The 144,179-nt window shown below is 45.7% G+C and overlaps 1 protein-coding gene across 3 annotated transcripts; it reads right to left on the reverse strand.

Annotated features, from left to right (window-relative positions):
- Positions 1 to 7,265: 7,265 nt before the first annotated feature.
- On the reverse strand, positions 7,266 to 111,181 carry Erg (ETS transcription factor ERG). 3 transcript variants are annotated; one of them, XM_036204181.1, is made up of 10 exons: positions 111,077 to 111,181; positions 60,993 to 61,210; positions 44,878 to 45,029; positions 27,290 to 27,493; positions 26,511 to 26,591; positions 24,641 to 24,712; positions 17,277 to 17,345; positions 16,656 to 16,712; positions 16,008 to 16,055; positions 7,266 to 8,500 (listed from the first exon to the last, which is right to left on the reverse strand). In XM_036204181.1, the coding sequence occupies exons 1-10, from the start codon at positions 111,092 to 111,094 to the stop codon at positions 7,980 to 7,982; spliced, it is 1,440 nt and encodes a 479-aa protein (XP_036060074.1). In that variant the 5' UTR covers positions 111,095 to 111,181; the 3' UTR covers positions 7,266 to 7,979. The 3 variants fall into 3 exon arrangements, with proteins under 3 accessions (XP_036060074.1, XP_036060075.1, XP_036060076.1); XM_036204182.1 differs by lacking the exon at positions 24,641 to 24,712; XM_036204183.1 differs by lacking the exons at positions 17,277 to 17,345; positions 24,641 to 24,712.
- Between the last annotated feature and the right edge of the window lie 32,998 nt (positions 111,182 to 144,179).

Consider the following 144,179-nt stretch of genomic DNA (forward strand, 5'->3'; position numbering starts at 1 on the left):
CCAAATGTGCTCTTAGAGCTGCTTTTGTCTGAGTACTTAATCACAGTGATGGAAATGAAGCGAGGGTGTCCTTGAACTTGCTATTTAGCTGAGAAGGACCTTAAACTTCTGATCCTCCTAACCTCTACCTCTCAGTTGCTGGGATTACAGAAGTCTACCTTGGTGCCCTGCTCTACCCTCTCTTTCTAAATGTCCTGTGACCGAGGCAATCAAAGGGACAAAGGCAAACTATGAAGCATGCAAGGGGAACTGTTAACCTGATCAAGGAGACCCAGGCCATAGTTGCATATGGAACTATTGTCCCTCACTAGCCATGTTTCCGTAGGGAGGGCTCCGATAGCACTCATACTGGCTGTCTCCCACACCTGTCCCCTACTCTCTCCTACAGGAGGTGAGACCTACATTGAGATGCCTATTCTGGCCCCTGTCTTTGGGGAGCCACTTTCTGCCCTGTGTCTGACCAAACACATCAGTGAGAATCATGTTCTTCTATTAGTGTAGTGTTCACTTCTCTGTGTGACTCTGGTGCTGATCGTGAATACGGGTGGCTGTAGGGATACTTGAACCTTCCCAGTGTCAGCTGGCCTCCCATCTCTGGCAGCACAAAGCAGTTGAGTAAAGACACCAAGTCTTCAGCCTCTGAGAGCAGGAGCATCTTCACTGTCTAGGTCACAAGCCGAGCACTAGCACTGTTGGAGCCCCATGCTTTCTTCACGTATGCCCTGCAGCGGAGGCCTCAAGTGTGGCCAGCACCAGCTGCCACTCACTCTCCAGTACTAAGATTGAAGGGTGGGCTGGGGAAATGGGAGGATTGTGTTTTATTTCCTGTTGATAACTACCACCAGGCAGGCTTCTGACCAGAATCGCAAGATATGGGAGGGCACTTAGCCTGACAGTCTGGGAAGACCATCCAACTGATAGTTTATAGACAGAATTCTGAATCCAGAAGGTGTCCATGTGAGGGAGACAGATTAACCTGGGGCTTCAAGCTCACATACAAAAGATAAAAGATGATAATATTTTGGTGTTATTGTGCAAGCTAAGTTAAAAGGTTCATGTAGGTGTATTTTCACCATTTCTCAGTTATTAACACAAAAAAATAGCTGCAGTTGGTATTAATGTTCAGAGGAGGAAAAGGATATTCATCAGGAAGTTCCTTTCTCACATATTCTTTAGTCTGGAGATTGGCCTTCCCATGGCACCAGCAGCCTGCTCTCCATGTTGATAGGCAGCTTCAAAACCCTGACCTGATATTATGGCCTTAAGCCTCACCTGCAACCATGGCTTACAACCTTGGCCTGCAACCATGGCCTACAACCTTGGCCTGCAACCATGGCCTACAACCTTGGCCTGCAACCATGGCCTACAACCTTGGCCTGCAACCATGGCTTACAACCTTGGCCTGCAACCATGGCCTACAGCCTTGGCCTGGAAGTATGGCTTAGAGATCTATCCTAAGAACCATGGCCTAGAACCATAGCTTGTACTCGTGACCTAGAATCACAGCCTGGAAGTACGGTCTGCAACCATGACATGGAACCATGGCCTAACCACCAGAGCCCAGAACCACAGAAAAGGAGTGTACACTTGACTTTTTCCTTTCCCTTTATCCCTAATGGGAAAAAACTTAGAAGTTACCACTCACCCACCGCCAACCTCTTCCACTGTATCCCTGCCAAGAAAGAAAGACGTTAACTAAAACTTACATAAAATTTGTTTATATCAGGACTGAGAAGATGACTCAATGGCTAAAATGCCTGCTATGTAGCATAAGACCTGAGTTCATATTCCCAGCAGCCATGTAAAAGTGATGGCCATGGCAGAGAGTGTCTATAATTCACAGGGCGGGGTAGCAGAGACAGAGAGGATCATGGGGGAATGCTGGCTAGCCAATCTAGCCCCAAAAGGCAAGCTCTAGGTTCAGTGAGTAACCTGTCTAAAAAAGTGAAGGTGGGGAAGACAGACATCTTGACAATCAATATCTGACCTCCACATGTACCTGGACAAGTACATACACACACACACACACACACACACACACACACACACACACACACACTCACATGGGCACACCATTGTCAACCTCTCACAGCTTGCTAGTCAAGACACTTTACAAGACGGCTCCACAATCTCCAACCCACACCCCCTCCCTATCTTACTCTCTACCTCCAGAGCCCACGTGGCTACCTTCAGAGCCCACGTGGAGAGGCAGCCTTGGCTCACAGCCAGCCTCCTCTGCCAACTCTGAGGCGGAAATGCTTAGTCTGGAGATGGGTTGAGGGTCCCTGAAGCAGGTTGACACTCTTAGCTGAGCCGTGTCTAATGCTGAGCAGGCTGTGACCAACAACACCCCGTGGCATGTGCTGCTATTGGTGGGTGCTGCAGGAGGCAGGCTTCCCACTAAGTAGGAAAGGGCTCAGCAGTAAACTGGCTGCTTCTGGCTTTGCCTGGGCCCTGCAGCTCTGAACAGGCAGAGGTGTTCTTCACGTCTTCATCTATAGGCAAACCGGGCTTGGGTCAGTTTGCACACAGAACCGCAGGGGCACGCACCTGGGAACATTCCAGAGCCTCTACTGTCTAAACCTTCAGCCGTGTACATAGCTCACTATCATCATGAGTTGTGGCAATGCTGAGTGAGCAGTTGACAGATGTGATCTTACTCACAAGATGACCCTTGCATTGGCTTTTAGGTCAGCATAAAGCTGATCAGTGTGGAAGTTGGGGCACAGCGTGCATTCGTCTTGCCTCTGACCCTGGGAGATGCAGGTAAATGGCTTAAGCAGTTTTAAATGGTTGCCTCACAGAAGACCATCACAGAAATCTACTAGTCAAAATTGCAGAGAAAAGCTGAGAGACCCCCCCACACTTGATAACATCTGTAGCATGACCCATGCACCTAAGGCACAGGGAATGTGGAGGAAGAGGGAAAGACGTAAGATGTCCAGAATGTCTGCTGGGAGATACTGCCTTCTGCATGCTACCAGGATGCTCGCTATGATGTCTCAACAACAGGGCTGTTGAAACAAAAGCTACACAGTGGCCATACCAGTTGATATGCCAGTGTGGACGGGGAAAATCTTACAAGACTCCACCGGGAGATGAACAGCTACGGGGAATTAGTGGCTGCTGAGAGAGGGGGAGAATTGGTCTTCTCCAGCAACCGGTCCCAATAGGTTATCTAATCCCAAGCAGCCAGCCTTAAACACAGGTACATAAGAACAACACTAAATGGACAAAGCAGGGTGTGTGTGTGTGTGTGTGTGTGTGTGTGTGTGTGTGTGTGTAACTAAAGAATACAAGGTCAGGAAAAGGGGAAAGACACGAGAGGAGTATGGAGAGTGGATATAGTGCAAATGAAGTAAATAGAGTACTCATGAAATTCTAAAAAAAAAAAAACAAATTAAATACAATAGACATAAAAACAAGTCTCATAGGAACAGTTGGAAAAGGCAAGGAGACAACACAATACTAAAGTACCCCTTCCTCTGCCCTGGTAAAATGCTCTAACCAAATGCAGCTTACAGAGTAAAGGCTTGTCTTACCCTTCCAGGGTACAGTCCACAGTTCAGGCCAGGAACTCAAGGCAGGAACCTGAAGTTGGGATCCTTGTTACTTAACACATTGTTAGTTCCAACCAGAGAATGTATTCATAACCAGTTAGTGCGGCAGAAACCTTCGAAGAGGTTGGCTTGCTTGCAGCTCAGGCTTAGCTAGCTTTCTTACACAGCCTAGGACCTACTGCCCAGGGAATGGTGCTGCCCACAGTGGCAATTAACAATCAAGACAATCTCTCCCAGACATGCCCACAGGCTAATCTGAACTGGGCAATCCTTCAATGTAGACTCTCTCCTCAGGTGACTCTAGATGTGTCAAATTGACAGTTTAACTGGAATAGAAGTTGGAGAGAGAGGGTTAAGAGCACTCCCTGCTCTTACAGAGGGCTGGGATTCAGCTCCTAGCCCTCATGTGACAGCTAACACCTGTCTCCTGTCCCAGGGAATTGAAAACCCTCTTCTAGCCTCCATAGGCATGGCACACATGCAGTGCACACACATATATGCAGACAAACATTCATATGCATCAAATAAAAGTAAATACATTTTAAAGAACTAACTAACTAGGTTGTGCCTGGTCCATAGGTGGCTCCTTCCGTGCTAGCTCTAATTCCTGTCAGCATCCCGACCCCAATCCACACACTGCTTTTCAGTCCCATGTCTAGGTGTCTGTGACATGGGTGGCATCATAGCACACTTCTAATGTAGCCTAGAGCCTCATGCATGCGAGGCCAGTGTTCTATCACCAGGATGCACATCCAGTTGATAGAAACAGCTCAAGGGAGGGTTTACTGGGTCTTCTGGCTTCAGTCCCACGTGGGAGGAAGGAGTGGCCAGGAAAGTGGCTACAATGACAGCTTGCAATGGATCTCCTTCCTTGGCGGCCAGAAGAAGCAGAGAATGGGATCAAAACCCTACATCTCTGTGACCCACATCTGCCAGCCAGCCACCTCTTATATTCTGTAGTATTTATCTAACCTGGTATTTACAAAAACATATAGGACACCCTAGTTTCCCTGGTATCCAACATTGCCTCTGCGGATACAGCGCCTGCCCTCTGAGGGCAGCTGTTTGGGATCTAGCTCCCAAGGGCTGGTGAGCCAGCTGTCAACCGTTCAGAGGGAAACAAAGACAGCAAAGCATGCCATCTGGGACCTTCCAATGTGTAACAAGGGTCTCTGACTAGAGATGGTGGTGTGGTGTGGCATGGCATGGTGTGATAGAGTCAGGGTCAGGTCTTGACTGAGATCTGGGCACTGCATCCAGTACAAAGTCCCAAGGAGCACTGATGACACGTCTTGCCAACAGGAGGGGTTCATGCAAGGGACACATCAAGGAAGAGGCAGAGACAATGAGGGAGGAGGGGCAGGTCAGAGCCCTGGAGAAGCCTTGGAATCCACTTAGCACAGACCCAGACCTTGACCTTGACCACTAGTTCACGATGGCTGAGCCTTACTTATGCAAGAGAACCAATACTACCATGTTATCTCAAAATGACCCAACTGCTCAGGCTAGTCCTTAGGCTCACAAAGTGGGCAGAGGATGGGGTTGGGAGCTGGGAGGAAATCTAACTAAAAACATCTGTTAGGGTTGAATCTAATGGCCATGGCTTGTTTTTATTATTTCGCTCACAATGCAGTCTTGAAAGGAGGAATTGAGTGATTATCCAAATGAATTTGTACATTATACAAAGAATGTAGGTGTGCCCCAGCTCTGCGCTGCAAAATCAAATCATTCATCTCCCCTCAAGAACCATGTGGTCGCCCCCCAGCAGCCAGGGCCGATGCTCTGCTGTCTTTAGTCCTAAAGAGATGCAGGCCATCTGTGGCCTTTCCCAAGCTGCTGCAGGATGACGGATGTCTGGACTCCTCTCAATCCCAGTAATGAGGGGCCTCTGAAGCTTCGGTAATCATATCCTCCTGAGTTCACAGACTGTTGCCAAAATATCCCCAGCACAGGGGTTTGGCAGGCGCACTGAATCATGGCGAAGGGATTACAAAGTGCAAACCGAGTCCTGAAACTGCTAAGACGTGAAACAGCATAGACAATGGAGCCAGTTTAAAAACTGACTGGGTCTCAGAAGGGGCCCCCAAGCTGCTCCCAGCAGGTGGTTTGAGTGACACCCCCTATGCCACTTCACCCTGGCCCAGGCGGGCAGCATTTGTGAAGACGACGCGTGATGTCCAGGGAAACTGATGTGTGGTCACAGAAAATACGGTCTGTGTGAAGGAGAGCTGGGAAGGTCACCCCAAGAATGAGGATCCCCAAAGTAAAGTTTTCAGAGGATTCCAGAGAGTTTAAGTCAGAGCCCAAGTCTAGACGGGGAGTCTTCAGAATGAGGAGCCAAGAGGCAAGCTCAGAAGCTGGGCCTTGGGGTTTAGTGTGTGTGTGTGTGTGTGTGTGTGTGTGTGTGTGTGTGTGTGTGCTCATGTGCATATATGTGTGCACAAAGAGGTCAGAGTTAGAAGTAGCCCCAGGCGTCAGTCCTCAAGTGCCTTCCACAGCTTTGTGGAGACAGAGGTCCCTCGTTGGCCTAGAATCTCACAAAGCAGGCGAGGCCAGCTGGCCAGAGTTCCAGGGTTCTCTGTGCATCTCTGGCTGTCATCTTGCCATGGCTGGGATGATAGGAGTGGGCCCCCACACCTGATGTTTTACATAGCTTCTAGGGATCAATCTCGGGTCCTCATGCTTACAAGACCATCTGCTTGGCCCTCCCTTGATACTTTGTAACAGGATCCTGCAGCTGCCCATGACTGATTTACCAAAGATGAGAAAATCTGGCTTAACAAGGGCTTGTTCATCACTCCACAAACATTTTATGAACATGACAATAATCTGGGGAACCAGCGGCCAGTGCAGAACTGGAATTACTCAGTGATAATCTCATCCGAAGAGGCTGAAGGGACAGTTATGGAGGCCCCAGGGTGAAACCTTTGCTTTCTGCTGTAGAATTGGATGAAGCTGAGAAAGAGTGGGCTCAAGTTTCTGCTGGCAAAACCGGTCATCAGTAAAGAAGTGCAACCCGAGACCACAGTCATTCTGGTTCGCCATGAGAGGCCAAGCTCATTTTATTACATACATTCTGCATCTAAGAACTAGTAACTTCATATTGTAAACATTAAGCATTACAGAGTTAAAATTCAAGGCCACATCATATCATTGATTGTCTCCTTTTTTGTGTGTGGTGTGTCTTTGGCTGGCCGAGGTCAACTCGTAGTGTATAAATGCATAAGTTATATAATTATTATATAAAAAGAAAAAACCCATTGACTTGTAGACTTCGTTCTGACGAACGCACAGCGTTCGCGACTCATTAAGGAAAACTGGAGCTCATCTACCCACAATGCCTGCTTGGTCTCTGACTGTGGTGGCCACACAGGTCACCTCTTAACTGCTCTCATGAAGGACAAAACCTCCACCAAATGCAGCCGTCCTGAACTTTTTTTGAATATTAGACAATTCCAGTTATGACTTTCTTTTCACAGAGACGTATTTTTGGTTTTGAATACTGTTCCCAATCCTCCATAAAACTGTGAACTTTCAACACCTACAACATCAAACGTCACGATTCATGCTCTTTGGTCCCAAAATGTCCTATATTCAGCTTTGATGGCTTGAGCAATTGCCTTCTATACCTTTCTTCCCCTTTATCCTCTTCTTCTTCCTCCTCTCTTCCTCCTCCCCTCCTTCCCCCAACCTCTCCTCCTCTACTTCTACCTCTCTCTCTCTCTTTTTGTTTCTATAATCACATACTCACACACCAGACACATGCCCTACCCACCACGTGGCTCACAGTTCCCGTAATACTGAAAAGGAGATGAGACTTTGGGTCATCTTCACAGTCTGGCAGAGCTGGTAGCTCTCTATCAAATGGAAAGTATCTGACTTCATCCAAAACAGCACATGCCAGCCAAGAAAATCCACAGTGTGGTTCGTGGAGGGGCTGCCATCTTTCTTGTCTTATTTGGTTTTGATATGTTTCTGTTTCTAAACACAGGTAGTTTCCCTTCTAATGACATCTAAATGGTATGTTAGGCCAAGACTTTGTTATTGTTATCTCTAGTGCTTTCACTGAATCCTGGCTGGTCCAAGCAAGGTCCCACACGCTACCGTTTACATACTACTTAAGGCCACTTTCTTTGGCAGTTTGTCCCTATCATGTCATGCTTTTCTACATACAATGTCTTTGACAAGGGTGGACCACAGGTTATATGTCCATGTTCATTATATTTTGAGCTTCCTCTGTTCCTGTAGTAATACTTGGGTGACGCCCACCCTCCCTTGTGAGTCTTTGGTTTCCGGCTTCCTTCCCCAGCTCTGGTCAACCTTTTTCGTTCCTCATGAGGCACTTTCGATGTGTGTTCTCTGAGTTTGTGGTGACTGCTAGGTGATGGTACGCTGTTGGGAAAGGCCTCCCTCTGGTCTCTAGTAGTAAGTACCCAGGTGAGATGGCATATGGCTGGCCGGGAGCCTAGTGTTCGGGTAAATGCCCCCAGTCGGCGAATTCCAGTATGGGTTTGGGGCAGCGAAGAAACTAGACGATGTGACTGGGAGGGCTGGAGGGTGCGGGGCCACAAAGTTCATCTTCTGGGGGTGGGCGTGATAGGAGCCCATGTATGGGAGGTCAGAGGGGTACTTGTACAGAGATGACTCGGGAGGGTGGGGCTGCAGGGCCTGCGCGATCCCGTGGAAGTCAAACTTGTAGGCGTAGCGTTTCCCGTGCACTTTGGTCATGATGTTCTTGTCGTAGTAATAGCGGAGGGCGCGGCTGAGTTTATCGTAGTTCATATTGGGCTTGCTCTTCCGCTCGCCCCAGCGCCGCGCCACCTCATCAGGGTCTGTCATCTTGAATTCCCCGTTGGTGCCTTCCCAGGTGATGCAGCTAGAGTTGGAGCTGTCGGACAGCAGCTCGAGCAGGAACTGCCACAGCTGGATCTGGCCACTACCTGGTAACGGGAGGACATGGAGCCAGTGAGAGCCAGGCGCAGGAGAACCACTCCACCATGGCCCCCAACCCCCAACCCAGACCTCCGCTCCTGGGCCGCTGGTGCTTTTGTCTCTTGGCTGCTTACCTCTCTCTCCAGAGAGCAAATCCTGGCTAGACAGGAGCCGGCCCACACCCACACATTCCAGGTCACACTGATGAAGGGGAACTTCAGGGCACCCTAATTCTGTTTGCTGCTTGTGACCCTCGGCTCCTTAGGGACCATGCGGCACGTGGAGGTGTGAGGAGGCTGGAGGCTGCTTCAGCTTTCCTACCGCCCAACACTGCTTCCTCCTGGGAATGAACGCTGAAGGAACTATTCCTGCAGTGTTCTCGTTTCTGTCTCCACTTCTAAGAAACTTGTCCCTTGTCTGACAGTCCCTGATCATTCTCAGGACGGCCTCATAGATCCAAGTTCTCCACACAAAAAGGAGAACACACACAGGGCAAAGTTCAGGGAGGTTCCTTTCACTTCCGACATCTTTCAAAGAGGTTCAACCAGGTCACACCGGTTTCGGGGGAATGAATGAGCTACTCCCCCCCACCCCCGTTTTTATGAGGCAGAAAAGGCTATGGATGACAATAATAGCCCAATACCATTAATATTGGCTGGGTCAAGTAAAATAACAAAAGCCAGCTTTAGGAAATGAACATCCACACGTTCATGGAAAATCAAACAGAATGGAAGTAAACACTGTTATTTCTAACGTGACATCTGGCTGGTGCTCAGAGACCAATTCTGCCAGAACTTCCCCCAGCACAGAATTAACCCACTCAAAATGAGGAAGTTTTGAGAAAGAACCAGCTCTGTTTCAAACCAGATCACCCATTTCCAGTCCTGGGGCAAAGAGAGGGAGGCTGGCTCAAAGAACTCATAGTGTGTGTGTGTGTGTGTGTGTGTGTGTGTGTGTGTGTGTGTGTGTGTGTAGAGAGAGAGGGGGGGGCGTAAGAAAAAGGCATTTGGAGATGTTGTCTCAGTGTTTTAAGACAGGCTTTCTTGTTAGCTTGGACTTTACTCATTAGCCTTGGCTGCCTGGCCAATGAGTCCCAAAGATCCACTTACCCACAACACTAGGATTATCAATGTTCACAACCACACTGAGGTTTTTGGTTTTTTGGTTTTCTTTCTTTCCTACTGTCTTTCTGTTTTTCTCTTGTACACAGGTTCTGGAGATCAAACTCAGTTCCTCATGTTTCTAGTACAAGCACTTGGCTGACTGAACCCTCTCTGACCCTCATGACTTTTCAGAGAACAACCTAAGCAATCACTCTAGCCACCATGTTACGTTGCTCCAGGGGATCTTTGGATGTGTAAAGGGACCCAGTGTGTCCTGAACAAGGTTTGCCCTCCCATTTCCCTCCATGGCTGGGCCATTCTGCTTTGTCCCTTGGCCGCCCACGTCTCCAGAGGGCAACCCTTGCTGGATAAGAGCACAGTTATGCCCAGACAGTCCAGGCCAGACTGACAGACGGAGCTACAGGATACTCCTGTTCTGTCTACTGTTGGTGCTCCATAGCTGCTTGGTGAAAGTTATGTCGAGTACTAAGAGAAACAAAGTTAACTAGCACAGATTTGACTTTTAAAAGTGAATGGAAGGCAGATATTTTTCCTCAGCCTCCAGGGCAGCACACTGCCTTGGGCTCATTACCAGAAATATTATCTTTTATGATACGATAAGTAATATGAATAGATGTGATCAATGATTATAGTGACTTGGACAATCATCCGTTCAGGGAATTGATGGGATGTAAAATTCAATGATGAATTTGCTTTCCCTGAACTCTTCCCACTAGCCTCCCCCCCCTTGCACACTGTCCAATCCTTGTCTCCATGTAGGCTCCATGGAAATGGGGGCCTGTGGATCCACCCAGCAATGCCACAGCATCGTGAGAAAGGTCAGCCTCTTTTGACTATATTCTGGAAAGGGTTGTTTTCAGTCAAGCGACACATTTGAAATGTATTAACAGCTTGTAGCTTGTCGGAATGGAAGCCTGTGCTGTTTTGGAGCTACACATACAAACTGTTCTCAATCAAGAGCTGTTGCCTCCAACATCTCATTAATATGCATTGAAAAATATAAAAGATGGAACGAGAGAACCATATGGTTTTAGTATTTATATTGTAACCAAAGGATTAAAACTTGAAAAAAGAATTCCATGGATGACCTGGGAATAGGAGAAGCTGTGAGTTTTGGGTTTAACAGCCTAACATATGCCTCACTCTAAACATGGACAGTTGCTGGAAAATAAATATTTAGTGTCAGCTTCCTCCCATAGGGAAAGAGCCACTCTACAGATTTCATACAAATATACAGACCAAATAACACTTGGTATCTGTTCAAACATTGGCATCATCTTTGGGAATGTGTCCCTCACCCACTTCCCTTATGAGCATGTGTAGGAGGGAAGCAGTGGGGAAAATCATCTGTCTCCCTCACTTCTGAAGAGCCAGAAAACATGCAAGCTTTACATGCATGGCTGGAAGCTCAAAGCTCAGAGGACAGATGAGCTCACGTCACCCTAGGCTGTTCACTTTACTCATTAGATAGAAAGACAAAGGGCTTAGGACTGAGGACAGCCTGCCAAGCCTTCCCATTGGCCTCCAAACCCGAAAAGGAAACTAGCTATAAAAATCACAAATGCTTGAGTAAACACTATTAACAGAAGCAGTCCACCAATCCCTAAGTCACTTAGGCCACACATGTTCTCACTGAGCAAGAGTTCTCAAGGATTCGATGGGGGTTGGGTACTGAGAAATCATCACTGGGTAAATTAAACAGCCTACTGGCTGTCAAAAAGTCTAAAGCAATTTATAAATTGCTATTATTGCCCACACTGTGCTGGTCATCACGTGATGAGGCGCACTGTAGACTATAGAGTAGGCCTCTGACAAGACGTGCAATGAGGGCTTGGGGAGGTCTGAATGTGACTCAGTCACTCCCTGGCCAAACCCATGAGGAAACTGAGATTGTTGCTGGAGAGAGCTCAGCGCTCAGCACTTGCCACGCAAATGTGAGGACTAGGGTTCAGATGCCCAGAACCCACATAAATACCAGGTAGGGACAGTCTCCCATCTGTTAAACAGCATCCTTCTCACTGTAGGGCTGGTGGTAGCCAAATGCAGTTGACCACTCAGGACCACCATCCTGGCCAGGCAGAAGCTTGGAATTCTGACTTCATCCTGAAGTTCACTGGGAACTAGGCACTACTGTAAATGCTCACATGTGACAGCATATTTAGTCCCTGCAAAATCATGTTTAACCTACAAGAGAGCTGAGAAAACATGGGCACACACAGATGGACTGACTTTATGCCCAGTGTCAGCAGAGGTCAAACTTCTTGGTCCTACAGAGACCAGTACTCTCTAGCCCAGTATCTACACACACCTCCACGGCCTCCTGGTCCTTCCTAGGTTGTCTTCCCTTGGGCCTACAAATTGTTGGGCACTCACCTGAATGTAACAGATGCCTACTTCTAACAATTGACAAAACTTTTCTGAAATGGCTCTGACCCTTTTCAAGGAGTTGAGTGTATCTTTATACCCACCACTTCAGAATGCCTGGACAGACCTCAAGAAAAATTCTTCCACAGAAAAGAACTTGGACTCCATTATAGGTACTCAGTGCTCAGCAGTTCTGACAGAATGAAAAGGGGCTGGTGGCTCATCACTGATTCACGAGGTGGGGATGCCAGGACACACCTTTCTCAGCAGGAGAAATAGTATTCTAAGCACACACCAAATGCATATTTGGAATGGAGATATTGGAATGTCCATACACTGATATCACCTTGTGCATTCATATGGGTGACAAGGCTTTGAGAGAGGACTCAGCCGTTGAAAGAATGGGCTGCTCCTCCAGCATCCTGAGGTATTTTTACTAGATAAGTGTGTTTCTTGGAGATAGCAGATAGTTGGTTCTTGTTTCTTAATTCAATCCATTAATCAGCATCCTTTGGATGCATTGAGATCATCTACATTTAAGATAAACATATAAAGGGGTTTGTTATTTCCTATAAATGTGTTAGCTGGTGTTTTATTTCTGCTGAATTATTGGATTTCTTTTCCTGACACCATATTTTGGTTTTGAAGGTTTAATGAGAAGACTGAAAATTCAAAAAATTATCTCTGTACATAGGCATTGTTTTTAATTTTTGAAATCAAATTTGAGTGGGGAAGGAGTGTTGAGTATTGAACCTGAGGCTTCCCAGATAATAGGTAAGTGTTCTACATCTGAGCTACACATCCAGACATATATCCTCAGCCTTCTTTTAACATTTTATTTTGAGACAGTGCCTCACTAAGTTGTTCAGGCTGTCCTTGAACTTGTGACTCTCCTGACTCAGCTTTGAACTTGTGATTCTCCTGACTCAGCTTTCCTAGTAGCTAGAAGTCACTGATTTTTGAGTGACAAAGGATTAATTTATCAGCGAATAGAAAGAGATACTCAAACAAGAAGCATTTTACTAAACAAAAGATGGGGACATTCTGGTGTCAAGGCCACGTGAATCAACTGGCTCAGAGCCTGGGGGTGTATGAAGGGAAGTCTCCTTCCTTGTGAACTAACTGAGTCTCTTGACTACCAATCAAAGGCTGGATTCTGTCATTGCCCAGGTCCTGCAGGAATGGTCTCAGCATAGGAAATGTGGTCCTTGACACTGGACACCAGGACCATGGACCTGTGATGCTGTGGGACGTTGCTCCTAGGCTCAGGGTGTGCTTCCATCTCCTGGCTCTGACTTGGCATCCTTGCATACAGAAAGCATCCCAGGATGCAGCTCACAGGAGGAGAAGGGGCACCCTGAAAGCAGGCACTTAGCTTAGGAACAAATGACTCCCTTTGGCTCCATTTTCTGAACAAGCTGAGCAGTCCCTTTGCACCGGGACAAGGACATGATGGGCGTGAGCAGAAAGGCTGGAATGGTCCTGTCTAATGCAGCTTGCTACTGTCCTCTTCCCCCTTCCTTTTCTTGCTCTATTGTCTTGTCCTCCTCCCGTGCCCTCCTTCTCCTCTCCCTCCTCTCCCTCATCCTCATCCTCCAAACCTTGACAGCTGTACACCTAAATCAAAGTGTTTCCTTTCTTACCCACAGCTCATGTTTTCAAAGCTTCCCTCCTCCCCTCAAGCTCATCTTCCAGAAGGGTTGGGGGAAAGAAAACAATATCAGCCTTTAGAGACACTCGGTTCCAGACTGAGCCTCCTTCCTGTTTGGTTGTGACCCAGGGGAAGCTCTTTGACCTCAAAGGGCCTCTGGCTCCTCTTCCACAGGATGGAGATAACAATGTTGTGGGCCATACAAAGCCTGGAGGGGAACCATGGGTGTAAACACTCCCTGTGAGGCAGCCACCACATGGAGTGGGAGCTTAGTTATCACCACCTCCAAACACAGCCATGCAAAATCTTCATGTGTGTATACTTGTGCATTCATGTGAGTGAGTGCAGGTGCACACAGCCAGATGAACATGTGGAAGTGGGACAATAACCTTAGGTGTCTGTCTTGCCTTCTACCTTGTTTGAGGCATCTGTGGTTCACAGCTGTGTATGCCAAGCTGTCCCGGAGAGCTCCTAGGGATTCTCCAGTTTCAGCCTCCCCTCTTGCATCAGGGGGACTAGAATCATACAAGATTCACACACATCTGACTTTTATGTGGTGCTGGGGATTCACCACTGCACAGGAAGCACCTTGCCCACTGAATGGTTTCCCCAGCCTCACAGCTACTATGGTCGTTAGAATAGCTCTGAGACAGTTATAAGGAAGGCTGAAAGGAGGACATGAGGGACTGCTTGGAAGTCCTGGCCACTGCGTGGTTGGCCACAGAATAGACAACAGGCTGTGAGTCCATGGGCTTGAGATAATTGGATCTACCTGTGCCATCTCTCCACTAGGTGACAGATCCCAACTGTATCTTGTCATCTCAGGGATGAACTAGTAAGCAAATAAGGTGCTAGGCACCATCCTGTTTAGCCCTGGGCTAAAACAATGAAGAAAACAGCCCCTTCTGTTCGCAGAGCTGCTTAGAACATATTTACGGAATCAATCAACATTAATCAAAATTTCATGGCAGACTCCGTCGTTCAATCATGATGGTATTTCAGGTTCTCCGAGAATGGATTCTCTTGTGGGGATGTGTGCAATGATGGCATCTGAATTTTTGTGTTTTCCAACCCCTGTTTGGCTTAAGGTTCCTGAAACAGAAATCCCAGCCTGCACTTGCAATGTGGCTGTGACATCTCGACACCGAATTTACAGCTGAGAATAAGAAGCAGATGCCATGGAGCCCTGGAGTTCATGCCAGCACAGCTGGTTCTGATCTGAACACAAACAAATAGAACAAGCTTGTTGGCACCAAAACGTGAGGACAGGTGATGGGTCTCCGCCAGGTATCATGAGGAGTCTAAGTTCAGAAATACATCCTCACAGTTGACCATAATTGGAGTCTGATGGTTGTAAGACTATCTTTTTAAAATACTGGTTATTGGATCTAGTTTGTGACAGGTTGAATTATGTCCCCTAAAATTCATATATTGAAATCTGAGTTTCAGTAGGTCTGACAGTGACCTGTTTTTTAGAGACAAGGGTTTTACAGAGGTTATCAGACTAAGGACACTGAAAAAGCCCATACTCCAGTATGCTGGGATCCTTATTCCAGAATGACTGGTATCTTTTTAGAAAGGAAACATCCCAGACTGAGGAGATGTCTCTGAGTCTGATCTTCAGAACATCAATTTTTAAAAGCCAAGCTACAGCACATGATGAGGCAGAGACAGATGGATCCTTGGGGCTCACTGGACAGCTGGCCTAGCCCACCTACAGAAACCCAGGCCAGTGAGAGAGCCTGTCTTAAAAAGAAGAAAGACAGATGGTGTGATATTGTCTGGATTGTTACCCTAACACTCAAGGTTATCCTCTAGCTGCCATATACATGTACTACAACCACACCCACATGGGCACACAGACACACACAATCACATATACACTCACAGACAGACACAGACACACACACACACACACACACACACACAAGGTGGGGTATGAACACACAAGCATAGAGAAGAAAGACAATAAAAAGAAACACAGGAAGATGATGCCATCAAAGCCAGCATAAAGGCCTAGAGCGAATTCCTTCCTATAACTCAGAAGCTCCCAGCACCAGCCTCAGATTTCCAGCCTTCAGAGTTATGTCAATGCACTGATGTTATTAAGCCAACATAGGCTGTGTTATTTTGTTGCCACAACCCTAGAGAAACATTATAAGTTCAATTAGGTTATAAATTTCCTTGCTGAAGCTAACACCTTAATTTATAACCTGATCCACTTTTTTTTAAATAAAGGCAAATAAAATAGTTTAGTGAGATGAGATGTGAAAACCAAGTTTCTCAGTTGGAGAAGTTTCTCACCAGTACAAGTTCTCCTTCGGAAACTGTCCCAATTCTAAAGTAACTGTAGAGCAGCTCACAAGTGCAACTCACCTGGATTAGCAAGGCGGCTACTGGTGGGTCCCAAAATCTGGTAAGGATCTATGAGAGAAGAAAACAAGTCAGATCCGGGAGACGCGGCAGGGGTCTGGTATGATGCGACTTCCAGATGACAGAACTGTGTTTACAGAGGTGAGAATGCCCCCCTTACCCCCAATTTCCTGCTTCTGCCTCCTTCATGAGGTAAGGTGTCACACCAGATCTCAGGGAGCATCACAGCTATAGAGCTTGGGACCCCAGATTCCCACCACCAACCCATAGCCCACACTATGCCAGTATCTAAAAGGGGCAGTGCTGGGCCTGGGGCCACATAGGCCAGGCTGTTCAAGGTCAGCATTCCACTTCAATTCTACCTTGACAGACACAGACACCGTGACACACACCATGGGACGTCAAAGCAAGGGAACCCACAGATCCCAAGGGCACAGCATCCAGCAATGAGAATGGTTTGCTCACATTCAACTCACAGGCTTTAGAGATGGTTTAGTAAAATCTCAGGATTTTAGTAAAATCCTTCCAACTGAGACTTCATCTTACATACATGACAGTTATGAAGTTCATTTTAAAGAGGGCACACTTTAGAGACCCCCAGCTAAGCCTGTAACCTTTCTTAGGGTTCCCAAGATGGCTTCTGAAACACACCTAACTGAGGACGCTGATCTTCAGTTTTGGGCACTGTGGAAGGAGATGGCTGAGCAGCTGGGGGAAAAAAAAAAGACAGTTAGCCACAACTCAGCTCGGGCTGCATGTCTTTGGTATTTGGTACTTTATAATCAATTAATTGTCAGCATGGTAATCTTATTCTACAACAAGAAGCATTTGTGTAAGAAGAAATTGCCCCTCTAATGACATTAAATACAAACATTCTAAAACGTCTCTCATGATCTACACGCTCTACTGTAACCATTACTTCTAAACATAATGAAGAGAAACTTGAGCTGGCTTACAAAAGAGAATGAAATTAACTGCAGTGTAAAATAAATAGATACAGGAAAGTGCCAGGGAAGAAGCAGAGCCATGCGCCACAGTGAGAGAAAGCAGCAGTTAGTTTGCCAGTGTGTAAACAAACCCCATTGGTCCACACTGAGAGTCACTGGGCCAGTCACTTCTCAAACAAAAAGAGCCGTGCTTAAAGATCACATGTTCTGTCGCCAATGGAAGGACCCCTCTGTATGTTGCAAAGATCACAGATCAACCACTGAAACTATAACTGACCCTGGCTATAGTCACCCCTGCCTTGTGACACACAGCTCAAGGCAGTACCTTTGGACTGAGGGGCGGGGTGGCCATGGCCGGTCCAGGCTGTTCTCCTGGGAGGCTCATAAGGTAAATCTGTAAAAAAGAGATACATGGACTAAAGAAAAACACAGCTTTTTTTTTTTTTAAAAAAAAAAAATAAATAACAGATTTGTTTCTTAGAATAAATACTGACATAATATTAAAAAAATCGATGTAGATTTTACCTATACATTGCACTTTGTATATTTTATATAGTTGTATATTTTATTGATCTAAAACTCTTATTTTCATTTAGCTGAAAACTATCATTGGTAGATTCTTCTAGACTTTGCTTGTGTGTGTGTTATATATGTATTATATATGTGCAGGTGCACATGCATGTAGAGGCTAGAGAGGCCAACCTTGGATATTATCCTCAAGTGCCATTTACATCGGTTTTTGGTTTGTTGTTGTTGTTGTTGATGTTGTTGTTTTTAGCTTTGGGCATTGGGGCTTATCTGGGGCTCACTGATTTAGCTCAGCTGCAAAGGCACATGTCACCAGGTGCAGATCTCTACTACGGGAAACTGGGATCAAACTCAGCTCCCCAGGCTTGCATAACTAGCACCTGACAGCTGAGCCAGCTCCCAGGCCCCTCCTGCTCACTCTCTCAAAGCCTTTCCCTACGATCAGAAATCAAGATCCTAGGACCATTACTCTTCCACAGGACTGGTCAGAATCTACACTTTCATCGTCTTCAGAACTCAGAGCCCACATCTGGCATGATGAACCCATCGGTTCTTGCCTGGGATCACCCCAAATCTACCCAGGGACAGTCACACTCCTGCCATCTGCCCTCTACTTGGGAATGAGGACCACTTTCTTACCCTCCTGTGAGCTGCTCCCTAGGCTCCCTCCACTTCCCCTTGACAATCTTACCCACTGATATCATCAGTGTTTTTCTGGGCAAAAGGACCCTCTTTCTAGTTTCCTAAGAGAATTTAATCTCTCTCTAAAATGAATTGCATGAAACAAATTCAGGACTGAAATGGTTGTCCTGCAACACATCAACAATGACCCTGAGCATAAATACACGCCAATTATATTTATTTATACATAATGTTACTTGGGCCATGGACGGCCATTCCACACTGCATTTGCAAAGTTAGTAACTACAGTTGCGCATTCTCAGCGAAGGTTCTGTCACTGAGGCTCTTGACACATCAAGCTTTTAGGTCGTTTCAGTTTTCTTCCAGAAATATATCCCAGAATCATCATTTTTCTCCCTCTTATTAACCATGTATATGGGGAAGCTACGTCTACATGTAATTAGATTACACAGCCGTCTCAAAACTGATCCAGGTGTGGTGGTTCAGGCCTGTGAGCCCAGCACCTGGGAAGTAGAGGCAAGAAAATCAGCTCGGAGTCTTCATCAGGTACACAGACTATTTGAGGCCAGCTTGGGTTACATGCCCTGCTACCTCAAAACAAACTAGATCTAGGTGTGAAGGCTCATGTCTATAATCTTGGCACTTAAAAGGCTGAGGCGGGAGGATTGCCATAAGTTCAAGACCAGTCTCGGCTCCAGAGTAAGATGCTCTCTTGGAACAAAAGCAAAACTTTAAAAGAATTTAAAACAAAACTCCCTTGGTTGGTGGGTCTTGGTTCAGTGTCAAGTACCACTCTAGACCACCTTAAAGCCACAGCCACGTACTCCAGCAGGCTGGCTGCTGCCACACAACAGGGGATGGCCACGGAATTCTCACTTGGAGGACAGAGCAGTGCAATTATTTTGGGTCTCTCTTTAAGTAAATCATTTAAGCTTACTCAAAACTGGCAATCTGGTGGATCAGCTTTCAAAGACCCCCACCATGCTGCCGAGTGTATGCCCCTTCCTATGTTCACATCCCAAAGAGAACAACGTGAAACCCAACACAGAAAGGCCTTAATTCAATCAGTCTGTTTGGCTGCAGCCACTTCAACTGGTGTGGTCTGTGAAATTCTACCCTCCTGGGCTTCGGAGAGTTAGACAGTTCTCCTTTTTAAAACCCACTCTTGCTCATTCTCTTAGGGCACTTTAGCATTCTGGGACCTTCAGCTTTTCTAGAGTTGGGATGGCATGTGGGAATGAAATCTGTAACTGCCATCAATTTACAACTAAATTCCGTCTTACATCTCTGGAAACATTTTGAAAATATCTTCTCAACCTGTTTCAGTTTTCTTTCTAAAATGAAAAAAATGAAGGCAGGATGTGGGGGCAGAATTCAGTGAGATGGCTCAGTAGGCAAAGGGGCTTCCTTCTAAGCCTTGTTGCCTGACATGGACCCCCAGAATCTGCACAGTAGAAGGAGAGAATCAACTCAGCTAAGCTGTCCCCCAATTTCCATGTGGCATGTGATACTCCCCCACACACACACCTCAAAATAAATAGAACATAGTAATATTTATTTTTTTTAAAAGCTGGTTAACCAGAGTTTTATGACAGAAATCATTCTAGGAAGAAAGTCAGTAAGTGAGATATCCCACCTAGTTCAGAGGCGGACAGATACACCAACAAAGGCCAATTTACCAAATGAAAACGGTGGTATCACAGAAGTATGTCCTAGATCCTTGCTTCTCAAAGTGTGTTCCACGGATCATCAACCAAAGACACACTTGAGGGTTAGGAATGCAGACTCTAACCCTGGACTTACAGAGTAAAGCCAGAATCCTGCTCAGGTCCCAGACCACTCACAACACATGCTGAAGTGTGCAGACGCCAGCTCCAGAGAATTTCCACTCTAAGAATTCCTGTAAAATTCACCATTCTCAAAGACAGTGACTTCAGGAATGCTAGCCAGACTCTGCCGATCTAACTACAACTGTAGAACAGTCTGGTACGGAAGGTTCTAGAGGGGCCTGTGGGGCCTGAGCTGGAAGAAGGCAGGTGGACATACCAGAGAGCCTTGAGTTTCTCAACTACACCCAGAAAAGCACTGGTTGTGAAATGTGGCTGGAAAAAGAACACTAACCATCACACTAGAACTAATATTTGGAAGCTTGTTATTCATAAAATCCTTTGAAAGATGAATAGCCATGTTCCACCCTCCCCTGGAAATAACAACCATGAGGCTGAGTTTAATTTTCAGCCAAGTTTTGAGATGTTTGCAGGGACAAGTGATTAACATGTTCACAAACACACTGCCCTGGTAGATACGCAGGTCTTGTTTTCTTTCATGAGAATCTCTGCCAATATTTCCTTATCAGCCACTGGTCACACACTGTGACACTAAGCCCCCTCCTGCGGCAGATGACCTTGGGAAATGCTGACCTTGGAAATTGCTGGAGATGAGGAATGATCAGGACAGTGACAGAGCCAGCACCACATATGTCTACCCCGGACTGCTTAGAAGACCACTACCCATGAGCCTTTGCTGCCCATCCTGACAGAAGAGCATAGGCTTTTAATAATATATAATATTATTTTACATTTAAATTTGGTGAGCAGCCTAATACCCATTCTTTTTTTTTTTTTTTTTTTTTTTTTTTGAGTTGTCTTTTTCAAAGTAATTAGCTCACACATTTGTGCACAGAAAGTCACTTTCTGGCATTCACTCTGCTATTGTAGCTGTTGAAAATGATTGGCAAGCCTGAACCTTATTAAAGCAATCTCATGGGCAGCTTTGAGTGGCTATTGAAGCCTGGTATATGGCATGATCCATATGAAAACATCATGGAGATACAAAGTGGGGGAGGCTTGTCTGGTGCAGACCCCCATACATAGCAGCTTGTATGTTTTGGGGGAGCTGAGGTCAGTTTCTAATCATCGTGAAGGAGGTCCTTTCTCCCACATTCTTCCTAAGACATCAGAGGATCATTCCAGCATCTTGCCTCCCTCCCCAGTGAGAGGTAAGTTCTACAAAGCTGCATTTTCCATTGGCTCAGATCACTGGAGGGGGCTTGCCAGCTAGAGTCACTTAGCATTTTAAAGGACCAGGACTTGGCTCTTGGAACATTCTCCCTCATTCTACAGAATCTATACCATATCTATAAGATGTCTCTGGTGATCCCTTGGAGGAAGGAAGGAGATGGGAAGGAATGGATGGGCCTCCTCTCATGCATTCGAAGCTAATGAGGAAGACAAGGCAGTAAGTCGGAGAGTTACTGCCTAGAACCAATGTGTAAAGTTCTGGAAAACAGGTATTTTTAGCTTCAGCCTTAGGGTAATTAACCTGCACTATCTTCTTCATCCAGATCTTTCTAAATTCTTCTTCACCCCTATATCAAACACACAGAGATCATGTTTATGGATGATGATCATGGGCTTCTAACTATGCTTACAAATCTCTGTGGCTGTGTAGGAACTTGGGACAAACAAAGAATGCAACAAGCCAACTGCTAAGGGCCGAGGTTTACAGAGCACCCAACTGAGGGGTGTAAGAGCTATGGGCTCAGCTAGCTAAGTCATGCTCAGCAGCAACAACTTTCAGAGTTTCATGGAGGAAGCCCCCTAGAGGCACCAGCTTCAAAGTCATACTCTAAACAAAGCTGTGTGTAGCGGCTACACACCCCAATTACTTTTGGTGACACCCTGGGTGTGTATCATACTATCAAGCTATCATGGTGATGGAAGAGGAAAGAAACAGCCTGCATGATGTCTTCCATGTCATAGACTAGATTTCCCACGACCAACTCATACAAGGACAGGCTAAGCAATATGTCATAAGGTCCCACTTCCTAATGAGATTCTGTGGCTGGCGCCTGTCTCTGACTTTGATACTTTAAACTGAGACCTCAAGGGTCTGTGACTTCAAAAGAAATAGACTCAGGGGAGGAAAATGGTTTGTATAGAGAAGCTGGGGAGAAGGGTTTGGGGTGATTGTAACAAAAGAATGATCACCAAATCACAGAACACACAAGATGTGCCAGCATCCTAGTAGGAGACCAATCCAGGTGCTCATTCAACAAAGATGAGGGGAAGAGGCTGTGGTCTTAATCTAGAACTGTGGAGAGCAAAGCAACAGGATGGAAGCGACGGTTACGACACAGAGGAGCTGAATGGAGCCCACGGGTCATGCACGGCCTGTGGCTGCACTGCTCTCGGGTAAATAAACCTTTGCCCAAGTTTGGTCATAAAAAAATGATGGAAAGAAGGAAGGGAGGGAGGGAGGGAGGGAGGTAGACTGGGGGTGGTAACTCAGAAGTGGGTGACTGGAGGCAGAGGGAAAGGCGGTCAGGTGGGGAGGAAGCATTTGGCAACGGGATCCTGCAAAAAGGATGAGAATACCATCTCATCGGATCTCATGAAACCCAGAAGTCTGGTGGTTTTTCTGGTTTTGTTGATTTTTCTTTTTTCTTGCAGGGACCCTGGTGAAATGGCTCTGGTGTAGAGAAGGTGGGAGAGAGTCTAAATGGACTAGTGACCGGAGCCTGGCTTGCTCTGAGGTACCTACCAGCGTCTGTCCCTCACACTGAATTAGAGACATGAAGTGGATATGGACACACAAAGGACAGGAACGTGGGTCTTTGCCACTAGCCTCTCAAGAAGCCCTGCTGCCCCACCCTGCAGAGGTCCTCTCAGCCTTGCTGGGTGGGTGCCTTTCTTCACAGGCTGCTTCTGTCTGCTCTATTTGAAACTGCCTGCTGCTACCTGTTGCACCCCCTTTGGAGTTTTTAATTGGTTCAGAAAATGAACCTAGACAGTCACACCACCACAAGCAAAGTTGCGACAGGGCCCCTGTCCTGTCTCGCCAACCAACTTACCACAGTGGCTCACAAACCCTGGCCCTGAACTCCAGCCAGCAGCATTCCTGAGGTGGCCTTAAACAAACATAGTTTTTAAATTGGCTAATTAATCTTAAAGGCCAAATGTTCTGCGGGGAGCTTTTACTTATTTTTAGCTATGGGTAGAAGCATTTTTGAAAGAGCCCCGGAATCATTCCTGTCCATTCATACCCTCCCTTGTGTGTCCCACAAGATGCATTTGTAAGTAGCAAGGTCAGAAAGTCCTGGAGCCAGGGAAAGGGCGCGCCTCTACTCTTCATTCTTAATGCTCTTGGTGGTATTCTTTGGGGCCATCTGTGTTAACTGCAGACACTGGGTCTGTTCCATTACTTTACCGGCCTCTAACATGACAGGGGGCTTTAGCTGGGCATTTTCATGTAGTTTCTAGGAACAAAGAAGTAAGCTTTCTCTCCGGCCAGAGAAGCTACAGAGTATGGTCAAAGGTACAAAAGCACTCCAGAAAGTGTCCCTATTACCACCATTCAGCCAGTCCCAGCTCTAATTTGTCTCCCTCCTCCCAAAGGAAGAGCTTCTGAGCCTGGGGACCAGTTCAGCTAGACTCACACAGGCTGGTCATGCAAAAAAGTCATGGAGAGGCAGCCTGGGCTGGGGAACACATGTATGCTGGACCAAGGCAGGAGCCTGGAAAATCAAGGCAGGCGTATGGGAAGTCCACTGTGCTTTCTGGAGCTAGGATCCCCTCAGTGTTCACATCAGCATGAGGAATGCTAACATAGGGTCGTCATGGCCCCCATGAGGGGGCGGTGTTTGTGAGTGTGATATCCCTAGTTCACAGTGTCCTCTCCCTGCCCACTTCCCTGAAGACCTCCTGGTTGTGTTCACATGGGACTGACTCTTTCCACTCCAGGCCTCCAGACTCCAGGCAGCGCCTCTGTTACCTGCTCTAGTGCTTCATCTGATAAGTTCTTGGCTATCTCTGGCTCCAGGTAACACCACTGAATTATCTTCTAGAACTTTGTGCTAACCCTTCCTACCAGCTTCTGCAACTCCCCCTTGCCAGACACAGACAAGGCACTCGACCACCCACAAACCTAGTGGAATGTGCAAGCGAGCTTTTTGAAGAGAGACAGTGCTTGGAGTCTGGTTCAGTTTTCCTTTCCCAGAGGCTAACTCTGTGACTGGCATTGGATAGATGTTTATTTTTACATGAACGATATGTAAATTAATTACCTAAATAAATCATCAGAAAAGACATAAAGTATGACTCTGATGTAAATATTAGATGCTGGATGTTTCCCCTCTGAGAAATAGGAGATAAGAATCAGTCGCTACAGATTTTGGAATTGCTCTCCCCTCAGAAGGGACAGATTGCACATCAATCCTTCCCTTAACTTTATAGTGCAAGGGGCTCCTATCTTAGGCGTTGGCCCAAATATTCAAAGCTACTGCATAAGGCCCTTATCTGTTTCTAACTCCACGGCTTGTCCCCCTCCACAGTGGTCTCTGAATGCAGCAATCCAACTGCATTTTGGTAACACATTAACAGGGACAGGGAAAGGATCGACTGTAAGGCACTGCATTTCAGGTCCAAGACATGCTCCTGGGGTCATGGGTTCCGGTCCTGGGTCTAAGCTGGACATCTGGGAGTCTCTCAATGAAGGAATCACGCAGGGGTGTTAGCGTACCTGGCCTAGTTGTAATTCTTTGCGTAGCTTCGGGATATACTGAAGTATTTGGGAAAATAAAAGCTGCACCCCCTGCAGACAAAAGGAAAGACAAAGTGTGAAGGTCCTTTGTGGTGACTGTTCACCTGAACATCTGTGCTAACCGACCTCACCCTGGAATGTTACCAGAGGCCTTGCGATGTCAGTAGAGTTCTGGGCAGACAGGAGCCCTGGGTCGGACTCGGAACCTGAATGTGAATATAAGTCTCCCGTGTGCTTGAAATATGATGCTTTATTTATTATTTCTTTGTAAGCTTCTTGATGGAGCTGTTTCCCACCAGCAATCTTATTTTATTAAGATTTATTCATGCCATGGCTATTTACTTACTACTAATCGTATATGAGTCACAAAATATCTTAACACATCTTGGAAAGCAGATCTCAGAAACATTATACATACTCTTCCTAACACTCCATGGCGTGTATTCAGAATGAATCCATCTCTCTACTCAAATACATAATTTGGTCATCTCCCCAGATGAGGAAATTTTCCCTTAGGCATTAAGTCCTTAGGAAACTTCATCATCCTTGTCTTTGGACTGCCTCTCTGTGTAGCTACAGTAAAACTCTGAACCTTTGTGGAACATTTAGTCACTGTTTAGAATTTAGAATTTCTAGATGAACATGATGTGAGAATCCCTGTGTAGCTCAGAGGTGTTTCCCAAGAAGGGGACGGCTCTTTGCTAACTTTGGCTACAGGTCATTAGCAGCTTGATTTGTGCGATGCAGACTGAGAAGGAACAGGTTAAAGCATTTCATGGGACGTTAAAAGCATCCTGTTGGGATGCCGAAGACTAAGGCAAACCAGTTGTTTATTATAAATAAAGAACTGAGACTGAGTTCATATGAGATTGGACACTTGAAAATAAAAGGAGAATATTTTGTAAGTTGCTGTCTTGCTCAGCTGGGGAGACCCATGGTCGGGCTGGCTGGCTTGCTTACAATGAGACAGAGCTTTTGTGGCACTTGCTGCTGTCTGCCCTAGCTGGGCCCTGGGAGGACATGGTAGGGAATGGTCCTAGGCTAACCCAGTAGGTGAGCAGCGAGTGGCCATGTATCCACCAGCGACACCATCAGGAGGGGGACATCTGTCCATGGAACACGAGTAACACATTTATCCACAGAGAGCTCCAAGCAAACTGAGAGCAGGAGGGAGGTCAGTCACGATCAAGTGCCTTGGTTAAGCCCTGCTAGACTCTGGCATGCAACAGACACACATGAAGAACCTGGAGTCAGACACAGGAAGGAAGGTGCTGGATTAGGGGCTGATTTTATAGTCTCTGAAGTTCTGGCCAAGTTTCCCTAAGAATAAAGGTTTGCAAAAAAGCATGAAATATTCCTTCCATGGCCCTGTGCAAACATACAAATCTGTGCAGAAGATTAAGTCAAGGCAAGTCCAATAGCCCAAAACTGTCTGAGAAACACCAAGGAGTCCAAGGAAACACTGCTTTAGGAATGGAAATGGAGAACAACAGACCCATGTTGCACGGGGGGGGGGGGGGGGGGGGAGACACACACGACACAGACACCGTATACCAGGGAGCTTTTCATCTCCACCGGCAACAGAACTGGTAGACAGATTGGGACTAACAGTGGGACATGTTGGGGATTTGTACAACTGGTCCAAACACAAAACAAAACAAAAACAAAAATGATCTCATGGCTAAGGAGGTTGTGGTGGAAATAACAGGAAGTGTTCTGATACCCTGCAGCCTCACCGTCCTTCACCTCTGCATCTGCCTTGTAACCTCTAACCTGTGCATTTAATTTGAAAGCATGCAACTGGAGACAGCAGCCTATGCTCGTCCTGGGGTGGGAAAGGCTACATTACCTGTGTTTCTGGCATGCATTAACCGTGGAGAGTTTTGCAAAGCCTTATCCACGTCATCAGAAGTCAAATGTGGAAGGGGAGCTACAAAACAAAACAGAGCCAACGTTGGGATGGAAAGACAGAGAATGACCTTCCTTAAAAACAGAGTCCAAAGAAAAAGAAAGGAAAACATGCCTCCCGACCTTCACCTAGGGGTGCTGGAACTATCTAAACCCCTGACACTGGTGAAGATGTAAACAGGAAAAGGGACGACTTCATACAGGAGAGAAGGGTACCAGGGAGTCACCCCAACCACTTGGGATCCTTTCGGAGCATGCTCAGAGCGGCCATCACTACAGCATGCAGCAATCTTCTGACATGCCTATACTGACCAACATGCTACCTACTCTATCAATAGTGTGTTCAGGTTGGACGGGGGAGGGGCTTCACACAGCTCTCAGGAAGATAACCCCCCATCCTCCCGTCCAGGAGGAGTCTTTTCTGCCTTCTAGTCTGGAACGTCATAGGAACTACTGAGAGTGTGGCTGCTTCTCTCTACAACATTCCATTTTCCTGGCCTTGGAAACGCGGGATGAGGGAGAACACCATTACCTTTTCCCCAGCAGAGACTGTTGTTCGTCTACATCATGAAGCTCTAAGCTCTATTATGTGGTCCTCTCAGGTCAGACATGGGCATTGAGTGAGAGCAAGGGGATGCTGGGGACCACCCGGTCCGAACCTACTGAAGTTGGGCCTGTAACCATGGCAACAAGTAGGGCTCCTGAGGGCGGGCAGCTTACTCTCTCTGAGGTAGTGGAGGTGTGAGAGAAGGATGTCCGCGTTGTAGCTCGGAGTGAGCCTCTGGAAGTCGTCTTTTGTCATCTTGCACAGCTCCTTCCCGTCAATATTCTGAAATAACAAGACGTCCACATCCAGAAGACTGTACTCTTTCACCGCCCATTCCAACCACTGTCGCACATGGTCTGTGCTCCATAGAGTAGGATCTAAAAGGGAATAAAGACAGACTCAGCCATTCCTGAAGGCAAAGCTTCAAGCAGAGGGCACCCCAGTGGAATCACACACCAGCCACAGCCTTAGAACAGCCTCCCTCCCTCCCAGCTCCAGAAGCCCAGGCCTGTGGCCAAGCTCAGTAAGTCACAACAAGAGAAACAGTATTTGGGGGAGTGACAAAAGAGATCTACATCCACAGATCTCCATCCTCAAAGTGAAGCATCCTCCAAGTTGAGGAGAATTTGACCTGCTGCTGCTGTAGCTCAGACAGTTTCCTGTAGATATCTGAGTTCGTTTTAAGTTATTTTCACCTTATTTATTCATTTAAAAATGTACGAGACTAAAAGGCATCCCTTAAAAATTTACTGGTGTGTTTATATAAAAGATGGAATTATTAAACATCATCAAGAGAGTGGTAATTACAGATTACAAAAATATAAATAAGGCTGAGGAGATGGCTCAGTCTGTAAAGTGTCTGCTTTGCAAGTGTGAAGACCTGAGTTCAATTCCCAGAACCTACTTAAGAAAAAAGGTGGGTGTGGTGGCATTCACTTGAAAGCCCAGAGTTGGGGAAACAAAGACAGGTAGATCCCTGGGGCTCATTGGTGAGTCAGCCTACCATATTTGATGAGTTCCAGAAGTCCTCTGGCCTCCACATACATCCCCACATATACACACACATAGACACTCAAGAATAAAATAATAACACTATTTGTGCAAACTACTAACCAGGAAATTTGGAATAAAATATAGGCGACTCAAAACCCTCTTAGAGGCAATGTGGCTCCACTGTCCATGGGTTTTCTCAGAGGGACAAAAAGTGGAAATGGGGACTAGAGATGAAGAGGAAGAATAAAAATGAGACACGGGATAGGGGATAGAAATGGAGGAGGCAGATGAAGAATGGAGATGGGAGGTGTAGATAGAGGATGGAGATGGAGGATGGAGATGGAGGATGGAGATGGAGGATGGAGATGGAGGATGGAGATGAGGGATGGAGATGAAGAATGGAGATGGGAGGTGTAGATAGAGGATGGAGATGAGGGATGGAGATGAGGGATGGAGATGGAGGATGGAGATGGAGGATGGAGATGGAGGATGGAGATGGAGGATGGAGATGGAGGATGGAGATGAGGGATGGAGATGAGGGATGGAGATGGAGGATGGAGATGAGGGATGGAGATGGAGGATGGAGATGGAGGATGGAGATGAGGGATGGAGATGGAGGATGGAGATGAGGGATGGAGATGGAGGATGGAGATGAGGGATGGAGATGGAGGATGGAGATGAGGGATGGAGATGGAGGATGGAGATGAGGGATGGAGATGGAGGATGGAGATGAGGGATGGAGATGGAGGATGGAGATGAGGGATGGAGATGGAGGATGGAGATGGAGGATGGAGATGGAGGATGGAGATGGAGGATGGAGATGAGGGATGGAGATGGAGGATGGAGATGAGGGATGGAGATGGAGGATGGAGATGGAGGATGGAGATGGAGGGATGGAGATGGAGGATGGAGATGGAGGATGGAGATGGAGGATGGAGATGAGGGATGGAGATGAGGGATGGAGATGGAGGATGGAGATGAGGGATGGAGATGAGGGATGGAGATGGAGGATGGAGATGGAGGATGGAGATGAGGGATGGAGATGGAGGATGGAGATGAGGGATGGAGATGAGGGATGGAGATGGAGGATGGAGATGAGGATGGAGATGGAGGATGGAGATGGAGGATGGAGATGGAGGATGGAGATGAGGAATGGAGATGGAGGATGGAGATGAGGGATGGAGATGGAGGATGGAGATGGAGGATGGAGATGGAGGATGGAGATGGAGGATGGAGATGAGGATGGAGATGGAGGATGGAGATGAGGGATGGAGATGAGGGATGGAGATGGAGGATGGAGATGAGGGATGGAGATGGAGGATGGAGATGGAGGATGGAGATGGAGGATGGAGATGGAGGATGGAGATGAGGGTGGAGATGGAGATGGAGGATGGGAGGAGATGGAGGATGGAGATGGAGGATGGAGATGGAGGATGGAGATGGAGGATGGAGATGGAGGATGGAGATGGAGGATGGAGATGGAGGATGGAGATGGAGGATGGAGATGAGGGATGGAGATGAGGGATGGAGATGGAGGATGGAGATGAGGGATGGAGATGAGGGATGGAGATGAGGGATGGAGATGGAGGATGGAGATGAGGGATGGAGATGGAGGATGGAGATGAGGGATGGAGATGAGGGATGGAGATGGAGGATGGAGATGGAGGATGGAGATGAGGATGGAGATGGAGGATGGAGATGGAGGATGGAGATGGAGGATGGAGATGAGGGATGGAGATGAGGGATGGAGATGGAGGATGGAGATGGAGGATGGAGATGGAGGATGGAGATGAGGGATGGAGATGAGGGATGGAGATGGAGGATGGAGATGGAGGATGGAGATGAGGGATGGAGATGGAGGATGGAGATGAGGGATGGAGATGGAGGATGGAGATGAGGGATGGAGATGGAGGATGGAGATGAGAGATGGAAATGGAAGTTGGGTCAGATAGGGGAGAACTGTGAGCACCTTGGTAAGGTAACACTTTACAATGTGGAATTTCAGAGTCATTAGGAATTTCTGAGGCATGGAAAGGTCTTTAATTACAGCAAGCACAGAGACCTCAGGGATGGAAACAGAAGACTCTCTTGGGAGTCAGAGCATGCGTGTTTGGGCTCTGACTCCCCCTCTTACCGGGTGTAAACATTGCCTTCTCTGGAATTAGTCTTATTTTCCTATGGCTAATTAAATGAACTGTTGTGGGAGTTGGGGGGGGGGCGTTAAAAAGTCAATGAATAATGTGTGTGGAAACACTTGGCCAACAGTAACAAACTGGAGAGAAGAAAGCGCCCACACAGAGGGTTTGCATAGTCAACGCTGCTAAAATGAAATAATCAATTTAATTTCCAGGGCTGCCTCTTCCTGTGTACACAAAAGCTTGATTTATCTCTTATTTTAAGAGCCTTTTGGAGGTGCTGCTGTTGAATGAATCATAAGCCAACAAAGATAAGAAACCGTGTGTTCAGTCTCCTCCTGGGAAGCTGGACTGTTTTGGAAACAGCCATGTCGTGTCATTATGGTTCCAAGGACAGCAAAAGAACAAGGACCCATATCATGGGGAAGAGCCAGAGCTCCCCTGCCTTTCCTGTGTCTTGAATCACATGATCAAGTCTATAGGTTTATGAACTCTACTTCAACCAACTGGATCTTGAAATGTATAAGCATACTATCATATAGCGTTCCTGATCATGCTAGTCTTAACCCCTATGTGTAGAAGAGACACATGTGATAAAGACTTTCTATGTCCGGTGAGATACACTTGCTGCCAAGGCTGACAACCTGAGTCTGATCTCCAGGAGCCACATGGTGATGGGGAGAAGTGACTCATCCAAGCTGTCCTCTGACACTCACACACTAGCTGTGGAGCGCTCCCGTCTGCCTGCATAGTAAATGAATTCACATGCAAAAAGAAAAAGAAAAAGAAGACCCTTCTTCTAGTTCCATGAAACAAGATTCTGATCCAGTTAAGTTCATCAGCTGCCAGGAAAATATTAATAGATATTGACTGAAATTAGGAAAAAGACTACTGTGTTGTCATTGGCAGACTGTGCCATCATGAAACACAAGCCGTGGCATGGGCAAACACTTCCAGTTCAAAAGCCCTTCTGGAGAGTAAGATTAAACACAATCAGAACTGATGAAGACTTATCAAGGAGAAGTACTGTGCCTTCGCAACAGAAAAGCCATTCCTACTTATGAAAAATACGGAATATACAATAACATAAAATGTGCCCCCAAGCCATAACTAAGGCCCAGTGTACAGTCTTTGTTAACAAAACCAGGCCTGGGGCAAGTGAGCTAATCTGTACCTAAGATGAACCTAGGAAAAGAGGACTAAACATTTGGCCTCCTGATAGGGCAGAGTCCATTTATAAAGCAGGCCCAGGCGAGAGTGGGAATTTCAGAAGTGCTCAATACCACAAACTGAAATTTGACCCCCAGAGAAGGACTTCCTCAAAGCTGTTTTTGAAACTTTCAAATGTATAATTGATGGCATGCGGTTTATTTTAATCTATCCTCTTGGCGCTAGTTTTTAATTTTATTGCAGTTTGGCAAGAGAGCAAGGTCTATTACAACCCTGACTTTTAACACTCTGGTTTGTTAGCCTTTGTGACGGCAGAGACCAAGGTAACATTTGCAAATGTCCCTTTGCGTGCCTAAAAGCATGTTACCTGTTATGTGCAGAGCTCTAGAACACACATGAACACACACACACACACACACACACACACACACACACACACACACAATTTTGTCACTGACTTACCAATTACTGAGAAAGGTAAATCAAGCTCACACACTAAAATGGATTTGTCGGTTTCCCTCATCGCCATTTATTTATTTTGAGGCTATGTTACTAGGTACATATGTTGTGGGAGCCCATTTTCAGGTTCCTGGTGGCTTTACCCAGCAGGTCCACATAGAGGATGATTAGGGCCACGGGCCTGAGTGCAGATGTCTGCACTTGGCTGTGCTGGGGGAGGAGGTCTTTTGCTCTACCCCTTGGTGTCTCTATAAATGCCCTGGGGCAGAGACAGTCAGGGGCCCAAAAGGTTCCAGGCCCTCTCAAGGCTTTCCTTTATTTTCTATCTGTTTATCTTCGCACTATAAATCCTTCTATCTAATATTTCCTGCTGCTCACACTCAAGAAAACTCTGGGGAGCTGTGGGGTTGGTGGGTAAACACCCCACAGAATGGTGCCATAAACAGGGACTAAAGGGAAAAAAAGGGGGATACTAAAGAGCAAAAACAAGGGGGACTAAAGACAAATGAACAGGAACTAAAGACAAAGTATCAGGGACTTTAAAAAAAAAAAAAGGAAAATAATAGTTTTATTACATTACAGAGTTTCTGGCGAATGTGTGAATCAGCCCTGCCAGTGGAAAGTGGCATGCCAGTGTTATGGGAAAAATAATAATAATAATTGAGGGGCAGGGGTGTTATCCTCAAGAGAAAAGGAAAATGGACTGGAAGGATGTCCAATGCTGCAGCGCAAAATTCTCTTCTGTCAAAATTTTCTATCTTCTATCCCTTTCTCAATTTCTATCTGTGAAAAGTAAGTATAGGGTATAGCGTTGTAATATAGTGTAGGAAAAACTTAGAAGTGTAAGATCGTGTAGAAAAAAATAGGGCAACTAGACAGAAAAACTCTTCAATTTTCTAACTTTGGGGGCTATGAATGCAAACTGAAAAATATCTTTTTTTGAGCTTTACGGGTATTAAAAATCTCTTCTTTGAGCTTATGGGGAAGAAAACGTTCCTATGGAAGCTTTTGACTGGCCAGCGTCTCTGAGTTGGAGTGCATGTCAGGGATACCAGGGTTCCTGCAGTTGCACACTTCCTGGAGCACAGAGCTGAGGCAGGAAGGTGCAGGACCCAGGGGAAGATTGCCAATGAACAAACAAAGCTAAAGCCGGTGGGAACAGCACAGTTGTCCTCTTTCCTACAAGTCCCTGGTTGATAGGTCCACAGCTGCAAAAAGAAATCTGAGAAAAGCTTCCTACCAGAGAAAGGACCTTTCTGGGAAAGCGGGAAAGCTGAACTGTGTCTGAAGCAGTTGTGCTGCTGAGTCAGAACGCTGTCTGGGGAAAGAGTCCAGCCAGGGCAGAACAGAACTATCCAGGAGTAAAGCTTCTCTGTCAGAGAAAGCATGTCTTTGAGAAAAGCTTTGTTTCAACTGACTCCAGGTGAGATGAGGGAGTGTAGCTAGCCCTAAGGGGTTGACTGCCTCTGGCATAACCTCTGTCCTTGAGCACCCAGACAAGCACAACCCACAGGGGGACTCAGCCAGGTGAAGGCCTGAGGGAAAAACACCTGTCCTAATGTGAGCTTAGATATGGCAAAAACCTCCCTTGCTAAGCTTTATTTATGAACACAAACCTCAGACCCCGAAAACAGAAACGGACTAAAGCCCCTACCTTCAGAAGCAAAAAAGCTGTCACTGTGGCGTTAGGAAATGTTTCTGGGGCAGAAGGGATAAATTGAGACCAAACTGGGAACTGTCTGGGAGAAAGACTCTGAAGAAAGAGAAGGGACAGATTCCTCCCCAGAAAATGCATGACCTGAAAAAGCTGCTAGAGTTTGAGGCAGATTGGGGGGAAGCCCCTACCTCCAAAGGCAGCTAGCAGAGGTACAGAGCCGCAGACAGATACCTGAAGCTCTGCATCTAGGGGTGGGTGGGGGTGGGGCAGGGGGGTGGTGGAAACAAGCAAAATGAGAATAAAATCAGTGGGAGAAAAATCTCTCCGAAGGAGCTATGGAAAAGCTGGTGTAAGTGTTTTTGTTTTTCACTGACTGGCTAAGGCAAACACAAGCCCCTAGGAAAGTTGCTATCTGAAATGCCAGCCTCAATGAGTGCTAAGGAGGCAGGTGCAGTTCTGATGGGTCCAGTGTCTAATGAAGGAGAGACACCTGTTAAAGCCAGCTGAGGAGAGAATAGAAATCTCCCAATGTCCCATAACTGAAAACTTAAAACTCTTGGTTCAAATCTCTTCTTGCAAAAGCAAAAACTTCATCTGATAAAGGTACTGGAAGTTGACTCCCGGACCCAAAAAGAACTATGGGAAATGGAGTCCATAAGCTAGCTCTTAACAGTGAGCTGACGAAGAGAAATGCATTCTGGGAAATGTAGTTTTTCAGCTAAAGACAATACTGTCCAAAAACTTTTCAGCTCAGAATGAAGTTTCTTGTCAAAGCAAAACTAGAAAGCTTAATCTTACCTCTTGAGAACTCAGATCAGAAAAAAAGCTACCTATAAGAGCAAACTAGCCACTTTAAAATCATTAAAAAAGCAAGAGAAAGTAGTTCATACACTGAACATTGTTTTAGATCTGAAGAAACTTATGGGAAAATAAAGTTATTTGCCTTTTGAACAAACAGCCGGCAATGAATGATTACTTTGCAAATCTAATAAGGAGACAAGGAAACAGGCATTCAAAAAAAATGACTGCTTTATAGACTGGAAACAAACTTCAGAAAATCTAGCTGTCTTAAAAAAATAGTTGCTTCACCTGAAAATTCCTTATAAGAAATCAATACTAAATATCACAGCTGCTAGTAATAAGATCAGGAGTTCAAGCTAATGAAGTAAAAATACTAAATCCTGAAAGTGTTATTTCTCAGAGTAAGCTAATGAAGGATACGTTTCATGAAAGAACATCTATGTTCTTGACTCCTTTGAATAGTAACAGTTTTGGTGAAAATATTGGAACTAACGACAATCAAGTCAAAATGTTTCAACAAATTCAAGACGCTATTCACAAAAGAAAGCTGCCATGCTTTGTGGGCCATATTAGAGCTCACTCCAATCTTCCTGGTCCTTTAGCCTGAGGGTAATGCAATGGCTGATAAGTTAACAAAGATAGTAGCATTATCCCAGGTGGAAATGGCTCAACAGTCGCATGCTCTTCATTATTCAAACAGCAAAAGCTTAAGAAAGCAATTCAATCTTACCAAAGAAGCAGCTTGTCAAATAGTTAAACAATTTGGGATATGTCCAAATTATTTTCCTGTCCCTCACTTAGGGGTAAACCCTCAAGGTCTTCTTCCTAATCATCTGTGGCAAATGGATGTTACTCATATTGCAGAATTTGGCAAATTAAAATATGAACATGTGACCATTGACACTTATTCAGGATTTTAATGGATAGTGCACAGTCTGAGGAAGCTACAAAACATGTAATTATGCACTGCTTGAAGTGTTTTTCATGCATGGGTGTACCAAAAATTATTAAAACTGATAATGGTTCTGGATATAGTAGTAAAGCATTTCAACAGTTTTGTACCCAATGGGAAATCGTACATAAAACAGGTATTCCTTATAATCCTGAGGGACAAGGTATTGTAGAAAGGGCTCATAGCAGTCTTAAAACACAACTTCAAAAAACAGAAATAAAAAGGAAGAAATTTACCCTCAATCGCCACATAATGCATTAAATCGTGCTCTTTTTGTTCTGAACTTTTCGAATATGAATGTCCGTGAGCAGTCTGCCACAAACAGATTTTGGCACAATGGCATCCAAGTGACTTTTGATCAAGAAAATGGGATCTCAGGATTATGGAAAGGTCCCGATCCTGTTTTAATATGGGGTCAAGGACATGTTTGTGTTTTTTCACAAGAGGAGAATGAAGCTTGGTGGTTAGGGAGCATCTGTTAAGGAGCATGGAACTAAGGAAAGTCAGCTCCAATGACATTCCTATAAAGGAACCAGAATGACTGTTGGGGATTTAGCTCAGTGGTAGAGCACTTGCCTAGCAAGCGCCAGGCCCTGGGTTCGATCCTCAGCTAAAATAAAATAAAGTAAAATAAAATAAAATAAAATAAAATAAAATAAATAAAGGAACCAGAATGAAAGTGGCTAGATTAGTGTTTCTGAGGTTTTGTCACTGGTTAATGCAAACAGTGAGGAAAATAGAGTTCGGAGCTGTGCTGCTTTGGGCTTTACTAGCTCCTTTAGAAAAATACTTTATATCACCTAATAGCTGTGCAGTATTTTGCGAAGAGCTTTACAGCAACTAAATATGGTAATTTCACCCTCAGCATGAAGTGAAGTTTTTCCATAGAACAAACCAAAAGTACTGCTGTACTAGAAATGTTTGTCTGAATTGAAGCTGAGGTCTGTGAAAAATCAATGCAACACTGAAAAACCTGAGCTAACATAAAAACCGGTGTGGTTTAGAATGCTACTGCACCTAAAAAGATCTCTGTGAGAACAAAAGTTGCAGAGACGCTTGTTTGAACTAAAATTGTTAACTGCAAAAAGTTTTGATTGTAAAATGTCTCTTCATATTTGGAAGTGAAAGCCTGATACCAGAATTTACTTTTTTTGAACTTTTCGAACTTAAAGAGATAAAACTACAAAAAGACTTTGGTTATGGATTTCTTCATATTTGGAAGGCTAGTACCACAATTTATCCTTTGAATTTTGGGACTTAAATGAACAATAGTGATATCATTGCAATGGGATAATTGGGTTTACTTATAGTAATGACTTAGGAACTGTTTTCTAGAGTTATTTGTGTTAAAAATGGAACTGTTTAAATGAAGAAATTTATTGTTTCTACCTAGAGTCAAGATGCAATTTTATGTATGCATATATGCTTTATTAACTGGTGATTCATGAATTGTTTTATGGAACTGTTTATGTAAAAATGGAATTACTTTTGGAACCGGTTTTGTGTTGCAAATGGAACTGTTTAAATGGAAAAATTTGGGTTTTCTAACTAGGCTTGAGACTTTGCTTAAAAAAATTATAAAGAAAAGGGAGAGTTAATATTCCTTAGTCTATTTAATTTAAAATCTTGTTGTTTGAGTGGATTAATGTCATGTTTTGTTAATAAGAAATGCAAATGGGGTATATTAAGAGACTACTTTTAAAGTGTAAAGAGTTTTATTAAGAAACTGCTTTTTAATGTTTTGCAAAGTTTTCTAAGTGTTAATGGTTAGATTGAAAATATTGCTTTTCAATATGGGTTTGTAGGAACTGTATGAGTTTGGGTTTCCTTCTAACTAGGTTTGAGGTTATTTTAAAAAATTATAAAAGGAGGAGTTATGAGTGAATTAAGGTTGAATGTATGTTTGCAGAAATTACGCTTAACCTATTGATATTAATGCACCCTGGTTTTGTGGAGTTAAGGAAATATTTAAGTTTGAGAATACATCAGAAGTTTTTTCTATGTTAGCAAGAAAAATCAAATTATTAAGAGTTAAAGTTGTAAGACTGAGAAAATTGTTAACTATATATAGCACCATTTATTTTAATTCCAATGGTTCTGTTAAGAGTTTTGAGGTGTATGATTGGGAGAATTGTGACTATGTATAGCAATATTTATGTTAACCTGTTAATGGTAATGATGAAATTAAGAGATTCTTTAAGTTTGCGATTGCATTAAGTTTTTGGTTAAGAAGGGGCTTGTGCAGCTAAGACTGCTGTAGTCACCTTGGACCTAATCCAAAAGAGAAATGCCATCTTTATCATCCTCTACTCCCATACTGGGAGGTATAACAGCTATGGAGATTGCTGTAAGCTATTAATGTGTTATTTATATATTAAGAAAGTGGGGCCTGTGGGAGCCTGTTTTCGGGTTCCTCCTGGCTTCACCCAACAGGTCCGCATAGAGGATGATTAGGACCATGGGCCTGAGAGCAGGTGTCTGAGATGGTCTGCACTTGCCTGTGCTGGGGGAGGTGGTCTTTTGCTCTACCCCTTGGTGTCTCTATAAATACCCTGGGGCAGAAACAGTCGGGGCCATTGGAAAAGGTTCCAGGCCCTCTCGAGGCTATCCTTTATTTTCTATCTGTTTATCTTTGCAATATAAATCCTATCTAGTATTTCCTGCTGCTCACACCCAAGAAAACTCTGGGGAGCTGTGGGATTGGTGGGTGGATGCCCCACAATGTTTATCATCATTATGCCTTTCCTATGAATTCAATATCATAATAAACGTCCGTCATCCCCAATAAGGCTTTCTGTCCAAAATATTATTTGTCAATGTTTTAATTTTTCTCAGATTCTTGTTAGTAAACGGCTGGAATGAGACATATTAATGAAAAACTATCCAACGTTTTAGTGTGTGTGTAAATGTATTTATAATCATGTGTAGCACATATTGCTTTGGGTAAGTTATTTTATTACTCCCTCTAGATTTTATACTTTGATGCTTTGCTAGCTCTTTTTCTGCCCCCATCCTAGGCTCTAATTTTACTCATTATTTTATGTGCATAGGTGTCCCTTTCAACATGTTATGCACCACGTGTGTGCAGTGCCAATGGAGACCAGAAGAGGGCATTAGGCTCCCTGGAATTAAGAGCTACAGCAGCTGTGAGCCTCCATCTGATGCTGGGAACTGAACTAGGTCTTCTGCAAGAGCAGCCAGTGCTCTTAACCACTGTGAACCATTGTTTTAACCTAAAACTGATCTATTTCTATCTATTTTATTCCCTCTGCTTTGGCCCTTTCCATGCTATTTCTCTTATTTCCTGTTATTATTTAAAATAAATGTAAAGTTTTATTATCAAGGGTTTTTTTTCCTCAGGTAACGAAAGGAACATAGATAGCTTCATCTCCAATCCCTTCTCCCAAAGATAACATTGCCATTCCACCTGTCCCTACACCCCATCTAGGAGACTCTGATGGTTGTTGACACACCCTAGAATAACCTGGGAGGAGATTCCCAATGAAGAATTATCTGCTGGGTTGGCCCATGAGTGTATCAATGAGAAACTGTACTAATTAAGTGGATCTGGGAAGTCCCGGCCCCCTCAGGGTAGCACCATTCCCGAGGCAGGGATTCCCGAACAGTATACGAGTAGAGAAACAGTGTTGAGCATAAGCAAGCTACATGTGTGCATTTCTCTCTGCTCCTGACTGTGGATGTGACATGACAGCCATCTCAAACTCCTGCCACTGTGACCAAGGTGGTGAACTGAAACCCTCCTAAGTTACTTTTGCTGCCAGCAGCATAAGTGAAACCAGGAAGAGACTATGCTTGTTACTTTGAACCCATCTTCCTTTAGATTTATACTTAACCAACTTCTGGTTAAGGTCCATTTTTAAAACTTATTTTCCTGAAGTGAGGGACAGTTAGCAATTAATTTTGCTTGAAAATCTAATTCCACCCTCAGTTAATATAGTAAATTCAACTAATTCGATAGCTTCCTGTGTATTCTCACAATGATTCTCTTCTTCACTTAGAAACCTCTTGGAAAAGGCCATTGCAGAATCTCCTCAATTCAGCAGACTCCACTGTGTCATCCCCCCCCCCAGCTCTTCTTGGGTGTTTTTATTGGTGTCATATGGGGTTAAGAGTTGTGTGGGAATCACAAAACCCTGGGCTAGAATTCTGGCTTTTCCACAGCACTGGCCTGAGCATCCAGGGCAGCTAACTCCCTTGGCGTTGTGAGTTTTGCTTCCCCAGAGGGGTGAGAACAGTGACCACTCCCTGCCTCTTATCTTGGCAGGGCCTCACCATTTCCAGAAGCACTGGGTCTGAGTGCTTAACAATCATGTGTACACAGTAGGTGTCAGCTGTCATCATCTTATTTTGTAAAATTTCAGGCTTACATATAACCCCATGCAATTTCCTCAACCACCATCCAGCTACTAACTTCACAGATGAACAGTGACTTCAGGGTTTCAGTTCTCAGTTGTGTGGTGGTTTAGGTGGTGGGGTTGGCATAGCAGGAGTTCACACAGAAACATGACATAATGGGCAAGGCCGCCAGGAGAGCATGGTGGGGTGCAGGGAGACAAAGAAAGATGAGGACTGATTATAGGTTTTGTTTGTTAACCAATGGGTTCTTTGCAGACCTGGGCATTGGCTCTGGCCCCACTCAGATGGGCAGGTGACTCTGGGACGGTGCCTTCATCTCTCTGCGTATTTACTTTCTTGTGTTTAAAGGGATACATTGAACTGTCATTTCCAACCACCATGCAACTCTCCTGATTCTCTGATTCCCGCTTAATGAGTGACAGTTACCGTCAGCTCAACAACTTGCCTTTACCGTCTCTGCCGCAGCTCTGCCGATTAGGATGCCTCAGGCACTTTGCACAACTTACAACCTAGTCACATATAAGTAACATATGCCGGTGTGATGAAAATGTGTTGTGCTGTCAGAACCGCCCCCCCTGGAGGGTGAGGAGTGGGCAGGGTGGGATTCCAGTCCTAGTCACCTGTCTGGTCCCTGGTCCAGCTCAGCAATATCATTTTCAGGGATGGTCATGTCAGTCCTTTATCACGCTGAGAACTCCAAACCCTGCCACACGAAGCCACCGAGGAGTCCCCAGCAATCTGCTGCTGCTTCCCCCAGGTTGACTCCAGTGTCACTCGGCCTTTTCACAACACCAGCCTGCCGAAGGCCTGGGCCACAACTGCGCAGCCTCTCCCAGGACACTGCTTTGAGGAATCTGCTGGGAGAAGCTTGCCTCTCCTCTAAAACAACTTTTTGCTTTCCCAAATGGCACTTTTTATCTTGACTACCAGGAAGCTAAAAGCCACACTAGAGGCTTAACGACAGCATCTTGGCCAAACCTGTCACCAGCACGACTTCGTTCCCCCTTCATGTACTTTTAGTTCTCCATGTGTGTTTTAAGTGCACGGCACTGAATCTGAATCTTGATTCCATCAGTAGTGGGGGTCATACTTCCGTGGCCAATAGTTTACAGCTCATAAAGCATCTCCAATCTATTTTAGAATTAAATGTCTTTGTCTCTATTTATATAAGCATATACCTGCCTTACGGAATGTGGTGTGAAACAAAAATGTGATAAGAAAGGATTGGTCAGATGTCATAAGAGCAGCAATTTGCTAGAGAATTATTGAGCACATAGATGGGAGCACTGAAAAGAGGTCTGGAAGGAGAAGCAGAGTTTGTCAGCAGAGGCAGGAAGAGGGTACCACAGCTGCACAAAGGGCACAGGACAGGCTCTGGGGCTGAAGCTGCGAGGTATGCACAGCAACATGCCTGGGACGGGGACAGCCGAGGAACAGGAAAGAAGCTGAGGGAAACCGAGGAGGCTGAGGAAAAAGGATCGTGATAGCTGGAAGTGGGGCTTTCACAGCCTGTCTTTTACAATGCCCCTCTTTGCTCCGATGTTCTAGAATACTCATCAGTCATTTGAGCTCTCATACATTCTCCTGTCACCCACCTGAGTGGGCACGGCGACCTCAGCGCTCTTTGACCGTCTCCTAAGAGCCTGGTATCTGAGCAATGGATGCTCAGTGGACACTTCCATGGAAGGGCTGGGTAAGATGCAATGCCAGGGCTTTCCACCATGAGTGTTTGGAGACGGAGAAGAAAGAACAGTCTCATAGGAGCCTTTGTCCACAGTGATGGAACACAGGAAAAGCTTGGAGAATGCAGAGCAAGGGAAGATGTGGGTGTGGCCACTCAATCTCTGAGATACCGATATCAAAGGGTTTGAACCGATTGTTTTAAAAACCAAAACTAAAATGTTGGAAAAAAAAAGAGTTGTTTGAAGAGCTCAACATTTTAGCACCTATTTTAGGGAATAAACAAAGAATCTTTCAAAAATGCTACACACTGCTAAAACCAGAGGTCCTATTGCATTTGTTCAGCATTTTGCAACATTTAAGAATGTCATGAAGACTGTGACCTTGCCCTCCTCTGTAGCTGCGCACTCCATTAGCACATCTTGGTATACACCACCAATAATGAAATAGCAGCCTTGATTCCACACACTTCTAAGAATCACAAAGGCATGCCGGCCGGTGGTGATGCACGCCTTTAATCCCAGTACCTAGGAGGCAGAGGCAGGTGGATCTCTGTGAGTTCAAGGCCAGCCTGGTCCACAGAGTGAGTTCCAGGACAGTCATGGCTACACAGAGAAACCCTGTCTCAAAAAAACCAAAACAACAAACCAACACAAACAAAGAAGAATCACAGGCACACCATCACACAGAGGACACTTGTGAGATGTGCAATGCATATATTATCTATAATATCAGCTCTGTGGGTAGCAGGAATCTACTGTTTCTACACACTGATCTGTGGCCACAGCCTTGGAAACACCTGGAAATCAAACTTCTGAGTTAAACCTACTAGATTCGGGCTGTTGTTAGGAACCAAGAAAAGGAGCCAGCACTGGTTTGGGGCTTGGTGTCATCTGTCACCAGGGAAATCTGAGCTGACACAAAATGGAGCTGAGGAATGCTCTTTTCCCAGACTAGAGACACAGAACCATCATTCTGGGTTCAGTCCACACATTACCTGAGCTGTTCAGCACTTCATTACAAAGTGGGCTTTGGTTTGGTTTTTGCCAGTGCAGGTGTTCCGAGCAAGCTCAAAACAGGTGAGGCTAAGCTAGTGAGTTTACTAGAGGAATATAGTAAATGTATTTGTTACAAACAGTATCTCAATTTATAATGAACTGATTGTTATGCACTCTCATAGCTAGTAGAGGAATGCACACATGTTCATGTTTACACAGATACCATGTGTACCACACGTGTCTCCTTTGATGTTAAATTCTGTTTTGTCCACACCTCATTCCTTATTCTAAGGTTGAATCTATCTTGCTTTTGAATATGTCTGTACATATGATATTTCTTCAATTCACTTTGCCACAAGAAGCGGTGTACGACGGGCGGTGTTGGTGCACGCCTTTAATCCCAGCACTCGGGAGGCAGAGGCAGGCAGATCTCTGAGTTCGAGGACAGCCTGGTCTACAGAGTGAGATCCAGGAAAGGCGCAAAGCTACACAGAGAAACCCTGTCTCGAAAAACCAAAAAAAAACCAAAAAAACAAAAAAAAAAAATGGGCAGTGTAAATATACCTGATCATGGTATATCCATCCATAGGAACATGCTTATGATTACTCCTCACAAATATTTCCTGAGCTTCTAAGCTCTTGGGTGGGTCTCAAGGTCAGAATTAATGGGATAACTTTTCAAAATGAACTCTAACAGTTCTAGAGTGCAGAGTTGCCAAGCCCTGCGTTTGAACTTAGTTTCTGTCTCTGTCTCCCTCTTTGTCTCTCTCTGATCTCTCTGATATGAATGTCAGCATGTAGTGATGGAAAGAGCAAATGCTTGAGAGCAGTTAAGGCTTCAGTTAACATTGTTGTACCAGGCACTACATCTAACCAGCAGGAGTTTCTGGAACCAGTCAGACTCAGATCTGGTGACTTCAATGTGTAGAGCTCTCCATACTCCAAAGGTGCCTGAGTGAGATCTCTAGAAATCCTGTGCTGCTGTTGAGGGGATGGATAGACTAGCTGCTGCTGCTGCTGCTGTGTTTGTGTGTGTGTGTGTGTGTGTGTGTGTGTGTGTGTGTGTGTGTGCGGATACATGTGAACACACATACCTGGAGCTTGACCAATAACTGAAAAATTCACAACTTGCAAAATCGCCCACAGCTCCCTCTCTTACCAACACCATTAACTGAAAAACTGCCTGCACTGGCATGGGGCAACCCAAAGAGGGGACAGATGAGAGAACGCTTCCTTCAGAATGAAGAAACAGCCCTCTACCCGATGCCAACTGGAACCCATCTGCAGAAGCCACCTTCAGTCTGTCCAGCCAGCGCTGAACAAGCGCCTATGAATAATAAGACCTGCTGACACTCTGACTTGACCAGACTGTTTCCTCACCTCATTTTCCCATGTGGAAAGACACAAGACTGGCCTCACTCAAAGAGACTTTGATAACATTGAAGCACCCCGATGATATCTCAGAAATACAAGGTGGCCCAGTGCAGCACCACCCGTCATGATTCTACAAGACAAGATGGGCGTTTCAGGCAGGCCTCTGCTCAGCTTGGTCCTCTATCTTACATGATTGAGACTTTGCCCCAGATGAAGAAATGAAGTTTTTAAGGAGGAAGGCAAAGAGGCAGGTGGTCTAGGGTGGGCTCCCCTTGGGTTTCTACTTCCTCTTGTTTACATCCAGCCAATGCCCCCCTTGTCCTTCTACCCACACTCAGTCTCTGGTGCAGCGGGCACACATAAAGAGCAGAGCCCAGGGTATGCATTTCTACCCATGAGAAATGCCCCCATGAGAAGGAACACTGGCAAGCAAGGTGACTTCAGAGTACGCAGCTCAGTGGATGCTGAGTAAATCTTCAAACAAATATCTGGAGGAGTTCTGGCCCATGGACTGCCACCTCTGTGTCCCCTGACTACAGGCCTAAAGGAGGACCCCAGTGGTGGCCTGATGACATCGAGTCATCTTTCTGATCTGCTGGAACACCCCCCCACACACACACTTTGGTGACATTTCATAGGCCTGTATTTTGCATGAGTCTCTGCATGCTGAACTCCCCTGCTTGGAAGATGACAGAGCAAGGAGGAAAATGACACCACGGGGAGCCTGATCCTGCTTACTGTTGCTCTTTACAGAGATGTGTTCAGCTGGACACTTGAGCCCTACAGGGACCGTGGAGCTTATGCAAGCTTTGCTGTGCATACCCTTGATCACTCTGACAAGGAGTATGCCAGCAGCTAGACCTCCTTTGTCCTGCCTGTCCTTGCTTAACACCCAGAGTGCTGACATGTACCAGGCAGTATGGTTGGCCCTGGAGAAGGTGCTTGCGTCCTCGTGAGAGAGGACAATAAGGATGAAGGTGCCTAATGGGAGTGAGTGGAGGAGCATGAGACTGACTGGGGCTGAGTGGCAGGGGTGAAGCTGAGAGCAGCCCCAGGCAGGAATGCTGGGCCTATCGTCCCTGACAGATGTATAGAAGACAGAGATGGACCATCTTTCCTGGAAGGAATGGTTTGTTAACCAGAGCAAAACTCCAAGGCCTCTGACCTGCAGGGACGATCACTCTGCGCTCATTTGTGGTCATGTTGGGGGGTGGCATGTGCTTCTCCTCCATGTAGCTGCCGTAGCTCATCCCCACAGTGTCAGGGCTGCCCACCATCTTCCCACCTTTGCTCACACTGCATTCATCGGGTGAGTTCCTGTGGGAGGAGAGACAAATCCTTCCGTTAGTAGGGTACCCAAGGAGCAGGGCTCGGGCTTGTGATGTATGGAGGGTCCAGTGAGAGGCAATGTGGAAAAGACTGTGAAAGCATTAAAAGTTAGAACATTGTGGTACTCCGAATTCACATGCTGAAGCTATAAACCCCATGTGATGGTATGGAGGCCACCAGATTTAGCCCAGGGCATGAGGATAGAGCCAGTAACAAAAGGATGAGGAGAAGGTGAGGAACTGGGAGGTTGGCTCAGTGGGTAAATCACTTATGCAAACTTAAAGACCTGAGTTGGATCCCCAGTACCCACTCAAAAGCCCGGCATGGGGAATGTACACCCACGGTCCTGGTGCTGCCCAGACAGTCTAGCCCATCGGTGAGCTCCACGCTTCAGGAAGACACTTTGTCTCAAATACTAAGGTGGAAAGTGACTGAGAAACACACCAGACTCTGAACTCTGGCCTCCGCAGGCACACACATGAGTGTGCATACCTGCACACACATGTACGAGACCAACAAATATGAAGAAAGAGGAAGAGAGTCCCCCACCCCTCACGGCTCCACTCCCTCCATGTGAGGATGCAGCCACCTCTAACCCATGGAGAAAGCCCTCGAGTTACAGGACACCTTGACCTTGGCTGCCCCATCTGCATAACCATGAGTGAAGTGTTCCTGTTGCTAAGGCCCTGCTCGGCAGCCCGCACTGCAGTCTGAGACCACGCTAGTGCCCACGTTTGGGAGAAACAGAACACGCAAGTTGGAAGCCAAGCTGCTGTCTGGCTTCTATTTTGCTAGGCAGCTCCTTCTGAAACTGTCATGTCCAAACTCCCTCTGTGACAGCTGGCTGGGAACACTCACAGGGAACAGAGAGCTGGTGTTCACTCTTGCCCAGTGACCGTAAGCGGGGCCAGCAGACACTGGGGCCCAGGCTGTTCAGCGATGTTTTCCTGGGGTGATGCTTCTTCTGAAACCTCAGTGAAAATCCCTTCTTGGATTCCCATCCCCATGCCAAACCCAGGATATGGAGTGCTGAGGGCATGTGGTGATGGGGGCCAAGGCACAGTCAGGAAGTTAGAGAAGGTAGGGACTGAGGTAAGGGAGGCGGCTGAAGAGGAGAGACCAGTGGCCTGAGAGAACTCAGGAAGTGACCTGAAAATGGTGCTGTGTTTGAGTTGTTCCCACACTGACCCTGGGAACAGGCCACAGGAACCATTAGTAAGGCAGTTATTGTCTTTGCAAAAAGACAAACATGCCTTTCTAAGAAAAAAAGTGTGTGTGTGTGTGTGTGTGTGTGTGTGTGTGTGTGTGTGTGTGTATGTAAATGATGTTTGAGAGCTATCAGAATCGGGCCTCACAGGTAAACATCAAGTAAGAAAACCAGTTTAGGGGCTAGAAAGACAGCTCAGCAGTTAAGGGCACTTGCTGCTCTTGAAGAGAATCCAAGTTCAGTTCCCAGTACCCACATGGTAGCTCACAACCATCTGTAACTCCCACTTCAGGAGATCCAATGCCCTACTCTGACTGCTAAAGGCATCAGGCATGCACATACAAACATGCATGCAAAACATATACACACATAAAATAAAATATTTTCTAAAAAAGGAAGAAATTCACTTTCATCAGAGAACAAAGAACCAACGGCTGTCTTCTCAGATGGTGAGCCCACAGACGATGGCTAGCCCACAGATCGATAACCCTGGATCACCTGAGCAGTGATATCTCTACATTCTGGCTACATTAACTAAAGTAGAATTTTGGAAGCATCTCTGAAACTCTACACAGCACATGGATTCACTGTGGTTTGGTTTTTGTTTTCTGTATTCCCAGAAATCTTAGACACCCAAGGACTCTAGATTTTCAATCTAGTGTTGAAGACTTTGATCCCGCCTCTCTGGGGCTTTGTCTCCTCAGGCTTTCTAGCTGCAGCTTTGTAGGTAACTTGTAGAGTCACAGAACTTCAGGCTTGCAATGGACTTGACCTTCAAATCTGAGAAGGGCAAAATCACCTAAAGCAGGTGTGCAGGGCTACTTTATGAGCAGGACAGAACTGAAATGGAGCAGTGAAATTCATTTCTCACCCAGAGGCCTTGGCAGAACTGTGGACAGGAATGCCTGGCTAAGGACCTGGTGCCCAGAAAGAGTTTACACCGTATCCAGGGCTTCAAAATAGAGATTTCTTCTCAGCCTCACTTGCCAATGCATCCAGAACCACAGAGGAGCTCACCAAAACCACAGAGGAGCTCACCAAGGAGATGGCAACAAGCTCTCTGAGCAGGTAATGCCAGTGTGACACACCGAGGTCCTAGCAAGGCCTGGGAACACACAGCCTGTCTTGTAGAATACTTATAGCTGTACTGATACAAAGGCAATTTAAGAATAACTGTCCACGTTCCCACGGAGCAGGGCCTGTGTATTCCCAGTGCTGTCTACACATGCATGATTTCTGCTTGATGCTATAATATTTTCCTGGCTTCAAATGTTTATCTCTATGAGACTCATCCTAATATCAAACCACATAGTATCTTTTCTTGAGACAGAGTTTCCTAATCCTTTGGAAAAATCTGTCAACCTCATGTCGTGTGAATATTCTGGTGTATTTGTCTCAAAGATACTTGGGAGAGAGAAGTTAAGCATTTGGAAGAAAGTTTTTTGACAGTAGATAGTACCCAGGGCATGAAAGCACATCAGAAATGACTGTAAAGTTTAAATCACTTGCTCATTCATTTAGGCAACTTATAGAGTGCCTACTGTATACCAGGCACTGACAGTTCTTTCCTATCCAGCAAAGGAATTAATCAGCTGAACATCAAGGGCCAGAAAGCTGTGGCATTGGGGGTTTAACCACCTTTGTCCATCAGCACCTGAGTGTGTGTGTGTGTGTGTGTGTGTGTGTATAGACATATGAATGCCATTGTGTGCATAAGGGGGTCAGTGCACAACCATGGGTGTTGGTCCTCACCTACTTCCTTATTGAGATAGGGTCTCCTATCATTGAGTATATCAAGCTAGCTGGCCCTGCAGTTTCTTAGGAATCTTATATCTGATCGCCCCACATTGCTTTACAAATACTAGAACACATACACACACACACACACACACACACACACACACACACACACACACACACTACACTGTCCCATCTGGCTCTACATGGGTTCTGGGACTCTGAACTCATATCCTCACATTTGTGTGGCAAGTACTTTACACACTGAGCCACATCCTTGTCCCTCACTTAATTCTTGACAGTTTAATTTTTCTATCTGAGGACATGAGCCCCATACATAAATTTTTAGAGTTTTTCTATAAAATGAAGGAGACCCTCCCCTCACCAAATCTGTATATAATGGGTTGCCACGTTGCATTTTGCCAGTGTGCGTGCCAAAACTATATATAACTATTTAAAATACAGCCAAAGCCAGGGAGAGTAGATGTTGAACTATGAGGATCAGGAGTTTGGGGCAGGCCTGGGCTACAGAGTGAGTTTGGAGCCAGCCTGGGCTTTGTAGTGAGACTATGTCTCTAAACAAGTAAGCACACAAACACAATGTATACAGCCTGTAGCAAAGTTTACTCTGTGTTCATTTCATAACCTCAGGCACAATTCATGTTTCTAATCCCATCCTTCACCATAGAAAAGACCAAAAGGAAACCAGTAGACCCATCTTCAAAACTTCTATCTCTAGAATAATAGATAAAATACATGTTTTATCCTATTCTATTTAGTTATTAAAAGAAGAAGAAAGGATGGAGCCATGATTCTGAACATTACAACTTTTTCAATAACTAAAGAAACTCTTTAACTCTGAGAGGAAAAGCCCATCTTGCACGGTCCAGCGCCCAAAGCAGCCTCTCAGCAAACACTAAAGAGGTGGAGTTGCTCTGTTCTCATCCTCATCTTGTCTGTTGTAATCCCTTAGAACCTGTCATAGGAAGGCTCGGCACTGACATGTGTGGGGCCCTGCCTGGTAGGAACCTGTCCTCCCAACAGCTCAACAGATGTCGCCTACATCTTACAGAGGCAGAAAGCACACAAAAGCTGAGCCTGAATGGAGAGGTGGCTTAGGGGTTAAGAACACTGGCTGCTCTTCTATAGGACCTGGGTTCAATTCCCAACATACACATGGCTCCTCACAACCATCCATAACTCCAGTCCTGGGGGATCTGACATCCGTCCACTAGCTTCCTTGGACACTGGGCACACAAGCAGTGCACAGACATACACACAAAATAAGATGGGGTCAGGGTGGGATAGAGATGCTCTGAAGCAACAAGTTAGAATGCAAGGTGGCCTAAACTCACCACCACACTTGTCACCTGCACAAAGTGAAGGGAAGAGGCTCTACTTTGAAAGACAAAAAAAAAAAACTTAATTTGAGGTAGACAAGGAGTCCTTGGGTCACATGCTGTTGTAGTTTAAAGTCTGCACTGCAGCCCTGGCATGGTGTCCTAGCTAGAGATCTAGTCACTCCCTGGCATAGCCCATGTACAACAGACACACATAAGAACTAGGGCCAGCAGAAAGAAAATCTTTTTCTTTTTCTTTTTTTGAGCTGAGGATCGAACCCAGGGCCTTGCACTTGCTAGGCAAGCACTCTACCACTGAGCTAAATCCCCAACCCAAGAACATCTTTTTCAAAGTCATCAATTCAGGTGTTGCTTTATTTAAGAAAAAGAACAGAAACAGGTAAGTGTTCCTTTAAGCAGAGAAACTGTATTCCTTTAAACTCGTAGAAACTGGAGAGATGGCTCAGAGGTTAGAAACACTGGCTGTACTTCCAGAGGACCCCAGCTCCATTTTCAGCATCCACAGCAGGCAGATCATAGCCACAGCCACGTGTAAGTCCAGTCCCAGGGGGTCTGACACCCTCCTCTGGCCTCCACGGGTGCTCACGCACACATACATGTAAATAAAAAAAAATCTTGAAAAAAAAAAAGTTTCACAGTTCTCCAACGAAGCTTATCCTGTCCCCAAGTGCCAAGGGCCGGCAAAGTAAGCAGCAATGTCACAGATAAAGCATAGATAGGATGACTTCCCAAAGCTACATGACCAGGAAGAGCTGGCATTCAAACTAGTATCCAACGTTCTGAATTCAAGCTCTTTACCAGCGTACACTACAATTTCACCGGTACACCCACACAAGCAAGATGTGGTTGGATGACTCTCAAAAGACTCCTTTCCTTCAGTACTGAATATTGTCCAAAGAATCTCCTCCTCAGAGTGGAGCTGGCTGGTGAGGACACGTGATTTTGTTGACTGAGTCGGGGGCATCCACATGAGAGGAAGGCAGAGCTTCTGAGAGAGTTCTGAAGAAGGCAGTGCCTATGTGGACATACAGATGATCCTGGCGTCTGATGAGTCACCTGACTCTGCAGTTGAAGTTCACATGTCATTCTCTAGAAGTTTCAAGAGGTGCCCTGCAGGGTGCATGCTCCACAGAGATGATGGATGGACATAAGTAAGCACGAAAGAAAAGCAGAGCCGAAGATTTCAGGCCAAGAGACCTGAGTGGGAATGAACCTCACTCAGGTCATCGGCCTATGAAGAGATGGCCGAGAACCAGGACAGAATGGGCTGCTGGGAAAGCCACTGACCAGATTTTTAAGACCAAGAAGAAAGTCTCTTCCAGTAGTTTCCATACATACCCTCCCCCCTTTTTTAAACTAACAACCCTGGAAAAACCTACTGAGAAATATAAAATGAGGTCTTTTGAAAGTCTTCAAAAAACAAAAAAACAAAACAAAACAAAACAAAACAAAATAAACTTGGCATCTGCCTTCTATTTTCTCACATGGTGTCTACTTACAGCAGGGCAGATTCCATCATGGAATAAGCCCACAGTAAATGCAGAGCTGTGGCCATTAGCCTGACAAGCGTGGCCGCTGTCCACGCTGTGTTACCTGTCACCACCCTTTGTGAGTGTGAATGGCCCTCATTTATCCAGGAATGTCACCTGGTACAAACCTGAGCTCTCCAGCCACCTTCAGCCTGGGGTTCACCCTCCCTTTAGAACAGCTGGAGGGGGCACTGGGTCCTGTACAAGGTCAGCCAAGGTGGCACTTGAGAAACTTGAGGCATCTTTTTGTGTGTATGGGTAGAGCCGACCCACCCAATCTGTCCTTCACCTAGCTCCTCTCCCTCACCCTCCCCCATAGAAAGGAGACCTTCTACAGCTTTATTCTTTGTCCTACACTGGGACATTCCTAGATGTGCTTTCAAATGTCCTTGCTGCTATGACAGGGTTCTCCTTCCCAGAGACAAAGCCAAGTAGCCAGGTCCAACCTGCCTTTATCCTTGAACCACAGGGATAAGGGCGCACTCCCCAGCAAGCAGCCGTATTCCTTCATCCACCAATGTGCATGGAGCCTTCTATAGCAGGCACTGCCTTGGGTGCAGGGATACATCAGTGTCCCTGTCCTCAGGGAGCCACATTGGAGTGGCTAAGGCCACTTCATTTTATATCCCATAATGACCACATGCTAGGGCTGGGGTGATGGCTCAGTCAATAAAGTTCATGCCTTACAAGGATGAGGATTTGAGCTCGAGCCTCAGAACCAAGTGAAAAATCAGCACAGGAGAGGTGGGACAAGGGATCCCTGTAGCTCACTGGTCAACCAGGCTAGCTTCCTGGGTTACTCCAGGCCAGGGAGAGACCCTGTCTCAGGTAACAAAACAAGTGAGTGGTGCCCTAAGAATAATGGCCAAGGTTATCCTCTGGCTTCCACAAGCATTTACACACACACACACACACACACACACACACACACACACACACATATGCTAATAAAGATCCGTGGAAAGCCGGGCAGTGGTGGCTCACGCCTATAATCCCAGCACTCGGGAGGCAGAGGCAGGTGGATCTCTGAGTTCGAGGCCAGCCTGGGCTACAAAGCGAGTTCAAGGACAGCCTCCAAAGCTACAGAGAAACCCTGTCTCGAAAAACCAAAAAAAAAAAAAAAAAAAAGGTTCATGGAGCTGTCTAAGAGACAAGGATCATTTCCATGAGTGGACCACCCCTACTCCACACAGGGCTGGCTTAGAGATGAGTTCTCCAGGCCCGGGGCCCATTGGAGTATAACTCAATCGAACCTCCCTGAAGCCCCTGACTAGTGTTAATCAGCCAAACCACCCGACCCAGGTTTCACAGTGTGAATGGAAGCAACTCCCCACCAAAGGTATTTTTAGGACCCCAGACAAGGAGCGGATTGTCTAGCCAGCTCCGGGGTAATTGGTGGGTCTGTTTTATTTCTGAATCAGACGCAGTGGAAAAGCTGCCTCAGACCCCACAGCCCAAGCGGCAGGTGGGGCTCGGCATGATTCATGTGCAACTCCAGGCTCAAACTGAAACCATGCGCGTTTGTCTTTGCAGCTGCGTGTTATTTTTACGCTGGCTAAATATTCTCTTACACCTGGAATCTCTGCCGCTTCCCAGCGACCCTGTTCCTCCCCCTTCCCAAAGCAGTGGAAGGCAAAATTAATTAAACGCTAACTCGACAACAGTTAGCTCTTTGTCTCCCCAAAGGGGCTTGACATTTCCCAGGAGAAGTTTAATTATTTAAATACATGCTTCTATTTATAGCCAAAAATGGCTATCAGCAAGACAGTACCTCATTTGGGTCTTGAAAACTAGAGGGAAATTCAAAATTTGTGGAGGGATTGCTATTTGGGATTAGAATATTCTATAGAATATGATGTCTATAGTTCCTCAATGAAGATCAGATACAACATCTCAGCTATGTGTGAGCTTCTTTAGCTTTGAGATACATTTTTCAGAGAAATCACTGAGTCATCATTCTGGGGCTGTGAGGGTGTGTGTGTGTGTGTGTGTGTGTGTGTGTGTACTCATGTGTATGTGTGTGGTGTATGTAGTGTGTGTATGTGCATACTCATGTGTATGTGTGTGGTGTATGTGGTGTGTGTATGTGTGTATTCATGTGTATGTGTGTGGTGTATGTGTGTATTCATGTGTATGTGTGTGGTGTGTGTATGTGTTTGATACTGTGTAGTACATGTGTGTGCATGCCTGAGGAAGCCAGAGGTTGATGTCAGACATCACTCCTTAGTCTATTCCCAGCTCGTTTTTTAGACAGGGTCTCTCACTAGGACTGACTGCTTACCAATTAGGCTAGGCTAGCTTGCCAAGGAGACCCAGGGAGGATCTACCTGTCTCTACCCCGACTTGAGGGTAAGATTAGAGGTGAGGTGCTACGCTACCATGCTCAGCTTTCACATGGACTCTGGGATCTAAACTCAGGTCCTCACACTTGCACAGAAAGCGCATTACTGGGCCACTTCCCCATCCCCAAGCTCTGGATTTTTGTTTTAAAAAATGTGAATTCTGATAAACTGAAATGACTTCACTTTCAAGACAGAAAATGCCAGAGCAAAGACCCTTCTCCCCAGCAGCCAGCCTTTTAGCAACCCTAGGGGGGATCGCAACCCTAGGGGGGATTGCAGCCCTAGGGGGGATCGCAGCCCTAGGGGGGATCGCAGCCCTGTGTCTCTTCCTTTACAAAATAGTCTGCAGGTTTGGCCCCTAAGGGAGTAAAGATGGCAGGACCCTGAGGAGAAGGGAGGAAGGGGAGTGAGACAACACACAGCAGCGCCTCTGTGTCCCTTCCTAACCTTGCCCTCTGTACACCCATGTCTCACTTTTGCAGCATGGTGAGCTAACCTTCACCAAGACATGGGGTCCACATAAGTAAAAGGAGCCATTGCCAACAGGCTTCTCTGGGGCAGGTGTGGGTGGGTCCCCACGGAATTCTGATGTAGGAACCCAATGTGATGGAGTTGGGTAGATTCTGGGAGGATGCTGGGACACAAGAATGGAGTCTTCTCAGGATAGGATTGGTGTCTTTATATAAGACAACTCCAGGGCTGGGGGAATAGCTCAGTGGATAAAATGCTTGTCATGTAAGAGTTTAGATCTCCAGCACCCACATAAGAGCCAAGTGGGTGTGGCCACCTACCTATAACCCCAGAGCTTGTGGGGCAGAGACAGGGGACCCCAGGTTGGCTAGATAGCTGGATGAGCTAGCAGAAAAGTTTCCAGGTTCAGTGAGACACCCAGCCTTTGCAGTAAGTTATCTGACCAACCTCTAGTGCTCACAGACTGCAAACATTCATATCCAGCAGCAGAGAGATGCAGAGACAGAGACACAATGAGAAGAGACAGAGATAGACAGCAAGAGAAACAGGACACAGAGAGACAGAAAGAGATAGCAAAACAGAGACAGATGGAGAGAGAGAGATAGGCAGAGAGAGAGAGAGAGAGAGAGAGAGAGAGAGAGAGAGAGAGAGAGAGAGAGAGAGAAACTGAACACAAAGAATTTGTTCCTCAGTCATGCAAGGATACAGCAGGAAGCTACCCTCAGTGAACAGGAAACAGGTGCTCACCAGACACAAATCCACCAGTGCCCTGGTGCCGGGTTTCTCGATCTCTCGAAATATGAGCAATACACTTCTGTTGTTTATAAGCTACCCAGTCTTGGGTATTTTTGTCATAGAAACCCAAGCTGACTAAGACACTCACCATGACTGTTAGGAAAAACCACTCATTTGAGAGTCTCCAAGGCCTGTGCCAGCCACAGCCTGGAGGGCAGCTGAGCTTAATTAGGAGGTAACTTGCTTGCCAATTCAAGTCAGAGCCCCAAGGCAGAAAGGAGCAAATGCAATTAGTCCAGGGAATATCCCTGACCCCCAAATAATGCCTAAGGCTCCCCAAGTACAAGGAAACATATGTATCACAAACAGAGAGAGAGAGAGAGAGAGAGAGAGAGAGAGAGAGAGAAGCAAGTGGGAAAAGAAGCCTGTGAATTGCTTCAAATATTTAACACGAGTTAGCTGCACATAGAGTTCTTGGCATTAAAACCCTGGGTTAGGAATTGTTTGTATCAAGGCACCATTTCTAACCCGGTGACACATAGAAACTGTGAAAAGTGAGCCCCTGCAACAGAACTTTAAAGTTTTATCTCTAGTGCAGTGGATATTCCCCGAGGACCACTGGGAGGGTCCTCTGTTAAGACTTTCAGGTGCAGCTCCCAAGGGAGATACAAAGGTGAACAGCGTCTCTGACCAGGTCAAGCGCAGACATGAGACCACAGAGAGAGAAGGAGGCACACACCACTGCGTTACCATTCCCTGCAGAAGACCTTGCTGTCCCTGCTAGCAAAGAAAATGTCCAGCTAAGTGGGGAGGCCAGAGGGAATGAAGACAGACGTGGGTCTGAGGACAAAATGCCTATGGTGGGTAGGCTTGAGCTGGCTATATAACCTTCAGAAATTCCAAGAGCTTCAGTAAGAAAAAAAAAAAAAAAAGATGAGTCTAACTATAACTTTGCCATCTTGTAGTCTCACTAAGGAACCTGGATCTCCTCTATCGCAAAATACTCTCTAAACAGTAGCTGCCTTACAGAAATGTTGACCAATGGTGGCTTTCTCCAGCTTTCTCTCCCCAAGAGCAGCAAATCTCACCCTTACCTCAATCATCACAGGGTCCCACGAATTCTCTGCGTTTAGATTACCTGTGGGCCGGTCTCTGGAGACATTTTTGTTGTTGCTGTTTTTTCGAGACAGGGTTTCTCTGTGTAGTTTTGGTGCCTGTCCTGGATCTTGCTCTGTAACCAGGCTGGCCTCGAACTCACAGAGATCTGCCTGGCTCTGCCTCCCCAAGTGCTGGGATTAAAGGTATGCGCTGCCCGGCCTGGAGATATTTTTTTGTCGTTGTTAATCACTCGTTTGAGGCCTGGTCTTATATAGACCAGGTGACTCTCAAACACTCCAGTTCAAGGCTGACCTTGACCTCCTGATCTGCCTGCCTCTGCCTCGAAAGTTCTGGGATTATAGGTGGGAACCACCTTGCCTATCTTACACAAATCTGGGTGTGACACCCAGGGCTGTGCATGTGAGACAAGCACACTACCAACTAAACCATCCCCCTTGAGGGGGATGTGCGACAATCCATTGACAGACTGTATGTTCCCCGCAGCCCCATCTTTATGGCAGTGAGCAGAAACAATGCTGCTGAAGACCCTGTTGCTGGGGAGTCTGGGTCTCCTTTACATACTGTGAGCAGGCGGAGTCAGGTCATTTTTGGAGGGGGTGGTGGAATCCTGTGACACGAACATCCCTGGGCCTCCATTCCCCCAAACCTAGGGAATCCTCATTACACACACACACACTCTCTCTCTCTCTCTTTCAGACATTGCCAGCCTCCACCTGTAGGCAAAACTCCCTTGGGCTGGGACCCATGGTGGACTGGGTGAATGTTTACAGAACCAGTGGAGGCAGGAGAGCCCACCATTTTCCCTGGTCTTTGTCGGAGCCAAGTCACGGAGTGAAACCTGCCTCTGAAGAGCAGCCTGGGCTGTGAGCCCAAGTTGCTTTCTAGCTCTTTATAACCTCTACCCTATCCCTGCTTTTTCCTTCCTCACACTGTCACCCCAGGAGCCGAGCTCTTAGCTCCTTTTCCAGGGCATGCATATCAGGCAAAGCCTCTCCTTGCCCTTGTCGCTCACTCTACTGCTCTGCAGAGTCCCAGGACAACACACCCCAGTGCCTTGCGAAAGCACCCAGCTCTCGGCCTCAGCCCAGGAACCATCAAGACCTGTGGAGTCTGAAGAAACTCTCAGCCCTCCTTCACTGGCAAGCTTGCTCTGCAGTAAAGCCAAGGTCCTTCATAGGGACCTCTGCAAACCCGCCTCTGGTTCCTCCTCCTGGTCACTACATGTCAAGTGGATAGCCGCCTTGTGGTTTCACCACAGAGCCTTCGCAGGGCATCCCCTTAACCCAGGATGCTCTTCCACTGCTTGCCCATGTTGGGTGTGTCATCAGACGTCACTTTCTAAGGGGTGACCCTGTTGAGCCACCTTGTCTGGAACTGCCTTCCTTTTCTCCCAGCTCGTTGTGTATTTTAATGAGTCAGCTGATCAAATGGCTGCCTCCCTCCCTTACACACCTAACAGCCTCGGCTCTTATCACTCCAGCCTTAGAATACTGACTGTGCATAGTAGGTGCTTAACAAATTCAGTTGAATGAGTGAGTCTGTAAATAACCATCACGGCTGAGATCAAAGGGCCAATCACTGCCCTTTCTATGACCTTCTTCACACTTCCTGGGGCACACTGTTAAAGTGGTTCATCCTGGGGCAGGAGATACAGCTCAGTTGGTAGCATACGTTCCTAACATGCATGAGATGCTAAGTTCCCAGCACTACATAAATCAGGTCTGGTGGTACTTTCCTGTAATCCCAGCCGTTTCGAAGGTGGAGACAGAGGGATTGAGTTCAAGGTAATCCCTAGCTACACTGCACCATGTTTAAGGCTAGCCTTTGGATACATGAGACCCTGTATCACAGTTTAAAAAAGAAAACTCTAAAATACATCTTGCTATCTTACCACAGGCTGGAGTGAGGCAGGTCCCATGTGATTTCCCAGGTTACACCAAGAGTCAAGGCCCAGAGAACTCCATCTCTTACCTCCCAAATCCCACCAGGCACAGGATCCTCATGGTGAGTTAAGAGAGACGTGTGGATGGGTGGACAGACCTCTATCTACTGCTCACTGGCTCAAATGATGGGTTGTTTCTCCCCTCCCTTGGTGGTGCCCCAAAGTGGTGCTTCTCAATCACCAGGACACCAGGACACCCCACAGTGTCCCTCAAAGCCTAGCCGTGCAGATTTAGCCCACATCTCTTTTGACTCCAGAGCCTGAGGATCTGTGCAGATGGAGCTTGTCCCCAGGTCCTGGCTCAGGACCTCAGTTTGAGAAGCACCACCCCAGGGAGACCCTCATCTGACAGAATCAATGAGTTCTTGGCTCTAAGAAGTGTGGGGACAGGCCTGGGAGCCCAGCTTATGACACGTCAGTAGCTGTGGGGCCACAGGCACTGAGAATTGCCATCAAGGAAATGTGGTATCTATACACATGGAATCTTTTTCAGCCATAAAAGAGCAAACTTACATAGTTCACACATACAGATAACAGTCTCAGAAAGACAAATTTCATGGTTTTTGTCATTTATGGTTCTTAACAGATTTTTTTACTGATACACTTTGATGTCCTGTATTCATATGTGATTTTATGTAAGTACCGCTGTCTAGATTGATGAAAGAGTGGAGATGAGGCGGATCTAAGGTATTTGTTCAATGTCTAGTACAGATGTCTATGGGTATTTAAAAGAATTGCCATTGTGAGAGGCCGGCAAAGGCACCTACTACCGAAGGCAGCTGTTTGAGTGGGCTGCCTGGGCCAGGGGAGCACAAGGCTGGGAGACAGCCTGCTGGGCAGAGCCCCTCCACCCGGCCATGGAGGCAGTTGGTATGGCCACGCCTTCGGGAACACTAGCTCTGGCCTGTGTGGCCAGCCTACAGTGAGCCACGGATACCCCACTGCAAAAGGAGTTGTGGGAGGCTGGCAGCTGGGAGAGGCTGGTGCCCCTGGGGACCCTTTGTGTACAGTGCTGGCGGCTGGTTTCAGCTTTGTACCCTCGCCAGCCTCCGATTGTGGGAACCACAGGTATTTCCTGTGAGGGAGGTCTGAGTGAAGAAAGGGGAGAGACAAGATTACCACTGAACCCTGAAGCTGGGAGGTGATGGCCAGTGTCTACAGGACAACTTAAAATTAGCCTCTGTCTGCGAGAATCCTGCATGGCCAAGCCAGACCCACAAGGACTTCCCTGCTGTCTGTGGCAGCGGTTCCCTCCTCTCTGCTGTCCCTTTATGTTTTATAAAGACAAATTGAATGGCAACAATGCTTACCCTGCCACTTGTGTTTTTATTTCAGGAGCGTGTAAGCACGGTGGGCCTGAGGCTCAGCAGTATTCCACCACAATGTCCCTCTCTCCTTGTCCCTCCCCTCTCCCCTCCCTCCTCTTCCTCCTCTGCTGGCTCCTCTGCAGTGATGGGTAGATAGGGATAGACAGAGAAAGCCACAGCCAAGAGTTCTGCCCCATGTGGGGGACAGAGGTGACCTAGCTCTGGCAAGCACAAGGGTGAAAAACACACTTCTCTCATGAAGCCATGGAGTCAAGAGCAGTAGAGCCCATGTAGGTCCTAGGCCAGATGCCAGAGCCAGAGCCCAGTGTTTGAACTTGGCTTCCAAAGGCATATCACTTCAGGAAGACCTATCAGGCGAAGCCACTGGCCTGGGGACAAGGAGTTGGGCCAAGTCTTTGGCAGACCTGAAGGGAATCAACACAGCCAATCACTGAGTCTCCTCCTTGTCCGCAGGTGAGCCACGCCCAGCCCTCAGCTTCTAAGTACTGAGGCCCTCAGCGATGAAGGACATCTCCAATCCCGGCCTCCACCACAGCACTTCTCGTGTAGTGGCACCATCCCACACTCTCAGTACTTACAAGGCAGAAGCAGGAAGATCCTGAGTTCAAAGCCAGCTTGGGTTATGTAGTGGAACTCCGCCTCAAGAAAACAACAAACAAAAAGCAAACAAACAAATACCCCTTGGGATAAAAGCCAGACACACAGCAGTGGCCACCTTCTCAGAGTGTGGGCCAGCTCCACACCACCCACCTCCCCATGCTGCCCCAGAAGCCATGATGCTAACAGCTCCTTGGAAGTTCCGTGATTGACATCTGTGCTAACACCACACTAGCAGCTGACGCAATGGTTTCCAGCACTTAGGAAACACAACACTTTAAACATATTTAGCACTGAGACATACATGTAACAAAGAGACCCTCTCATGGCTACAGGGTGAAAAGGGTTCTGGGTATTGAGCCCAGCACTGCTGGTGTCTGAGTCTTTTAAACTGCATGTCTGGGCTAGCCAGCCAACAGCCTGCTCAGCGGTTTCCTCATCCATCAGATGGGAACAGGCCTTCTTCCTAGTGCTCATTAGAGGATCAATGACCTACTAGGGATAAAGGGGCTTTGTGTTCGTGAAACACAAGGAAATGGGAACTGTTCTTAGGACCTTGTGCATAATAGAGATCGTAGGGGATTTAAAAGAAATCATCCTGTCTTGGTCTCTGGGTTTTACATTCATTCCCCTGGGTATATTTATAGCATAGCATAATGGAAATTAATGCTACCCACTCTGTCTATCTGTCTGTCTCTCTCTTTCAGGGTGGGGGTGCCACAGCATATATTAAGGAATTCTGAGGATACCTTAAGTGTCAGTCTGTACCTCACAGCTTTTTTGAGACCGGTCTTCTTGTAGTTTGATGCTCCCGCTTCCCGCAAGTCTCCAGTGTCTGCCTCCCATCTTGTTGTAAGGTACTGCTATTACAAATATATGCTACTGTCTCTAGCTTTGTGTAGGTGTAGGGGATTCGAACTCAAGTCCTCATGCTCATGTGGCAAATACTCCATCCACTGAGCAATCTCCCTATCCCTCCTGCTACCTTTCAAACTTCTGGGTAATGAAATGCTTTGGATTGCTAGGGAAGGTTTGATAAAACCTTCTCAGTGCCAGCCACATTTCCATGACAAAACTCAAGAAACAGCAACTATGTGAGACTTGAGGCGCTTAAGTTGAGATAAAAACATCATGCATTAAAGTACATGAAAGGGGACAGGAACAGCAGGGACAGCAGCTAAGGCTGAGTGTGCATCCATGGGGGACCTGCTGGACAGATGCTACACTGGCTGGCCACTAGCTGACACTGTGTCTCCATAGAAACATAAGACAGAAGTCTCCCAGGCAATAAAACCTCAGAAATGAGCTCCACCATATGTGAGCAAGTCCCCCTCCCTCCCAGCCCTCACACCTGGGACGCAGAATTGAGCAGCGGGTCTTCAAAGGCAGTTCTTGGTAAATGCACTACTGGTTTGCAGCCTCTGTCCTCAGCCCAAACCACTGGAGAGTATGTTTTCCTAGAAGTGCCCCCGTGTTACCAGTTAGTGGCCTCACTCTCTGGGAGCCCTTGAAGAAGAGCAAAGAAGCTACACTACATCTCGGCAGAATCAAGGTTTGGAAGAGGAAAAGCCAGCATTGCTTACCTGGAACCATTCACCTGGCTAGGGTTGCATTCCATCTTGATGGTGACCCTGGCTGGGGGTTGAGACAGCCAGTCCTGCTGAGGGACTCGAGGACTCATCTTGGATGTCTGGCCATAGTCACTGGAAGAGGATGCAGTCATCTCTGTCTTAGCCAGGTGTGGCGTTCCGTAGGCGCACTCAAATAGTGACTGGTCCTCACTCACAACTGATAAGGCCTCCTGGATGACGAAGAAACAGAAAAGGAGATTCAGGACATCCCAACAGACGTGGTGTCTCAGAGCCATTTCCAACATTTAGGGGACCACATTTTATATGATTTCAAAGGCTTGCCTTTCTACTTTCTACCAAAGAAAGCTAAAACAAGGTACCTCTGTTTCCTTTACTGCGCACTATGAAAGTTGGAGCTGCCCAGCCTAGAAGTGCTTAGCTGCAGGTCTCAAGCACCCTAGCCTGGTCTGTGCAGGGGCAAACAGTGCCCACTTTAATCTCAACATGGGGAAGTTGAATTTCAAAGGTCTCAGAAGACATCCAATTGCATCTGTCATTATTTGACAAATGCAATCTATAATTCAGGCAGACAGGTCGCAAGAATGGTCATGAAGATTAGAAAAAGAACTGTGAAGGCTGACACCTAGGCATCTGGTGGAACCCCCATGCCCCAGGAGACTCTGAGAGAGAGGTCCTCCCAAGAGTGAAGGGAGACGCGACACCAAAGGACAGCCAGACAAAGACGCGGCTTTTCCACTCTGTGTTATTAGCCGAATAGGGTTTCAAACAACGCTTCCATGATGGTGAACATCTGGATGGTAAATGAAGCAAAAAAATAAAAAGCTGTGAATTACGCAGATGCCTCCAAATACTGGGATGTTTGAAAGACCCGGGTCAGTAAAGAGCTAGCTCACACTTGCTCCTTCTCTGTCCTCTGATATTTTCATTCTTTTTGTGAGAAAAAAATAGACACTTGTCCCACTGGGGACATTTTTCTGTGCTTAAGCAAGGAGAAAGCCTACAGTTGTCTTCAGAGTTTATGAGCAAATCAGCTAAGGCAGATTTGACTTAGAAATTTCAGCTGCTTGAATGATACCTTGTATAGCTACTACATGAAGCAATTAAACAATCTGGTTTTCTAGAACAAGAGAAAAGGCCTTCCTTGAGACAACTCATGAACTCATGAGTGTGTCTGTTTCCATCCCTAGGTCCTGCTCAGCATGGTTATCAACTAACAAGGAGGCCACCAGCCCTGTGCATGTGGTGTGTGTGTGTGTGTATGTGTGTGTGTGTGTGTGTGTGTGTGTGTGCACATGTGTATGCATGTGCACTCATGTCTGTGCATACACAAGTAGAGGTCACGTTGATGGAAGGTATCTTTCTAAATTGTTCTTCATCTTATTTTTAAGGCAGGAGCTCTTCCTGAACCTTGAGCTAGTTAGCTTTATTTCCTAGTGAGTGAGCACCCTGAGTGTCCCTGTCTCTGCCTCCCAATGCAGAGATTACAAGTGCATGGTGCACGCCATCATTCCTGGGTTTTATGTGGGTGCTGGGAACCTAATTCAGGTCTTCATATGTCTATGAAAAGCACTGTGGCCACTTATCCATCTTCCCAGTCCTGGATAAAATTTTTTTTAAAATTGAACTTGGGACCGAGTGAGGAGGTGGGGGAAAAGCCCTAGAAAGCTTTGTGATGGTGACCCAGAACCGTTAGAGCTGAGCTAACTGTGACTGCGCTGGCCAAGGCAAGCCAGGGAGTTTGCGAAGGTGCAAACTTATGTCACCATCTGTTTCACTGGGCAATGTGCTCACACTGGCACTCTGTTCTCACTCCTCAGGTGGACCTTAAAGTGAGTCAAACTGCTCACCAGCAGCAGCAGAGCTTTTCACAGCACCTGTTGAAGATGAAGTCCTCCACCTCCCAGCCCTGACATATCAGAACCACAACTTTTCGTGAAGCAATCCCCCCTGTAGCCCCATGTACATTTCACCACCCCTGTCTCATCCCCCGAGGACCAAGTATCTCTCTCTTTCCCACATGCACAGGCTTCTTTGGTTGACTGTGCTGAGTCAATGCACAAGAAGCAGGTGAAGGAACTCTCTGCCCACCTCTTAGTGGAGTAGCAGGTATCTGTGCATACATGAAGCCCAGCCATGGCTTCAGCCTGTGACAGCTCTGCCACACTTAGGGAAAGAGCGTGGCTGGAGTTTAAACAGGAACTGAACCATGGGTTGTGTCCACCAGAAAGCCAGAGGCAGGCACACGGCGGTGTGGGCACCTTAACTAGGCAACACATTCATGTCCACACAGGTCATGAAGTTGCAGTCCCAGAAAATGGGGGTATCGGTGGCATCCTGAATGTCAGAGAGCATGAATCCTAGAGCAATCTGTCCTGGTCTCATTGGATGTATGAGTTAAGGACGTTAATCTCAGACTTGCGGGGGTCTAATAGGTCCCCCAAAGTCCAATACAGTCCAACAGTCCTACTAAAGCTGAGGTATTATACCTTCAACTTATTTTCTGGGTGGGTCCCCCTTCCCTACGGTCAAGTAGATGGTTTACACACTAGAACAGAAGACAAGGCTGGCAGCTGCTCCTGCTCCTTGTTGGGCACGAGGACTCAAGCAAGGCTTGTGGAGAGTAACACACTGTGTAATGTTAGCTCTGGCTCTTTGATGAGAAGACACGAATAAATATGCGATTTATTATCAGAAACTGGCAAAAACAGGTTACACATGGGGGGGGCTGACAAAATGCGAGGTTGTGTTTTAAAAATTAGAAGTTTTGAATAGCAACAAAAATATAATAACTTAAAATTTTTATTCTCAGGATAAAGTAAGATATTCTTGTAAACAAAGCCATTGGGAAAATAAATGTGGTGCAGGGTTGGTAAGGGGGACTGAAACATCCCAGCTGAAATGAGGCCTAAGTGTGTGTGCTTGGGAAGGAATCTTCTCACATCTGGCAAAGTATAATTTCACACATGGTTTTCTAAAGAAAGAAATCAAAGTTAATTGAGATCGATTCAAGTGGGGAAAGCCTTAAAAGTCTAGCGATAAGAGGGGCACACGTCCTTTCTTCCTCTCGGAACATTCTTCTCAAAGTCAGAGCCGCATGAAAATGAGGAAGGCGGTGAGATCCAAACACTCATGGGTTGTGGTTGCTTTGTTCATGAGAGAAAAGATTCTAAAAGGACTGAAGCTTTGGGATAAACGCTTCAAAACAGGTAAAATATGGATTCCATCCTAAATAGAAGTCCAAAAGTGCCCCCCCAAATAACACTCACACACACATACACTCTTACATGCACACATCATACACATAGACACCCATGTTCACACCACACACACACACACACACACACACACACACACACACACACACACACCACAGGGAGATAAACAAAGCCAAGGGGGAGGTTCTGAGCCCTGTGTCACTGAACTCAGCTGCTGGATGAAGAGCCAGCCACAGACCCAAACATTACTTTGCTCCCAGTTCAACTAACTGCACACACAGGCCTCACCATTCCATTTCAAGTCAGAATGATAAAAACAAAGCCCTGAGCATGCAGAAACCTCTCTGCCTGCAGTCCCAGCACTTCAAGAGAAGGAGGGCCCTGAGCTTGATGGGACAGACTCCAGAAAGGAGACATGAGTGGGACCCAGGAGCACAGGAGGTCTCTAGCCTCCAGCCCTGGGGAAAATTTCTGACCTTGGCTTGGCCCTGCTTCCTGGCTGCCCTCCTCTGTAGCTGGCCATCTTGCCTGCCCCTGCCCTGCCGACCCCCCTGCCCAGAGGTCTGCCGGTAGAGGCCTAAGATAACATGGCTACGGCTATTTCTCTGCAATCTTCAGCCCAGGGCTTGGGAGAGGCTGGGGTTGCTTTTTAACTCAAAACCAGTCAAAATCTGGCAGAAATGTGGCCTAATAATTTAATATTCCCGCCTCTGCATTGCTATAAAAAGGCCTGCACTTTAGATCAGTGTGTGCCAGTGTGCGGGGGTGTTTGCTCTGTCGCCCCAGGAAAGTTGGGGTAGTCTGATGTGGCTAGTGGCTGCCTCCCAAGGCCATCTTTTATGACCTTAAAAGAAGCACATAAATTCTAACTAAACTGCCCTCAGAGGAAAAAAAAAAATGTCCCGCTGTGTTGACACACCAGTGTTTATTTCTCATTTGAGTACCGACAGTATCAGCAGCAGGACGATTTCCATCCTGGTCCTGATCCTGTGACAGTAATCAAGGAACAGTTCAGAAAAGGAAAAGATCAGCTAGATTATGTTTTATACTGAAGTATCAAAATGAGTATATATGTTGAACAAACTGAATCTGGATACTAAAAAAAATCTTCCAAAATAGTTCCATTAGAAAAACAGAAACGAGAACTTGACACTTCACAAGTTCACTGACATTTCCAGTAAAAGATTTCAGGGTGATGTGGAGAGAATGTGGGTAAAATGCTCCCTGTGCAAGGATGAAGACCTGTGTGTGGATCCTCAAAACCTACGTAAAGTCACTCCAGGGCATGTGGAGATACAAGCATCCCTGGGGCTTGCTGACCAGTGATGCAATTAAGACTCTATCTACACTGACCTCTGACCTCCATATCACACACACACACACACACACACACACACACACACACACACACGTATGCACACACGCACTACATATACACAGAGACAGAGACACACATGCACACACATAGAGACAGACAGATAGACAGATTTCATGAACCCCAATGCTGTTAGATTCATTTCACTGAAAGCTGGACAGTCAGGGTCTCAGCCCCAATTTGTTTCTGATTTGTGATCCTCAAGGCCCATGAAAATACTTCATTGTTCATGCAGAGAATTCACCACATTTAAGTTTCCTTGAGAATGATGAAGTGCTGACAGGCAGAAAATCTCACAGAATAATCAGCTCTCTGTCATAGGAGTGTGGAGGGCAGTGGGGAAATGACCATCCATGCTTTCTGAACACTAGAAAGACAGCCAGAAGATTCCAAAATCAGTCTTCAGTGTCCTCAAGGATTATGGGAAATCATGATTTGATAATTAATCCCATCTAGCACAGGCAGCCATCAACACTCAGGAAGAAGTCTTACCCTCATCCACCACAGCCTGCCATCCAAGCTCTCATCCCATAATAATCCAATATAGCCTATTCCTTAAATTCCTCTCACACAAACTAAGCAGCCTCCTCCTGCCACTGCCAGTGAACGCTCATCATTTGACCATGTTCACAGACACCTGATCCATCAATGAATAAAATAAAAGCTGCATTACTGCACACCATGCCTGCAATAGACCCTTGAATCCTATGCTCTTGATTTTAAGTTACATCTCTTTTCACAGTTTACCACCTCTGAAAGCTGGCTGTATCTTAGAATCACTGGCATGTCCAAGGCTTCTACCAGCATTGCTTCTGTTCAGATGGAACGCAATGAGGTTTTGGAAAGAGATATGGCATTCACTGTGAGGGTGATGTAGAAGCTGGGTCTGCAAATAAATGGTAGACTTATCCCCAGGGCTGAGTACTGGTGTCTATCCAGCTGTCATCAGAAGCAAGCAGGTGTATGGAGGCAGTGCTACATGACAGAGCCCTTAAATGCACTATCTTAACATCTTAAATAAGTCTATTTACTTATTCGTGGGTGAATGTGTGTGCTCCCTTGCACAAAACATATGTGTGGGTCAAAGCAGAACTTGTAGAATCTAGTTCTCTCTTTCTGCCATGGGAGTGCCAGGGATGGAGCTTAGGCTGGCAGTCTTGGTGGCAAACACTTTTACCCACTGAGCCATCTCACCAGCCCACATGCCCTGTCTTGAAGATAAGAAATCGAACTACCTGGAAAGAGGAAGGCTGGGGGAGAGCAGAGAGTAAAGAAGAACAAGGGAATGCTTGCCTAGAATCCAACAGGCTGGGATGAGTACAGGATGAGGGAGTGAGGAGAATCTCTTGGGATCCCCCAGTTCACAGGACTCACAACAACAGGTCCTGAAGTATTACTTATTTCTTAAATAAGAGTTTAGGTCAAGAAACCTGCTCTTTTCTTGGCTAATCTGATTATTCAGATCCAAAGAACATGCTGTGTCACACGTTGGTTGGACCAGTCATTGCAGATGGATGTCTGCCTTCCGTTAATAATACTTGGAAGATGAGGACAAGTGGGGATAGCATTTATAACTTTGTAGGAGCCAGTGGGAGAATGTTAGTGGGTGTCCACGCACCTAACGACACTGTGGACCCACCTGGGATCTGCCAACAGCCCTATTACTTATGTCTTCTTTCTTTCCAAGCACATACAGGAGATGCTTTTGGAAAATTTAATGAAACAGATAACACACTTGCAGACAGCCCCACGGTGGCCAACAACATCAAGACTCTAGGTCTGTAGGGAATGTCATTTTCAATGTGGAGGACTGTGCCCCCATGTGCATGTATGTATGCTTGCAGATGTATGTGTGTGCACATGGAGGCCAGAAGTCATGCTTCAAGTACCATCCTTGTTTAGTTCGGTGGGCTTTTCTTCCCTTTGAGCTAGGGTCTCTCACTGGCCTAGGACTTGCCACACAGACTAAGCTGACAACACAGCAAACGCCAGGGATCTGCCCATCTCTGCCTCCCCAGCACTGGGGTTTAAGGCCTTGTGGTCATGCCCCGCTTTTTTTTTTACACAGGTTCTGGGGATAGAGCTCGGCACCTCACACAAGAAGCAAACACCCAATGGGCAGTCTGTCTCCCCACCCCCACACCCCTCGTGAATATTTCCAATGCTGCTGATGCATCTTGTAAGATGGAAGATGCTAGTGAGGTTGGGCATGGTCCTCTTTGTCCCCTGTGATGTTGTTTCTTCCCTTCTTGCCTCTTCAGAGAAGAGTCATGTGTTGAACACAGTATCTTGCTTTGTGTTCACATTTTTCTAATTTAACGTGTTGCTATTTTAGTCCTCCAAATATATAGATATATAAATAAACTTGGATTAACCTCAAAGGGAAAATGTATGTAGGCAAAAGAGTCCATCTAAAGAGTGTTTTCTTCCAATATGGCATTGCTTCAGTATCCAACAATTTACAACTTGTAATACTGACCCAGTGCTAAGGGAATGAGACCCAGGACTGCTACAGAAACACACACACACACACACACACACACACACACACACACACACACACACACACACGAGGGCTTACACAGCAATGTATATATATGCATGTATACATATATACAGGTACGTATATTAACAAATAAACATAAGGGAATATACAGCTGTATTATCTTCATTAATAGATCAGGCATTCCTTCAGTCACTAAATAAGATGTCAGTTACCTCACTGATACAGAGTCTGAATTCTTCTCTTCTCACTGCCACTAATTCCTTCCTCATCTTGGAAGGTGCTTTCCCTTATCTGCCTATCTCTTTGGAGAAGGACCAGATAAGAGCCTTCTCTTTGGAGGCCCAAGGCCAGTAGTTCTATCTTGTTTTGTAATCAATGGATTTCAATTCACATTTGACCAAGGTCTCTTGTCATAGACCTGTAATCCTAGCAATGGGGAAGATGAGGCAGGAGGACAGTGAATTTTAAGTCTGTATCCTGGGCAACATAAAAAGACCTTAAATAAGCAAATAAGTAAACAAGTCTCTAGCCTGGGCTACATAAAAAACACCTTAAATAAATAAACAAGTAAACAAACTAACATAACTAAATAAATAAAACATAAGCATTTTCAGCCACCAACACCACCACCCTCCACCCACAAATGTGCTTCAGACAGCTTCCTGATGCTACCCGCTGGCTGATGCTCATTTTAACCATATAACAAAGTTAGGGCATGGTATTAAGCCCCATGACCAAGCTTTCAGTGGGGTTCCAACACATTTGTCATGGCTGAAGTAGGGGAAATGTGCTTCACGAGATGAGTAGGTGTGGAGTTTGGGAGTGGTGTTGTGCCTTCTGTATTATCTCAAAGTACATGAATGTGCAACATTGCTCTAACCTCGTCTAGGCTTAGGCTAAGAAATCTAAACTGTACAAGCCTATGAAGAAAACCGTGCTTTAGAGAAAACAAACTTTTCCAAAGCAAGGAGAGAAAGCACCAATCAGGAAGCAGAAAGTCTAAAAAACGTGAAAAACGGGAACTTTGCAGAAACCTGTGAAGGGTGTTCCCCACAGTACAAAAGACTCCAGTGGACCTGGAGAAATTAAGAAACCCAACCAATACAATGCTGAAGTCATCTCTTTTTGTTTGGTTGGTGGCCTCAAATATATGGGGACTAGAAGGAGCCAGGGATACCAGCTTGGCAAAGGCCAGTTAGTCCCTTGAAGGATAGGTAGGACGGCTCACACACATTTAACCTGACTATCCAATGCACAATTTCTATGTCTTACAAATCAGTTATAAATAAGGCTAGTATATATATATATATACACACATATACATATATATACGTATATATACATATATATGCATTTTCATAAAGAAAAAAGAAGAAGTGTTGTCTGTGGAAAAATAGATACAATTGATGACGATTATATTAAGTGAATGAAGCCAGTGTAAGAAAAACAAGATACCTTATGTTTTCTCTCACTTGTGGTCCTAGATCTCACATGCATAGATAAAAAGATGTGTGTGTGTGTGTGTGTGTGTGTGTGTGTGTGTGTGTAATATGACATGAAAGTAGAAATGAACAGGAGATGAAAGGGCCTAATGGGAGGGGTGAGTAAAGGAAGGGCTTGGGGTATCCTGAGAAACACCCTAAATATACAGTACTTATGGATATAAAAAGTTTAAAAGTTAAAAAAAAAACCTGTAAAAATAAATAAACCACTCTTTATTTTAAAACTAACATGTCTGATATTAAGTTTTTCCTCCCTGCCCTCCTCCCCCAACAAGTGAGGGTGAAGAATTGCGGCTTGTTGCTCCGGCTCCTCTGTCTGGACTCTTCTCAGCGATTCGTTTGGTTCTTGTTTTTCTAATCACTGTCAACAGATCACACAGAGAACAGCCACTCTACTTTTAGCTGGTTTCTAGCAATCCCCTTTACATGAGAAGATGGTGCCTAGTTTTTATTCTGTGTGGAGACAGAATCTCATACAGTCTTGGCAGAAGGAGAATGGCCTTCCACTCCAATCCTCCTGCCTCTGCCTCTCACTCGTTAGGATTCCAGGCATGCCTCACGGCGACCTTTTCTTTATTAACTACCTGAGAATTTCACACATGCTTATGATGTGTTTTGATCATATCCACCTCTCCAATCCTCCCCCATCCCTTTATGACTTCTCCTTTCCAAAACTACATGCTCTGTCTTTAAACCCACTGAGCCCCCTTACTACTGCCTTGCCTTGTTGGGGAGTAAGACTGGAGCATGGCAAGGCTGTGAGGGCCACATCCCTAGTGTAACCAACTCTCCCCAGAGCTTCCTGCATGAAAGACACCACTCTCCCATGCAGCTGCCTCCCTGCCTCCTTTGTTTGGTTTCTTTTGCTTTAAGTTTTTAATAGCTAAACTTAGGAGATCTCTGGAGAAGCAGCAGGAAACAGGAGCTGGCTTTACAGAACAAAGAAGTCCTGGTCCTGAGGGAGGAAAGGACACCCCAGTTTACAGCTAGGTCTGCCCCTATGCTCTGTCAATTCTCAAATCCCTTCTGCTCCATGTTTGAGCAGGCTGGTTGGAAACACAGCCTCAGAAAGTAGCCTCTTGCTATAAAGCATCCTCCAGGGAGTTACTGGCACATGCAAATTCACCGAGCTTTGTCTTTTCTGGGTCTCAATTCCAAAACTACAGCAGATCACAGCCACTCTGCTCTCAGTAAGTCAGTCAACTAAGCTACTGCGTGTAAAAATTTTGTAAGCCTGAGTACATGCAAATTATTATCATGTTTGAGAAGCTGACATTACTGACTCAAAGTCCTCAATAGTTGGAAGCAGAATTATCCATCTCTAGACATATTATGCTAATAGGCTGAATACCAGGAAGATTACACAACCCTCTGTATGCGATTAGTTACTTCTCCTTAGGAAGTCCCGAATTCTAAATCATCCGTCTGTCTCAGGAGAGAAGCAAGGAATACAGGATTTTTATTCTCTGTGAGAGCACACTGGTCACCTGAGCCCCATGTGGTTTTCAATTATAATCTCACACTGATATGGATTCAACAGAAGCTTGGTCCAGAGGGAAGGGCGCCTGGTGTGCTCCTGGCATGTGTCTGGTCTCTAAAGCAAGCAAAGGACAGGGGTGTGGCTCAGTGGTACAGCACTAAGGATTCCATCCCCAACAGCACAAAAGGAAAAGGAAACTGACACATCTAGATTAGCACATGGCATGCAACTGATGCTCATCAAACTCCTGAGATGTGTGACTCATGATGCCTCATGTATGGTTTTGGGGTGTGTGTGTGTCACTCATATGCTCCTACACATGTGTGTGGTATAGTATGTGTCTTCCATACACAGGAATGTGTGAGAGCAGGCTCCTGTGCACATGATGCAGAAGCCAGAGCAGAACTTTAGGAGTCTCTCACTTCCCACCTTACTGCTCTGAGGCAGAGCCTCTCACTGAACTGGAAGCTTGCTGTTTCAGCTTGACTGCCTGGCCAGAGAGCTCTTGGGAAGTGCTTGACTCTGTCCCTCAAGGCTGGAGTTACAAAGCACATGAGCCATGCCCCATTTTTTATATGGGTGCTGAGGATTCAAATTCAGCACTCCTGCTTACAGAGCAAGCACTCTTCCCCACCGAGCTGTCTTCCCCACCTCACCCCTACAAAATGCTTTTAACTTTCCCTAAAATCTCTTGGGGTTTCCAATAGCAGCACAGTAGTATCTTGATGGTGCCCTGTGAAGAAGAAGTCCATGACCCCATCCCACCATTACCCCATCCATCCCACCCTTCTGATCTTGGAGTCTGATGAGTGAGGTTATGAGAGGCATGACAATACCCCCAGGCCAGCAGGCTGGGTCTTCTACACCCATCTTCTGTTGTAGCTCTCCTCTGGAGGAGGGGACGGGCCAGCATTCCTCTGGTCTTCAGAGAAAGTCCATAAAAACCAGGCAGTCCCGTGTGCTTGGCCTCCACAAAAACCACATATGCTAAAAATATAACACATTACACATCTGGAACGGGTCTCCTCCATGAATCTCTGACACATGGATTCATTGTTTTCCACAGAATTCCAAGAATTTTATTCATGAGAAAATGCTGGCACAATGGAGAACCTTGGCAAGTGGGAGATGGAAGCGACAGATGTCCTGGCCTCCTCCCACAATTCTGTCTCCAGCTCAGCTCACGTCCATCGGCTGTCTATCTCAAGCCTTCACATAGCCAGTCTAAAATTTTCCATAAGAGGTAGGTTTTACAAGAGCCTTGGGGCTTTAGAGAATGGATGTAGCTTCCTGAAATGGAGGTCACTGCGGACATGACATGCAGGTGTCAGGAGGGTCACACCAGGAAGAGCCACAATCACAGGACACAAGGCAGAGTCTTCTCATTGAGGGCTTGGTGCACCAGTGTTTGCTAAGGCCTTGTCTCATGCTCCCCACCCCCAAACCTGTCTATTAACTGGCAGCGTTCTCTTCCTGCCCCATGTAACAGACACAGTCTCCTACTCCATGTCTGAATACATACGGGGTAGGATACACATTGATTGCAGATGAAATGGTTAAAAAGTTTCTGCAAATTTGGGTTAGAAGAGAGCATTGGGTTCTTACGTGCTGCCTCCAGATTTTAATTTCCTACGTCTCTATAGATAGCTCTGCACTAATAGCAAGAAGCCCGCTCATGGACTGTGGTGAGAGCTCAGTGGGTGAAGTCCTCGCTACAGAAGAATGAGGACCTGAGTTCAATCGCAGCACTCACTAAGAAGCTAAGCATGGTTGTGTATGATTGAAGCCCCAACATCTAGGGTATGAGGACAAGAGACGCCATGGACTCACTTGGCCAACCTGTCTAGCTGAAATGGCGTCTTTGGGTTCACTGAAATGCACTGTCTCTGAAGCTGTGAAGAATACTTGAGGAAGATACCCAGTATTGACCTCTGAACTCCACACATGTACGAATAGGGAAGCATTCCCACAAATGTGTGTGCACATGTACACACACACACAACATACATGCACACAATTTTTTTAACTGCAGAAATGTTAGGCTTGTACCCTACAGCTGGCTCTGTGTTTTCAAGTGTGGCTGCAACCCTGTCATCTGTGTGTGGACACTTGCTGTTTTATGTGTAAAATTCATCATTTATAATGAACACAGTTCTAATGAAAAGTCATTCAGAAACTGGGGTGCCAGCAAAAGAGCCTACAGGTATAGTTGCTACTGTTTTCACAAGGTTCACCCCTCCCCCTTTTTTTTTTTATCACTTTCCTCCAATACTTAGAGGCACAGGCCACACACAATATAAGGCAGACACAAATGAAAACCTTTCTTTTCTTCAGACCGACACCCACCATGGAAGCAGCACTGATCCCCACTGTGAGGGTCTGTTCCCTACCAAGCTGGCATTTCCTCTGGGTGAATGATGTCGCCTCCTTCTCTGGGGCCAGCGGGCTAAGCCTGTACTTTGCAGAAGATTTTCCAGCACATAAATCTTCCCTGATTGCTGCAAAGGAAAGGGACCAGGCAGCCAGGGTGTCAAGGCCTCTGTGCAGACTCTAGGCCGGCTCATTCTTTTCCCATGACGAAGTCTGAGGGGCGGAGTGCCCCCTGTTGATGTTATACTTTTAACACCCCCAACAAAGGGGTTGCCAGTAGGCTGGGTTTTTATAACTCTGGGAGCACTGACATCAGCCCCCCACCCTGCATACAGTTGAATTATAAATCCTATCCACTCACACATTCATCACACTCAACAGGGGGTCTCCAGCATCTGGCTGCAAGCCCCTCTGTAAATAGATTTCCTTTGGAAGTCCCAAAGGCTCTTTAAAAACTTGAAGATTCATTCTCATCCAAACTATGCTGACCTCCATACTAACTAGGAGGCTTGACCTCTCAATGCAGCCTCCACAGGAGTCTCAGGACTATACCCTTACTAGGTACCTCATCACTTCCTGCAGGAGGAGAGTCACAGATGTCCCTACCTAGTCACCTTTTTCTGGGGAACAGGAAGTTTCTAGGGTGCATAGCTGTTGTGAGCTCCCATGTAGACCCAGAGCCTCATGGGTATCTGCTGATGGAGATGGGAGTAGGTGAGGTGAAAAGTGGTTGCCTGTAGCCTGAGAGGCGACCTCCCTTCTGAGTAAAGAGGGCTTTCAAATTGGCCCATTGCTCCAACATGCACAACCAACCTTGTGTACGTATGGCCAGGTAACTACATCAAAGAACAGAAGGGAAGAGAAGTCACATTTCCCTTTGCCCAGTGCAGCCAACTTGACTATCTCTGCATATTTGCACACACAGACTCACTCTAAAATGATTGGGAAAAGCTTGAAAGGTGTAAAGAACTGCACCCTTGGAAATCAGGGAGCCATCCAGACCACTGTCAGCTCTTAATGACTGAGCTTCTGGCCTGGAAACAAGAATGAACCAGCATCAACACGGACCCCCTCACAAGGTCCCATCATGCGGTGCCTGCACAGGCAGGCTGCCATAGGTCCTGGAGTTTTGTTAACTAATGTGACATTGCACCAGTATCCTCCTAACCACACTGCTCTTCTACAGAATTTACCCAAGCTGCATTTATCCAGTGAAAATATGCAATATTTATCTAAGATCAAGCAATGTTCACTTCCTCTCCACTCAAGCCTACATCTCCAGCATTCCTAGTTGGCTTTCAAGCCAAAGACTGTAAGTTTATGGGTCTGAGTGTCAGGGGTGGGCAGCAACTGGCCTTACAGGGACAAGCCTTCAGCCAGACAGTATTCCAGGTCTATCACCCACAAAGTTAATGAACAGCAAACTAATAATATTTAAGGAAAAATCTCAAATCTGTACTTAAATATAAATTTTCTTTATTGAAAATGTAGTTTTACTTTCTTTACAGAAAATGTAGTCTTATTTTCTTTGTTGGAAATGTACAGTCTTTTTTTCTTTACTGAAAACATGTAGCTTTATCTTGACTTTTAGCCCCCAAACAATACAGTATAAGGAGGATTCATACAACATTAACGCTGCACTACTGAATGTGAAGAACTGACTACAGGAAGCTGTGCATGGGTTCTATGCGCAGAATGAGCCATTTCATCTAAGAGGCTTTTGCATCTGAGTTTTGGTACCCAAGACAGATCTTGAAGCACCTCCACCCTCAGATAACCAGGGATGGATGTATTAAATAGTTTATAACTCTTTAATGAATCTTCAGCTCTTGCTCCTTCTTCTAACCTAGCAGTCTGGTTCTGCCACTGTCCCACCGAGATGAGCAGTGAGCTGCCACAGCAGCCTTGGATCCACAGTCCCTGCTGCTGCTTGATCTGCTCCTGGATTAGCCCCAGGAGCAGTGAGCTAGTCCAGCCTCTCCCCTTGTGCTGACTCTCTCAGGCTTCCCAGGCCCTCCCCTCTCACCTCCCTCCCCTCCACTTTCTCTCCCGGCTTCTCTATACTTCAGCTCCCCTTCAGCACTCCCCCGGGTCACTTCCCTCAGTGGATACCACTTCCTCATGCCACCCTCTCTGTACCCCTCCTGTGGCCTCAGCCTCCCCCTCCCCATCACCCATGACCCACCACAGACAGTTTTATTTCAAGAGTGACACTGTTTGGGAAGGACCGCACGTGCATGATGGGATTTTCCTAACTTGCTGGCTTTTATCCAGTTTCTTTCCCTAGAGTGTAACTGGAGAACAAGAGATATGCAGGAGTCAGGGAGCACTTAGCCAGGGTAGGGTCTTCTTCAGATGCAAGCTTTCCTCCGGTCACTACTTTTCAGATGGTGCCATAAGGACTCCTTGACTATATTCACCAGGATAACACAAGAAGGTTGGGCACCGCTAGGGTATCCTCTGAAGGCCAACTGGACAACGCACATCTTCCCACACAATGGAACAAGCACCTCTGCTCCTGCTACTCCAATAACCTACTTAATCAAGACTTCTATACCAACACAGTCTTTTTTTTTCTCCAACACAGTCTTTTGTGTCACTCCACAGACAATGGATGGGGTCAAGGTCAAAATAACTTCATTCAAAAAAGTTAGCATTTTGCCTCCTAGTAAGGTCATTTCTAGTTACACATTGTACTGAAAAGAACATTTACATATAAGTTCAACAAGTGTGCACTAAACTTTTATACTCTAGAAGCTCCAAGATGCTTCTCATTATCTACTAAGTAAACGTCCACCCCTACCTGCATCCAATCAGCCAACAATTTACAGAGAAAAATAGAACCTTGTTAGGTTCTTGAGCAAGAGGCAGCACCTAGGACCTTGGTAGGTATTCAGAATCCCACCCCAGCCCAGAGTTCCTGAGTCAGGCAGATCACACCCATGTTGGATGGGTGAGAACTGGGTCAGAACATGGTGAGCAGGAGCGGGAAGAAAGCAGGAGGCTCAGGTGGTAAGGAGAAGATGGCATTTCTTAGACAGAGCTCAGGTGAGGCCTGAGCACATGTGGAGGGAGGGGAGAGTGACCTGCAGCCCTGGCAATAGCTGAGCAGCCAGAGACAGGCACTGGGAATGGGGGTGGGGAACCTGGAGCAGGAAAAACAAGAACCCAGGGAGATGAGAACATGCATGTAAAGGAGTGGGATTAAGTCCATGAAGGAGTAGATGTGGTGTCCTCCAGGCTGAGGCAGAGACCCCGTGTCGGGGAGGAGAAGCAGACAAGGGACCCTCTAGCTGCCTTTGCCAAAAGCCAGAGGCTATCTCCTTTGAGAGGTATCAATATCTTCCACATCATAAGGACTCCACACAGAAAACTCTATCTAAAAAGTTTTACTATTTTCAGACAAAATAAGATCAGAACATGCGTGGTGTGTCTGCCATGTGCACACCAAAAGCCATGCCTAATAAAATGTTACCGCCATCCCTAGCCCACATGTTTCGGGAACCTCCATCTGTCCTCTCACACAGGACCTTCGGGAACTTTTATCCCGAGAGCCTGTGACTATTTTTCAAAAAGTTCGTAAATGTAGAAACCACTGCACGGTGACTACACTCACTACCCCTTAAGAAAAGTAATCAGAGCACCTGGGTTGTGACAATAGCTCAGTAACCACACAGGAGAATCCCCTGCCTCACATCACTGCCGACTACGGGACAGTACAATGGAAGAACAGGCCCTCAAGGGCAAAAAAAAAAAAAAAAAAAAAGTCAGCCCCAATGATCCCCTCCATCCTCATGTGCACACACACAGACATGGGTTTTTGGGCTTGAGCAACCATGCAAATCGCCAGCTATTTCCTGTTTAAACAAAACAATCAACATGTCTGAGGAAAGGGCTTTTAGAACCACTTGCCGCTGTTCCAACCTCTGGAGAATTCTAGTTCTCAGAGCGTCCATAGAGTCTGGTCGTTCCTCATTCAGGAAGGGAAGCCCCACTTTTGCTCTCAAGATTTTCTTCAAGGTGGCAGGCTGGGTCTCATAGCCTGCTTTGAACCCAGTTTTAGCACTAGGCAGTCTGGGCATGTTCATCTGTGGTGCTTACAAACACAGTGTCACTGACTGAGCGACTGGAGAGACATACTTCCTTACCTCAGAGCTCTAGAGCCAGAAGTTTAAGGCCAAGGTGTCAGCTAGATTGACTCCTCTTTATGCCCCTCTTCTTGGCTTAGAGATGGATTGCTATAGTCCTAGGACCATCTTTTTCCTTTGACTTCACATCTCTCCCCTCTGTACATGCCTGTCTCTGGGTCTAAATGGCCTTTTCATTAGGACTGCATCCACAGTAGAATAGAGACCACCCTAAAGAGCTCATTTGAATTTGATGACCTCTGTATGGACTTTTCAAAAAGGTCACATTCTGAGGTATTGAGGGTCAGGACATTTGACCATGGAGACACAGTTCCACCATGACCATCAATAGTTCAAGGAGGACAGAGAATGTATAACCCTTGGTTCATGGCTGGGTGTCTCTGCACAGCATAATGCTAGGTACCACATTACAGCCATCCAAGCATGGTCCAGGAACACCCTGGGGTTCCCAGGGCCCTCCAGGGGCTGTGCAACTGTTTTCTGACACATTTGCCTTTCCTGTTTCTATCTTCTCACAGCTGCAAGTCAAGGACATTAGCCAGACCCTACACATTGCTTCAAAGCAAACGGACCAGATAAACCCCTGTAAACACATAGGAACCCATGATACTTTTGGTTGAGCATTAAAGAGGTTTGTCTATCAGATAACTAATACACTTTTCTCTCTAAACATTTATTAAATAAAGCTATTTTTTTTCTTAGAAACATACTGTTTGTGCTAACATATAGGTTTCTGTCACTTGTAAATGAATTTGTAAGTAGATGTTTCAAATTCTCTGGCTCCCTAGCTAATTCTGTGAGTGTTCATAGATGTAAATGACATAAATAACTATACTTTATACCTCTTACTTTTAGGAGCATAAAAGGACCCTAGGACCAAAAGTTTGAGACCCACAATTTAGATGATTAATCATGGCTGAGACAGTCTATACTGGCTAAAGTGACCCATGGTTACAGCAATAAAATGTAGTAGTTTACAACACTGAGTTTATCACTCACTTTGGTAGTTGAGCTGTAGGAAATGGGAAGCATGGGGGATGGCTCTTGGTGTGTTCCATTAAATCTATAACTTCATGACTTAAAATATAACTGAGGGAGTAGAGGAAAGTGCTGATTCCCAGTCTCTAATACCCAATAGACAGAATCAACTGCAAATGTAGGTGAGGGTGTCCACCCTCTACCGTCTTCTCGACAATCCTCATAAATGCGGGACTTCTGTTGCACAAAGGAAGTGGCTGTGTCAAGAAGACCATAAACCAGGAACTGGGAAGAAAATTCAGTTGATAAAGTCCTTGCCTTGTAAACACTTAAGTTCCACCCCCAGAGCCCATGTTAAAAAAAAAGAAAGAGAGAAAGAAAATGAAAAAGCTGCATGTGAAAGCTGGGTGTAGGCACTGATTCATATAAACCAACAAGTCCTTCGGTGATTTCTTTAGTTTATGATACTGATCTATTTCATTAGACTGTGGCCTAATGTAAAGCCACAGCAAGGAGGAAGCCTCCCACAGCAGCAGCATGTAAGCTCATAAACAGGCCGAACAGCAGGAACTCTCACCAGGAATGATGAATCTACTACATCACCCTCCAGTTTTCTGAATCTGGCCTGGGTGGCCCAACGGGTTCTCGGAAGAGCCGCATATCTTGCATGGGTGGTTGGAGATGATGTGCTCGGACAGTTATTTGAGTAGAGCAATCAAATAACTTCCAATAACAAGGGAAAGCAAATTTGGAAAAGGAAGCCCCACATCATGTCAGCCTACTGTCAAACCTTCCTACGCTCTACGTGTCGGGTGTGTGCAGACTCATGGTCAATGCCGGCAAAGCTGCCATTCAACTGGGTGAGTTGTAGACACACCCAAAGGTGTGTCTCACTAACACCCTGGGCATTTTGTGTTTGTTTGTTTGTTTGTTTGTTTGTTGTTTGTTTTTCAAGACAAGGTTTCTCTGTGTAGCTTTGGAGCCTGTCCTGGATCTCACTCTTTAGACCAGGCTGGCCTCGAATTCACAGAGATCCACCTGCCTCTGCCTCCTGAGTGCAGGGATTAAAGGCGTGCGCCACCACCGCCCAGATATTTCTTAATACAATCAAAATCAACCATCACACCAACTGCAGCCGGTTACAGGGTGCTCTCCTAAAGTTTGCTGGCTCCAGGACCTACGGAGCTCTTAGAATGTGGGCAGCCGATTGTCAGCATTAGAGTAGGACTTCTGGTGTCACTTTCTCCCTGCAGGTGATCTGAACACCTTATCTCTGTGATCCCATTGGCATTTTAGGACTGCTGATGCCTGTAGCTCAGTCTGTCATTTCCCGACTGGCAGAACAAAGGGCTGAAACAGGTCCGTGTGCAGCAGACACGTTCACGGTGATAGATACAGAGTCACAAATGCTTATAACCATCATGCACGTGGCAGGCGCCAATGCTGGGAAGAGCCTGATTTCTTAGGGAATGAAGATGTACAACTGGTCATAATTAACTGAGCTCTGCGTTCCCCTAGACTGCTGCACTAACTGTTTTAGTCTATTCCCCTTCTTTCTTTAAGGCAATACTGACTCATAGCAAACATATTTTGTGATGTCCTAAGTTATTTTCCATTGTTATTTTCAAATAAAGTGTTGTGTAATAGATTTGAACAGACAGACAGCTCTTAAGCAGGACTTGCGGTCACTCAGGTCATAAGACCTGAATTGTATGGGCTGACTGCTGATGGTAAGGAGATGATGGTGCAGAATGAATGATAATATCCCTGTTCCCTCCTGTGCATAGCTCAGAGTGTGCTTACATGCATAGCGCCATTTCATTCCAACATCATCTTCATACCGTGAGTATTCACATTTGTTGGTTTTCTACACCCTTTTCATAAGGAATCCATCTACTTAATTGTGTTGTTTGTGTTGCATGGGCACGCCTCTTGTTTGTGCAAGACGTTACACACCCCCATGGTTTCAGTATCTGACCTGGGCCACTTTCTACTGCTCATCAATTTCTATTTATTTTTGTAAGGGATTATGAAAATTGCTATTCATAAAGGGACAATGCAAAAATAATTCACATTTTGACTCTAAGTAAGAAACAAACCAAAAAGGGCTAAAGTGGAAGACGTTTTGTGCACTTTTTCATAAGACTGACCATGACCCAGGAGAGTGCTGGGGAAGGCCCAGGTGAGTGAGTGTTCTGTGTCTTCCTGCAGAATTTGAAGCTGAGTTTCTCTGAGCCTCCCTCCCCTAAGTAGGCACCTCGACATCATCTCCCTGGTTTACGCATACCTTTACTGCTTAGTCTCCCAGAAAGGCTGTGGTGAATGACACATCCATGTTAGAGATGGTATCAGAGCAGATTCATTCATAAGCAGGCTCAATGAGATGACAGGGGTCAGTGATGAAAAGGGACAAACAGTCCTATCGTTTGATTTAAACTTTAAAATAAGGAAATGCAAAGAAGCTCTTAAAAAAAAAAAAAGGACTTCTAGACTGGCGGATGCTCAGATGTGCGCTGCATGAGCATGAGAACCTGGGTTTGATCCCAGAACTCACACACAAAAGGCAGGCATCTTGGAGATCTCATGTCATCCTAGTGCTGAACAGGCAAAGATAGGATCTCGCGGTCTCAGCTGCCAGCCAGCCGAGCCTGCCTGCCGAGCTCTTAGGCCAGCACCTAGAGATTGAAAACAAAGGCTGTCTTCTGAACTATCCATGCACAAGAGAGAGAGAGAGAGAGAGAGAGAGAGAGAGAGAGAGAGAGAGAGAGAGAACACCACATGACTGACTGATTCTTAAATGCCACTTCTCTCCCAAACAGGAGGTGTAAAGAGTGATGGTGTCTAAGTCTCGTTGCCACACTGATGGGTGATGGATAGTGGATAGAGTGTTCGGAGAATGAGAAAACAGTGTGGAAACACTCTCTGAGGTTGGGGTCCATCCTCATGACTGCCTCCATCCTTCCTGTTGAGAGGACCAGCATCTACCTCAATCATCAGAAAACAATCATGTGCAAAATAGTGCCAAACTCTCCTCTCTTTCTGAGAGGTCTCTAAGCACTAGTAGTATTGAAGTATGTAAGCGTCCTTTTCTACTTTCCCACGTAAACCTGCCCCCCCACTCCTGCTGGCACCGGACCTAACCACAAACAGACGACAGAATGACTCAGTGACTGCACTTTCATTGACTTGCTCTAAGTAAGAAAACAAGTTTTCTCCCATGGCTTAATTTTAGGGGCTTAATTTCTTCCCATCTGAACTTGACCATTAAAATCAAAAGCCTGAGAATGTTTATGAGGAAAGAGTGAACATGTTTCACTGGACCACCTATTTGTTAATGATATTCTCACTGTGGAATACAGGGTTTGGCTAGAAAGGCAATCTGACTTCAGGTTTTCTAGACCTCACCCATCCATAGAATGGGTGATCAGATAAATGGATGGAGGGATGGATGGATAATGTATTTGTATATGTAGCCTTAAGTTAACATGTAAAACATTATCTTCTAGCAGTCTATAAAATGGATATCCCACTAGGTATTGTGTAAACTCATGGCCTAGACTATAGGTAAAACCCTACACTTAATAAATGCTGTGTAACCATAATCTGAACTGAGCCCCTATGCCACTGCACAGAATGTCTTATGGTCACCATGCAAAGCTGCAGGCTGTGCCCTCAGTGTTCACTGGAGGCTCATTTCTGTGATCTACAGACACACTATTTCTCCCACAAAAGCTCATCATAACAGCAGCAAGGCAGGCTGGGCTCTCAGAGTGGGTGCCAGCACTGGGTACAGTGGCTGGAATCATTGTTGGGTAGAGCAACCCCAGTTCTAGGATGTGGGCGCCCTGAGAGTCAAGAGGGAAAGGAAAGAAAAATGATCAGTTTGCAAAAACCATTCCTAAACCACAGCCAGAGGAGGGAAGAGTGGAGCTGGCATGGTGGCTAAGCTAGTTTCTCTGGTCTATGGCCTTAGTGGAAGTAGCCGCACAAGAACCACCCCTGTGCTTTGACCTCTGACATGCAGACTCAGTTCGCCTCCTGTACATTCAGAGGACAGCTTGTCCAACTTTCCTGTTTTTCTACTCCAAGGAGCCCCTGAAGGACCTGAAGGAAATGCATCTGGCAGCCTGTGTTCACACTGGCCTGAGTCTGGCAGCCATATCCACACTTGCCTGAGTCTGGCCTCCGTGTCCACATGGTCTTGTTTTACATATTGCCTTTGCACCTTTTCGACGCTCTGGGGCTGACCTCAACTCCCTGCTACAGCTAGTGCATCCCAGAATCTGCATCCCAGACCTTCCTACTGCCTTCTAAACAAGAATAGCACCTTCCCATTGTGCAAAGCAGTCTACAGTGCTGGGGTCTCCACTTACCATGATACCAGGATCTTTTTACTTTATGATAGCGCAATGCAGTCTGTGCAAACCATGCTTGGAAATGTGAAATTTCAACCTCCTTCAGCCAAGCATCATGAAATGGCGACCTCTCTTATGACACTGGACAGCAGCCATGAGCCCAGCCCCAAGACAACAAGAATAAACAGTGGGCCCTTTGCAGGGTGCTGCTAAGTCATGTCATGTGGAGGGTCAGGTAAAGGCAGCACATGCTCAACCTGCATTTGCAAATAATGCCACATTTATCAGTTGAGTGCTCTGCCATAATCAAATCATAGCTACTCAAAGAGTAACAACAGACATGTTCAAAAATAAGGGAATCCAAATCTTACAAACATCTCAAAAGGACACAGGTGTTCCTAGAGGCTAATGCTGAGCAATAAAGTAAATCAAGACAGCTTGATTATGACACAAAGGATAAAATAAATATACCCAAATGTCTATAGTGATTAAATTCACAACAGAATTAAATAAATCAGTCAGGGTAAGCGACACTTCTGTATGTGTTTTTGTTTATGTGGGGATGTTCTTGTGTGTGTATATGAGAGAGTGTCCGTGTGTGTGTGTGTGTGTGTGTGTGTGTGTGTGTGTGTAGAAAGTATTCATGTGTGTGTGTATGTATATATGTAGGGAGTATTCATGTGTATGTATGTAGGGAGTGTTTGTGTATGTGTATATATGTGTATGTGTACATGTAGGGAGTATTCATGTGTGTGTGTGTGTGTGTGTGTGCATGTGTGTATGTGCAGGGAGTGTTCATGTATTTGTGTGAAAGTCAGAATTTCACTTTGTGTGTCTTCCTCAATCACATCTCCATTTTATTTTTTCAGACAGGCTCTCCTTGGACTACACTCACTCACTGGACAGACTGGCCGACCACCCAGCCCCAGGAATCTCCCTGTATTCATCTCCCTGGTGCTGGGAAAACAGGTTTGCACCACCACACCTAACTTTTTAGGCCCTAGGAAAAGGAAGAGCTATTCAGTAGCTGAAATCAGCGGGGCAGCATTAAAGAGACTTACTACTGGCTTGTCTACAAATCCTTTTATAACTTTCTTGACAAAGAGAGAATTTAAACCTCTTCCCTGAGATGTGGGTGCAGTTACTCACTTACTTCTAAGGGAAAGAAAATGGAGAGAGAGAGAAAAGCAGTAATTTTGTAATAGAGAAAAGTGGCACATGGTGCCTCAACCAAGCCATCTGGGTGACACCCACATTGGCATCTTGACCCTCTGATAAGACACAAGATGGACACACCCACTCTGGGACCCTCTTCCCATGAACCTGTAGCTTCCGTCCAGAGATGCTGAAGCCCCAAGGAGGCACTGTACAACACACCTTCACAGGAACCAGAGAGACCAGAGAAACAGGACAAGAGAAAGGCAGCGGAAAACTGGACCAAGACCACCATCTACTCAGAAAGTGGCCATGTCACAGCCCTGCAGCCAGGATCCTGGCCCTTACTACTAAGAAGGTTCTTACAGGTCTAGAGAAAGGGCACACTGTCTCAGGCCCCAGGAACCCCTCCTCTTCCTAAAGGGAAACATCAGCCTCCATTCAGTGAACTCAACTTCACTTTTGATGTCCTAATTTGGCAATGCAAACTTGGATTGGCCACAGACCTACAGAATGAGCTTTGAGCTTCCCACTGTGTGGCCTCTGTTAACTCCAACTCCAGTGGACAGATCCACATGTGTGTCAGTCCATGGCCCTCTGCAGCTGCCTGGCCCTGCTGAGGCTTCTCTATCCTGTATCTTTAGGCTCTGGTTTGCTGCCTGAGGCCCTTCCCTGCTCCCTCAGGCTGCCTGCTCTGCATATTGAACACCTGCCTAGAAATGTGCTTGGAGAGAGGTCTCCACAGCTCAGAATGGTCAGAGTCTCCATCCTTCTGAAGGATGAGTTCCCAGAGATACAAACTCTAATCCCGTCTTTCCACTCCTCAGCCTCAGTAGAGAGCCATTCTCCATTCTCCACTTCAGAAGAGCTGGAGTAGAAGCCAAGGAGCACATTCGGTTTTGCTTTTCTAGGAACGTGTGTGTGTGTGTGTGTGTGTGTGTGTGTGTGTGTGTGTGTGTGTATTCATTGTTGCTTTTCTGGGAGTGAGCGAGCATATGTGTGTGTATATACATTTGAGTTTGTTTTCTGGGAGTGAGTGTGTGTGTGTGTGTGTGTGTGTGTGTGTGTGTGTGTGTTTGTGTGTGTGTAGGGCAGAGCTTAGCTCCGGGAGGCATCCTTCAGGAGCTGTCCACCTTTTGCTTGCTTTTTGAACCAGCATCTTTCACCAACCTGGAACTCCCCAATCAGCCAGCCCAGAACTGGGATTACAACCCCTGGGACTGAACTCATGTCCTTGTGCCTGCACGTGGAGAACAAACCCTGGGTTCCAGTGGAGTCTACCCAGCCAGTTTTAGAAGCAAACATGCTGTAGAGAGAGGGGAAGAGATTTACAGTCCAGATACGTGACACTGTTGAGCTAACATCTATTAGGCCCTTTAGGGATCCATTCTGAGGCTTGGAGAGCTTCACTCTAAGGAATTAGATCCTGACATCTCTCTACCATTAACGTGATAGTATGAGCAGAAAACGTATTCCTGGGCTGGGCTGTATTGATAGAATATGTACGGCCACACCTGACTACATCCAGGTACCAGGGGCCGAAAGGTACGCAGCAGGAGTACATGGCAGGGGTACACAGAAACCATCCAAAGTTGACACACAGCCACACAATTGTTGCTACTCCACTTTCCAAACTATTTTGGGGAAATAACTTTAAAATTATAAGAATTTCTTGATTTTCACAGAGAGTTTCTGTATACCTACCCTTGCTCTACGTGTGTTGGAATTTTAACAAAACCAAGGTCCCATAAGCAAGACCAAAAAATAGTACTTGTTTAGGATTATTAACCAGAACTCAGGAGACTTAGCTCCCTAGCCTAGGGCAGCCCTCGTCTGCGAAAACAAAGCTTTGTTGCGAAATAGCCGTATCTGTGGATGTCCTCTGTCACCGTGACAAAGAATAGATTCAAAAGAGTCTACATGACGTGCAAAGTAGGGAGAACACCAGTTCTGGACAATGCCTGCCCAAGTCACCTTGAACCCTGGGCCTGACAACTCCAGGAAGCTGCAGGTTGACCTCAGCTTCTAAGTAAGAAGGGGGCGGCTACCACCCAGACCTCCAAAGTCCCCAGAGCAGTACAACCATAGTGAGGTCACTGTGCTGGGCGGAGTCACAGAAGTCCTGCAGGTGGCCTGCCATGTGCTCTTGGCCATGGTCCTTTATCTTCTTCGGCTTGTCACTGTTGCTGTTTTCACAATGATCACCCATGCGGTTCTCCTAGACAGCTGTTCTCGGGTTTGAAGAGACCATTATTATGCATACAGCAGACAGTGGTGAGGTAGTGCTGATTCAAACCTAATCCTGTGTTGATGTGAGAGAGACCCAAATCTGGAACTCTTACACATGTGGGGAGCAATAACCAGGAGAAGGAAAAAAACATTTTTCAAAGACACGGCTTAGGAGTGCTATAATTTCATGAAATAGTTCTATGTAATTGTATAATTTAGCTATCATCTTAAAGTTCACTATGTCCTCTATCAAATTAGATGGGTTGGAACTTAAGTAAGAACATATATTATACATATCTATATGTAAAATATCTATAAATATGATACAGATATATATCTATGAATAAGGTATCTACATATATAAATAGTTATAGAATTTTATATACACACACAAATGTGTATGTATTGTGTGTATGTGTGTGTGTGTGTGTGTGTGAAAGAGAGAGAGAGAGGAAGTTGGAATGAATACGTCAACTGACTTTTTTCTGAGTGGTGGTGAAAGGCTGGTTCAAAGTTTACTCACAAGGAAATACATCATATAGGAGACCTTTATTTCCCAGAAACCATAGTGCAGTCTGGGAGTGGCAATTCTGGCTGCCTCATGAGTCACCCATGGAGTAACTTTAAGGGTGAGACACACTGGGATTTGACTCCACCAACAAAAATGATCACATCTAAGAACTTCCTGTGGGCTCTCTCCACTCACCCTCTCCAAAGTACTTCCAGTTTGTGCCTTCCCTAGAAGAACTCTCAGGAGGGAAATGGAGAATTTCTCCACAGAGAAGCCAAGAACGAGAAGGTGAGAAGACCCAAACACCCAGATGCCACCCCCCCTGGTGACTGCAGCACCAAGTTCCCGTATCTGCCCTTGGGCAGTGGCCTATCAGTGCAACCCTAGAGGGACCTGTCATCACAGCGCTGGGTGGCACAGTGACTCAGTCCCCCACCCTCCCCACCTTCTCCCCAGAATACCACATGCCTTTGCGGGCTCACACATCTCCTTGAGCAGGGCTGGGGAGATGGCTCTATGGGAAAAAGCACTTGCTTGCCAATCGTGGGGACCTGAGTTTGGTTCCCAGCACCCACATAAAGAGCTGGACATGGCTATGTCACATTGGGCCTTACCAGCTGCCAGCCTAGCTTTGGGCTCACCTAGCCTTTCTCAAGTGACTAAAGCAGAGCATGATAAAGTAGGACCCTTGGTAGTCCTTTCTGGCCTTCATGTATGTACACACATATACATACATGCATCACCCACACATACATACATACATACATATATACATACATACATACATACATACATATATACATACATACATATATGTGTATACACACACACACATGCATACATGTGCACAGGCTCACACACACACATGATCTCCTCAAACCATATAATACTTGTGTGACACACAAAGTACTTCCCTGACGATGTCACTGAAAATGTCTCTTGGTTGAATAGGAATCCATCACATTTTGCTCAGAAAAGAAAAATGGATGGATAGACCAAGCAAGCATTCGGACAGCATGGGGCCTAACAGTTAACAGCTCACTGAGATAACATGCGCACCCTGTGGCAGGCTCCACGAGAAGCTCCTGCAGGGAGGAATGCACACCCACACGGCAATGTTTTCAAGTAGGAGCCACATCAACACCCATTTTAAAGACAAAGAACTGGAGGCTCTAACCCAACTGAGCATAAGCACTGAAGACAAGTCTTCGAGAAGCCTACCACTGAAAGAGCTGCAAAGCCACAGCACAGGAAGCCCAAGACCTCGAACACCACCCAGCCCAGAGCCAAGCGGATCCAGGCCATGAGAGCGTAACCTGGATGACTGGAATTTCTTCTACATTCTTCACGTGAGCCCCTGTCAAAGGCGCCTCCACTGACCAGGTTCCCTACACCTAGGGCATGCTCCTCCATATGGAGAGGTTCTGGTGTTTAACATCATTTGTGACCACAACCAAAGCATGGGGCCCTTTTATCAGGGCCCTGGGCCCTTCTGCTTCCTCTGTGACCCAAGCAAATGAAAGGAACATTGTCTTTAGACCCCCAAGGCTGCCACTGCCCAGGGCTTTGGCATTTGCTGTCTGCCAGCCTACCCTAGCCACCTTGATTGCGCCAAGCCCCTAAGTGCCATCCCCTGGCTCTGTCCCAAAGTCTCCTGGTGTGTTGCATCTCGGTATGTCTGTGCTGTGTGTGTGTGTGCAATACTTCCCACCCCCACTGATGCCTTCTCCTTCTCCACTGGACCGGGGGCCTGACCATCACCTGTATAGCCTCAACTGGTGGAGGTAGGGAACACCAAGGCTGAATAAGTTAATGAGTCGATTCCCACACACTATACCCTGGAGCCAATTGCCATGTTCCTGGAAGAACTTCTTGAAACAACTTAAAGAAATGAAAAGACCTATTCTCAAGTAAAAAGAACTCAGCCTGCTCTTCTTAGGCCAACATGTCATCACCATGTATCAAAGTCTCAGAGATTAAACACAAACGTGGGTGTGCACGGAATTCACTGAAGGAGCCACCTAGTAGGTACACAGCACACAGTGAGCTGCCCAGAGCCATGGTCCCTGAAGGCTACTTATTCTGAGCTATAGCTCCCATTCACAACAATGGCACAAAGTATGATGTGCAAGCCTCTCCCTGCCCAGGTAAGGACCTCAGATATGAAACTGATCACAGTATGATTGAAAACCTTCAAACCAATAACACCCAAAGTGTGGTTCCATGTCCCAGGACAGGATCTCCCAGCAAGGGAAGGGGGCTGCAATCACCTCAGAAATTTGTCACTGACACGAAGATACAAGTGTTCCAATTGTCCCCGCTGTTTATGAGCCTTGGCCTTCACAGCGGGGCTGAAATGTGTTCTCCTAAAGATGTCCACGAGATAGGACATCGCTCTGCATTGTTTCTGTGCATACCAGTACTTCTGTCCCAGAGCGATCCACCCTCCTTTTAACGGCTGATGACAGCTCCAATGGCTGGGCAGAAATCAGTTGAAGGAAAGGGAAGTCTTGTCGGAAATGAGATTAATCTTGTAACGAGTGTTCAGCCCTGATAACCCATCTGGGCAGAGAGCTGCTTAAACTGGAGAGCAATTAACCTTCACCCGGCAAGTTCTGTCCAACCGCTATAAATATTAAAGAGACAGAACCCTTCCCCACACCATGTAGACTAAACAACCAGATTTGAATTCCATGTCAACGGCCCCTTCACAGATGTGCACTAATGACCAAGTTCAGGAAAATAGTGGACAACAGTGGAGCCCTGATGACCACACTAGTAACTTCTGCCCTCAGGTTCAGTAAGCTGAGGTCATGAGCATAAAACCCCACCGAGATGTTTTGAAGTAAAATCCCCAGGAGAGCAGGGCATAGCTGTTTTAGGGCCATGTTTCCCACTGGAAGGAACTGGAGACTTTCTCTTTCCCTCTGTCTATCAGTAGAAATTCATGCAAGTCTTGCTCTACGTTCCCGCCACAGAAGCATTTATCGAAGCCATGTTGCTGGTGGTCCCAGAAGACAGAGTTGCTATTCGTTTTCATCTCTGAGAAGTTACTGGCTTCACAAACAGCAAACCTGTGATCTCATCTTTATCAGCATACACTGTAAGGATGGAGCTAACCAAAGGGCCCCTGTAAAGCACCAAAAGGTTAAGGCATCTGCTGGGAAAGCTGGCAGCTAAAAATAACCTCTGCAAACCCAGAGCAGGATCTGCAGACATTTATCTTATCATCCAGGCAGTAGCTTTCTTTAGTACTTGCTTATAAAGAGCCTCTGGGTTGTGTCTATGCACATAATGCATAGGATGCTAGTTAAACAGGTAGACCGGATGATGCTCATGGCTGGTCACAAATGGATATAGGGTACCTCCTGCCATATCCAGTATTTAGACAATAAAAAGAACAAGACATATCAAAGTACATGTGGAAAGCCATACAGGGGTTTGATGATCCATGTGACTAGCTTGTCTGAGCAGGACCACAACTTATATCTTAATTTTAAAATAAAGGAAATCTGAAAGCATTCATTTAGCATGCAGTAAGTAAATATCTATCCCCAGGGTTTTAGCCTATCTAGCCATCTTACTGTCCTAACATGGCTTTTAAAACAGCCCATGAGTTCTTATCTCCACTTTGAACCCAATGGGTAAGCCCTGGTTCTCGAGGCCTCTCGGACATGGACATGTTTGCACACAGCCACACACATTTCCATGGTTACCTCACCCATGTTTTGGGTATAGGCCAGTCCAAAACTAGGATCTGAATATGGCATAGCACAGTTGTGAGTCACACAGAGAAATATCACTGTAGACTGAGGAAAAGCACCCTGGAAACAGGGGCTTGCTCTGCAAACTTGCAATTATGTGCTTAAAGGTACACAAAAAGAGAAGAAGCCCTGACCATCCGTCCATTTAGAAAGATCTTAACTCCACATCCCAGGGACCTGCCTCAGCCCTGTATTCACCACTAAATTACAAGTATAAAAAGGATTCCATTTGTGTAATCCCACCTCACCCATCATTCTGTGTGTTCCTTGGTACCACAGATGATGGACAGCCGCATGTGACCTAGACACATTTTCATCCCTGATCTTGTGCACATGAACTAGGCAAGAGCATACAGACCCATGACACAAGTTCACAACCTCTTTCTTCCTCTCTTTTTTCTTTCCTCTGTCCCTCCCTCCCCCTCCCTCTGTCCCTCCCTCCCTTCCCCCCTCTTTATTTCTTTGGTTTTTCTAGACAGGGGTTCTCTTTGTAGCCTTGGTTGTCCTGAAACTTGCTCTGTAGACTCACAGAGATCTGCTTGCCTCTGCTTCCCGAGTGCTGGATTAAAGGCGTCTACTACCACAGTCCAGCCCAGCCCATAACCTGTTTCTTAATCTTACAGAATCCTCATTATTAGTGGCAAGATGAAGTTTTGAACACAGAAACTAGGCTACTTCTGAAGACATAGCACCTGAGTATCACAGGCAGCTCCCATCTCTAGAATGGAGTCTCTGTATGTATGACTCCTCAGCAGATATCAAAGATACAGAAGCAAGAACAAAGAGATGATGCCGGGCAATTAGCAAGTGGGCCTATTTTTATGAATTCAGTCTTTGGACAGAGGACACTACATGCAAAGTCTTTTTGTGAAAAAAGCCACACAATCATAGTTTCATAAGAGGTGACTAGCACACTCATCTACCCTGGTAGGCGGGGCCAAGAGAAAAAGGATGACTGGCGGCTGGGCCAGCAAACCAGGGTGCATCTATGGAGCCTTGCATCTGCCTTGCACTTCTCTTGTCTTTACTAAGTCAAGTGATAAGAGAAACCGCAGCATCCCACTGGGTATCTTGTGAAACTGAACCAGCTGCCGGGTGAACGCTTCGCCCTACAGTGATTTCACTTTGATTATCACACAGGATTCAAAACTAGTGGTGGCCAGGCAAACTACCAAGTTTCATTTTCTTTTCCTAATAAAATGAATTACACTCCCACCTTCTAGAGTGCTGTTTACACAGAAGTGGTTGCTATGAAGTCATGGAAGTAAGACCCCTGGTTACACCTCACACCGCAGTGACCTGAGCCTCTTCCAACAACAGACAGTATGCACCTAGGCCTCTATGACCTTCATCACCTCCTTCTTATTTATGGTGATGGTTGAACAAATCCTGCGTTTGTAGGTGTTCCTACAAATCCACATCCACCTGGGATCTCAAAGTATGGCCTCTTTAGAGGTTGGGACTTGCCCGTGTAATGAATGGCTGCAATAAGGTCACACTAATTTAAACTTGGTTCTAGACTCAGTGAGAGCATCCTTATAAGAGGCAGAACAGTACACAGACAGGAGTCAGTGAACAGAATGAAGGGGGCCACAAGCATCCCGAGCAGGCAATCAAAGCCAGCGAAGAGGCATGGGGTCTGTTCCCCCTCAGAACCTCCATGAGAAGCCTGCCCTGCCAGAGCAACTGGGACACCTATCCTTCCTAAATGGGACAATAGAAGCCTGAAGTTTGAAAGTCAGTGGGGGTGGGAATTGTCACAGGTACCCAGGGCGGAGGTGGGGGAACTGATAGCCTAATGCAGCTGTTATTTATAACAACAACAAAACATGTTTCTAGTTTAGGGTATCACATGACCTGATGTTTGCCTTATAGTCTTAGTCAAACTTCCCTCAGTGCTGGGTTTACACCAAGAGTTGAGTTCCTCCCTGGTTACTGTAACCAGGGAGCCATGACTTCTCAGAAGAGTGTCTATTTTTCTTTGTAGACTTTTTCATGTCAACTCCTGTGCCTGGCCATGCCTTCGCTTCTCTGCTTAGGAGAAACTACCCTTGTACTAGTGGAGGATGCATCCAGTTCATGTCCCAGTGGGCATCACCACTCTGTAGGGAACAAATGGTACAAGCATCTTTAGATTTCTGAAATCTGTATTTGTTTAAAAACTATGTTAAAATCTCCCATGCTCATGAATCAGTTGGATTAACAGAGTAAAAATGGCCATTTTACCAAAATCAATCTACAGAGTCAATGCAATTCCCATTAAAATTCTAACACAATTCTTTAAGACCTTGAAAGAACAGTAGTACTCAATTTCATATGGGGGAAAAAATACTCAGATAGCTAAAACTATCATGTACAATGAAAGAACTACCAGTGGCATCACCATTGCTGATATAAGCTCTGTTACAGAGCTATAGTCATAAAATATCATGATATTGGTATAAAAATAGACAGGTAGATCAGTGGAATTGAATAGAAGACCTAGACATAAATCCACACACCTATGGACACTTGAGTTTCAACAAAGTGGAGAGAAAGGAGAAAAGAAAGCATCTCAACATAAATCCAGCTACACTGAACCTGATAGAAGAGAAAGTGGGTAACAGCTTTGAACATATTGGCACAGGAGACAACTTCCTGAATTGAACACCTGTAGCACAGCCACTGAGATCAACAATTAATAAATGGGACCGCATGAAATTGAAAAGCTTCTGTAAGGCAAAGGACACAGTCAACAGGATGAATGGGCAAAACAGCAGCCTACATAGTGGGAACCAACCCCTGATCTGATGGGGCTGATCTCCAAAATACATAAAGAACTCAAGAAACTAGACATCAAAAAACAAATAATCCAATTTAAAAATGGGGTATTGACCTAAACAGAGAATCCTCTACAGAAGAATTTCATCACTCTTAGCTATCAGGGAAATGCAAAGCAAAACAACTCTGAGATTCCATCTTACACCTGTCAGAAGGGCTGAGATCAAAAACACTGATGACAGCTTATGTTGGAGAGGATGTAGAACAAGGAGAACACTCCTCCACTGTTGGTGAGAGTAAAATTTTGTACAGCCACTTTGGAAATCAGTATGGTGGTTTCTCAGAAAATTGGGAATCAATCTACCTTAAGACCCAGTGATACTACAAAGGATGCTCAATCATACCACAAGGACACTTGCTCAACTATGTTACTCGGTTGTTAAAAATGACATCAAGAAAGGCAAATGGGTGGAACTAGAAAAAAAAAAATCATCCTGAGTGAAGTAACCCAGACCCAGAAAGGCATACATGGTATGCACTCACTCATAAGTGGATATTAACTGTAAAGCAAAGGATAACCATGTAAAGCAAAGGATAATCCACAGACCCAGAGAGGCTAGGTAACAAGGAAGGCCCAAGGGGGGTGGGGTGGAGAACACATGTATCTCCCTGGGAAGGGGAAATAGAGGTCTCCTGTGTAAGGATTCTGTCCTTAATTACGTCATCAGCCTGGGATGTGGCTGGCCCAGCCTAAAAAGTGGGTGGGCCCTCTGTGTGTCCCCCTTTTCTCTTTCCGCTCTCTTCCCGCCACATGGTCTCTCTGTCTCTCGGTCTCTCTGTTTCTCTGGTCCTTTCTCCCCCTCTCTCCCTCTCTCCCTCTCTCTTTCAATAAAGCTCTAAAAAGGTAACTATGGCTCGTGACTCTCCTCCAGCACTCTCTTCCTTAGGCATGGCCATGCGGGCAGCAGCCAGCCACAAGCAGCAGATTTAACCAACATCCTGGTTGGACAGGGGGTGGGTGGGCATGGGAACTTGAGGGATCAGATGGGGGGGGGTGAGCAGAGGGAGACAGTGAGTGCTAAGAGAGATGACTGGAAAGGAGGCCTTTACAGAGTCAGGTAGAGCCCGATGCAAGGGTAACTTCCACAAGTCTACAAGGATGGCCCCAGCTAAGACCCCTGGCAGCAGAGGATGCATAGCCTGAGCTGGCCATCCCCTGTGGGTAGATTGGTTGCTACCCCAGGTCAGAGGAGCTTCATCCAATGACTGATTCAGAGACCCAAGGACAGATACTGGGCCCTGCTTGGGGGATCCTGATGAGGAGAGGGAGGAAGGATTGTAGGAAACAGGGGGGTCAGGAAAATCCACAGAAACCACTAGCCTGACTCATGGGAACTTACTGAGTCTACAAGAGAGCATGCATGGGACTGAGCTAGGCCCTCTGCATATATGTAACAGTTGTGTAGCTGGGGACTCCGGGCAATGGAAGCAGGGGCCGTCCTTAGTGCTTGGACTGGCTCTAGGGAACCTCCTCCTCATGCTGAGATCTCTTGCCGAGCATGAACACGGGGAAGGTGTTTGGCCTATGGCAGATTGATGTGCCATGCTTTGCTGAGGCCTATGGGAGGCCTGCCTCTTTCTTACGGAGGAGGAGGAGGGGGTGGATGTGGGGTGGAGAGTGGAAGCAGAAGAGGGAGGGGGGAGGCTGCTGCGGTCGGAATGTAAAAGAAATAGATTAATTAATCAAAAAACTATTTTAAAAGTTAAAATGAAACAACAAAAGGAAGTTAAAATATAATTTCCTTAGTATGTTTTCCAACCAATAATTGCAAGCAAATTACTCCATGCATACCTGTTCCTCCAGTAAAGCCCTGCTTCTCTTTCAATTATCTAAGAACAATTAAGTGTACAGATCCAAAATGCAATTAGCTCGGGACACAATGGGCTCTCAGGGACCAGTCAAGTTTCTTCCAACATTGTGATTCCCGAATAAAAGTCATTTCCTTTCCTTTGATTCCTTACAAACTAGAACCTGTTTTAGCTAGTTTCGGTCCTGGAAAGACTTCGTATGCCCTGGATCCTTTCTTCATATTTTCAATCCTTCAGTAGACATCTGCAGTCAGATCTTCCATGTGCTAGGGGAGGTGACCAAGGGGCGAATTCCTTAATGATCAACTGGAGAATGTCCATAAAGATAAAAGTAAACAAAACTTAATCGGACCCACTGCCCCAATGGTGCAGCCGCCGGCCACTGTCCTATATAAGCCCCACCTGCTCACACAGACAGCATTGACTGACACGGGATTCTGAAACAGACATGAAGTGTGTGTGTGTGTGTTGGGGGGGGGGACTTGTTGGAAAGGAGGAGTTTGGTGGGAGCTGGAAAAGAATAAGAAAACGGGAGGATATGGTCAAAGTACCTTAGAGATGCAAAAACTATGAAAGAATGAACACACTTTTAAAACCTTACCTTCCAGGGAAACCGGGAAAAGATCCATGAGACCTGTCTGTAACTTTTTTCCCGAAAACTACATGTAAATGTACTATTTTCTAAGCAAAAATATTTAGCCAGGATCACAGAATACCGTGTTTCATGGAAGATGACATTTTTACCATTTTCTTCATCCATCTTGATCATTTTTATTTACATATATAGGTGTGTCTGTGTCCAATTCTGTATGAATGTATGTCACACCTGTGCAGGTGGCCTCAGACATGTAGAAGAAAGAGTCTGTGTTGTATCCCTTGGAGCTGGAGTCCCAGGTACCCGATGCTGTGCTGGGAACTGAACTCAGGTCCTCTGGGAAAGCAGCAATTGCCCTTAAGAGCTGAATGACTTCCCAAACATCCCATTTCCATCATTTTCTACACAGCATTTAAGCCATAAGACTTACCAAATTAAATAATATACTTGCACATTTTGACATTCCAGTAGGTAATCCAGTTTATTAAACCTTAAATTTAATAAACTGGTCATTCTCTGTTATTGAAATTAACCTCCATTAAAAAGTAGATTATTCTGTAGTTGAATTCAGAAGCTGATCTACTAATAGAGAGGTCATCTTACATCACATCTGTTGTAGAAATAACATAAAAACTACAGTGGTGTCACCTGCCAGATTCCAACTGATGAGGAAACTTGTTCTGTGAACCAGGGAATGGAGACCAGCACCAGGGATTAAGAGGTTAAATGACAGAGTCCTTGAAACTTTTAAAGGAGTGACTACAACCAGGGAAGAAGTGAACAGTTTCCATCAGTGCAACTTCTCATTAATTCACACCCAAGACATAGTTAAAGGACCGTAGCCAATGTGCTGACGGACATGCCAAGGACCCAATGCAGACCCCAAGTAAACAGTGGGAGGTGCTATCATTCACTCAAAGCAAATGGCACGGAAGGAAGTGCCACCGCCCAGAGCTGCTCAGAAGCTGCCTTTCTGCTTGGAATTTTCCAGCAGGGGAGTCTCCATCCCCAGCCTGGAGGAGACTGTATACACTCAGCAGCAGGAGAGTCCCCATCCACAGCCCAGAGGAGAATGCGTATACTCACCAAAGAAGTACCCTGAGCACTCAAAACCCTACCAGGTTCTGTGTGGTCCTGTGATTAGGCTACCAGCAAAAACATGCACAAAGAAACTTGAAAAGGTATTTCCTTTTCCCCAAAGAAGACTTGAAAATAGCCAATAGGTAAATAGAAAGATTTCAGTCTTAACTAATGTTTGTGGACATAAAAACCCCAGCTACAATGAGGTGTCATTTTACACCTGTTATGATGCCTCCTACCAAAAGACAAGAGATAGTGAGGGCGGGGTGCTGGTTGTGGGGGTTCTCCAGTATATGATCACCATATGCCCCACCAGTCCCTGTATATACACCCAAGGGAATCAGTCCACACCCAGTAAAGATACCCACAAGCCTCCAGTCACTGCAGCACTGTTCACCTTCAACACGACACGGAAACAGCCTTGGTGGGGGAACAAATGAAGGAGCTGTGCCATGTACAGATGCTACTCATCTTTGAAAAGTGACATTCTGGGCTGGGCATGAGTTTCACCCATGCTTGCCTGGCATTCATGAAGCCCTGGGTTCAATGCTCAATGCTGTGTCAACCACACATGGCATCACACAGCTCAAATCTCAGAACTTGAGATGCAAGGAGGGGGCTCAGAAGTTGGAGGTCATTACTAGCTACATAGATCATTCCAGGCTCACCTGAGCTACATGAAACACTCATCAAAAAGGTGTGTGTGTGTGTGTGTGTGTGTGTGTGTGTGTGTGTGTATGTATGTATGTGTGTGTGTGATTTTCTCTCATTTGTCCAAATGTTGAGGAATCTTGAGGACAACAGGATAAGCAAACAGGTTAGTTACAGAAGGAAAAGCACTGGATGATCTTGCTTATAGGCAGAATCTACAGCGGTTAAGAACACAGACATCAAACCGAAGATAAAGCAGTGACCACAGGTTCAGAAGGAAATGGCAAGATGAAGGCCAAAGGGAAGAAAGCATCTGGAATGCAGGATGATGGAGTCTAGAGAGCATGAACTACACAGAGCTGCGCTTGCTGATACGGTGCTGGACTTTGGGACTTGGCTCACACTAAACTGGGGAACTCTAGCCCCTTGACATACACACTGGGTAACCATAGGAGGTAGCAGATATATTAACTTGCTTGAGTACAGTAGCTTTATCAATATCTAATGTGTGTGAAGACTTACGTCATGTACCTACACACAAAAAATCAAAAGTCAAAGTAAATGGCAAATCATCATCAGCCATTTTTGAAGAAAGGTGTGGATTTTTTTTTTTTTTTTTTTTTTTAAAGACAGGGTTTCTCTGTGTAGTTTTGGTGCCTGTCCTGGATCTCGCTCTGTAGACCGGGCTGGTCTTGAACTCACAGAGATCCGCCTGGCTCTGCCTCCTGAGTGCTGGGATTAAAGGCGTGCACCACCGCCTCCTGGCAAGTGTGGATTTTTGAAGGGGAGGAAAAGCACATTAAAATTGTGTATCCACTCAGAAAAGGAACTAAAATGTTTTTGATTTGCCACAATGTGGGGGGGAAAAAAAAGAACAGATTTTTTTTTGTCACCATTAATATCATCTTACGGCCAATCCACATGCTCACTCACACACTCACCACTGGAGCCGTTATTCATTCACCAGACAGACATTTACCTGGGATGCACCTCTCACCAGGAATCAGCCCAATGAAGTCACATAATGCTGAAGGCCCAGAGCACTGAGCTTTCATAGTCCTTATTTGAGGGTTTCTGAATATGACTGATGTGACACAGATGTGTGTGTGTGTGTGTGTGTGTGTGTGTGTGTGTGTGTAAGAGAGAGACTTCTGACTGATGGACTGAATTCAAGGTACTTGTGAGCCAAGTGCTCTACCATTGCGCTACATCCTCAGCCCTCTTTCTACTTTGTAACTATTTTGACATAGGGTCAAAGTTGTCCAGGCTGTCCTTGAACTCACACTGTAGCCTAGGCAGGTCGCTGAGCCTGCAATCCCCCTGCCTCAGTCTCCTGAAATGCTATGATTACAGCCAGGAACCATGAGGCCTCTCTCTCATAGTTTTAATCATAGAAGCTGCCCATCCAGGATAATTCAGTAGGTGTCTGCTCACTTCCTCTCAAGAAGGTCCCAACACTGGGAACTGGAGAAAATAGCACCTTTTTTTTTCAGCTCTAGGGCTGCTCCAGACACTGGCTGTCTCTCCTTGTAGAATTGCACCACCTCTCCACTGCCTGGCAGAGAACAAACACATCAGGGACTAAAGCCGGGGAAGAGCAGATACTTTTCTCATGCCCATCTTGATTTTTCTTTGGCTGTAGTTCCCGGGATTATAAAAATGGAGCTGAGTTCAACTGCTTGATGGTGGGTCTTTGCTTGAGTCACAGACGTGATTGTGTCTCTCACTTCTCACAATCTGGCCCCTTTACACAAAAACACTGAATGCCCAAAGTTCATTGGGTTCAAACACAAACAAGAGAACTAATTACAATCCGGAAAAATCATTTATTTACTTCAGAAAAGCAAATAGCATGTAAGTTTAAAAAGTAATAGTAAAGCTGTGTATGATGGAGCATAATCCAAATGGTTTGAAAAAAACAGAAAGATCCCACATTCCAGGCTAGCCTGAGCTACACAGTGAGACCTGTCTCAACATCTAAAAGGGGGCGTTGAAAAGGTGGCTGAGGGTGAGAGAGCACACCCTGCCCCTGCAGAGGACCCGTGATCAGTCCTAACTCTGAAATTAGATGGTTTGTGACTGCTCCCACAGATGGAGACCTCTGGCCTCTGCAGGCACCTGCATTCAAGTACACACACACACATATACACACACACACACACTTTTTTAAAATAATAAAAATAAATATTTTAAAAAATAATATTTTTTAAAGTTTCAAAACACAGAACCTAGGGTGAGTACCCACAGAGCTCACCCTTGCACATCTAGGCACAGAGCTCACCCTTGGCACCCTGCTGTTCAGTGTTCATGCACACATCAAGCTTTTAAAACATTCACAGGACTGCAAGGCAGGTCTCACTGCCCTGTTGAAACGGAGGAGGGATTCAAGCTTCAGAGGGTAGACAGAGCTCAACAGAGAGCTTGCCTCCCATGCACTAGGTCCTGGGATCGATCCCCAACCCTGGAAAAAACAAACAAACAAACAAAAACCAGGAAGACAAAAGAGAAAAGGCAACATGGGCTTCTATTTCTAGAGGAGCCTATGAAAAAGGAAGTAAGTAGTAAATCTTATTTTTAAAATGAGTTTCATTTCCAAATGTTATACCTGCAAATATGGAGGACAAAAACCCTATAATATCAGAAAAGAATCAAGTGCCAAGAGACCCTTGACGGTGTGATATAAGGTGGTTTAAATTTTCTTTTTCAATTTCCTTTTCTTTTCTTTTTTTTTTTTTTCCTCGGAGCTGAGGACTGAACCCAGGGCCTTGCGGTTGCTAGGTAAGCGTTCTACCACTGAGCTAAATCCCCAACCCCAAATTTTAATTTTCTAAGTCTCTATGTAGTTGTTTTGAAATGGAAAAAAAAAAAAGGAAGAAAAATTTTTATCAGTGTTGTCATGTCACTGATATTTTTCAACAGCTCTTTTGAGCCTGCATCAGTCCAGGCAAGGTCAACAAACCAAGGCCCAAATCCCTCCTCAATAGCGTGGGTGGTCTTCTGAAGGGACCCAACAGGGAAGACTCTCCATGGGCCCCAGAATCACACAGCCACCATTCATGGTGTCCTGCCAACCCCCAGACCCTTTGCAGGCCTGCAGAGGTGGCGTCCGTCGGGAATCATGCTGGGAGAGACCTGGTGCAGTTTCACTATCAGGCAGCAAAGTAGCAGATGCTCTCCCGGGAGATGTGCAGACGCAGAGGCTGTCTTTGCTCACACAGGACACAGGTTCTAGGCTTAGCGGTCTCCAACAAGATTAGCAAACTGGTTTGAAGAGGGGCAGGGCAGGGGTGGGATCTCTCTTAGGGTCATTTTATTCTAACTCTTTTTCACTTCAAACACAAAATACGGATGTCCATTGAGTGGCTGTGTGGACAAAAACCCCTAGGGGATACCAACACGCTGGTAAGCACCCACTTGCAACCCTGAGCCAGTAGCCATCTACCCACGTCTAACACCTTTTCTGGTCAGGTCGAGTCTCTGCTTCCACTGTTATGGACCCTGTGTCTACAGGACCAGAGGGCTACCCTGGTGTCCTTCTCACTGCACTGCAAAGCTTGCGGGAGATGTTTGCCTTGTGCAAGGTCCAACATTGGGGGTGGGAGTGGGGGCAGCAGTGTGGGGCTGTGTGGTTATTTCTAACCTCTGCAGGAGGCTCGGTGGGGGCGCAGGTTTCCCTGTTTTGAGCCTGTAAACACCATTCTTTGGGGCTTTGCCAGGGCTAGAGCTGAGGGCTCTCAGGTGCTATTTATTTTGTTTAGTTTATTGTTTGTTGACTTGATATATTTTTCCCCCTACAAAAGGGCCAGTTGCTAAGGACATATCCTGTAGATGGGTAATGGATGACTCTCTATTGTTTGCTGTTTGTGCTTTGTGGTTTTATTTGCTTTGCTTCAAAGGGCCTAAACAATGTGTTCCCTGAATTTAATAACTGGTGTAAACTCGGCACAGAGAACAAACCGTGAACTGAAAAATTTTGGACCCGAATCTGGTGATTTCAGCCTGACTAAAGAGAGTGAGCTCCACAATGGCTTTAAATGGAGCAATACTAGAAGATGCCTTTCATCCAACCTCAGGGACAATGACTTGACTCATACATCTCTTTCCAGGACTCAAAAAGGCTGAGAGACCCACCCACCCCCACCCAGGACACAGCGCAGTCCTGTCTGTGTGCTAGATAACACCAAGATAGACAGACACGAAAGCCATTAAAACTTCATATCTTCACCTGCTACAAAACACAGAATCCTCCCTTGAAAATCCGGAGGCCTCCGTCCCACTAAGGAAGGAGCAGCGCATGGACAGGAAGCTTCCACCAGGAGCCCTTCCTGCGCCTGCGCCTCTGGTTGGCCTGGCTATCAGGGCAGGAAGCGAGTGTAGGAAGTGTCTGTCTACAAGCCATTTATCCTCAAGGTGATTGCTGTAGCAGCATTTTACTGTTTACCAAAGCAGTAAACACAGGGTCTAAAAAAAGATGTTTTCCATCACCAGAGAACAAGGCTTAAAAGAATGTATGTGTTCTTTTCTCATAACCACCATCTTAAAAACGAGTTGCCGTGGGCTTATGCTTTAGCAGCAAGCCAGCCAAAGGGGCAGAGGCAGGGTTAGTGTCAGACGGGCAGCATCCTCTCAGGAGTAGGAAGTAGCAAAGCGGATTTTATTTCTCTTTTAGAAGCTTCACAGTTAATTCTCTTTGCCTAAACAGAGGCCAAGTCTACAAAACCGCCCGTGTTAATTCATGTCGGTGGGAAGAATAACTCCTAGAGTTAGATAACCTGGAAAGTCACTTGAATTTGGCCTTCAACAATGTTTTGAATTTTCTGGGGCTGTAAATATGGTCTTAGTTCTAAGCATCCACACAGAGATGAGGAGAAACTGTAGAAGTCAAAGCCATGCGTGTGGATGAGTTCTGCATGAGGCCAACTCGCCCGGGCAATCTCCTCTCTGCTTTTTAACACTGAGACTTTACAAAACTGTTCTGTCCAAGTTTCCAGGATGAGGGCAATAAACAGACCAGACCCAATAAGGACACTGGTCACCTGAACACTCAGGCGGGGGCCTCTTCCACTCTACTGCTGATTTCTATGCTTTTCAAAGCCCCTGCAGGGTTCACACTGAGTGTGAGGGAGTGCCAAGAGAGAGAAAGAGAGGAGCAAGGAGTGGAGGGAGGAAGGAGGGATGGAAGGAGGGAAGAAAAGAGGAAAAGGAGGAGGATGTGGGGGGAGTTCAGGAAGAGGGAGGGAGAAGAGGAGCCTCCCTGAAAAGAGTTGGGAAAATGCACCATCTGGCATTTCCCCGGCAATGGGGCATGCCACCTCCAGCACACAGTGCTGTGACCAACTGGGAACTGGCTGTTTCTGTCAGAGCTTTTATCTCATGAGACAGAGAAAATAGCTCCTTAAAGAAAAAGATCAAACAAGCCCCTTGAATATGAAAAGTGGGGTTCACCGGTGGGCAATTTCATATCCCTTTGTTGCTGCTCATCTTAGATGGGACCCTAGGTGGATGGAAATGTCCTCCCTCCACTGAGGATCGAAGGCCCCACATGCTATGCGGAGTTCTGCGCTCCTGTGCCCAGTCCATTTATGGTAACACAAGTGGGAATGGTGGTTTTTCCAGGTGAAAAATGCCAGGCGAAACAGGCTATGACTTGTTGTAGACCAGGGAACAGAAGGGACAGGATTTGAATCCTTGCTGGGAGCCTTCTGTCTAGGCTTTGTGAGTCCTGATATCAACAGAGCCACCTAAACTCAAAGAGGATCAGCTCTGCATCCCAGCTCTGCTCTTCCCACCCCTAAAAAACAAAGGCCAGGGAGGCCGACTTCCTGCTGAGGTCCCCCTGTGCCAGGCTGAAGATCTGACCACTCTCTCCCAGGGAGTCCCTTCTCCTGTGGCCCTTCTGTGCCTGCCATCTGTACCTGCCATCCCATGCAGGAATGATAAAATCAATCCTTCCCCACGGACTCTATCACAACAATGGTACAAAGAAAGAATACTAAGTAACTCTCTGGCACGGACAACTGTGGGCTGTGGGGTTCTGGGCAGCCTTCATGTTCTTGATGGTCACTGTACAAACACACAGGACCTCTGAGGAGACAGCCACGCAATGTGAGACCACATGTTCTTAGAGCAATGTCTTAAGAAACCTGCCTCAAATTGAGACATGAACTCACCTTGTTGGCACATTCTGAAGTATTGTTTCAATAGTTTCTTCTTCTTCTGAAGTGGCGCTCACATGAATACGCTATCAAGTATGGCTGCACGCTCACACCCAGATGGACTGTATTAATCAGCCTTGCAGCTATTGACAGCAACAACAAAGAGCATGAAGCTGGGAGGGAGGGGGGGGTGGAGGGAGGAAGTCGTATGCTCAATATACACTGTGTAAATATATGAAACTGTCAAAGAATAAACAGATAATTTTTTTAAAAATGCCGATTGGGATGCCAAAAGGGCTGAGGTTATTTGGATCAATTGATTGGGGATTCATGTGGAGGCATGAAGGGCTCTCTTCAGAGCTGAACCCATGACGGTGCTTATCAAACAGGAGAAAGGGAAATGAAAAGGCCCTGTGTGTGATTTGTAACCCCGTGATTTCACGACAGCAAAAGAAATGGCAAATCTTAGATGTGGATGCTTCAGAAAAAAGACTGTTTAGGACTGGGGTGACAGACAGCTCAGTGCATACAGCACCCGCTATGCAAGCATGAGGACCCAAGTTCAGATCCCTGGCACTCCTGTAAATGTGGAACCTAGCAGTGGGGTGGTGGAGATAGACTGAGGGGCTCACTGGCCAGTCAGTCCAGCCGACTCTGGCATGGAGGAAGACAGCTAGCCTTGACCTCTGGTCACCACACGCACACGCACACGCACACACATACAATCCGGAGCATCTCTGCTTGATGTCCCTATTGTATCCCCCAGAACTAAGCACGTATTGTTTTTAGCAAGTGTTTGAAGGAGCAGTGCTGTTGATGTTATGGTTGGACTCTGATGTGGCACTTTAAAACATAAATAATTTTACTTGGCTTTGGCGTTTCTTTTCTGAAACCCCCAGCACTTATCTGTACACAACAGCACGGCACCTGCTCCTCCCGGGGCTGAGTTCCACCAACACCCTGCCGAAAGACGCTGCAGGGCCCGGCGGAAAACTCTGACCCGAGCGCTCATTACTGACGCCCAAGACAGAGCACGGAAGTTGACACTTGGGCTCACTCAGGGCATGCAAGCCAGTCACCAACCGACCTGGAACCAGGAACCTCTCCCCCTTGGATACTGCCAAATAAGGAAAGAATTCTTAGAAGAATTCTTAGAACAGAGCTGAGCTGAGTGGTAGAGTGCTTGCCTAGCATGAACAAAGCCCTGGGTTCCATCCCTAGGACCTCAGCGGGGACACACACACACACACACACACACACACACACCGCACACACACACACGCACACACGCACACACGCACACACACACATGCACACGCACGCACACACACACGCACACGCACACACACACGCACACACACATGCGCACGCACACACACGCACACACACACACACACACACACACACTTTACATATAGTCCTTTAAGCCAGGCATGGTGGTTCACACCTGCAATCCTCACAGTGGCGAGGCTGCCGCAGGAGGATGGCCAAGAGTTCTGGGCTAGCCTGGGCTACAGAGTGAGACCATCTCAAAGACTCAGCAAGCAAAACAGCAACCCCAAACAACCCCTGTCTTCAAGGCAATGCAGGAGAGGCAACATGTCACCCTCAGTCTTCCAGCAGCTCACTGTGTAGCTGCCTTGTGTGACCAAGCAGTTGCTTGTGGGATTTTTTTTTTTTTCACATAAGAAGAGATGGCAGAGTAGATGGTTACAAGAACTCACATGACCCAGCGTCTGTGTCATTTAACACACCGTTCTTCTCTGCAGAGAAGCCTAGTGCTGGGGATGAGATCACCAGGACACTGACAAAGGAGATGGATTGGATCCACGTCCTCAGTTTCCACCCTCTGTGAACAAGCACTCTGAGCATGAGACGATGTGCCTGTGTGCCCGTGTATTTAGCACAAGGCCTGCCAGGCAGCTCTGGGGATGGTGTCAAACGGATTCACAAATCCGATGTCCCAGAGCTACATGTTTTAAACCCAAAGTCCATTTAATTCATCTCAGTAGGAGGGAGATCACTAAAGGAATACGACTTTACAATGACTACATTGTTATCTCTTTTCTTCTTAGCGATCGTAATTGAATTTTAGGTAAAACATTGTTCCGATACTTGTCAACCCCTACAGTTTTCCAGCCACTGCTGACAATGCCGAAGACCAAGAACAAGGCCCTGTGACTTCATAAGAATACAGACGCAAACAAACAGAGGCGAGCCCCTGGGGAGAAGGGGCCAGAAACAGAAGGAGCAGTGCGGGACTAGAGAAGGCGGGCTGAGCCCACCTCCAGCCTCCTCCGTCAGGGGCGATGGGAGAAGCAGTAGGGGAACACGCTGGATCAACTAGGAAGTAGGAGCCTGAGCAGGAAGAAAACACAGGTCGCAGTGGGTAACTGAGGCAGGCTCGCACAGAAAGGGACAAGATGCTAAAACTGACCAAAACTCAAATCAAAATGAGAGAAATGAGCGACCATTCTCCCTGACCAAATGACCTGGATTAGACCAACATATTCAAGCCGCTGTAGCTGTGACAATCCCTCTAGGGGAAAGCTGACACAATGTTTCAGTTTGACAAAGTTATTAAAGGTACGCATACTCAAAAGTTCCTTTTCTAAGCAACAACACTCACAAAATATTTTTTCTAGAAATCAGAGAGGGTGTGCCCAGCCCCAAATTTATGAAAATCTGAAGGAAGGCTATTTCCTGCAGCAGGACACTGGTTGTAAAAAAATAAAAACATCTATTTTATATTTTAAAAAGGATGAAATGATGCTTATTAAAAGCATGTAGTGACAGGGTGGTGAAATGTGTGTAAATTAGTATCAAGAGCAAAAATCAGAAACAGTGAGCTGTGTGGAAGGACAAGCATGCACACACAATCAGAAAGACCATCCCAGAGGTCAGCAGACACTGTGGCTTGCTGGGATGAAGAGAAACTAAATTGACTTTGGAACATCTTTGCACTCTCCTTATAGGAATACCTTGCACTCTCCATCTGTAACTTGTCCAAAGCCAAATTATGTTTTCCCGTAAAAGCTTATGGAGAAAATTGGGTAGTGGAGGATCCCAGGGTCCTTCTTTTTGTGCTAACAGAAAAGAAGAAGACAATCCAGGCCTCAGAACAGGTGAAGGCAGCAGGCTGACCTCCATCACCTGAGCAACCGACTTCTTGGGCACTCAACCTGCCCTGCTGCAACTGGATGCTATTTGGTGCTCCCACCTTCTCCCTAGCCCTGTATACGCGTCACAGGCTTGGTGGGCTACAATTATGAAAGCTGGAAGAGACCCTGCCATTTGCTCTGTATCCATGAAACCACCCAGGCAGTGCCCATGGCGGTGGGCTTTACTCCTGAAGCTGGGTTGTGTGAAACAGAGTGGCATCAGAAAGCATGGTAGCTTGTCATGAAAGGAGACAATAACCTGAGTCCCACGGCACCCGCCATTCACGGAGAGCCGGCTCACACCAGTATGAGGAAGGGTCACCACTGTGATGGAGAGAAAGCTGGGGTCACACAGCTGAGCACCCAAATGCAAGTGTGTCTGTGGCCACATAAAGTAAGAGATGGCCTCTGGGGTGATTTGATGGTATCCTAGGGCAGGGCAGGAAGCAGAAGCCTCTGTAGCAAGTGGACAAGGCCCACCAGGGCAGTGTGAAACCACACTTTGTCAAGACCATCTCCGCAAATTTCCTTTGCCAAGACTATATGTTTTGGAAACTCCCATTGGCCCCCTCAGAGTCTCACAAGCACCAGTGACTAAATCAGTGCCTCTCAGCTGAAGGAAACTCTCTCAGAAGTTCTGAATGCACCAGTAACGCTCTCCTGGAGGCATCCTTTGTTTTCCAAAATTTATTTTATTTTGTATGTATGCTTTTTAAAGAAACATTGGTGAGAATGTATGAGTGTGTTTTTAAAAATCAGCGTCTGCTTTTTTCAGAAGCAAAAAATAATAATAATGAGTTAAAAGGAGATACAGATGATGAAGAAGAAATTATTTTGTTCTGGAACATTCTCAGGGTGTGGGAGTCCTGCAGTGTGTTAAATGAGAGGGGGGGATACACCCAGAAATTCATCTGTTTTCGATTCTGCTCACCAGGGCCACCAGTCAGGGTGGACATAGGTGCACACACACAGACAGACATACACACACAGGCATTCATGCATGTGCAGACACATGTGTGCTGTATCACAGAGGGTCTGAGAATAGCCCCCAGTGCACACAGTGAGTATCCTTGAGATGCTGTCTTTTCAGTGCACTTAGGCCAGGGCAGAAGCAGGGGTGGGGGTCGGGGGCTGCTCTGGGAGGTGGCCATTACCAAGTGTTACCAAGCAAAAACAACAGCACTTGGCACCTGGAGTTTCCTCCACTGCCACAGAATCCCTGAGAAGGAGGCCATGCCCATTCCCCTGATGCCCAGAGGGAGGTGACGAACACAGCTATAGTTAGAGAAAACCTTTCCCTCATCACCCCCAATGTCAGAGTGCCATCCATGGGCCTCCTCAGTAACTTTCCAACTATCCAGAGCCTGCTCCATAGCTGCTTGCCTTGGGCCTCCTTAGGAAATTTCCATATCCTGTCTGACTCCTAAGCTGGTTCCACTCAAGCTGCTGTTAGAACATGCTCCTTCCATGTATAACACACACACACACACACACACACACACACACACGCACACGCACACGCACACGCACACGCACATGCACACACTCGTGCAAAGACATGCATACACACACACATGCAAAGACACATGCACACACTTGAAAGATTCAACTCTAGAGTCAAGGCTTTCAAGTTAGAATTCCCAGTCTCAAATTATTCAGGGTTAGACTGTTTTTCGGTGAGAACCCTATTCAATCCCCTCCCAATATTTTTAAATGCAGGCTATATGCAGATGGCGGGCTTCCTTGGGCTACCCAAAAGGCAATGGGTATTGCAAACAAGGTCAGAAAAACCTTAGGAGGGCTGAATTAAACACCGAACTGAAGCTTTACATGGGGAACAGCGGCCTCCAGGGTCAATCATCCCTCAGCATTGTAAGAAGCCCTCAGAGCCATCTTCCAAATGCTTGCACACAGAGATGTTGGCTCGTTTGCTAACATGTTTTTCTTAGAACCCTCAACCTGTTCCTGAAATCTGTTAATGTGCAGAGAGGAATCTAAGTTCCTAAAATGCCTTCACCTCTCCCCCACTGAAACACCACGTCCTCGAACTCAGACCCACAGAGCCGGGTGAGACTACCAGCAAAGAGCCTCACAGGCTTTGGCAGAATGACTGAAGGGAAGGAAGGAATCCCAGGCTGGAGCGCTGTGCCCACTGCACACGCACAGCGCACCTGTGAACGAAAGGACTCAAGGATTTACTGAAACACCCAAAACTCCAAGCACATTTGCTATTGGAAAATACCCCAGGGGGCACTGTCTCAACTTGAGAGGACATTTCCCTGTGCTGATCTGAGGCTCACACTAGTGTAATTAAAACCGCAGTCAACAGACTTAAGGCCTTTTTCCCCCCACTCCGTAAACAAAGCCATAAAACTGTCTCATTACTTTACCCAGGAAACCTCACAGAAAGCTGAACTTCAAAGAGGTCACCTGTCAAGAGAGACTGCTCTAACAGGGAGCCTTAAAGAATTCCCTGAAAGCCATTTCTATCACAGGGAGACATACAATGTCCTGTAACACAGAATTCAACCATGCACAGAGTCCTACACAATCACATCAATTGTCCCCAAATGTATACAAAAGATAAAAATGCATTCAGACTTCAAAAGCGACTTCTTCATAAACATGGATCTGAAACAAAACAGTGTAACACATTGGAGTGTTTGTCAAAATGTACTCTGCCTTCTACAAGGTGGCCTGCTCTCTCTGTGCCCTTTAAAGCATCGGTTTGGGGGACAGGAAGGAGCCCACATAAGCTTCTACTCAAGCTACTTAAGATTTACAAAGAATATTTGATTTAATTGTTCTGAAATATGGATAAGAATTAAAATCTAAAGCAGAAAGCAAAGAACAGAATTTGGGGTTATAAAAATCAAGTCATTTCTACTCATTTATCTGAAAGTAGGATGTATCAGGCCCAATGTTAAAATCCCCCTCTAGGTCACACTATTGCAGCTGGCCCTAACCCTTGAAGCCAGAGAAAGTAAACACTAAGATGACAGCCTTTGCTGTGAGCCTTACTATACATTCTATTCATTATATTATATTATATTATATTAATTTTCAGTTTCTGAGAACTGAAAATTGGATGGAACTCTGAAACACAGTTTGCACGATACATAACACGATGGATATTAAACCAAAGAGGGGTTTCTAATGTCTCATCTCAGTTGTGGGCAAAGCCCAAGTTTCATGAGTTTTCAAGCCAAGCAGAACTCTTAGTGGACAGACAGTCACGTCTCATCTTTGTGACACAAAACTGCAGACATAACAAATAACACACTCTTTGGCTTCCTTTATATGGGCTGCAGACTTTCCTCATTCCTACAAATGTCACCAAAGCCTGGCGGCCTGGAGTGTAGTTTAACAGACCCACCACCTCACAGTACCACGACTTCCACTGACATCTATTTCGGCTTCAGCTGTCTGTAGCAACCAGCCCACATTTAATTCTCCACCCATGCAGATTTGTCTCCGTGGTAAACTCTACCAGCTGTCTTCCAGAAACATTTACAAGAAAACACATAGAACCAAACACAGCAGAGAACAGACCACAGCTTCAGGGTCCCCACACACCACACATGACTAAGAAGAAAGCGTACAGTGCACAGAGGGACAGGTGCTTTATTTGGGATAGACACGTACACCAATACACTCAGTTACCACCATTTGAGTTTTGAGACGGCTCAGTCCTCTCAGCATGGAGGTCCCACAATTCAAGTCAACATGTGTCCATCCTGTTACCAACAGCCACCGAACACCTCCTCACTTCCATGGGGAACGGGCTGGCGCGCCTGGTGGTGAGGAGTCCCTGAAGTACATCCAAACCTTCGCCATTGACAAGCCCGTCTCTGTGACCCTGCCCTCCAACCTCTGTGACTGTCGCTTTGCCTCAGACCCACATCCAGACACCGTTAGGAACAGGTAAAGAATCTGAAAATTCAGGCGTGCTCCAAAAAGCCTTCACAAAAGTAATCCACGGCGCTCAACAGAGAATTTAGAAACCCCAATTTTTTTCTGAGTTTGAAGTTTTTAAGCCTTGCGGATGGTCGGAGTAGGAAAAAGGAAATTTACTAGGCAGCGCAAAGGAAATCTTGTTGTCCTCTATTGTGGTAGGGGGGGGGTGTTGCCCAACCCTAACTTATCTGCCTTGATAAAGGAAGCCAAGCGCAAGAAGAGCAAGATTTTGTCAAATGTAGAGGAACCCTCTCCTTACCTTAATAGTGCTGGCCATAATGCAATCAAGTTTATTGATCGTTAATAAATGTTAATAATAATTATTGCTTCTCTCTGACCAGAAAGTAGTTTTGATGAGGTTGTTTGAGCGGATGAGATTGTGCTAAGTCTGGGAAATGAAGTCAGCCAATGGCAGGAAGAGGTTTCTATTGGTCCTGGCTGCCCAGCCCAAAGAAACAGGATATTTGGGAGTGGAGAGATAAGAGACCCTGAAAACAATGTTGTTTTTCTTGATGATATGCAGCCAGGAGATTTTTTTTAATTAAAAAAAAAAAAAGGCATCAATTGGCTGGGGCTGGGACTGTCACAGCAGGTGTGACCTGTGTGACTCTGGGTGACAGGCTGCACCAGACCAAAGCAGGATACAGATGTGATGGAGCTCTGCATGGCTGCACATGGGAGATGGAAGGTACTCACAGCCTGGGTGCCTGTACTTCACAGCCCTCTCCTCCCCAGGAATGCCACCAGCCAGCTAGGACCTATTTTATGTTACTGCATGGTCATGACGGTAAGGACAATTTGCTGGCCAGCTATCAAAAAGCCTCCACCGATTCAATGTCTCTACAGAATATTCCAGAACTGCTTCAAGAATTCCCTTTCCAAACACAAGAAGGCATTATTATTTGCTCCCCCAAAAATGAGTTGAAAATGTAGACATTGGAATCAAGGTAACCAAGAAAACTAAAGAAAAAAAAATAGACACATTTCAAAATCTTGTTTTCAAATACTTATTTAAGGGGTTGGGAGAGAGCTCAGTCAGTAAAGTGTTTCCTGTGCAAGCATGAGTTCCATCCCCAAGACCCATGGGAAAAAGCAGGGTGTAGTGTCACATACCTTTAATTCTAACATGGGGAGTCGGGGACAAGGGATCCCTGGAGCTCACTGGCCAGCCAGCCTATGCCAATCAGCTGGTTCCAGACCAGCACTTGAGGAATAACATCCAGGGCTGACTGTTGACTTCCACATGCACACTCACCTGAGCAAACATATGTGCCTATACATAGGCATATACACTACATATGCTTACACACACACACACCGTTTCTACATTCTAGAACATATGTCTTGCTGATGAACACCCGTGCTGCTGACCACAGATTCTAACAGAACTCTCAGTTACCTGAGAAGTTCTTTGTAAGTGCATAAAACCCAAGCTGCAGGTTCAGGGCCACAGTTCTCCTTCCCCTGAAGGAGGCAGAGCTGACACAGGCCTGAACATTCCTTAGAGGGTTTCAGGCCTTTAATTACTCATTTTCAGGAAATTACTTGTTCTGTGGAAGAAACAAAAGTTTGCTTTGAATTGAACCACATGAAAGTTGGGCCAGCAGAGAGCACGGTCTCACGGGGACCCAAGGAACACAATGGACCAGAGCCTGAGTCACAGACAATTCTTGGTTACTGGGGGAGACAGTCAGGGAACTGAATTCATTCAGACTTTGGGCCAGCTCTGCCCACATTCACACACTAGCCCGTTTCTCTTGTTTGCCCCTCGCTCACCTCCATCTCTGTGTGTAAAGACACAAAGAGAAGGAGAAACAAAAGATTAGGAGGAAGAAGAGGCGGATGGAGCCCAGTGGTCCGACACCTGCCTAGCATGTGCAGGAACTTTGGGTTCAAACCCCAACAGTGCAAAAAGACAGGGAGAGGGAGGGGAAGGGGAGGAGGAAAAGGGGAAGAGCAGGAAGAGAAAAGGAGGTGGGACCAGGAGGAGGGAAGTAAAAACAAGAAAGAAAAATACATAAGAGCCCGGTGGTGGTGCTGGCGCATGCCTTTAATCCCAGCACTCAGGAGGCAGAGCTAGGCAGATCTCTGTGAGTTCAAGGCCAGCCTGATCTATAGAGTGAGATCCAGGACAGGCACCAAAACAACACAGAGAAACCCGTTTTGAAAAAAAACAAAAAAAAAGAAAAGGAAAAATACATAAGAACACTAATTCCGGTATAATTCTGGTAAAAAGTCTTGGAGACCGATGGGTTCTCAGCACCTACATTTTGAGGGAATGTTGATTTCCGGCTCTTTTTATCTCTGAACAATGAGTAAGATGGCAGGCTGACTAAAACTGTGTTTCCCCTAAAATTCTCAAAGTTCTGAGCTGTTTCATCCCGGCAGCTTCCCACTAGTGCTGAGAAAAAGAAACAAACTAAGGATACCCGGCACTCTGCATTCCCTGGGTTTTTTCTCTCCTGTGAAGCAGCCATCCGGAATGTTCACTGCCTCCTTCAGCAGGAGGGAAGGTGGGTCCACCGAGTGGATTTGCCGTGGGGGGCTCTTAAAGGGCTGACTCTCTGCAATAAAATAACCACAGGTGGTCTTGCCTCCTGGACCCAGCGGGGCTGACACGCAGGCGACTGTGTCCTATGGCAGGGCAGCAAGCTCCTTACAGAGGTCTAACGACCCCCAGACCTGCCCAGGAAACTGTGGTGCTCGTCTAATCCAAGTCAAACGGTCACGAGAAAATTTTTTAACTTTGATTTTGAAATGATTTCAGCCTTCCAGGAAACTCACAATACAGAGAGGCCTCCTCACACCCTTCAATCCTCCATAATCTCTGCCATCTGCCCACCCTCCATTTTTTATGGACAATACATATACCCTTTATTAGTTGATAAAATACTATTTTATTAGAGACTGAATTCTTTGCTTGGACAATTATAAAAGAAACCAAGCCGGGTGGTGGTGGTGCACACCTGTAATCCCAGCACTTGGGAGGCAGAGGCAGGTGGATCTCTGTGAGTTTGAGGCCAGCCTGGTCTACAAAGCGAGTTCCATGTCTCGAAAAAACCAAAAAAAAAAAAAGGAAAGAAAGAAACCAACACTATAATTATTTGATCTAGTTTCTAAAAATTCTACCTGTACCTCTCACTGTGCCTAATTTTGAACTTCAACTAAAGTCTAAACAGTGATCAGATAGCATAATAATTTGGGGATCGGAATTATAAAACTTGCCACATTTTAAAATGGCAACCACTTCTGTTTAAAAATCCCTCATACTGGGAGGTGGTGGTGCACACCTTTAATCCCAGCACTCGGGAGGCAGAGCCAGGCGGATCTCTGTGAGTTTGAGGCCAGCCTGGTCTCCAAAGCAAGTTCCAGGAAAGGCACAAAGCTACACAGAGAAAACCTGTCTCGAAAAACAAAAACAAATAAAACAACAACAAAAAACCATAAATCCCTCGTTTCTAATGACAAAATGCTTAGCTGATTTTTACCTTCAAAGATTGTAATTCTTGATGCCAAGAACAGCAAAATAGCCTTCAAGCTGGGTCATGCCAGAATATTGAATGCAAGAGCTTTTCCCATGAACTTATTTGACTATTGGTTGCATAAAGAGCACCTATGAATTAGAATACCCTGGTGCCACTTCCAAACCTTATCCTGGGAGTTACCTGAGATGGGGGAAGCATACTTCATCTGTCCCTGACCCTAAGTCGGAGCTCTCCTGTGGCCTTGGCTCCTAGCCACCCAGCAGTTGCAGACTGGCTGCCTTTTCCCCAAGATGTTATTTCGAGGGACGCTATCACCAGACAGTTCTAGTTAGAAAGCAATCTGACAGCTGCTGGGGGTCACTCCAACATATGTCTGGCAGGGCTAGGTCCCTTTTCTCCCTCCTTAAAACACAGGAACACACTATTGGACCAGTAGGCCCCACAGCAGTCATGGACAGCAAAACCTATGAATGAATGGATGGCACAGTCTGTTTTCAGTTCTCCACCATGAGCCCATCACTCACAAACTCAGTTCCCTTTGATGAGTACGTTCACAGCTTGCTCCAAAGCAAAAAGGAAATCGTGTAAAACACAAAACTGCACAAATGTACCATCACAACAAATAAACTCTATCCTGTATTTGTCCCCAGCCATGCCTCTGATTCTGTGATGGCCTTGGCCTTGTTACTTCATTAACTACATGCAATATGTGGGTCCGCGTGTCATAGAGCACTTTGGCTGAGGACAGCAGAGCTTGCAAATGAAACACGACCACAGCAACAGAATAATGGAACGCCTTGTAACAGGGAGCCCGACAGCAGAATCATGGCCTCTGTATTCATCATCCCCGTTTCAGGTATCTATAAAATGGATCCATCATCATCAAAAACACGGCAGGAATGGGGTGGGGAGATGGCTTGGTGGGTAGCAGCACTGCTGCTCAGGTGTGAGAACCTGAGTTCTGACCCCCATGTCTCCAGGGAATAAAGCACAGAACACTAGGAGAGGATTCTACCGCACATGTGCATAAGCACACACACGATACTGTAGGAAAATTATGTAGTGTATGAGTACTTCCTGATATGGAAAAGTGCTACCTGGTAAATTAAAAATCACCATGTAAAAATTTCACATTCTAAAGGGGAAGACGGAAACAGAAGGAGTGGCAAGCCAGGCATCCCAATGCCAGTATAGAGTCTTTCTTTGGCTCCAATTTCCATCTCCTTTCTTTCACTTATATCTTCAAAACCCTTGCAATGGGCATTGCTAAATGTTTATATTAAAGGTGGGTAAGTAACATGCAACTTACTGCTTGGCAAATCCCTGAGGGATGCAAGCACGCACTTCGCACAGACAACACTTGCTTCTGGTTGTTGGGCCCTTCGTGCATTCATATCAAAGTTTGTAATTTTGCCAGGGCTGGAGAGATGGCTCAGTAGTTGAGAGCACCTGCTGTTCTTGCAGAGGACCTGGGTTTGGTTCCCAGCACCCATGTCAGGGGGCTCCCAACTGCCTGTAGCTCCAGCTCCAAGAGCCTGACATCCCCTGGGCCTCCTTAGGCACCTGCACACATTACATACTCTCACATAGTACACACACACACACACACACACACACACACACACACACACACAAGCATTTCTTTTTAAATGTCTACACACAAAAAAATATATTCTTTTTTAAAAAAATTTAATTTTATTAAAAAATCCAGAAGACACCTTTATGTGTTTACGGTGGCCATCCATCTAACAGTTCATCCTGATGGCATTAACAACACACATTTCTCCCACCAGAAACTCCAGTCAACACTACAAAGCCAGGATGACAGGGCTCTGACCCACCACTGATCTTAGCATTCAGGAAGCCCATGTCAAATTAGTCAAATCACACAACACACACACACACACACACACACACACACACACACACACACGTGAAAAAATACAGGCTTTTTAAGGACAAAACAAATGCTGTACATTGTTCCTCGGATGACACATGAATCTTAAAATGCATACTGTTTGGATTATTCACAAGAACCCTGCGAGAAGGATGTCCCAAGGATTTTTGCCAGGGACGTGCCTGAGATTAGAGATAAGGATCGGCCATCTGGAGCTGTCCCCACAATGGAAAACTCCACTACGCGGTGGAACTTTCCCATCTACATCAGTGAGAGGGTTTGCCTGAGAACAGGGCAGGGTGTTAAGGTGCTGTCAGAATCAAGATCTCGTCTCCCAGTCATCACTGGCTGAAGACTCTTTCTATTTACATGTGCAGCATGCTTAGGTTTTACTTTGTTAGGCAAAGCCGTGTGTGTGTGTGTGTGTGTGTGTGTGTGTGTGTGTGTGTGTGTGTGCACTGAGTGTATGTATGTGTGTGAATGTCCAAGTATTTGTGTATATGTGTATGTATATATCTATGTGTGTATGAGTGTGGAAATCTATGCGTGTGTGTATTTATATGTGTGTGTGTGTGTGTGTGTGTGTATGCCTGTGTGTTTATGTGTTTATGAGTATGTGCATGTGTGTGTGAGTGCTTACAAACGTGTCTATGTTTGTACTCGCCATACCCTCCAGCAGGTCATTAAGAAACAATCAAATTACCATGTAAGTAATTATTGCTTAACACTTTCTCTGAGTGGTTAATACAGTCTTCAGCCTCTTGGTCCATTTGAACTAATTTAAAGTGAGGAAATTGTTATCACATACTAAATCCTCAACTTTCAACACCCATGCTGCAATTTTCTTCACTGGTGAGGCGGGCATCGGTCCGGCTCTGTGGGTTCAAAGGAAGCAACAATTCCATAAGCATGACTTCCTCAGCATCCAGCACAGTCTCAAGTTTGTGCGAACCTCGCCTGTCCTCATCCCTGAATGCCTGGGATGTTAACACCATTATCGTGGACCCTAAATCTGTTCATGTATTACTCATGCTTTTTAAAAAAGAAAGAGGAGTAATTATTCTGACACAATAGTTTAGCTGAAAGCAACTTTTAAACTTCCTGATTGCATTACCATATCTCTAACACAATGCACCTCAAGGTTCTTCAACATACAACTGAGTGTATATGGGCACAGATGTTACTTGGAGACATTGTTTTGCTACCGGTCACCTGGAGGCTTGGTCTGCCCAAAAGACACACTGTCAGAGGGTACACAAAGGCACTCTGCCATCCTGGTGGGGACTGTGACACAGCCCCACCCTCATCAGAATCGGTCTTCCATCACAGGACCGTCCCTGTCAGTACCCTTTGCCCTGCCCTGACATCATCTTGGGCTCCTAAGACTACTGAGACTTTGATTTGTATTACCATTCAGAATCTTCGATGATAATTAAAAGCGTATATGCCTGGCTTATCAGATACCAGATTGGCAGTAAAGATGGGAAGAGAGAATCCAAACCACAAGGCTGTCCCCTGACCTCCACAAATACACGCACATGTCCCCAAACACTCCTCTATTCCTACCCACACACACAAATAAATGAAAGTTTAAGAATTAAATTATCTTTATAACAAAAAGTAGAGACAACATCTTAAAGAATGAAATGGGTGTCACAACACTGATACTCAGTCATGGAGATCTGGAGAGACATCTACGCACAAGAGCTGCTCCTCCTGGTTGCTTTTCTGAGACTGAGACAGCCTGGCTTTATTTTGACATCATTTAACATGGTTCATTGTTTACTAATGTACTTCTATCACAGATGGAATTAGAAATGAAGCCAACACAGAAAAACTAATAGATTCATTGACATTTTCTCAAGTCTCACCGAGCGACCCTCAGACTTAAGGAAACCAGAGGCCAGGTTTGGAGTCAAGGGCACAGAACAGTCAGGGTTGGTTCCACTGCAAATACTGCTGCCCTAGACTACACCCTACCTTTCTGGGTTGTGCCCTCCCCACTGTGTTACATCGTCTCCCACAGCACAAAGTAAAGCCTCACCATGCACTTGAAATCTACTTGGCCATTTCTCTTCCAGCTGAGCCAGGTGAAGATCTGTTTCTGTGGCAGCGTCTCTCGGTGAAACTGGGGGCTTGGAGATCAACATAGATTGGCTGGCTGAGCCTCAGGGGTCCTCCTGTCCCCTCTCACCTCACCACACAGGGTATGGACACTACCATGGCTGAAACTCAGGTCCCCATGAGCCATCTTTACCCACTAAGCCATCTTCCCAGACCCTTTCTGATATACCAGAAATGGGAATCAACGAGAAAAGCCATGCTTTTCTCATATTGCATGTCTCCCGTAGATAACAGTCTACCTTCATGTATAGTTGCAAAAGTAGCTCCGCCTGGAGAGCTGCAGGAAACAGCCACCTACTGCACCAGCTACCTAGAGCTGGAGCCTCGGAGCAGGCATCCCCTTGAACTGCTGGAATCTTTGACACTAGAGGGCACTACATGTCCCTCTAAAAGGCCAGAAGAGAGCAAACCAATATGCCTAAGGCTTGCCTTGAAATTCCTGGGATTGTTGTTATTAGCGCACAAAGCCGTCTTGGTTTTATTCACCAACAAGAAAACCCAACATTCATAAAGTTTAAGAAGAAAAAATCTTGAATTGCACATCATTTATAGAATCAAAGGAAATAAATTGGAGCAGCAGGCACCCATGTCCACCTGCCTGCAACAGTCTGGACCCTGGGCCCTGTATGTCTTCTTTACAGCACTGTGGGAAGTCTGAGCCCTGGAGTCTATTTCACAACAATGCAGATGTGGCCTTGATTAGAGCTGGACCAAATCCACAGCGTATTACAGTGTCTGTTGCCTGTGCCTGAGACGCACATCTTATCTCCAAACTCAGACAGTTCTTTGCACAGCTGAAAAATGTGAAAGAATAAGAATTATATCGTAACATGTTCAGTGTAAAAGGTAGATGCAATTTGCTACATGTATTTTTTAAAAACGGCACTGTGATATTGTGGATTGTGCTTACAACATAGCCTCTATAAAATGCAATATATATTTAGAGAGAGAGAGTGTGAGTAAAAGAAGTTTTTAAACTAAGCATAATCCAGACATGGTGGTTCAGACCTATAACCCCAGCACTCAGGAAAATTATGAGTTTAAGGTCAGCCTTAGCTATATAGTTAAGTTTGAAGTCAACCTAGGTTCCACGATATCCTGTTTCAAATTGTAAAACAAAACAAACAAAAAGTTTTATGAGCAACTAAATGTGGTAGTTTTCCTGAAAATAATAGTAATGTGCAATCCCACTGACTCTGAGATCAGCAAAATACTAAACGTATACATAAGGTCCTCGGCAGTGTCCTCCAAACCCAGAGTGACCTTTGCAGCTTACCCTGTCTTTCTTTGTACTTAAAATAACTGGAGTATTTCTGTTTCTGTTTCTACTTGGATTTATATGCCAAGGGCTGGTGAGGTCAGTGGGTCTAGGCTGTGGTGGAAGGAGTGTGGACAAGCTCTGACCAGCACCTGAGAGGCCTGGGTGCAGTTCTCACTGCGTGTGTTCTACCAGCCAGCAGAGTCCAGAACTGCCTTCACTACTCAGAGCGGGGTAGCTAAGGTAGGGTTTCATTCCCTCTTCTGTTATTGTTACAGGGAAACAGACATGGCTTGTGAGTATGAACAGCAGCATCACAGGATGGAGAAGCCCCGGGCACTGCCACGAATGTCATAGAACTAACTACAGCCAGCAAGAGGCAGTACCACCAGCTCAGGATTCCCACAGCTTAAGCAGAGGCTGAGAAACGAGAGTCCAGAACTCCCTTCCACCTCCACAAAGGAGGGTTGTACAGACATGCTGGAGAGATGGACTTTCAAGCCAGTCCACAGAACAAGAGCTGAAAAACATGTCCCCATCCCAGAGGCTGTGGCTCAGCCCTATGTGCTCAGTGACTCCAAACTATTATTTAGTTCATGCTCGTTTTCTCTCACATATTAACGGTTATATCTGCAGGTCTATTTAAAGCAGGAGTCTGCTACTCTGCCTCCCTCCCATGCCCCACTGAGTCTCAATGCTATACCCCAATAACTGCCAAAAAAGCATGTCCTGAATGGATGAACTCATGATTGAATCAAACATGCACACAGATCTCGGGAGCATGAGCAAGGGCAATATGACAACCAGTGTCTAACTAGTCAGGACAGGCTGCTCAAGAACTCGGGTTTGATGGGAGCGTGGGCCCCATGGTCTGGGTCAGAGGAAGGCTTGGCAAGGCCAGACATGTTTCACCTTCAGATGCTGTGGCTCATTTGTGGCCAAGAATGGCTATGGCCACTCCTCCCTCACTTCTGTACAGAGCTTGCCCAGGACCTTCACCATTTGTCTGGCTTCAATCTGAGCATACCCTATGCTAAGATTTTCACCAGAAAGTAAGAGAACACCTGGAATTTAGTGATGACTCACTCATACTCTTACACACACACACACACACACACACACACACACACACACACACACACACACACACACACACACACACACACACACACACACACACACACACACACACCAGAAATAAAGAGAGAGGCTATCACCCCCAACACAACATTCTTTTTCATCTGAAGCATTCAATTGAGATCTCCAGATGCTTGGTCACTTTGAGGGGGCTTTTTGAGCAACTGCTCTAAGCAAAGCATTTAGAAGTGAGAATTATTTTTATGAACTCTGTGAGGGCTTTCAATTCTCCATCACATGAGGTCCACTTCTCAGTGTCCAGACTACACTCAGCTGCAAGTAGACACACAAGATGCATGACATACATATGCACACAGTCCCCTACCTCTTCTCTTTTATATGTATTATGATGAGCTTATTGTAGAGTCATCTGGATTTCTATGGAAAATCATCACTCCCATCATGCACTGCTTAGCATTTGCAACTTTCCAAAGTAAGTTGGCCTAAATGCATGTTCAGCTACAATGGTTTGGTATCAGGGCTGGTTTCACATGCCCTTGGTATCAGGGCTGGTTTCACATGCCCTTAGAGACAAAGAACATGGTGTATACATGCCTTTCTAGGCACTAACGTTATCACCACTGCAACTGCATTTCCTAAGATGGTCCAACACAACTGTCCACCCCCAACCATTCTGGGATCTGGCATTGATTCTGCTCCATTAAATGGTGTGGGCCAGGTACCGAGCCCTCACATCTGGATTGGTTCATGTCTATGACAGAGGTTCAGTTACCAGCCTTCCAAAGCTACCTCTGTCTGTTTCCTTGGTAACAGCCACTCATTAACTCCATAGCTGGAAACATAGCAGGAACTTCCTCCATAGTAGCAAAAAGCTCAGTCCACATGGAGAGCTAGGGGTGGGTGCTGAATGACAGACCCCAGAGGTAAGCAAAGGCAGCTTCCAGAGAGCTCCAGCCCCAATGCCACTTGACTGCAATCCTATGCAAGACAATGAGTGAAGACTTCCTCTCCATCAGCCCCTGAAGGAGATAAACCATGAAGTGATCGTTGGATCTTGAGTGATTTACTACAGTCAGAGGTGTTTAGAACGTGAGACAATGTCTGGTTCCAAAGACACCTGCCAGGTTGTTATAGCACAAGGAGCCCTCCTATGGCATTACTGCCTATGAATCTTTATTGGCATTAGCCACATACTTAGCACTGGGCCAGTCTGTGAAGGCAGAGGAAGCAAGGGAAACTGTCCTTATACAAACAGAGGAAAAAGTTACCTACCAGTTGGAGAGAAAAATATGCCAAAATCATAGCAGCATTTTGACTCAGGAGAAAGGAGATAGAAGTGGCCATCATTAATTCTTTCCATCATCACTAATTATCACTAAAACTTCCTCCACTGATGACACAGGTACCCCAGGGTTACAATCTTATTGGTCTCTGTCCTTGCCCAGTACCAGCAGAGCTCCAGGGTCTGGGTTGTTGGCCGCTCATCCTCTAGAAACATCTCCCCAGCTGACATCAGGTTACCTTTCCCATCAAAGAGAGGCAGGAAATCCTCATGCCCTTTCCCATGATATCCACAGAGGCAGAGTGCAAAGGCAGCAGTCTGAGAAGGCATGATGATCCATTATCTGTGTTATTATACAGAAGAACTCCACTGTGGAGAAAGGACGCTGTAATCTCTGAAACACAAGGGACTGTCTTCTTTGCTTGGTTTCAAAAGTTTCCAGGGTGTTGTGGGGACTCCACTAGGCAACTGGACAGTATTGAGAGGCATCTGGAGAAATCCAATGGTGGGTCTAGCTTTATTGTGGGCAAAGGTAGTATGTCCAACTACACACAACAGACTACCCTTTTGTCAAACCTCAGTCCTGTATGTTCCTTCTTCACAGAAAATAGGAGACATGCAACAATTGTGAGAAACATTCTATACAACCTGGAGGTTTCTTGAAAGGAGATAAATTGTCCTTTGTTTCTCTTGAGCAAGTTTGTCCAACTGGCCTAAAACTCCTGAACTCAAGCAATCATCCTGCCTCAGACTCCTAAGTAGCCCTGACTATGGATGCACACACCTCAGGGGCCCAGCTCAATGCTTCATGAACAAGTGCTATCTTGTTTGGGAAGCAGAAGGCTTGAGTTCCAGATAGGGTACCCAAATCTCACCTCCCAGGCTGAGCCAGGGTTTGAAATATTTGGATCCATGTGACTCAAAGCTGTTCTTGTGGGTACTGGAAAGCATTACTGTGCCTCACGTACAGTTCTCTTTTATGGAATGCTTGCACAGGAGAACTCTTGTTATTTTATTATTTTCTTTAATAGCCAGAAAACGGGGAAGTTCACAAAGAAATTTTTCAACCACCTTTAGTGACCCTTAACCTAGAAGGTTTTGCCTAATCTGTAAATTGGAGTTAAAAGTATTTCTATACCTTTGGAGCTGGGAGCCCTTTGTCCTGAAAAGCATGGAAAGACTATTAACAACAAGGCCATGCAAACACAGCACTCCTTTGTCGGTTCATGCAAACCAAAACCAGATGTGGAGCACCGCCGCTACCTTGGAGTGACCCAGGGAGGCTTAGGGCTAATCCAGCCATTCTTAATAACTCAAAACTGTCACCCTTAAACATCTCATTTTTTTTTCTCACTTACAAATGCAAACAAGAACTGACAGCCCACAGTGGAATCTGTTTCCCTCTGACCACATACAGAGAGATTCTGCCTGATAAGAGCGGCAATGAAGGCCCTTTCCAGGAAGCCCTGCCACTGCCATCTGAGTATGACGGCACATGGGTGATGATCACCTTTAATGAACCAAGACTTGGAAGAAGTTATACAGAAAATCGGACGCCCCTGTCACGACCTCCCCTAGACGGTGTCCCTTGGATTGTAAGACTGTGTGTGAAGGTAAGAAAACACCAAGGTCTCCCCTAAGGGCCTAATGACTCAAGGAATGTGTCTCTGGCAATAAAACCACTTAAATGTGCAATCATTTCCCTGAATTTCAATGGAGTAAATATAAGTGAAAGAGAAGAACCAATGCATCTAGAGGTGGCTCAAGATTCCCCTAGTGAAGAAATCAATTAGAGACTGATTTTTAACATTCTAGCATTTTCACATCTATTTCCTAAAATAAAACCAAATGGAAGATTTCTGTACATACTGGATATTATATTTTACCTTAGGCATATGTAAAATACAGATATATAGACAGATAAACACTGGTTGGTTTTTTTTCCCTTTTTAAGATTTTGTTATTGGTGTATGTATATGTGTGTGTGGGGGGTGTCCGAAGACAACTCTGTGGACCTTTCTTTCTACTTTTACATGAGTCCAGGGGATCGAACTCAGGGTTGCAGGCCTACGCAGCAAGCAGTCTTACCAGTTGAACCATCTTGCAAGTCCCTGATTGGGTTTTAATGCCCACAAACAACAATTACACAGACAGTCTACACAAAGGACTTCCTATTCCTACACCGAAACTAGATGTGTTTGTGTGTGTGTGTGTGTGTGTGTGTGTGTGTGTGTGTGTGTGTATGAGAGGGGGGAGTAGGTAAGACACAGCCATGTTATCCTAACTAGAGGTATGTGTGGAGGTAACAGGTTATGCCCAGCAGCTCTGTTATCCTAGTTCATCAGGTCAGGTGGGGTAGTAGGCCTGCCATGGTTTCCTGTGTCTCATAGAACAATCAATTCTGGTCAAAATTTGCCACAGTTCTTTCCAGTCCATTGTGAGAGGTTCCACACTCTCAAGTTGACACAGTGTGCAAAGTAGAAAAGAGTGAACAGTGCAAACACTAGGCTTGTCCTTGGAACCACCATAGACTCCTCGATCTCGCCACACTCAGCACTTGCACTGGGATCATTCCCTGTTGTGAGGACACTGCAGTGCATGCCAGAGGCTGCAGCTTCTTGGCTTCTGCTTATGGTGACATCAGCCGTACCTCCCTTGTTCACAGTTACAACAACCAATACTGTCTTTAGTTTTGCCAAGTGTCTCTGCAGGAGAAAGCAAATTTGTTTTGGTTGCTATCCCCAGGCAGAGAGTGATTGGATTTAGACAATTTTACAATATGATTAGTGTATGTTGAGAGGTGAAAAGTTGGTGAAGGGCTGCGGAAGGGACAGATGTGGAGGTATTGGGGATGGGAGCAAGGGGTATGATGTGTGTGTAGGGGTGAGGGAGTGGGGAGGCATGGGGGATATGGGAGACATGAGGGTGTGGGGTTATGGATGAGGGGCATGTGAGGGCGGAGGGTTGTGGGGGGAGTAGATGTATGGGGTGTGGGGTGAAGGGATGTGGATGGGGTGTTTGCGTGTGAAGGAGAATGAAGCGGTGAGAATATTCTCTCTATACATAAATACTTCCTCTTATGTGAACACACACACACACACACACACACACACACACACACACACACACACACACCTGCCTGCTGCCACATTTCCCTCCCATAACAGTGCTGGACTCTTATCCCTCTGGAAACATAAGCCCAAACACACACTTCCTATTATAAATTGCCTTGGCCATGGTGTTCTTTCACAGCAATAGAAAGAAGTAGCTAATGAACCATGAACTGTAGCCAGAATAACTCACTGTCCCTAAAGCTGCTTTTGTTGTAATATTTTATCACAACATACTATACCACGTTAAGAGCAGTGAAACAATCTGGGCCCGAAACGCCAGGACCTGCATTCTCAGCTCTTCAGGCAGGAGAGTTGCAAGTTCTAGACCAGCCAAGACAACTTAGTGAGAGCCTGCCTCAAGGTCAAAAGCAAAAACAGAGTTGGGAATATTGCTTATGTCCTACGTCCAGTCAACAGCGCTGCAAAATGAATACATGAGAGAATGAGGCAGCTCGAAGTAAACTTTTCAATTATAAGCTATGTTAAGATTTATAATTTATCATTGTACATAAGCACACTTGGGGAAACAATCTGAAAACATGCACTGTGTTTTAGAGGTTGGGATCATGAGATGAATGCTGTCTTTTAAGTCAACTGTTTTTGGGAGAACTGAGATATAATTGACAAATCTTTGTAAATATAATTGGGAAAAGTTAGAAATAATTCATATTTTAAAAAAGTATGTTAAAATGCCAAGGAAATTAGATAACATATACAAACTATTACTAATCAGTGTGATGATGTATATTCTTGTTCTGTATTTTTGTTCATTAACATATTCATTAAAATATAATCATTTGGACTTATAGAATACTAAATATATTAAGAGAATTGGAGACTAATGTTTATTGAGATCTACCTTATTAAATATACTATTATAAAACAGCAAATTACTAAGTCATTACTAAGACTCCTGAGGAAAATGAAACTTGAGCTGGGTATCAAAGAAAGAGGATCTGCTCAGACTCTAGGGCAAGTGTCAAAATCCATCAACAGCATGAACTCAGAAACCTTGGGTAAAGAATTCAGTGTAATATGAAAGGAGCCAAGGAGCCCCAAGTGGACTGCCCAGAGAGATATGCCAAAATGAGGAAATACTGACATCTACAGACAAATGTTTGCTGCTGGTTCAGGGGAATTCAAAAGAAGAGACACACAGTAACACGCCTGGAGAATGTTGCATGGCTGTAGCCATTGCTTGGGTTTTAACTCAAACAAGCTCTTCAAAAATGGAGAAGACAGATAAGATGAACTGTGTGTGTTCAGAGGACACGACGCAGCTGTGGGGTGAGCCTCAAACTCAAGAAGTTAGGAAAATACAAAGAAACAGGACAATAAAAAATAACCCTATAGAAAATGAGTCTCTGGTAGAGAAGGCTAACAAAGCCTAATAGGGGCTGAAGAGATGTTGGGGGGTGAGGGGTAGAGGTGGGTAACAGCCCTTGCTATACAAGCATGAGAACATGAGTTCAAATCTCCAGCACCCACACAAAAGGCCAGGTCTCAGTGCACACAGCTGTAACCCCCACCCTGTGAGAGGCAGAGACAGAATTGCTGGGCCTTACTGGCCACCAGTCAAGCTCCAGTGTAAATGAGAAACTGTCTCAAAGGAATAAGGTTGGGAGCCATAAAGAAGGTCTTCTAATGTCCTCTTCTTGCCTCAGCATTCATATGCATGGGCACACTCACCTGCAAATATACACAACATATGTAGGTGTGTACACACACACACACACACACACACACACACTCCCTAAATCTGGTTGTTTTAAAAATAACCAAAGTTGAAAATTAAAAGGGGTTATGACCATAGTCCTGCAAGTATCAGAAAAATGGCAGCACGTTTTACTCAACCCTCTATCAACAAATGTAATAGTCTAAATAAAATCACATTTTCATTTCTTAAGAAACAGTTTCTCATTTATTAGCCCAGGCTGACCTGAATCTCATAATCTCCCTTGGCCTCCCAAGAAGTAGAATTACCAGTGTTTACCACCACACTTGGCCTGTATTTCTTAGAAAGTAAGATTTACTGACCTCCTGTAATTAAAAAGACACTAACCCCCCACACATGGTCTCAGTCTCTCTGTCCCTCCTCCCTCTGCCCATCTCTCTCTCTCTCTCTCTCTCTCTCTCTCTCTCTCTCTCTCTCTCTCTCTCACACACACACACACACACACACACACACACACACAGACAGACAGACAGACAGACAGACAGACACACATTTTAGAAATCAGATATTTCTTAATTTGAATGTGATCGATTTATCATCTTCTTCTCTGCAGCCAGTGAATAGTCTACAAAATCTGAGCTTCGGAAACTACTAAAAACACTGAATGATCTTAAACTCTCTTCAAGAAATATGACAACAAAAAAGAGGAAAACAAAAAGAAAGAGAGCATTCATTGACATATTAGAAAATCCTAAAATCTGACTGGAAAAAAAATTGATACCAGACTCACCCAACTTTCCCAAATAACTGTAAAGGAAATAAGTGTGATATAGAGACAGAGCGATATTACTGTTACTATTTGGTTAAAAAGAAATTACAAGCCACCCTCACAGGTGAATGTAGGCATAAAAATCCCAATGTCATAGAAAATCAAACCCAACACTATGTAAAGTAGAAAAACCTATTCCGTGACCAAGTTGGGTTTATCAAATAATGAAAATCTGTCTGAATCAACATATGATACATTGGAAAAGAGACATCAGAAAGAAAATTCAAATAATTTTAAATAAAATAAGTATAAGTAATGAAATCAATTATCTGTTTGTAATAAAAGAAAGGTGGCTCAGCAATTAAGAGCATGCACTACTCTTGAGAAGGACCTGGGTTCGGTTCCTTAGCACCCAGGCTGGGCAGCTGCCTATTAACTCCAGTTCCGGGGCTTGTCTATTTAAAATTGTATTTGTGTGTGTGTGTGTGTGTGTGTGTGTGTGTGTGTGTGTGTGTGTGCCAGCCCATGCATGGAGGTCAGAGGACAACTTTCAGGAGTTGATTCTCTCCTTCCATCTTTTTGAGGAAGGATCTCTCTTTCTGCTGCCTCAGGCTAGCTGACCTGGGTGTTTCCAGATGACTCTCCTGCCTGCCTCTCACCTGACTGCAGAAATTCTGGTCTTACAGCTGTGCACCACTGTATCTGCCTTTTTAAATTTTTATGTGGGCTCTGGGGATTGAAATCAGGTCATCAGGCTGTTGCAGCTAATGAGTTTCCCACTGTATCACCTCTTTGGAGTATAAAATCATCATGCCCATAAAATCCAGATATCTCAGGCTGGAAAGGTGGCTCATAGAGTAAAAAGGTCCTTGCCATGCAAGCCCGACAACCTGAGTTAATACCTGGGACTCATATGATGGGAGGAGAAAAGAGATTCCCACAGCTTTCCCTATGCTCTCCACATGCATATGATAACTCACATGTAGCTGCATTCTCTCTTCTCTCTCTTACACACAATAAAATAATAATCACATAATAATAGATAATATGAAAGATGAATTTTAAAAGTTCAGGTATTCTCTGTGTAAATTTACAATCACCCTTCATATCAGCTGCAGCTCCCATTGTGTGGGGTTGCAATTGATCTTACTGGTAACATCCACAAATAATAACTTTCCAAAATGGAGAATTTTCTATTACAGGAAAACTGTCTGAATTTGAACCTAGGATAGCATCAGTAATTTTTTACTGTATGTTCCCAGCAAATGATTGTGCTACCAGGGGAAAAAAATGCTTTGAGGACACAGTATAATCATGAGTTCCTTCAAGTATAAATTTTGATAAAAAGTAGTTAATAAAATTAAAAGATATAAGATTTGTACCTTTATTCAAATGCAAGAAAAGATTTATGTCTGAAGCAGTGGTTTTCACAGAATATGCATTTCCCCTTTTCATATCTATAAATTTATTAATAGGAGGTTTTGTCTTGATTTACTAACACAGGAAAAGATGGAATGTATCAGTACCAAAAGCAGACATATCATAAATTCAAATCTACGCACCACCCTATTCTTTCATTTACAGAGTGACAAATGGCTGTGCAAAATCAAGCCCATTAACGGGTTTAAACTATAAACTGGTTCTTCCCTAACTGCTCTACTCGCCAGGTTTAAAACACTCCATTTTTAATTAACAATTGTCAGCCTGACTGGTATGTGAAAATATCTCCTTTCGAGCAAGCAATTATCTACATACAGCTTCATGATGCTATATGAAGGCTGAACTCAAAATAAGTCCTGGTTATTTATCAAAGTTCAATGTAGGTCCTGTCTCATAAATCAACTTCATACTGGACAAAAGCAAAAACACATTCTTGTTTATTTCATTATTTTTCACACCAGGCTCGATGACGGAGCTGTTAGTTTCCTATGACTTGAAACCTGAGCAATCTGCTGTATCAATCCAGTCAGACACTAAGTGACAGAAACACAAGAAGACCCAAGCTCCATTAGCCAATGTTGGCGGGCCACAAAACTGCTATTCCTTACAGACCGGGACAATTGATTCTCACGTGCTCTGAAAACAAAATGTTTATAAAAAGAACCACTGGGGCTGGAAGAACAGCTCAATTGAGAGAATGCACTGCTCTGACAGAGGACCTGAGTTCAATCCGCAGGACCCTTGTCAAGTTGTTCACAGCTGTCTGTGACTATGGCCTCTGTGGGATCCATTACATCTGGCCTCTGTAGGCCCCCATGCTCATGTGCACATATGCACACATAGACATAGTAAAAAATTTAAAAAGGGAAGAGTTTCCACTCAACAAGGTCTTTATAGATGCCATTGAACAATACATCCCCTGGTTTCTTTCCTATGCCCGTCCTATAGTCTAGAGTCCTTAAATTTTTGAGTTGGGATGGTAGGAAAACTATGTCAAAAACAACGTGGATTCACACCTATAATCCCACTTGTCTTCCACAGGTCTCCTTTCTGATCACTGGCATTAAATGACCTTATCACACAGTTGGTTATCTATAACACACAGCGATGTGTTGCATTTTCCCTGCACCCTTTGCTAGGACCAAGAAGGCAGTGGTGCTGTAGACATGTCATGTAAACCATGAAACATCCTGAGTATCCATCACAAGAGCCCCCCAAGAACCACAGAGGGAAATGTCTACGTAAAAACATCTGTTCTCTATTTCACAGGAAGAAGGTTGCTAGAAGTCATTGTGCATTTGCCAGAAGTCACAGGAGGAGCCTGGTGAACAACAGACACTCCCAAGCATAGGAAGCCCAGGACAGCTATGAATATAACTCCACACAAAATTGTAAACTCACATAAAACACTGTGAGATATATGTGTGGGGGGGAGGGATGTTTTTGCTGTCATTGTAATTTCATTGCATGGTTCTCCAGCATGATCTCTGTAGGTGACAGTGTCCTGTTGCAATGTCAAAATGCTGGACACCCTGACTGTCACTTCCCATCACAAGATGATGTCACTTCCCATCACTAGGCGATGCCATGATTTGTTTTCTGTTGCTGTGATACAACAACGCCCTGACCAAATCCAACTTGGGGGGAAGGGTTGATTGCCTCTTACACTTCCAGGGCACACTCCATCAATAAAGTCAAGGCTGTAACTCCACCAGGAACAAAGGACAAGGAGAAAGACTGCTTACAGGCCCACTCGCTGTCATTCTGGTACAACCCAAAGCTACTTGCCCATGGTGACACTGACCACTGTGGGTTGTGCCCTCCACATCAGCCAACAATTAAGACTATTCCCCACAGACATAGCCACAGGGCAATCCCTTGATTGATACTCCTTCTACCCAGGAGACTCTTGGTTGTGTTCAGATGACAAGAGAGAATAACCAAAGCAGGTACCATTCTCCCCACTGCACAGATGGAGAAACTGAGGCTTCCAGAGTCCAAGCCCAACACTCAAAGTCAGAGTGAGAGGCAGAGCGGGAGTGGGAACCAGAGGGCCACCAACTGCTCAGCTTGAGCTGCCTCCCTGAGCTGCACCCCAATAATCCCTCTGGTGCTCACCCTACTTACCAGTGTGATTTTCAGGCAGACGCTCGTCATCCATGGGGGAAACACTTCGGCTCCCAGTCTGACTTACTACTGGGTTCCTGTGTTATTTCACATGAAGACAGTCAACAGCAGAGGGGGCAGAGGTCTGGTTTCAAAAACATAACTTCAAAGGAATTCCCAGGGAAGGTTCTGCAGAACCCAGCGATCACCACCAGGGCCCAAAGGCCTCTCAGATACCTTCTCTCTCCTCAGGACCCTCAACCCCCTCAAGACACCCACCCAAATGCCCCTGCTCTTTGCGGTACAGAATCCTCATGTCTGTAGTCAAGGCTGGGCTTTCTTTAAGGGACATTTTGTTTTTGTAAACTGGGAATCAAAGTGGCAGAATTATAAAAATTAATCCAATTTTCTTTCATTTATTTTTTTAGTTCATACCTCTAAAAATTGTATTTTGGAAGGCGCCATTTAAACCCCATCATTTCTCAATCAAAGCTCTCTTTGGAAGCCCTGAGACCTGACCCAAGCTAGACCATGACTTCGCCAGCCGCAAAGCCCCTGCCCACTGGGAAGGAGGATGGAATGCACTATTTGACTTGAATCTTGGTGTCAGAAATCAGGCTGGAATTGCCTTCATCAACTGCCAATACTATGAGTCTTTCTGGCTTGAATTTCTATAAACAGAGAATAAATTTAAATGTGACACAAAGTGGCAGCAAGGAGCCAACCATTAGACGGGGTGGGGGGGGGGGGTAAAGTGATACAACCACATCTGGGAAGACAGTCAGCACACCTCTCTGCTGATGCTGTCAGAGAAGTCCTCAGGCCTCCCAGGTGCCAGCCTCACCATTCTGTCACTCACTGGGCCTCAGGTGCGTGCTCATCAGCAGTGGCTGAGGAGGGGGCCACTGACTTCTGCTCCCACCTGAAGCAGTGTGTTTAAAATAAGCGAAAGCTTATATGAAACTGAAAAAGTGGGAAGTCAGATTTTCCCTTTACAGAGGGAGACGGAATCCTCCAGCCTCCATGGACAATGCCTCCTTCAGAAAATGCAGATCAAGCAGCACACTGGTGAGGCCAGAAGGCACAAACCAAGAATGCATTCTACAGGGCTAAGGAGATAGCGTAGTCAGCGAAGAGCCAGCCCTGTGAGCCACAAGTCCCAGCTTCAATCCCCAAAACCTTGGTTAAAAAAAAAAAATTAACACCCTAACACTAGTAGAGACGGCAGCAGATCAGATCCTCAGAGCTCAGCTTGCTGTCTGGCCAGCTTAATGAAATGAGCACATTCCAGGCCAGCGAGACCCTGTCTCAAGGAACATGATAAAGAGCAATGACATCCAGACTGGTCTTTGTCTGTGTCTTTTTCTTTTTTTTTTTCTTTTCTTTTTTTTGGTTTTTCAAGACAGGGTTTCTCTGTGTAGCTTTACACCTGTCTTGAAACTCACTCTGTAGACCAGGCTGGCATTGAACTCACAGGGATCTACCTGGCTCTGCCTCCCAAATGGTGGGATTAAAGGCATGTGCCACTATCACCCAGCCTTGGTCTTTGTCTTACACACATGTACACACACACACTGACACAAACACAAACACCAGAACATACACACACATACACACACATACAAAGAACACATTGTACATTATACACATGTATGAAAATGCCATAAAGAAGCCTACCATTTAATATAATGAACACATGCTTTTAGAGGGATAAAAAGAATCCAGTAACAGTAAAACTGCTTTTTGCATTAAGTGACTCCTGGAAGGAATGAGGCTTCACACAGAACAGTTGATGTCATCTCAAAGACCAGAATATTAACTGTAGAAACAAGAAGGGAAGCCTAAGGGGGTGAGTAGAGATGACCCAAGTGGTTCCCGAGGCTCTTTCCTGCCAGTGTTGTATGAAGATGGCACCCCATGTCCTCCTGGAACCCCATTACCACCTCACTGGATTGGATCTCATGTTCCACATCTCTGCCATGAGTTCCAGCCACATGTAAAGCCAAGTTCATGGCTCGTGGTTTTGTCTGTGCCTTACAGACTGCTGCTGTCTGCTGCAGCACTGCCTCTCATCCAGCAGCCTTGCTGGCGTCTCCTCTGGACGCCCACTGCTTCTCAACACAAGAACAGAGCTCCCTCTGCCTCCAGCCTTCCCCCAGTGCTCCTTCAGCCCTCTTGGAAAGGAAAGCTAGTCTCATCTACCAGTCCACCAACTCCCCACTACCAGCTTACACCCGATACCTCACTGGCCTTACTTTCTAAATGCCATCACTTGACCTCAGCCATGTAGCTCTCTCCTGCAAGAGGAGAGGAACATCATAGATGCAGGTAATCTACCCAGGATGCATGTCATCAATCTGCTGCAGTTGGCAAAGGGGGAGTGATGGGGAGCAAGCTGAGACGGAGAGTCTCGTTGCCAGATCTTCTACTCAGCCAACCTGTGCTGGGCAGTTTATGTCAACTTGACACAAGCCGAAGTCTTCTAAAGAGGAGGAAACCTCAATTAAGAAGGAAAATGCCTCCATAAGATCTAGCTATAGGTAAGCCTGTAGTGCATTTTCTTAATTAGTGATTAATGGGGAAGGCCCAGACTATGATGGGTAGAGATACCTCTGGGCTACAGGTCCTGGGCTCTATAAGAAAGAAAGCTGAGCAAGCCAGTCAGCAGCACCCCTCTGTGGTTTCTGCATCAGCTCCTGCCTTCAGGTTCCTGACCTGTTTGAGTTCCTTCCCTGACTTCCTTTGATGATAACAGTGATATGAAAATGGGAGCCAAATAATCCCTTTTCTCCCCAACTTGCTTTTTGTGGTCATGTTTATTTTGTCACTGCGATAGAAACCCTAAGACGCCATCTTGGGTTGAGATCCAACTCTGTGGGAATTGCCCATAAAACAAACAATCTACTGAGGATCTGAGCAAAGCCACATGTTCACTTATTTCAGGACAATGAGATAATAATACATTGAGAACGCATATTCTGAACATAAAAATCACACTGTTTTTGGTATGTGGAGGAAGAGGAGCTGTAGGGTGGATTCTTGGAGAAGAGGAGTAGGCAGTGTTCTGGTGGGGACCACTATAGAAGCTGTAGGGGTCCCCAAGAACGAGCTCTTCTCCTCTTCCAGGGTGTGGCTGGACAAGGGGGACTAGAGGACTGCCAGAAAGCAAACAGCCCACAAAGAAGCCAACCCCTGGAGACAAGAATCCAGGGCCAAATGGCTTAGGAGAAAAAGTCTCAGTCTCTCTCTCTCTCTCACACACACACACACACACACACACACACACACACACACACACACCATTCTCGTCTTTGCTAACACTAGTAAGTCTATCTCTAGAATTGGATCTATATTAATTAGATGTTTCTAGAAACTACCTGAGGGAATCAGGACTGCAAGCATGTACTGGAGTCCATGCCACATCATGATGGGAAGAGGTATTCAAGGCTCACAAACAGGGCAATGAGAAGACCACAAATAAAGTTGACTTTAATCTTGCTGAAGTGAAAATTTTAACTTTCAAGAAATTTTATACATTTATATATGACTTACAAAATTTAATTAAATATAATGACTAAAATATCAACCATGCATTCACTTTGCTATAAAAACATATTCATTTTTAAAGTAAGAAAGATGAGACTCCGCAGGAAAACATGATTACAGGCAGGGGATGCAGCTCAGTGGTGGAGCTCACAGAGAGGACCTGTTCTCCCATTCTGGGGTGCGGCTGGAGCAAATAAACCATGGATGAGCCTAAATCCTTGGAAACAGAAGCCGGAGCCAAAGTGCCTCGGAAAAATGTTAGCTCAGCTCTGTGCACCACAGAGAGGTGTCTTGTTCATGTGGGAGGCTCTGGATTCCTCTCAAGTTCTAAAAATCTTTTGTTGTTGTTGTTGTTGTTGTTGTTGTTGGCTTGTTCTTTTTCTCTTTGAGTCAGGGTCTCATAGAGCCTAGACCGGCCTGAAACTCACCATGCAGACACTGAACTCCTAATCTTCCTGCCTTCATGTCTTAGCACTAAGATTATACTAGGATTCCACCAAGCCTGCTGGGGTTCAAGTCCAAGATCTCATTCATGCTAGGCAAGCACTCTACCAACTGTGGTATATCCCTAGGCCCCCAGTTTATATATATGAAAGTATAAAATCAAGTAGCAAAAAGGGAAATTACACTACAAATCAACAAAAGTCTCTTAGGATTTTTTAGTAAAAATTTAAGAGGATCTCAGCTCCAGAGTGAGGAAAATATGGTCACAGGAAACTGTTGCCATTTGTCAAGAATCCACAATTTCATAAGGAAATATTAAGCTGATTCCTGCCCTTCGACCCAAGAGTGACTTCCTTGAGGGCAGAGTCCATGATGAGGAATGTCTCTGAGAATCTCACCATGCAATGGCCACAGGAGCTGCACACGGCTTGCCCGATACTGGCTCTTGGTGAAATTCAAGGTCACAATACCAGGGCAGCTCTGTCAGAAGGACATTCCAGAATGGACTACAGATGAGAAAATAGCACAGTCTTTGGAAGGAAAAGTGTGGCCTCCGCCAGCCGCAGAGGCAATGCATGCTTGGGAATTGCAGCACACGGAGTGCCTGCCTATAGTCAGAACTCCTGAGGAAAACCCTCTTGGCAGGTGACTTCCTGCAGGTTTGAGGCATGGAGATGCCTGGTGGACAGTGAGGAATGACTGCTTTGGCAACTCCTAAATGATTTCTGAAAACAGCAGTCTCCAAGACAGGATACCATCAGCAGACAAACAGAACGGGCCACCTGGAGGTGTTGATGGACCACAGCAGCTGAAAAGGGACCCACTGTGCTTTCTGTACCTTCTCACTAATTAGACCCTCCCTTCCCCTCACCCAGAAGGAGAGAAAGCTGGAAGTTTCCAGAGAGGTGGCTAAAAGTCCTGAATGCCCCTGCTCTCAAAAGCTACGAGGTCAGTGGTGACCAAACCACCACCTCAGAGAATCTTTAATGTGGGTTGGGGATTTAGCTCAGTGGGAGAGCGCTGGCCTAGCAAGTGCAAGGCCCTGGGTTCGATCCTCAGCTTTGACAAAAAAAAAAAAAAAAAAAAAAAAAAAGAGAGAGAGACTCTTTAATGTGACAAAGACAATGTGTGATTGTATGGTGCTGTCCTCAGCCAAGCAGGGAGTTACACACAGCACGGACCACCAGACTTCCTTTCTAATGTGTGTATTCACATATATTAATTATACATTATAATGGGTACACATCATTATGACACTTTCACACACATACATGCATTTCAATCACATCCACCCCACCCCTTGTTCCCTTCCATTCCAACTGACCCCTTTTTCTTCCTGGCCAGTCTCCCACTTTTGTTTTCAAATTGTGTGTGTGTGTGTGTGTGTGTGTGTGTGTGTGTGTGTGTGTGTACAATAATTAAAGAAGAGGAGGTTATGAATTTGAGAGGGAGTGGGGGATAAAGGAGGAGTTAGAAGACAAAGGAGAGCTGAAATGATGTAAATACAGTACTAATTTATAAAATTCTCAAAACATGTTTAATTTTTTAAAAAGTGATACTGGCCATGGGAATAAGTCCATGAGAATAAATGTCCAGAATGGAATCTTTTCAGAGTCCAGGCTGGCTTTGAACTTGTGGTCCTCTTGCCTCAGCCTCCTAAGTGCTGGGATTATAGGCCTAGCCAGGACATTCTACAATTGCGGTGGAGGCAGGGAATGGGATTTGGCTTCACTCCAACAAAGACAGCAGAGACGGGGTCTCTGAACACATGGTGCTCACAGTTATGGCCGTCTGTAAAGGAAGTGCTTGCCCTCACACATCTGGTGACCACTGGTGCAGACTTTGTACCAGAAGACACCATTATTCACAGTGGAGATAATCAGAAACAGCTCTAATAAAATAAGCAACAAGATTCCTTTGCTAGGTAAGCTACACACGTGATGCCAGCTCACATGTGGCCACATGTCTTCCCAGGGTAACCCCAACTTCCCCACCAGGATCATGAGGAAGGCCAAAACGATCACTTATGGCAAAGCCTAATTGCTCTCTGGCATTTGAAATACGATTCTATGTAAATAGCAACTCCACCTTTCAGATTTGTTCAAACCCACCTCTGCATGGTTCCACTAGAACATACACCTCCTCTATAGCAGAGATAGCAGAATGTTTTTATGTGGTTTACTTGAGACGGCATTTCTTATAACCCAGGCTGGCCTTGAACTCACATATATCCAAGGATGGCCTTGGATTCCTAACCCTCCAACATCTACTTCTCAAGTGCTGGAATTACAGGCACATACCACAATGCCTGTTTTATGTACTGCCAAGAATCAAACCTAGGACTTTGTGCTTGCTCTGTAAGAACTCCAGCAACTGAGCCATATCCCTAGCCCCAGAGAATCTTTAAATAAAGATTAAAAACTAACTCACTTTGGAAATGTAAGTTTTAATTGTGTAATAAATTTGAATTGGCTCTTCTGAGGAAATGGCTATTTTCTACGGGGAACCGGGACAAACATGTCTCAAGAGATTAAAAGTCATGTTCTTGTGGTTTTCTTTAGAAATCTGCAAATTTGAATTCAATTTAAAAAATCAAGGCACAGGGACAAAGCGGGAATGAGCAGAGATGGGGGAATGTTTGTGCCATACTACAGCTGAGAGACAGCAGGAAAGTGCATGTTTCCAATTACCAATGCTCGAGAGAGAGACACGCAGACAGCACCCGGCATGCTAACCAGAGCCTGGGGAGTGACCTGATAATTCAGTTCACCTCAAGAAGGAGCTTAGGTAAGGAAGAATTATTATTATTAGGTGACCTCTTTCTCGCTCTTCACACAAAGGCTGGTTGTGCAGGTGTAAGGGCTCACACTTAGGATTTTCTCACAGCATCCAGCAGGTCAGGAGTTGCCAGGCAATCTAAAACATGTCAGCTTCCCATTACTCACAGGCTAAGATGGACAAGCAGTGATAATCTGGTACAGGGAGGGCTTGACAAGATGGATGGTGATGAGAATCAACGGTGCTAATCTCTGGCTTCAAGTGAGCTTCAAAAAATATCTCCACCAGCCCCATCCACGTGTAACAATATAAATAACCAGAGACGGGGAGGTTGGGGGTTGGAGGGGAGAAATGGGTTTGAGGGATTCTCTCTCCACCTTGGGAAGGTGACATCTGATGCTGAGATTCAAGGTTACCTCATTAAAATGAAAGAAGTCTTTCATGCCTTGGATTAATTTGAACAAGCTTCCTTTGGATATGGATGACTCTTCCGTAAGAAACACTAAAGGGGGGGCCACATGTGATGGCCATGGGGTTTGAGGGACATTTGTGGAACCAAAGCAGGGGGAAATGCAAAGGTTCTGACTTAAAATTACATGCCTGCACATGTTCATGGTGAGGAAGACTTTGACGGCCTCATCCTTCAATACTGAGGTCCAGCTCCTTCCTGGAACCTTCTGATGCCCTTAACTCAAGAGACTGTGGGAGCTTCAGAACAAGCACCCCAAAGTTCCTGAGATGATTCATGTGTGAACTAGATTCAAGGAAAGATAATGAAGCCAAATCATAAAACTATGCCCACCGACCCAACAAGCCTCTAACACTCTCCCAGACGTTAGCAGGACTCAGAGATGATGAACTACTTGGGGCTGGGGAGATGCCCAGACTTTAAAGTCCCCCTTGTACATGTTCTGAGCTCCATCCCCAGCACCTACATAAAACACACAGCTACAGCAGCCCATGCCTGTAATCCCAGTGCTGGTGAGGCCAAGAGGAGCATCCTTCAGGCTGGCCGGCCATCCAGCCACAGTAGCCAAAGGGGCAAGTTCCAGGTTTCGTGAGACTCCCTACCATAAAAAAAAGGAAGGTGGAGAATGACCTAGGAAGACACATGATATCAACCTCACATATGCATGCGCACACAGATGCACACATAAAACTTAAACACATGAAAATAATGCACCACACTGAGATTCCAGATTTGTAAGAAATAGAATACACAGCATAAAGGACTTACTTCAGGCCAGACATATTAAGAGTCCAGGAACAACCCTGAAGCAGAATCCTATCACCTGTATTTCTGAAAGCATTTCTAAGGAAGATGCACAAAAACCTGCCTCAGTCACTGGGACTCGAGTGAGCCTCTAGTCAGGGCAGAGGACCGTCTGACACTGGATACACAAGGGGCTCTCCCAGAACTCTGCAGCGCGCCTTGCTTCCATATGTGTATCCAAAGATGCCAGCCCATTTGGGAACACATCTCTTTTCATTTCGGCTTCTTTGTGTCAGACTTAGAGAAGCCTCACATAAAACGATCAAAGATGTTTTCGTGGTCCTTCCAAACCTACATCCCAGCAACAGTGCTTCAATGCCCTTCTGTGAATCCTCTAAAAATGAGAGTTTTGAAGATGTCTGGCAACGGAACGCTGTGCCTCACAGCTATAATATTTTTAAAAGGCATTCAGTTTAAATTAATATATTTGGCCAGACAACTGTATTAAAATTCTTGTTATTTTTTCTCTTATAATGGTAGCCTGTGGTATGACTAGTCTTCTTCAAAAAATCTGTGCCGTTATTGCTTCTCTCTTGCCTGGGGTCCATCATGTGTTTTTCATTTCAGTGGGCTAGCGCTGCAATACCTCATTAAAGCAAACACTCGGCTAAACGAAAGTCTTCATACCGTGCCACAAAGGGCGTAAACGGACTCAGAAAGTTTCAGAGGCTCATAACTCACTGCAAAGCACTCTAGTACCAGCTGCTCAACTGATATCCAACCCTGCTGGGTGATGTCACAGTACCCACGCTCTTAAAACAGCCAGTCTTTGGAAAGTCTATACATGTTCTCATGCAATAAAGCAGTTACTGTGTAAATAGGGCCCTTTTTCCTACTCGGTAAACAGTCCTCACTGCAGCGTGCGCGCGCGCGCACACACACACACACACACACACACACACACACACACACACAGGTATGCACACATATAAACATATATACATATACATACACAGAGGGGAGAGGGGAGGGAGGGAAACGGGGAGCAAACACTCCAGCTACACTGCAAAGGCTCCTAGCAACCCACTTGCAGACACAGCCCTTCCAGCCTACCTCTCTCTTGCTGGACAGCTCCCTTCCCACAAGCCTGTCCGGCCTGCCCTGCAATCTCTGCAGCCGCCCCTGGGACTACTCACTAGGAGTGCCAGACTCTGTGGGACAGTGAGCTCCTGACATCGAGGGAAAGGCCATTTCTAGTCTTTTTAAATTCTCCAGTTTTCCTTTCAAAAAGTCTGAGAGAAGCTGTTGGGGATATTTCAAAGTTCCCACGGCCAGAGCACCTGACTCAGTTCCTCTAGAGTTCACACTAGGAAGCTTCTGGCCCGCAGATACGGTCTGCTCTGAAGAGTAGTGTTTTAAGTGGCATCAAAGGCCTGAGGATAGGTTGGGGCATAATCTGACAGCGAAGTGTTTTGCTCTTGTCTCCACGAAGGTGGACACTACATTTCAGAAGACAGGAAGTAACGGTGATGACGAGGATGGAGACAAAGTGCAGCACTTGTGTATGGTTTTGGTAATGTAAATGGGGGCAGCCTCTGTGGATATCACTATGTTGGCACCCCAAAGAAACTGAAGCCGGAGGGATGACCCGGCCATCGGGAGTCGTCACTGCTCTTGCAGAGGTCTGGAGTTTGGTTCCTGGCACTCATATTGGGTGGCCCACAACTGCCTAGAATTCCAGCTCCAGGGGATCCTGGTCAGATCGCCTGACCTCTTTTGGCCTCCTTGGACATTCATCTGCACATACACATGAGTAAAAATGTAAAAACAATAGCATCCAAACTGGCAATTATACTTCACTGTATACTTCAAATTCACAGAGACAGACAGTATGGTGGCAGGATCTGGGCTTGGGGACTGGCAGAATGGAGTCACAGGGTGGAGGGTTCTACTTTTATGAAGCTAAATTTAAAAGACTGCCTTGTCTACCACACCCAGAGTTGATTTGGAATCTTACCTTGACGTGTACTTTGTGGTTTTCAAAGCATGTTTACTCATTTATGTGGTGTATTTTTGATCACTGTCCTTGTCTTAGGCTATATGTTGACAGTTAGAAAACCCAAAGATGAATCATAGGGGCACCCTACACGTCCCAATCCTGCACAGACGTCAGTCAGTACCACTAACATGATATGGAATGTGTTCACCAAGACAAACCGATAATTCCTAGCTTTTCAATTCAATTGCAGTTTCAAATATTCTGTCATACTGACCACCAAATCCACTTGAACTCACTATCTCCCAGGACTGCTCTATATACAGCTACCCCTTTTTCTAAGGACACAAATGAAATACTACAGAATGCCACCTAGAAAGGCAGATATTAAATTATTATTATTAAACTATTAAATCTGTCTTCAATCAGTTAAAAATTGATATTTCTTATTAACACAAAATTTCTGGCACTTGCCCATACTCATTCTCCCTGCTTAAGCCAGCTGTCTTTGGACATAGCCCTAGGCCACTGTATCTGAACGTAATTATTACAGAGGGCCACAAGCCATGGCCGCCTTCTCCACCCCTGAGACAGAGAGAAGGAACATTTAGGAAAGTAGTCCACATGAAAATCACTGGGGTTTAAGAACAGCCAGTCTCTCCTCACTCCTTCCATCTTAGGATGCTCCCCATTTTTCCTAGAAGGTCAAGCGAAGCCTCCCATGAGTACTGGCCCATTCAGTGTCCTCCAGCACTGTGTCCATTCTTGCTTAGAAAACATGTGCACTCCCATGCCCATCACCACACTGGGAAACAAAGGATCATGCTCCTGAGGGACTGAACCTTAAGACAGAGTTCGACGCTCTGGATATGCCAATGCAGCGGGGCACTTTCAGCCACGGCATTCAAAGAGCAGGTGAGAACTATTTAAAGAATCCCTTTTTGCTCTAAGCACCACATGGACTTGCTGAGATGATTTCAACCCTGGATTTTCTTTCTTCAGGTTTTCGTTCCTTAACCAGTAACAGGGCTGGAGGCATGTTGGAACACAGTCCACGAATGAGGCTGTGGAAGGAGATTTTCCAGAGCTTGTGAGGAAACTCCAAGTAAACAGGTAAGAATCTTGTAATCTCGTTCCTCCATAACGTGGATTTTGTTCTTGGAATGTGCTTTCATGCCCTCCCTGGTGTAAACAGGAGTGGGTTTACTTCAGATTACCCAGCATCTACTATTATTATTTAGAGGATGTTTCCAAGGACAGGTTGTCCTTATGATGGTATCTGACTTGAACCAATGTGACCTTGCCCTCATGACTGTATAAACCTAAATTCATGTGACCTTGACCTTGTGACTGTATAAAACATGAACCAAGTGAATTTTGTTCACATAACCTTGCTTCACACTCAGGATGCCTTTGGAGTACAAACTGTCTGATGCCCTGAATAAATATGGCTGTTGCATGAGACTTTAGTTCACCTCATTTTTAGGACCCACTCTCCCGCTCTCTGCCAAATAGAGCAGCTACCAGGGCAGGATTAAATAGAGGCATTTGGTTCAGTGGAGAAAGATCTCAAGCTTTAGCATATGGGAAAACAGTGTAACAAAGCATTTCCTTAGACAGACCTTTGACCCTCCTCCTTCACTGCTAAGTGGCTTAATAAGAAGTGAGTTTCCACCAGTCACCCTGAGGGCCAGCTGGCATTGGTTGGCCACAGCTGCAGGTTTCTGGAGATGGGTCTCGATGGAGTTTGTCCCAGGCTATGTGACTGAGGCAGTGACCTGCTCTGTCAGCTTCCACGGTTCAGAGTCATCCAGCTTCACACCACACCAACATACTCTGCTCACTGCAAATGGCTGGGTAGGACTAATGCTGGCCTGGAGCCTGGAGCCTGGAGCTTATGGTGGTCACCTGGAAGCCAAGCCCTGCTGCTTACTACCATGTGACACTGCACAGCCTTGTCACACACCTTGGTAATTAATTTTCTGTTCCTCAAAACCCTCTCCCAGGAACAAAGCCTGGCGGGATACCCAGGCAGCCACACATCTAAGCTTTCAATCAGTTTCTCATTTTTGGAATAGGAGAGAACAGTATTTCTTTGCTTCCACATCTGCTACAGTGAGGTAGCCACACTTAGAGAACGTGGAGGCTCTCTAATACGCAATGTGTTACCATCCTCTGCTCCTATGTTCAGTGATCGTCTGAGACGACACGGGTCTCAAAGACACCAGTGTGGATCTTCCCAGTGGCCACCAACTCACGTGGCCACCGACCACAGAAACAATAAATATAGGCTGAGATTTCTGTAACAAGGACAAAACATATACCGACTTAGAAGTCAGTACAAAGAAAAGGACTCACTAAGTTTTACACTGATTTCCTATCAAAATCGGAAGGCAGCAGACTTGACATGTAGAAAGGTGTTTAAGGGAAGAACTTGTGACTGGAATGAATTTTGTCCCATACCCCCTTTCTTTCACTCTGGAAACATGACTTCTAGACCATGTAAACTCGGGGGGAGGATCCCTGGATAAACTGCTTGCTGGAAGCCTGGGGAACAGGGTTCATATTCCACCACTTGTAAAAACTGGGTTGCTGTGACATCCTGTGTCCAATCCTAGTGCTCAGGAGGCAGAGGCAGGGACCCCAGAGCATGCTGGTTAGCCAGAAGACAAGTTAGCAAGCAAGCTCCAGCTTCAGTGAGAGACCCTGCATCAGAAAATCAAATTGGGAGTAACCAAGGAAGACACCCAGTACAATCCTCTGTTTTCCACATACATGCCTCCACATGTGCATTCACACACACAAATGTGCACACATGTGCATGCATGCACACCTCGCTCACACTGTTTCTGTGAGACAACAATGTTGAAGACATCAGCCACACTGATGAACAGAACTTCTGCGTGTATTTTTAAGCATGAGAAAAATGGAAAGAAAGCAGTAAGTAGGGTTACAAAGCTGAAAATTAAAGACATTTGGGAAATACTATCAACTGTTACAGGGTCTCACTGTGGAACACTGACTAGCCTGAAACTCTGTATAGATCAGGCTGGCCTCAAACTCACAGAAATCCACCTGCCTTTGACTCTCAAATGCTGGATCACAGGTGTGCACTGCCTTATCTAGCCTTTTAAAGGA

The sequence above is a fragment of the Onychomys torridus genome, chromosome 12, assembly GCF_903995425.1.
Source record: "Onychomys torridus chromosome 12, mOncTor1.1, whole genome shotgun sequence".
Lineage (NCBI taxonomy): Eukaryota > Metazoa > Chordata > Mammalia > Rodentia > Cricetidae > Onychomys > Onychomys torridus.

Bases quoted from the DNA above. Each gene is read 5' to 3' on its own strand.
- Erg (XM_036204181.1), bottom strand. The intron at 45,030-60,992 runs GTAAGCAATGCT...CTCCTCCCACAG, and splicing joins AGCCAGGTGAATGGTTCCAG to GAACTCACCCGATGAATGCA. The intron at 24,713-26,510 runs GTAATGTAGCCT...TTTTGTCTGCAG, and splicing joins AATGCATGCCAGAAACACAG to GGGGTGCAGCTTTTATTTTC.